The sequence below is a fragment of the Harpia harpyja genome, chromosome 20, assembly GCF_026419915.1.
Source record: "Harpia harpyja isolate bHarHar1 chromosome 20, bHarHar1 primary haplotype, whole genome shotgun sequence".
NCBI lineage: Eukaryota > Metazoa > Chordata > Aves > Accipitriformes > Accipitridae > Harpia > Harpia harpyja.
In genome coordinates this window covers 14,381,111-14,525,289 of record NC_068959.1, presented here as the reverse complement: position 1 = coordinate 14,525,289, position 144,179 = coordinate 14,381,111, and the positions used below count along the sequence as shown (strand labels likewise).

The 144,179-nt window shown below is 36.3% G+C and overlaps 1 protein-coding gene across 3 annotated transcripts; it reads right to left on the bottom strand.

Annotated features, from left to right (window-relative positions):
• Positions 1-42,054: 42,054 nt before the first annotated feature.
• On the bottom strand, positions 42,055-112,995 carry GABRG2 (gamma-aminobutyric acid type A receptor subunit gamma2). 3 transcript variants are annotated; one of them, XM_052772215.1, is made up of 10 exons: positions 112,876-112,995; positions 88,607-88,755; positions 86,888-86,955; positions 85,681-85,901; positions 81,205-81,287; positions 80,391-80,528; positions 49,639-49,791; positions 47,371-47,576; positions 45,521-45,544; positions 42,055-44,044 (listed from the first exon to the last, which is right to left on the bottom strand). In XM_052772215.1, exons 1-10 carry the CDS (start codon positions 112,980-112,982, stop codon positions 43,769-43,771), a joined length of 1,425 nt encoding a protein of 474 aa, XP_052628175.1. In that variant the 5' UTR covers positions 112,983-112,995; the 3' UTR covers positions 42,055-43,768. The 3 variants fall into 3 exon arrangements, with proteins under 3 accessions (XP_052628175.1, XP_052628177.1, XP_052628176.1); XM_052772217.1 differs by lacking the exon at positions 112,876-112,995 and adding an exon at positions 112,676-112,772; XM_052772216.1 differs by lacking the exon at positions 45,521-45,544.
• Positions 112,996-144,179: the final 31,184 nt, after the last annotated feature.

The window sequence follows — 144,179 nt, the reverse complement described above, 5'->3', positions numbered from 1 at the left end:
GGATTAAAGAAAATTCAGGAAGATATTACAAAAATTAAAATCAAAAGCAAAGTGCCATTCATCCCAACAAGAAATGACAGATTTTTAATAAAGACCAAATTTGTATTCAAGGAAAAAAAAAATGGTGCAAGTAAATTATATTTGCTTATTCAAGCTTCTCTTTGTAAAATTTCAACATTTATGTATGTAAAATTTTCATGATAGTCTACACTAAAATTGTTTTTATTTGGTTATTAAATCATGAAAATGATTTCTATTGGAGACTGGGAAGGTTAAGCTCAATTAGGAAGCTATTACATTCCATTTAATTATCAGGAGAAACTTTCAGTAGTCTGATTTATGTAAAATATATCAGACTGCATGCACAGTGCCATTATTTTTATAGGGCAAATAAAGACATATTAACAAGAAAAAATTTAAAGTCTATTTTTTAATGTAAATAATATGACAATGTTTTTGCAAAAATTGTTTTTGTTTGCTAAAGTAATGAAGCTCTAACCAGGAAATGACAATCTAAGAGGAAGAAGGAAAAGCTTATTAATACCTAGATTTGTGGCCTCTATTCCCCTACATTAACAAAAGCTATAAATCACTTGAATGTAGAAGTGGAGTAATTTTAAATACCAAAGGCAATACAGAGCAATTCTCCTAAATGCCTTTTATGTTTTAAATGGTACTACAATGATTTCTTTAGAATGAAGTCTAGCTCCATTAGAGACAAATCTTTAGTTTTTAATGAATCTGCTATTGATCAACCTGAAAGGATTGAGCCAAACATTTAAACAATTATCTCTGTTTGCAGGTCCACATTTTTGTATGCTTCTAGTTTGGGTACCACCATTTTTTGTCGTCTTTACAAATGTGCAACTTTTATTATTGTAGATTAATGTATCCTCCAAAAATTAAAAGTTTGAGGCTTTGGCATAGTTTAGCCAGTGTTTATTTTAAGTTGCTGAGAAAAATAATCTACTTTTTTTTTTTTAAGAAAGTTTAATTTTAATCTTTTTAAAAGTAAAAAAAAATTATTTTAATTGATGGCATTGAGGTTGTAAATAGGAGATCTGAGTCATTAGAAGATCTTTAATTGATTATACTGTGGTAAATTAGACTTGCTTACTTGCTCTGACACTGGACAGGAATAGAGGAGCTAGCAGTTCTTTTCCGTAGTCTTTTTTCAGTTCAACTGGTCAGCCATAAATGAAAGTATACTTGGACTGTAAAATGAGCAATGAAAATATGATCTCTTGATAGCTATTAAAAATTCTTCCTCTGGAATCTGTGGCGTCATGATAAACATGGCAGGTGCAGAATCAATTATAACACCTTTCAGAAAAATGACAGATTTCAGAGATAAATATGAATATTTGGAGGATGGGGTAACTTTAAGTTAGAAAACTTAATTTCTGGTACTTCCTTTTCACATCAGTGTAGGCAAGATTGGAGTGATAGCAGCTGTCACCAAGCTTACATACTGTAAGTGGGAATATGATCTGATGAAAATGAGTATGTTCAGTGACTTTTTATGACTTCTGCTTGGGGAGTCTTTGATCCTAAATTGTAATTGCAATTAATTCCTTATAGATCTATAAATTTGTAATTATTGCTTTTTTTGAAGAAATTATTCAGTACATTTATAATAAGAGTTTCAAGGTGGTATGTATCACAATTAGCATAAAAAATAATTCTGGAAAAAACAACTATACGACTAGAAAAATAACCTATAAGATGTGCACTGATAAGATCCAAAATTAAACTTTAGGTATTATCCTAATTGAAAGTGAAGCTTGTCAGCTATTTTACAGGCAAGGAAGTTGTCCATTAAAAGAGTGATAAATTTAGCAGTGGTTCATAGGAGTAAATCACTTACAGTGAGGGCAGCACTGAGAGTCTTTAGCAGCTTTTTCAGCTGCTCATAATCTAGGATTCTTTTTGCTTTTGCTTCTGAAGCAAGTAATGACTATATACTTTATACCATATATATCCATATTATCCATATCGGAGACATTGTGAAGCAACCAGCTAATTCCACTGAGTATGAGAGAAGAGGTCTTAAAGAATGTGGTTTGGGTTTTTTTTTGTAAATACCTTTGCTAGATAAAACAAAGAAGCATGAGAAATACCGACTGATAAACCTTGACAGGAACAGTGATCAAACCTGCCACAACTGGGATTTTCATAATGTGTGGACTCTGATGTGTAATCAAGAGTGTACTCCCACTACAGCATTTGAACAATTCAGTTTTGAAAAAACAGTTAGTCACAAGATACAAATTACTGAAAAACAGACATTTTTGTGCCAGTGCGTAAGCAGTTAATACTGTTTGATAGCAGTGACACATTCTCGCCTTAGCATGTGATTCTCACGGCACTATTAGCATATGCCTTTTAGCTTTACCTATTTCAAGAACGTGTAATAATGAGTTCAGGCCACTGTAACTTTGTCTTTGACATTTATTTATTTTTCTGGATAGCGTATTTCATTGCATTTACAAGTAACTGTACATTCTCTTCCACTTTGTGTTCCTGTCATCAAGATATCTGCCCTCTCACTGTGCTCCAGCAGTAACTCATTACACTGCTATGGCTTCCACATTTTAGATTTCTACTACCTGAATAATATTTAGGCAATTGCCCCTCTGATGCCTGCATGTCTTCACTGGAATAATGTGTGTGCCCCAACAAGCAATATATGAGCAAGAAGGAAAGTTTTCAGTTTTGAACACGAGAAATACCGTGGAGACAGTCAGTCATAAAGTGGGAGCCTAAACATCACCGGTGAGATGGCACTGTTTTTTGACACCTCTCTACCTCTCAGGTAGGAAACTTGCAGGAAACCTCAGAGAGGTCACAGCCAAATGCTAAGCTAATTTATCTGAAATAAGCTGGGAGGTAGAGGTTTGGGGAGATGCCTAGAACTAAAGATTCTATTCAACCAATCTCTTTAAAAAGTTTTGATCCAAAATGCATTTCATGAACTAAGATGTGTGGGTGAAAAAAGAAAAAATTTTTGCCAGAGGCATGCTGCAGAACCTACTGAGACTTTCCAAAGATAGGAGATTTGCATCACCTTTTGTAAAATTTTGTGGATGTAAATTTGATCTGACAAACCATTTATTAAAATTTGGAATGCCGTGTCTCTCATACAGAATAGCTGGAGTCAAATTAAGATGCACCTTCTAGTAGGTAACACTTATTAATTCAAGGGGGACCTGTGAGTAGAAGCAGAAAGAAAATGGCATGGTGGGGAGAAGTTGCTTCCGTACGAAATAGAGACCAAATTTTACAAAGTGTAGATTTTAATTTTCTCTAAAGAGTTTCTGAGAGCAATGTTTATCATGAAAGCTGGAATAATTTTTTTTTTTGGCTTGCAAGCAGTTGAAAGGATATTTTTTCATGGTTTGATTGGGGTTTTTTGGGGGGTGGTGGTTAGAAAATTCCTTATCGGTTAGTACTGCTTTGCACAAAGACTGTGGGCCCTCTTGCCTGCATACTGCCCCATATTCAGGAAGGATACTACTCATTATCTTATGAGATGTATTCAGCCAACTTTTTGCATTAAGGTGGGGAAATGAGGGAAAATAGATTTATTTTGCCGAAAGAATAGTTAGCTGGGAATTTTCCCTCTATTTCCAGTGCAATGTTTTAAAATTAATATTTTAGTGCTGATTTTCCACTAGTGTAAATATAGTTGAGTGGTCTTCCACAGATCTACACTGCTTTGTTGTAGCTGAGTGTCTGGCATGTAGTATGCATATACTAATTTTATAGATTTATGCTCTTCAGTGGACAGTTTCTTAATTTCTTTCCATATGTCCATTATTTCTATGTGAAAAAAAATCACAGGATTCTACTTTGTACATAATATGAGGTACATAATGATTTTTAAATTCTACTTCCAATTAAAAAAAAACCCTTCAGCAGCCCTTCACTGAAGAGTTCTTTGTGGTACAATAGCTACTGCGTGAGGAGTTCTGCATTAAAGTTGACATGATTATTGCTGAGTTTTGTCTCTTCTGCAGTGTTGAATACACTGTTCTCCATCTCTTTAATTTTTCTGGTTAAAATCTTGCCCCCCAATTGCTCATATATATTGTGTACTGCACTGGATAATGTTTTGTCACCCTTTTTGTTTGGTTTTCCTTTGGTTTTCCTTCATCAAACTGTTAAAAAATGAAACAAAACAAAACCCCAAACAAAAAAACCTAATCCCTTTATTTCTCACAAAATTTATTTCCAACCTGCTCAGATAAATTCTAATCAGTTATCTGTTTAAAAAAAGATTCACAATACACTATACCACTGAAATATGTGAGTTTTAGTATTAATATCAGTGTTCACAGAATCAGAAATAAAATGGTGCTAACAGTATGCTTGCCTGAGATCCCAGAGTCTAAATAAAATGAGAATGAATACCGTTGCACTACCTGTAAAAGTAATTCATACTGCAAGATACCATACCTGATTTGAAAGGATTTATATCACCTAGATATCAACTGGGTAACAAATCAAATAAACCCAAACTAGAAATGCTTTGTACTGAACTTACTACTTGTACTGAACTCTTAGTACTCATACTGAGAAACCGATACTTGTGCTGCAAAGCACTTTAAAATGTGAAACACAAATATTTCAGTAAGGGGGAATCGACTACAAATATTAATAAAAAAAATTACCAACACTGATGTAAATTATTTAGCCCCTGGGTAGTTGTGTTTACGCAGCAGAGAACAGGGTACTGCAAGTGATTGCAACAAATCTAAGATAGCCAAGAAACACTGGAGCAAATTTTGTCTTTGTTAGGCAAAAGCTTTATTGTGTTAGCAACCAGAGCAGTTGGTAAGTTAGATGTTACTGTAGAAATGAGCTGTAGGAAGGAAAAAGTTTGGGGTACTTAGTGGGTTAAATTTAAACCATAAAAGCAAGTACGATAAGTTAAAGGAAAAGGAAAAAAAATCCACATAAAAATGGGATGTGTAGCTTCATGAGGACGTTCTTGGAGTTAAAAACTTCCACCTAAACAATATTCACATTCAGTTAATGTTTTTAAGGAGGGCAAATAAATAGGAATGACAGAAGTACAGAATGAGTCGGTGCTAGCCAACGGGAAAAATGGATGGTCCATCCTTGAGGGGAGTGAAATTGGTCATGACTCAGGTCTGAAATGCTGAGCTTCTAAACTCAGATTTTAATAGGGAAAACAATGACAAGAAGTTGAGCGTTTAGGCCACAGTCTGAAACCTATTGGCCTTTATGAAATCACTCTTATTAATTTGAATGCATGTGGAATTAACCTCATGGTAAAGAAACATAAGGACCTAAAAAAAGAAGCATGTATAAAAGAAAGGTAGCCTGATGGCCTGGTCATATGCATATGAACAAGACAGGACCTAGTTTATCAACTCACCATACCTGTTTCTCACCGATTGATCATTTAGATCCTTAGTTACCAGATATAATGAAGTAAATAGGACACTGTGCTTGACAAATGAATATTGATGAGGAAATGATTCATGGTTTTTAACAACTTATAATAAGGAGCATAGAGGAGGGTGCCTGAATTTATAAAGGTGTTATGCAACTCTATGGCATGGAGTACTTCCTGATGGTAATGCTCGTAGACATAGAGGAACACCACCACCTGCTCTTGAGAAAAGTGCCCTGCTTCTAGTGGCTCTCTTACTGTATTTTGACTACAGTCTAAACTCTCTAAAATTTACTTGTTTTCCCATTGACTGTTTTGCAGCTTTGCACAACTTCTGCTAGGAAATAGAAGAATTAAAGATGATACCTGAATTTAGAAACAAAGATTCTTTTCTCCTCATTGCTTCAAATGTAAGTTGTGTAGGACTCCTTTCTCCAACCCAAAAATATTAAGTGGAGAACAAGCTCTCCATGTCAAAACCTTACCCTCTTTACAGAGAAACACCTAACTCCCTTTCAGATGCAAATGCTGTAACCAATGAAAGGCAGTTAATTTTCTTGTAGTTATTTATCACAGAGTATGTCTATTAACCATCAGGGAATGAGGAACAGTGAGAAACTTGTTATGAAATAAAAGTGGCAGCTGTGTAGGTTTTGGGGTTTGGGTTTTTTTCCCTTTTTTTTTTTTTTTCCCTAAAGGATAATATTCTGAGGGAAATGGAGACTGGCTGCACTTCTGAAATAGTTCCCTAGATTTCCTGGCTTATTAGATGTATGTAACCAGAGAGTTCAAGAATCTAAAAGAAGGAAAACAAAATAAAGCACTACTTTTCAATGGGAATTTGTGGGTAGGGAAGAACTGCCTTTATTTCTAGGCTAGGGCGCAGGGAGATGGGAGTGGCTTAAAGCTATGAGGTATTTTGCAGTAGAGCTAGAACACAAATCCAGGTTAGCACTTTCAGCACATGCCTAAATCCATTGTCATTCCACTTTATTCTATTAATCTGTTGCCACAGCCTTACCCATCGCCATTTCATTGCTTACATGGAAAAACACATTAAAATATATTACCAACTACATTTCTTATATTATTTCCCCCTAATATTTTTTTTAGACTTGGCAGATCTCTTGCGTCACATGTTGTCTGTATCTTGTCTGGGTTTTGGCAGAATTGGTTGTTTGTAAAATAAGTCACTAGGAATTTTTTCTTCTGTATTGCTTCTTCCATCTGAGAGAATCTTCTGCATGCTCTACCAATTCATATTGGATGCTGAGCGGCATTAATGTTTAGTTGATCGTATCAGTCGTACTCATTTGGGGATTTTCAGTTACTCCGTTAGAAATCTTAGCTCCATTGCCTGTTTAATTTAGATTATAAAGTCCATTCAGAAGAAATTACACATCTTCTGCATATTCCATGTCATTATCTGTAAGATTGTTCATCAACAAATAAAACTAAAAGTATGCTTACTACTAATAATGGTAAGTTGTTGTTGTTTGCAGTAACCTGATACAGCTATTTTTTTCTAACTGATCCTCTTTTTTTCCCTTCCCAGGAAACTGAATTTAAACTGATACTGCTAATCAAGCTATAGTTCAACAAAAATTACTTCTTTCACTAACTTTAACTAGTAAAAAGGAAGGGAAAATGCCATTATTTCTTCTCAAATCAGAATATAGCATCAAGTCTATTTACCTTAATCCATGACTATGAACATCTTATTCCTGTTATTGTTATTGACCAGTAACTCACATTTATAGGAAAAACCCCTGCAAGTAAGCACTCATCCATGAAGCAGGCTATTCCCTACCTGGCTCACAGTCAGACAGAACTTGAAGAAAGGCTGCCCCAACTTGGCCACCTGTCAAACCTCTTACTTTATTGACCATTGTGAGATAAATCTCCAAAGCATATTTAGTTTGCAAATGAAACTGGTATTGCATCTCTCTCTGTGGGCATTTTAAACCTATTGTTTTGTTCTGTGTGATAATGTTTTCTATTGCTTATGACAATCATTAATGTTTTATGAAGTGCTGCATTTATTTCCTTAATGTTATTCCAAATCTTTACTAAACAGCCCTGAGTCAGGCATGCCTGACTGCCTGGAATGCTGACAAATATCAGTGTTCATGGATGGTTAACTAGGCAATGAGCTATTCACCACCCCAGTGTGGAACATACTGTATTTTTGAAAGGCACAAGAACTAATGTATTTCTTTCTCATATAATACAGAATGTAAATTAGATTTATAGCTGGCAATAGCAGAAATAGATTAATTGGCATAGCCAATACAAGCTAAACTTTGCTTATGCTTTGGGCAGGGGCAGAGCATAGCACAATGGCTTGTTTTCCAACAGAAAACTCCTGTTCCACCTGGTAAATGAGTTGGTCAGTTAAGGGTCACTCGTAATGCACCAGGATGTACGAGTGGTCTTGTTGTATGTATTATACCTGCACTACAGCACCTGTGACTTGGACTGGAAGTTGGGTAAATTGCTTCTTCACCAGTTATATAAAATCCTACTTTACTCGTGTAAAAGGATTTCCTTGCTTCTTCGTTGGTCTGTTTGATTCTTTCTACAGTACAGCTCTAATTTTAATCTTCCTGGGTAATGATGGTGACTAATAGATATTTCAATAATATCTTTATTTCCTGAATTGACAGAAATATGAGATTAAAAATTACTAATGAAGTACATTATTTAAACTGAGAATATGCTCTCTGAGATGGATACAGTCATGAGAAGTTCATGTGTTTATTCTGGTGAACTTTCGGCTTAAAAGCTGGAAATTCACCTAGGAAAATTTATCTCTGAAGATGTATTTAAAAAAAAAAAGGTAAAAGAAACCAAAACAAACTCTGGTGCATTGGTATAGTTGGCATATATTTAAGCTTTGAGATCTTGGTTCCTAACCAACCAGACAGTAGAGATCAGTGCAACTTATAGCAGTCTTGTCCTTGAGAGTAGATCTTCCTACAGTAACCAGTGTACATGGCAAAAGGCAATGGCATGGTCAGGTCTCAGTGCAGGTGCAGACTTACAGAAAGTAGTAATGTAGTAAAGCTATGGGTTTTGTCAGTGACACAGGCCACTGAGCTGACTTCAGGGTTATTGACTCAGGCTTAGTGTCTTGCAGAGCAGAAGCATGTGAGTGTGAGTACATAGCCCTTCACATACTAAATTTCCTGACCTCTCAAAATGTACAACTTTAAACTAGCTTGCAGCATGTAATTTTTAAAAAAAGAAAGGTTTATTATTACTGTTATTATTTTTAGAAGCACTGTATTGACTTTGCTGCAGGCAGTAGGTAGAAGGATAATGGCACTGTGTCTCAAGAAAAGATTGTTAGCATTCACTTAGAGTAAATGATTGCTGTTAGCATTCAGCTGGAATAAATGATTACTGCCAAGAGACAGCTATACTGCAAGCTCTTCAGCTGTTCTGTTTCAATGTTACTGCATATAGTTGGGAGAGCCTTCCAAAATCTTGCATTCAGTCTTCCAGAAGAGTTATTGGAATATCAGATTTCTAATCCTCTGGGGGGGGGTGAAAGGGAAAAAAAAAATCTATGTTCTTGAATACTCAGAATAAAGAAAAAGCTATAGTAACTTCAGCAGCCTAAGAAACAATTAGTGCTCTAGATAGTTGCTTTATAATGAAATAATCACTTATATGTTGATTAGAGGAGAAAAAGATGAGAGTTTAAAGGAGAGACATGTTTGCTTATGACTTTTAAAATGTGATACCAAATGCAATCGGCCACCTCCAGACAGAATTCATTAATACCAAATTTTATTTAATGTTGGAACAGCAGGAATTTACTGAAAATAATTGAGGAAAAAAAAAAGACCATTTAACTCCTTTCACAGAAAATCTTTCTTTCAAAAGCAGTTATGAATTTAAGAATGTAGGCTTCATAGTCATCCAAGGAAAAGGAGAAGAATGGTGGCCTAATTCTAACAAAAAATACAAAACAAGATAATGTTAAATTAAGTCATACTATCATGAGGCTAGAGAGTCACTTTGTTTTGTGTCATTTACCAGGAATGATGGCTTCTAAAGATTTCAATGAACACACAAAATATAATCACATGGCCCTTTCAGCTTTAATCATGCAGGTGGAATGCACAGTCCTTTGGAAACTGAATTCTCTGACCTCTCAAAACATTCACCTTTAGCTCAGCTTCTAGCATAAGATTTTAAAAAAGAAAGGGTTAGACAAAGGCAGTGGCTATTGAGAGTGGCAGTCTGCCAGAGGGGAGGATGGCTTTCCACCTGACTTAATCTATGTGGAACGAACCTTACTTTTCCAGCAGTATAACCTGCCCAAACAGCCAGTGTCCACCTCCTGCCCGTGTCCCAGTGCTGCTGGTGGTGCAGGACAGAGCCAGACCCAGAGCTACTGCCCAGAGCTGGCAGGTGGCTTCTCCCAGCAGCTGCCATGTGGCATCAGAAGCAATGGGCACTGCTCCCTGATTCTCCTAGCAGCAGCAGGAGGAGCAAGGAGCAAGGCACTGCTGAAAACTATTGATCCGGTTCTGCCAGCAGGATTTGAATAGTAAAGTCCACTGTATAACTTACATGTGTTTTCTATAGTTATGTTGCTGTCTACTTGTAACCATTTTGAATCTAGGTCCTGTTTCCTCAGCTATCTCTGTGCAGGCTGTGATCAAAAACCTCAGCTGTGTGGAGCCCTGGGAAGAACTGAAAGCAGACTTTTTGAAACATAAGTATACCTGAAAGAACATTTCAGGCTTGCAGGAGGCAAGATAGGAGAGAATAATGCAGGAATTCTTTATTAATTCAATATATAAAATCTCAGTATATGATTTGGTTTGACAAGAAGCTGTCAAATTTGAGGATTTACCATTACCTTTAAGTGACATAATTATTCTTTTGAACTCTGCAAGAAAAATAACTGTTAATGGTGTACACAAAAATGCAACTGTCATACAGAGCTACTTCAGTGTACGTGCTCATTTAAACTTTCTTACACAAGCAAATCTTACCTGTTACAGCTGTTGGTTTTACTGATATATTCCCCATATTAACTTTCTGGGTTTTGTCATAAGAGTGTTTTTTCTATATTTTACCTTAAAATTCTTTTCCAAACAAAAAGGTGATTTTTTAAAAATTATTATTTTATTTTAAAAAAACCCAACACAATGAATGTGCTTATAAAGGAGATGTAAAGATATCCAGCTAAGTTCACACAAGTATTCTTACTTCAGTATCCAGCATATAGCATTAGGAAGGTAGGGAAAGCTGGCTCCTTTCTGAAGCTCTAGAAGTATGAGAAGGCAGAAATTTTACCTATCATCTTGTGCCTGCTCAAAACCAGGTTACAATATCTACAAGAAAAAGTAATGGTTCAAATGCCTTTGTACATGTGCGAAATATGTTACATACTGATCAACTTTTTCAGGAAAGATGATTGCCAGTTATTCAGATCTAATTTTAGGCAATCAGAAAAAAACCCCAAACTGTCTTATTTTCACCTAATAGTTACAAAGAACCCTAGTGCGACCTATGTTGGTGTGCTTTTCAATAGGTTTTGAGCTCAGCAATTGATATACTGAATATGTCCTAAGTTTAGAGCAAGCTGTTGAGGAAAAGAGTTACAGTGTAGAAATGAATAAAAGGTTATGAGTCAACGATGCTTTGCTGAAACACTGCCTTGCAGAGTCAACTACAGGTAGAAATTTTTTTGTATCCGGAAGGCTAAACGTAATGCTTCAGACATAGGCACTAAAACAATGTACACAAAGGCAAGGTCATACCTAGAGTGAGGACTACAGATCCTGGTAGTTTTGTTAAACTGTTCAAATTAAAAAGCACAACGCCAGATTTTTAACTCAATGGAATTACTCTGTCAGGAGATGTATTTGATTAAGGTTTGGATACCTGTGTTGCCTTTGAGAAGGGAGCCAGGCATTCACGCTGAATAGGGTATCTTTTTTGGAGGATTGTAACACAGTCCTTAGATTGCTCTAACAGAATGACTGGCACTTCTTCCAGTATTTATTCTGTTACCACTGCTATTACTGTTGCTGTGTTTACCCCCTGCTGGTTTCCGTCTCCTAAACTGGCAAATATAGCTCGGTGTCTATAAATAGCTGTTATTCATCACAAAAATTCAGCTCCTGAAAGCAGTCACATTCTAATGAGTGTTTAAGCAGCAATCTGAGACCATGTATCAGCACCTGCTAATCTGAGATTCATTCTACTTTGAAATTCACTGTCTTAAGTAATAGTATTTCAATTAATGTGTCTGAAAATATCTTAGTCTTTTACAAAAAGAAAATTTAGCGCCATGAAAATTCCTTTAAATAGGTACATTTAAATACTCGCTGATCTATTACTCAGTGCACAATGCACAATAAGATATTGCTAAGTAATTAATGGTATATTCTTGTCTTTGAAATCAAGAATAAAGGCCTTTCATAACTGTCCAGAATTCTTTCCTTGCTATAGTATTCCAGCATATTCTTTTAGCAAATGTCTATGCTCTGCATTTTTTACTTTAGAAATACTGTAGCTTGGATTGCAAAGTTAAATCACAGGCAGCTCAGTTTGCACTCCTGAGATGCACTGAAGCAGCCATGAATCAGTATTGACTTCATTTCTCCACAGTGTCTTTGAAAAATACATAGTTTGATGTCTTGGGTAATTCTGAAGAGTCATAAGAATGGGCAACAGAGGAGGGATAGCTACTATTTCTAAGCCATAACTTCCTTCCTATGAGGCAAACCATCATTACATATTTGTGGCTCTCCTTTCACTCTAACCTTGACCTTTTCAACTGGATATTTAATTCAGGATATTAACAGCCTCACTATGTTCACAGTTTATGACCTTTTTGTACAGTTTCTCACACAACTGCAAGAAAATTGACTTAAGGCCTTCTGAATACCTTCTCTTCTCTGTAGGAGCCTACAGTTTGTTTTTCAAGGAAGCACTCTGATAGTCTGTGACAATTCCCCTCAACTGGGCAAATTCAAAACTAGACCTTTCAACTCTGTGTTTGCTCCCAAACAAATTCAAATTTTCAGATGCAGATGGAGTGCTAGTGGCTTAACTCTACAGCTGTAGCTTATTATCACTGGAGGCCCTTTGAAGAGCCAGCAATGCATTTAAAACTTTAGTAGCTTATGCAGGGGAGTGGATTTGGGGTAAGGGGTTTTTTATTATTATTTGTTTTCTGAAAACCAACTGGATTTTCTCTTTTGAAGATGTCCAAAAATTACAATCTTGATTTGCTTTTAGTGCCTGTTTGCAAATATTTCCTAGCTGTTTTGTGATGCAATGACTGCAAAATGGGCATTCACTGGCTTCCAATGTGTACTGCTTCAGGTGTACCTGTACCAGGTGTACTCATATCTGCCTGTCAATACTGAATATTTGAATAAGCTGAGAAAGCTGCCCAAAATTCCTTTTTACAAGACAGACTACTGTTTACAGTTTCCAGTATATCCACAGAATTAGTTTTCATTTCAGGTAACCCTTAGGATGTGTTTCATTGCCTTTTTTTCCTGTCTTGAGTGGCAACAATTGTTGCCCATGGGGTTTTTTTTGGTTTTGCTTTTTCCTGGTAAAAATGTCAGAGAACCCACAGAAATCTGGGTGGGCATGAAAAACTCACTGTTCATTCTTAATGCTTGGGGAATTTATCTGCTGGAATCAAAGTGTCCGTGTGTGTGTGAGGACTGAACAAGGTGGTATTGGCATTACTGGATACAGTGATTAAGTAATCAATCTTGCTTTTGATACAAATGCAGAAGTATGCTAAGAGTATACTTAGGATGATGAATAGCAGAGCATAACTGATGAACTAGCATATTTATTTCACCACTGTGAAAGGCTAGGTTTATAAAACTAACTATTTTCCCAGGCCCACAGTTTGCAATGGTTTCTTCACAATGTTTTGGTGTTTGGTTTGGGGTGGGGTTTTTTGGTTTTTGGTTTTTGTTTTTTGGTTTTTTTAAGAGTACTATGATTCACTTGCCAGTTTGCATTTGAACTGTTGCAAATATCTCATAGTTGTTAGATTTGAGGAAGACTATAGCAGATCCTCTCAATTTTTTGTTTTTATTTCCTGGTCTGTATCATTTATGGTAGGTTGTTACGTGTGGTAAAGTAAGTTGCTTGACATAAAAAGCAGCCCAGAACTGAATGAAGTTGACTTTATAAGTTAATAAATAGTATGCGGATGCCAACATCATGCCTGTGTGAAGTTGGATTCCCAAATAAGAGATTGACTGTATTTTTTTATGTACATATATTCTATCATTTGATGGTAGATACATGTTTTTATCTGGAAGTTCTTGACAGAGAATAAGGTGAACTCTGCCTTGCATGTAAGTAGGAGTGCAGGGTGGAATGACTAATGACTCACCTAAATAGTCAAATACTGAAACACAACATTGATAGCAGCAAGTACATTTGAAAATATAAACTATGTATAGATGAGAAAAACACACCAGCAAGAACTGTACTGTCCTGTTATGAATAGCATAATCTGTGAGCAAGTTATCTGCATTCTCCTGTGAACATTATGAAATAACTTTAATTTTAAGAAGTCTCACAGCTGGAAGTATGCAGCCGTCTGTACATGCTTTATCGATAATTGGGCTACATATGGGTAGATGAGAAAAAAAATGTATGCATTAAAATATTCTAAAGCATCTATCAGTTTTAAACAAATAGTTTTTTTAATTCAGTGTGAAATATGGTGGGTAGGAGAGCTTCAACATTTTTATAAAACATTTCCTCTTTAGTAATTATCTTGGGCACAAGTTTACTACAAGAAATATTCCTTTAAGCAGACAAACAACTGTAAGCACCAAAGGAAGATTTTTATAGTGACAAAGTTCAGTCCCATTACTGAGAAAATGAGAACTTGGCTCTGCAATCAAATCAAAATGTGCTGACTGTAGCACTGGCCCTCAGATTTAGTGAAAGACTTTTAAAGAAAGAAAGTTAAAATAAGTTTTTAAGTAGTTTTCTTGTGTGCTAGTATGATTCTGTTTTACTTCTTTTCTTAAATGGGAATGAGTTTTAATATTTCTTTTATTTGATTTTGAAATGTTCAAATTTAACCTACTTATAACACAGATGAGTCTTACAAGTAAGACTTACAGAAGGTTACTTTCCAATTTGTGATGGCTACGGGCACTACACAAGGCATAGATTTAGACCAACTCCATTCCATCTGTACCATCACAGAACTAAAAATAATGGATGTATAAGCTAAACTAGAAAATATAACATAAACATCATCTTTTAAATTGTGTTATTGTAAGGTGCTAGAAAAGTGACTGAAGCTTTTATTTGTTCACAGAAGATTTAAAAAAAAAAAAAAAGTTTTAAGCCCTAAAGCTTGCAATGTCAAAAATAAAACAAAACTACACCACTCTATAAGGTAGCTGAGGAACAAAAGGTACACATTATCTGGTAGTGATAGCAGTTCTGTTAGGGAGTTATAATAATTATAAGTGGTGTATATATACTTATACAGACAGATCCTTACTCTTTTGCAAAGAGGAACTGCATTTTCAGTTGTATTTTATTTCAAAAATAAGATGATCTTATATTTGTCTAGAGTAAAATTCTAAAAATTATTTACCGAAGTAATGGGCTGGGATATAAATGGCCTAAAACTGCACAGTAGAGTTTTCATGTGACAGATATATTACAAAATAGGCATGGTCCTGACCAAGCAGGATTTATGACTATGAAGGTCAGCAAACTTTGTAATAGTTTCTCTGTAATTTGAAATTTATTGTGCTTATCTAGGTTGCTCTGACTTCCAGATGGATTATAGACGGTAGTGTACAGATGTTCTCATAGATTGTAATACACATTACCTCTTAGGTTATTCTAATGTAATTAACAGAGATGTAAAACTATTACAAGATCAATATCAAAGACCATTCTTTCCAGAATTTTCTTCCTCATCAGTCCAAATACAGATTAAGAAGGTACTCTTTTTACAGACAGCATAAAGTATAGGAGGATAAAGATGCATTGACTTGATGTTTGAATGTGTTTTATAATTGCGTTTGCAATTGGTAGCCTTGTTGCCAACCAGATTTCTCCCAGGCAACCACAGCCTCTAGTTCAGTTGCCCCAAACAGTTTAGTCAGAGAAAAACAACATCAAATTAATTATCTGTGACTGATGCATCTGAATGTGAATTTGCATATCATACTCTTTCTAAAAGGACTTTCAAGTGGCTGTTTCTGCAATGAGCACCCAGATAGTCTAACTCAGGGTATCACTGATATCTGAGAGCTGCAACTAATTTTCATGTTGTTACATCATGAGATATTTTGTAACCCCATAAAACGTCCAGATATTATCTCTTCATAATCACAATGGCTTTGTTATGGACTCTCAGAAAACAGCTAAGGAAGTGTAGGATAACTCTGTGTTGCTTCTCTTAGTGAATTGCTTTCTTACCAGCTGAAATTGTGTTCTGGCACCACTGCCTGTTATGGATCAGAAACAGGGTGAATTATTGTATTGGCTTTGGCTGGGGTAGAGTTAATTTTCTTCACTGTAGCTGGTATGGGGCTGTGTTTTGGATTTGTGCTGAAAACAGTGTTGATAATGCTGAGATGTTTTCATGCTGAGCAGTGCTTACACAGAGTCAAGGCCTTTTCTGCTTCTCACCCCACCCCACCAGCGAGTAAGCTGGCGGGGCACTAGAAGTTGGGGGGGACACAGCTGGGACAGCTGACCCCAACTGACCCAAGGGATATTCCAGACTATATGATGTCATGCCCAGCATATAAAGCTGGGGGAAGGAGAAAGAAGGGGGGGATGTTTGGAGTGATGGCGTTTGTCTTCCCAAGTTACGTGTGATGGAGCCCTGCTTTCCTGGAGATGGTTGAACACCTGCCTGCCAATGGGAAGTAGTGAATGAATTCCTTGCTTTGCTTTGCTTGCATGAGCAGCTTTTGCTTTACCTATTAAACTGTCTTTATCTCAGCCCACGAGTTTTCTCACTTTTACCCTTCTGATTCTCTGCCCAGTCCCACTGAGGGGGAGTGAACGAGCAGCTCCGTGGTGCTTGGTTGCCAGCCGGGGTTAAAACACAACAGTTATGCAGGTAGCTACATTGTGCAGGTCTTTCTGGGGATCCTGAATGGAAATAAGTGCTATTACATTGACTTTTGCTAGCAGTGATTAGGGGAGTTATGATGACATTCAGAGCCTGACAGCACGCAAGCCATGCTGTACCTTTTGGGAGTGACATCTGCTTAGACTTCCAAGGAATCCCACTGCACTTAAGACAGACACCTGAAAACAGAATCCAAACTTCTCAGGTGTAACTTAGCAGACTGGTAAGCATAGATCTCTATGACCTTTTTTCCATTGGGAACATATAAGAGGATGAGTTTAAAGATAGAAACAGTGATTTATGATTGGTAAGAGTTATAAAGGGTAAGATCAGATCATACAGAAGAAGTCATGGGCCTCCTGTAAATTCTCAAATATTTCTTTTACAAACAGCACAAATAAGGGAGATACTAAAATACCACATCATATGTTATTCTGGTAGGTCTAGCAATTACACAGTCTTTAACAGTCCCTCAGGTATGGCACTGGGATGGTAACAGACCTGTTTTCTGTTATGCACCATCTAAAGAAAAACAAGCAAGAAATGTTGTTGGGCTTGATACTGCATTTTTAAACACTGGAAATAGATTCCTTTCATTTAGAAAAAAAGTTCAAGACTCCAAATACTTGGCTAGTTATTAAGATCAAAGGTTTTATTAAATAAATCATGTTGAATAAGCAGCATAAAACTAAACAAATCGTACATCCTCACAAAGAATGCCTCAGAGAGGGTACCATTTCACAGCAGTCCAGAAACACCCTTACATTACTAAATAGTCTACTGAGGTGCGAATCAGGTGATCACCTGAAATCAGTAGGGTTGCTGTTGCCTTGTGAAACTTATCACCTTTCTGGCTCATTTTCTGCTTTTTATATAGCCTACTCCAAAAACGGTCAAAGACACCTTCAAGGACTTAGCAATAGAATGATAGTTGTTTGTAAAAAGTGTCTTTCAGTTTTCATTAAAAATAAACATTGGCTCCTGCCCAACATAGGGTAGATCTCTACTCGCACAGCTTTTTCTTGCATATTTTCTTCCTTATTTTATGGAAGAATGGCACCACACGGATTCAACAAAATGCTATGTTTACGGGTTGTGATTCATAAAATGCAAGAGGATTCTGGCATTTGAATTTTACTGATCTATTTTCCAAACATGGTATTTCTTTGTGTGACAGAAGAGTTGTTTGTCTGTTCCTAATTAGAAATATGAAGAATTTACTTCTGCTTGCTATTACAGTCCAAGTTGCTGGTGTGGTTATGGAACAGACTGAACTACAGCTATGAAGGAAACCATCATTTGTCATATGGGTAAAAGCTGCAGCTCAAAGTTGCAGCTCAGTAATGAAGTTGAGAAAAAAAAGGAAAAGTAGAAGAACGTTTCTACAACTAGAGTTCAACCTCTACTAGCTGTTAAAGCAGCAATAATTATTTATTTATATGTACTTTGAAAGAACTGTTCTTTTTCCCAATGTTCAGCAAATACTCTTCCCAATGTTCAACAAAGCAGACAGAAACACAGGTAGAAATGGTGAGCTAGAAGTGATGGTACTGAGGAATCATAAAGTTTTATAGACTACAATAACAAAAATAAAATGGAATAACTACTTTCCTAATACTATTTTCCCAAATGACACAGGAAATATATGGGATTCTGAGCAATGCGGTAGTGGCTTATTGGGTCACATGGGCTAGATCGTTCAAGGCAGCTCAGAAGTAAACACACACACAAAGAATACCGAAGGAGTCTTGATGTGAACTGAATGTAGAATCTTAAGTAGATTTGGACAAAATCTACTTACGTATAAGAAGCACTAATCCATGATAAGTTTTCTATCCTAATTTATATTAAATAGGGGACAGTACATGAAAACACTCAAGTATTATGCTTTGATTTGATCCAAGAGAAATGTCAGAATAAGTCACAGAAAAATATCTTTATATTTAAGGTTTTTGCATTCCAGATCTTGTAACTAAAGGTTTATTGTGTTTTGGATCCTGCAGACATTACTTAGGGCAGCTTTCCTAAAAGTCCTTTAATACCAGCACGCATCTATTTAATTGTAAAACAGTTCCAGAGAACATGCGTTTTCTTCATAAAAGAAGATAGTAATACCTAGACATGCCAATAAAGTTTAATGTTGTTATAAAATATTTCTTGACTGTTAATTTTATGGGTTTGTAAGGTTTATGCTGATGCTGCTCTACTGGGACCCTCCTAAGTACAAAGAGATTTAGAAACTTACCAACTTTGTGTCAGAGTAAATATTTGGTGGTGAACAAATAGGTTTGCTATATTCTTTTCATAATGGGTATCAGTAACAGTGGCAGAAAAAGTCTAGTATTTTCACAGCACAGCACTGAAGATTATTCTGAAGTACATAGAAACTCATTTCTTCCTCATTTTCAAAACTTGAGCTGATTCATAAACTACAGAGTATAAGGAAAAAGCAGAGCAAGCGAAGAGGATAAATAGAACACAATGATGTGCGGTTCGAATGCTATGGGGCTGCTGTACAGCTGGATTTCAAGTGGAAGTTTCTGACTGAGAAAATAACAAAAAAACCAAACCCACAACCTAAAGAGAGTACTGTGATAGAGGGATTGGAGTCTCTTAGTAAGATACATTACATAGGTAGGAGAAATAAGTAATTTAATGATTTAGAGGTAATGCCATGCTGTTTCTGCAAGCTAAGATAGAAATCAGATCCATGAGCATCTATAGGCAAGAAAACACATAAAAGTCAGTCATTTTAGTGGGAGGCTGTTGCACCACTACAGTAAAAACATAAAAACCAGCAGCTATGAATAACAAGAGGAGGAATTGGAATAAATCATATGATGTTATAATAAACAGTTCTATCTGGGATTAGGGTTTACACTGATGTTACTACCTCAATTTAAAGAAATACATTCTTAACTGGAAAAGCTACACTAATACAATAGTTATCATCTTTCCAGGAACAGGAAGCTCCTCTTTTTTCCTTTTTTTAATAGTTTTTCCTTAGCTGAACATGCTACTAATGATAGGATCTACTTGGCTTTGTGCCAGTGCCCATGATATATTACTTTTATCTACCTCAGGAACAGAAGTCATCAGTGGCAGAGATGAGTCAGTACTGAAGGCAGTGACTGAGCAGGTATTAGCAACTGGGAATTTCCACAATACTCCCTGTTTCACTGTTACTTTATGTTAACAGAGAATGCCCAGAACTTTGCCCCAAAACGTAAATGCGGTTCCTGCAAGGAGATTCAGGGCATTGTCTTACCTGGGAGTGAGCCATTGTAGCACTCCCAGTAAGCTAACTAAACATTTGGAAATGATCTGTTGGATTTTAACCATTTTGTGTTCCTGAATAAGAACTGGGAACTTACCTTGAAAGAGAAACAAAACCAGAAATACTTTCTCATATTTTTAATGCTTGCCTACTGTTTCTTTTTTCTGTTACCTTTTTTCTAATGATCAGGATAAGAAACTTACTTAATGTATACTGATTAGAATTAAATGCTAAGCCAAAACTCCACAGAAATGCATTTGCAATTGAAATGTAATTTGCAGCAAAGAATGCTCTAATCTTAAGAAGTATTGGTTATTTATATGAAGCACCTAATCAGAAATTTTAAAAATGACATTGCATTACTTTATTAACACCTCATATTTTGAACATGAAACACTCATTATAACTACTCTAAATGAGATTCATGGACTCAGAATTATTTGCTAACGGATAGGATCGAACGTTTCAATTGATAAAGGAAATCACAGGTAGCTTGAGCATGAAAAGAGCAAAAAGTAACTGACTATATAGTTCATAACAGCTCTTAAGAAAATTATTAAGAATTTACAAGTTAAATACTGGCTAACTATGCTTGTTCAGCAGGAAAACAGAAAACACCAAATTAAAATTTGCTAGAGGACTTCAAACCCCACATTAGGCTGGGGCGGCTGCTAGCAAATTTTTGTTGCCGTCGTTAGGCACTAGATACAGTTATAGGAAATACTCTGCCAGGAGGAAAGGGAGACAGCCAAACCGCTGCCAGTGATCAAGCCTTCTTCCTTGATAAGAAAGGAGACAAGCAGAAGTCACTCATTTGCTCTTGGTAGTTAGGAAAGTAACTTTTCTTCTTCTTCTTCTTTCCTTTTGACTACTTCTACTATGCTTTTTCTCTATTCTCTTGAAGCTCTGAGAACTGATTTGGAATTTGACCTGTGATTAGGGATGGGGAAAGAGTTAGTCTCCAGGCAGCCTGTATTATAGCTAGCTCTCAGTCTCTCAGTTGGAGGACCCTATCCATGTTTAGCTGCTGTCCATCAGGGAAGATACAGAGCAAGTGCAGAGATCCAGGAGAGATGTTAGACCTCAAGAAAACCAAAAACTAAAAACCTCACCCCTGCAATTGGGAGTGACTAAATGAAAGAGTAGGGAATTTTTTCAACCTAAAGATTAAGATGACAAATTCTCCAAAGTCACAAGGAGTTATGAGCTTAAAATATGGTAGTGGAGTTTCAGATTTGATAAAAGAATTCTTTTTTAAGACCAAAAAAGTAAAGCATGGAAATGCAGTGTCTCTGGATTCTCCATTGCTGCCAGTCTTTAAGAACAAATTAGATAAAAATTGCTTGGAAGTACGTAGCTAGGCATAGCTGAGCCTGCTTTGGGGCAGGAGAATAGACTATATAACTTAAAGGAATCCCTTCTTCCCTTACTTTTTTTATTATGTTATGACTCTAATGTTGATTTTGTTGTCATTGTTCTGGTCAGCCGAAATGAGTGGAAAGACATTGGGGCATTTTCCTTCTTTGCTTTATTCTTTATCAAAACAATGAAATGCTTTCTCTGTGTCTTAAAGGAGGCATGTTTCCAATAAACTTCAACAGAGGTTTGGTATCTGTCAGCAGAAGTAATCTAATATCAGAGGATAACTTTACAGAAAGAGTTATGAAAATACATCTTTATTCAAACACATAAAGTTCTCAGATGCATGCTACTGAACAGGTTATATGTTGTATGAAGGTGTAGATGGTTGAATGTAGATGATTAGGATTCCCAAAGACCCTTTTTCTCCCAGATGGATAGTGATATTTATGAGGCAATGGGAGTAAAGATGCTTAGGCTTTCTTCCTGATATGTCTGTTTGCCAGTAAGTGAATTTTAGTGCAAACATAACTGCTCTGAAGTTGGCAGCTACATCTGTCTATCCATATATTCTACCAGGTACGGTCATCCTGGCACTATGTGTGAAGATGTACGAGTGGGCTAGCAAAAAGCTATCTTTTATGATAACGAAGTGTAACAGCTTGGGAAAATGCCTTTCTGTGGAGTCGTCTGGACTGAAAACAAGCCAAGCACATCAAAGGAACTAAATCCCTGACAAGGGGGTTGAAAAATAGGTCTGGGGCACACAGAGGAACAAGAACCTGGCAAACATAGAAGGGAATGAAAGTCTAATGGATAATGTCCAAAAAAAAAAAAAAAAAGTTTGAGAATGGATACCTCTTTCTAGAATTCAGTTACTGCTTTAGTGAATGCTTTCTCTTAGAGGGGTTTCAGAATTTGTGTTTTCTCCAACACAGCTGCCACTTTCTCTCTATTTATTTCTGGTTTTAATGAATCTCTTTGAAAATACCTTTTGAGAATTAGACTGGCTTGTATAGTTTGTCACCTTCAAGAGGATAAAATCTTTTCATGTGTCAGGAAAAGTAATAAAAGATGAAGGCTTGGAGTGGGGAAACTGGTATCTTTTTCTTATTTTTTTGTTTTCTTGGGAGACTTCAAAAACAGAGCAGAAGTAACTGGGCAAGGAAACTGGTAGGAAGAGGTCCAGGAGCAGAAAACTACACTTTTTGAGAAGGTAGCTCTAGTAAAATTATCAGTTTTGGTCAAGGAGTTGAGCTTAGTATCATTTGGGGGTCATACTGTTGTCCCTCAAACAGAGTTCATTTACCCAGTGTGCAAGCCAGTAACACACAGATTCAAGGTATTTTGAAATTAATTTCATTGATGCACATGAATGGGTGCCTGTCTCAAGACAGCACGCTTTTGTCTCAAAAATTCCCACATTTATGTATTTAACTAATATATATTCATTATTATTTCCCTTAATGACTGGTTCTTTCTCCTTCGCCCTTCATGTAAATTAGCGTGCAGACTCTGTCCTCTTCCTCCATTTTCTTCTTTTGAGTAGGTGGTATCATTTGAGTAGGTGGTCAATGAATTGGTGGTTGTGATCTCCCCCTGTAGGAATTACCTTTTACCTACTTCTTACTCTGTCTTGGTGGTTCCAAGCGGTTCTTCAAGGTTTGTTGATCAGACCACAATCCATTACCTTTTCTGACATAAGCATTCTACCTATTTACAAAGCCCCATTGTCTAATAGTTTATTCCTAAACCCTAAATCATGTCTAGTTATTGTTTCCCTATTTTAAATATTAACTGATGGGGGCTGTACACAGGACTTTAGCAGCTGCCTGGTTATTTCAATCATATTATACATATTAACCAATAACGATACCACAGTATTTTTGGCTGTCAAAGTAGAAGTAATGCTTGAATTGAAAATACTCAAACAGTAGCAGTGCAATGAGGGAGACATCTAAATATGCCTCCCTCCTCAAAATGAAACGTTAGAAAATATATACTTCACAGGACTTGGTTTTAAATCTCTGTTTCATTTGCTTGTGCTAGTTCTGGGAAAATGGATAAAAAAAGAACTTGAAAAACAAGTTAGAAAACTGACTTGCTGTGTTATTTGCAGTAGTTCTGGCTGTGGAGAAGCAAACAAGAAAACTATGTCTTTATTAATGCGGTATATTTTGCTCAGCTTCCATTTAGGTCTACAAGCCCTTCTCTTGTCAACAGTGTATCATCTTTAGTGTGTTTGTGCTTATGTGTAAGGGCGTTGTACTTAATCAATTAAGGCAACATGATTCAAACCCAATCTTGTGGGATTTTAAAACTTTTTTCTTTAAATATTCTCATTTGCTTCTTTTCTCCCCCCCCACCCCCCATAAAACCCTATTCTTTTCATTCAATGGTTTTTCATTCATATCCATTCAATTATAAAAGTATTTTAAGTAACTTTTCAGAAATCTTTTAGATTTTTTTTGGCAGTGCTTATTAGTGATAATTTCTCCAGCAGGTCCCTTTCTTCTACCCTGCAAAAGTAGTAATTTTTAATACCTAACTGTTACTGGGCACTTGGCCCAAAACTTCTTTTGGTCACTTTTAGTGACCTGAATTTCAAACCTGAAGGCAGTAGAAGCTGTGGGGCTCAGAATCTATGAAAAATGAAGACAAAATTAGCTAGCTTGAACATAGTCTTCTTAGGCTTTCATCTGCAAAAAGAATTTTAATTTTGTCTCCAAAAAACACTGCAGTGACCTGTCCTTCTGACTGCAGTCCATTTTATAGTGTGAGTTCCAGGCAAGCCACCAGCAGACCTGTCAATACTCACCTGCCCTTTCTAGGTCACTGACAACCGAGTAACTTGTGACTTTCAGTCCCTCTCTAATGGATTTGTACAGTTAATTACAAAGGGCCATTTTCCTGGACTACAGACAGAGAGTAAAGCTTTCTGAAAACCACTTTTCTATATGTATCTGAACTTTTTGCTCCCAAAAGGTGGGGACTGTGAAGTTTGCTGTTCATCCACAGAGCAGATGGTGGCAGTGTCAATTTCTATAGGACCAACTTACATGAACCCTGACATGGAGGATCAGTCCTTTGGAATGAAAGTTAATTAAATGTCTTATGCTTTTGAGTCCTACTTTTTCTAACAATAGTGCTGATTCAGTCTCACTGCAAATTCGAACAAAGCCAACTTGCCTGCAGCAGCACTTACCATGTATCTCCATTATCTTTCAGAAGTCTAAGAGTCAGACTCTGCAATTCAGCTAGACCTACTTTATTCTATTTTCTAGTGAAAAGTAGCCTTCAAGTTTGAAATATTCACACTGTGTGAGGCAACTTTGGGCCAGCAGAAATACTATAGAGGCATGTCTTGTGTCAGCAAAATGCTTTGTCTGTAGTAGGATTTAAGGAGAAAATATTGTTAAAATTGTTTTGAGTATAATTTTTGGCTTGCAAATGGAGAAGAAAAGCATAGTAGATTTGTGTTCAGTTGTATTTACTTACATGATATGATAATATTTTGGAGAGAAGACTGAACTGTCTTCCTACAATTTGTTTTTTATTTAAACATAATGCTGGTTCACTGAGGCTAAGGCTTCTGACAGGAGTATAATTGTTGATTAAGTTTTCAGCAATAAGCCTTTGAAAGACCTATGGTAGACTCTCAATGCAGTTTCATGGGATTGGGTGTATGGGGACTGAGCAATCTGACCATTTTGCTTCTGGAAATTTTGGGAAGATTGTGCTCTGACATCAACAGAAATGAAAGCAAGTTTCTAAACCATAAGTTTTGGTAAAAGTCATAACCCATCATAGCCTGTTTTTTCTAGAGGGAACTCAATCTTATGAGAGTTGATGGCTCATCTTATGATGGCTGTAAGATGTTTTTGTCTTGTGCTGCATTTCCACTTACCTGCTGAGATTCTCATCTGCATTGTACTAAGGGCACTAAACTGTGTAAGAATTGCCACTGTTTGCAGCACAGGAAATTAACATAGCCTAAGTCAGTGCCTATTTAGCCCGCTGCAGTGGCAAAATGAAATTTTCAGAGATAGGTAGAGATAGAGAGAGCCAGAGAGGAGAATTTCCCAGGATAAGCTTTTCTTCACTGATGAGTGAAATCCTTGAGTAACCTTATGATCTTGGCGTAAGTCAATGCTGCTACTGTGAGGCTGTGAATTATGAATTCTCAGTAATTCTATGTCTTGCACTTCTCCGCTCTAAATCAATCCCTGATATTTGTTGGGTATTTTTTTTCCAATTCATTCAAGATTAGCAGATTTTAAGAGCAAAATGGACTACAGTGAGCCTATGAATGAGATCGATGCTTTTCCTAAATTAATTCATGAATAAATTTGGGATAACAATTTCTTCAGGAGGGAAAAAAAATGGTGTCCTATTGTTCTTGGCTTAAGGACACTAACGATATATAGGAAACAGAAAAACATCAACATTTTCAAAATGAAACGTTACAAATTTTTGTTCTGAAGACAGTTGAAATGCATTTTTTAATTTATTTATTTTCATTAGTGCTTTGAAACAGATAAAAATATGCATGCAAAATATTTAATACTCACAAATACCAAGGTCTAAGATTACACATTATGTAAAAGAATCTATTGTAAATAATTTACAGATCATAGACAATACTTGTCTACCTATTGCATTTGGCTGTGAATACAATTTGCATACTTTCAATGTGAATAATCATACGAAAAAAATTCATCTTTGGGATTTGGACAAACAGCTTTGTTACAAAAGTTGTAAAAGGTTCCCTGATGGCTTTTAGGAAATGTTTTTTTGTTATTCTTTAAAAAAGAAAAGTTAAAATTGAGGGGGGGGTTGTTTCAAGACTACTTAGAGTCCGTACAGCCATACCTCTTGTTCTTAAGTTTCCAAACAGCTGTTACAATAGAAGGACTAGGAAAGTCAATAGCTGAATTACAGTTTGGGGATGGATAATGAAGTCCTAATCCTGAATTTAAAAGGTATTGTATTTCTGTATTGACATATGCTGTTCTCCAGTCTAAATAACTTCTAGTATTTCAGAAGTTTCTAAGAAAAGTATTAACAACTTCTTTTTAGGGTAGAGAGGGATGTAAAATATCAGTCGACTGTCTTCCTTTCTCTGGCATAATAGCTACTATCGTGAAAGAGGCACTAGCCTCAGAGTAGTGAAATAATAGGGCTATATGGTGTACATTTCCCTTTTCAGAAAAAGGAAACTTGGAGCTTCATGAGTACAGTTAATATGTAATGGGGAAAAATTATTTCTAAATATTTTGACTTTTAACTAGAATACTGTATCCACCATATTCGCCTCTTATGTACTGCCTTTTCATAATCTCTTTTGCAAATGTGATTTGGTTTGTGGAAATGCTGATTAAATGCAAAATTTGATATAGTACTAAGATCTGTATAATCAAAACATGATTTTAACAAGTAGAAATAGTTTACAAAGGTCAGATCACATAATCAGGAACAGAATCAATCTAATCTGAGTTTGATGATCACAGTGCAAGAACTGAATACTTGAATAGTCCAATATACATTTTGAGAGTTCTTTATAGGTTGAAATTTACAACTTGTAATAAATTGATAACACATAAATAGTTTTGAGAGAGAAAAAGGGAAAAATCAATTAAATGAATTGTCATCACAATGTTTGTGTATGGCTGTTCCATTCATAACGTCACCACAAAATTTATTTAATGATGTGTATTTAAGGAAAGAGATGTTCTTTGTTGTTGTTGCAATTTTTAGATAAGGTTGCCTACATCAAGATTGGAGAAGCTAGAAAAAAATAAGCTGTCATGAATTTACTAAATTAACTTATTTAAGAGTTCAAAGCAAGCAATTAATGTGAAATACACACAGAATTTTAGGTTAATCAAGAAAGTTAGAGAAGTTAAATAGCAGAATGTTTCCTGATGCCAGAATAAGCAATATGGATATTTTAGTGTGAGTTTGCTGCTAGAACACTCAACAATTTCTTGTTGGTACTGGATGTTGAAAATTAACACAATAATTAACAACAATTTATCAAATTATTTTATTAATTTAAATTTATAGTGGCAACTGATGCCATTTAGTTGCATCATTAATCTTATGTTATACCAATATAACCCACTATAATCTGAAAAATCTGTTAATTATATTTATGGTAATATTTTTCCTTGGGGACTTCTGTATTTAAATGACTCAAAATTTAGACTTCTAATGGCTACCAGAGCTGGAGGCTCAAAAAGGAGAAGCAGATAAAGAGCAATCCACTAATCCTCCAAACTAGGGAGTTAGAAAAAGGTTTGCAAATTTCTCTATTCCTAATAATAGATCAGATTGCTGTCTATGGTAAGAACTTTCAGATATATGTGGTCTTTTAGTTTTATTCAAATTAGCCCATAATAACCTGAAGGCATCTTAGTCTGTTAGAGAGTGGTCTGTGTGCAGGATGACGATTCAGGATACGACTTCACCCAGAGACCTTGGAGCAGAAAGACATGTAGAGTCAGACCACTCTATATGTAGCACTGTTAAATTACAATACAAATGGAGCAATGGTTATGACCTGCTGACATTTTGTTCAAGAGAAAACTGGAAACAAATATGTCTGCAATGTTAGAAACTGATGTCAAAGTTTCAGGGAACTGTGGAAGTATAAAGAGAGAGAAAGACGTAAAACAAAACCACAGAATGATCTTGGGGTCTTTGGAACAGTCACTGTCAAGATGATGCTTCATATTTCTGCAGAAGGAAACAGTATTTGAGACAGTGGTGGGTAATGTGAGGTTTTCTCCCAGTTTTAGGAGGTTGTCACCCCGAACAGGTGAATACCATAGTGCAACATCTTTTCCAAATCCCAGTGGAAGAAATAGGAGGAAACATTCCATCCAATCTCAGGCAACAGCTATGGTATGTTAAGAAAATAGAAACATGGGATCCAGAAGAATCAGAACAGATCATCTTGCCATCTCTCAAGACCCCTATGGTTTTTAAACAGCCATACTGTAAAGTGGAGAAGCAACCAACAAGACCTACAACTTGGAAACCAAACAATTAAAATCACTGTAGACAAACAGAAAATGTTGGCTCGAGAGCTCACCTTTTGTACTGCGTGGCCACAGTACACAACTGCTAATGTTCCACTGCATCTTCCAAGCTTCAAGGTGGTTTTGAGTAGAAAACAGATCAGGATTTTGGCTGGTGAACATATGATATAACCTGATCTGTTTTCTACTATTAGTGAGACTTAATATGATTCCATTCTGACCTAGGGTACATGTGGGGTTGAATTACACTATCAGCAGGTCTGGTAAGAGTATAACTTGTGGTGGAAGTGGAAACTCTTGGGTTTCCATGCATTGTGACAGACCAGTGTTACGGTCTAACTTATGTGAGAGCACCTCATATTTTTTAAGTGCATTAGTCAAGGTACGAGGCTCTGTATCACATTGCTTTTAAGATACTTCCTCTCCAGATTTGCACATTCAGACATGGGGTGTCCTAATACACTTTTATCCACAATTAAGTTTTGTTTACCCCTCTTCCCCACTCCCACAAATTTTATTAGAGCTCTATATGACTTTAAGATACCAAGAAAAGGGAAATGAACTTACACTGCCTAATTGATATCATTGTGAATAATTTTAGGACTCGCACTGTGTCATTCTTTACCCCATGAGTAGTCCCAGGGAAAATTACAAAGGCTGCAGAATCTGTTAAAAACCACTCATTTATTCAGGAGCATTTGCAGAAAATATTAACTGCTCCTCTGTGAGGGATAACAAGATTTTTCACATATTTTTAATTAAACTGAAAACTTCCATGTTTGCATAATAGGCTGGTTTGCCTGGTTGCATACTTTCTCTTTTTAATTATTTCTATTTCTTATGCAAGAATCCTCTTCACACCTTTTCTTTGCTCTCTCTAAGCAGTTTGTTGTTTTTCACAGTTTGATCTTCACTGACAGCTTGCTTTGCTGTGTTTTTGGTGCATAAAAAGCAAAACATACATTTCAGTCTCAATGACTTTCATTTTAGATTAGGAAAACTGAAATACAAAGTGAGAACAAATATAAAATCTTCATGACAGAGAAAGCAAAGAATCTGTAAGATCTGCAGTTTAAAAACCTCTGTAAAACCTTTCATCTTTAATCCTCTTATAACGCTGTCACTGGCTGACAGGCAGGTGGAGAGATTTTTCATTTTATGGCATAGAAAGGATAGATTTGTGATTAAGGCATAGACTGGGTCTCAAAGGATTCTGGTTCAGTTTACATCTTTTGATATAAACTTTGTACAGGTATTGGTTTAGGCTTCACATTGCCTGTATCCTTTCTTTTCCTTTTCTCTGTAATGATAGCATTCCTCTGTCTATTTAGATGCTGTAATCTCAAAAATGCTGTCTTTTGCACCGGAACTGTTAACTTTGCTATAATCTGAAATTTAGGCCTGATAAGTGTTATACAATAACTCCAGTTCAGGGATGCAGTTGTGCATGTGCTTAATCCCTTTGGAAAGTCAGACTAAGAGCATACTCAGTGTATGTCTCCATACACTCACCTGAACTGATGCTGAAGAAGGAAAACCGTACTGTAGTTTTCAGAGAAATTAAATGTACCCAACAATGCATCTATTAGCAATATGAAATCTGCATAGTACAAATATTAAGCAAATTTCTCTTCAGTGATGTGAGAAGGATGGGGATATGTTTATATTTCAGTGTGTTGCTAACTCTGACCTATAAGCACAAATCAATATTCATCTTTTTGATGCCACGCAGACAGCAGTGGATATTTCAAGGGCAACTTCAGTAGAATTTAAAATTCATATCAACATTTTAAAACACTCTTATTGGAAACTATTATTTTTTACTCATGTTATCTGATATAAAGGCAAATTATTTTTATATTGTTCGCATTTAGTTGTTGTGGCTTTATATCTCATCTGAATTTTATGCTGCTCAACTCATCATGAAATCAGGTTCCTTTTCAGCTAAGAGTAACATGCCTTGTTTTATTTTAGCCTAATTTTTGTGCATCAGGAAATTATGTGAGCATTCACATGGTATTCAGTCTTCTAGACTTACAGTATCAGTCAAGTGAAGATTTCTGCACCAGTAAAAAAGTGAATTTATGATGGTTTGGCAAAAAAAACCAGATTTTTTTTTTTCCAATTTATGAAGCTAGCAAGTTAGTTTTTAATTACACATTAAGCAACCTTAAATGGCTCCTTGAAAGCCATCTGATATCACTTGCTTGCAATTTTAATATCTATAGGGAAGGAGAGCTGTGTCTCAAGGTGACTTGTCACTTCATCCAGAGTCTATAAAATAGGCCCAGGAGGAAAAGAATCAAACAAAATAATGGAAAAAGAGAAGCAAGCAGAGGCTTGAACAAGCGGTCATTGCATTTACCACTTCCCCCAGGAGGAGTACCATCAGAAAAGTTCTTGGTAGGAAGAATTGCTTGGCAATGTGAACCCTTTTATCCACTTTTTGGAGTCTATATAGGAGTGTAGGAGGAAAGTTCTGTGCAGGTATCCAGAATTGCTGCAATTGCTCCATCTCCCTGATTCTTTTGTCATTTTGTCTTAGAAGGTATAGGAACTGAGTCATCCTCCTATTGTCCAATGGGTTTACATTCATTTCATGTTTTTATTATCCTTCAAAAAAAGCTTTCAGAAATACATTTTCTTTTCATCATTGCCTCCAAATATGCATTTTGGTCTTAAAATGAGCAAACTCAGGGGATGTGAATAAAAATTTCCAGATCAGCTGTAAAGTACGCATCCTTGGTTTCTATGGTAGCAAAAGGAATTTCTTAGAAGATTGCCTGTACAAGTTAATTCAAGGTAAAATTTGTGTTATTAGCTGAGCATTTATTGCTTAGAGGAGGATTCTGGTTTTAGCTATTGTTTCTTGAAACAGAATAATCTTAATGTAACAATATTAGTCAATGATTAGGAAATCATTATGGGGTCATAGAGGCTAAACCCTGGGATTTTCACTGCCCATGGGTGTGTTGTTCTGACATGTGAAATCATACTTGCCTGCTAGCAGCCAAAATTTAGGATCATTAATTTTATAAGAGTAATAAATAAGCTGAAAGAGCCTGGACGTAGGCTATAGGTTCCTATAGGTTTTGTTAATGTGAGGTAAAGGGGCTTCTTAGATTCAAAAGAGAAGGAATAATGCAGTGTATCTTTATATGTCATCCCCTGATCTGCCAAAAAAACCCCAAACCAAAAATCACTTGAGACAAGTAGGGCTGCTGCTGTCTTGAGGTAACGTTCATAGTGCTTCCCTCCTTAATGGGGTTAGGCATTTTGCTAGACAGTTTGAAAATGCAGAGGAATGCTTCACCTACTCTCAGAACATATCCAGGTAGCATGATATTTTACACAGAACATTTGGGTAATGTTTATGAATCTCCTAAAACTGAACACTTCCTTGTACTGCAAAATATGTAGTACGATAAAACCGAAGATTACTTAAGCAGATGGTATATGCAAATGGTATTTTTAATGTTAAGTGGCAGAGAAAACACTTTAAAGGCATGAGCAAGACACACACTAATGAATATTGTTGCCTTTTTATCCACCTTAATATTTAGCTTTATATAAGGAAATGTGGCAAAGAGAGAACGTATGACTGAACTGATAACTTTTTAATTCTGTATGTACATGTCCAACAATCTGAGAAGAGGAAAAAATACTCATTAGCTTCTAAAGAACCTTGTAACTGTCCCCTGTGTTTCTTTTTTTGTGCTATTCTATGTATCTCTTTTGCTGTCTATATATCTCTGTGAGCTTGGGTGTAGTCAGCAAAATCCCTAACAAAATGCAACAAGTGACAACAAACAGATCATTCTGTAGTTTTGGGGGCCATTTTTGCTGCCACAGGTTACAACATTCTTCTGCAGTTCTGTGCTTGTGTGGTAAATCTCAGCAGGGATTTCTTTGGTACCTCTAAGCTCATACAGATGGGCAAGTGGGATCGTAGGCTAATGACAGAAATGGGCATGTAGCAGAAAGTGACTGGGTCCTTTATCAGTTTAAAGGCCATTTTTTCCCCAGTTTTCTAACACATGACAAGAACTGTCCATGTTTTCTCTATAAAAGCTCTGGAGAAAATGTGAAAATATAAATTCTGAAGTTCACGTAGATGACTAAGTGGTAACTCTCCAAGTTACATGGGTTTTTTTAGTGTTCTGACTTCTCTCCTTAAGTTTTGGTTGTCTAAGCATACTAAGGAACAGGCAAAATGAGATTCATTTAAAAAAAAATTATGTTTAAGGAAAGCTTTAGAGAGAAGATTGGTGTCTCTTTCTGAACAAGATAAAACTAAATAAAAATATAGATCTACACAGCTAAGTAGAGATGCTAACTTACCTTCAGGTGGGGATGTATTTCTTGATATCTGTGACACAACTCTCCAATGGTTCTGATTTTTTAACAGTAATATATTTCAAATTATAGGAAAACAGGAATGTAAACTTTTTCAAGTGTGTTAACTCTTAAAAATGTAGCTAGTGGGGTTTTTTAATTTATTTATTAATATTTTAAAAAATATTTTACCATATTTTCAGGTACGGTTCTTTTGCCTGCTTTCTTTTTACTTTCATTTCCTATGTAATTATTTTCTTTTTTTCTTAATAAGAAAAGGACTCCTTTTGTATTTTAATTCTTTGAAAAGCATATTATTCCAAATAACTGATAATAATTGCTGAGCATCTTTAGAAACTGGCTGTTGCTGTTTAGAATAAAATACATTCTGTTCTACTATATTGTGGTGGGTTGGCCCTGGCTGGATGCCAGGTGCTCACCAAAGCCACTCTACCACTCACACTTCTCAGCTGGACAGGGGAGAGAAAATATAATGAAAGGCTCATGGGTCAAGATAAGGACAGGGAGAGATCACTCACCAATTACCATTATGGGCAAAACAGATTCGACTTGGGGAAAATTAATTTAATTTATTACCAATCAATTCAGAGTAGGATAATGAGAAATAAACCCAAATCTTTAAAACACCTTCCCTCCACCCCTCCCTTCTTCCTGGGCACAGCTTCACTCCCAAATTCTCTACCTCTTCCCCCACAGTGGCACAGGGGGACAGGGAATGGGAGTTACAGTCAGTTCATCACACATTGTCTCTGCCGCTCCTTCCTCTTCAGGGGCAGGACTCCTCACACTCTTCCCCTGCTCCAGCGTGGGGTCCCTCTCATGGGAGACAGTCCTTCACAAACTTCCCTGGCATAAGTCCCTTCCACGGGCTGCAGTTCTTCACGAGCTGCTCCAGCGTGGGTCCCTTCCACGGGCTGCAGTCCTTCAGGAGCACACTGCTCCAGCGTGGGTCCCCCATGGGGTCACAAGTCCTGCCAGGACCCTGCGCCAGCGTGGGCTTCCCACGGGGTCACAGCCTCCTTCAGGCACACACCTGCTCCGGTGTGGGGTCCTCCATGGGCTGCAGGTGGATATCTGCTCCACCGTGGACCTCCCTGGGCTGCAGGGGGACAGCCTGCCTCACCGTGGTCTTCCCCACGGGCTGCAGGGGAATCTCTGCTCCGGCGCCTGGAGCATCTCCTCCCCCTCCTTCTTCACTGACCTTGGTGTCCGCAGGGTTGTTTTTCTCACATGTTCTCACTCCTCTCTTCTGACTGCTGCTGGTGTCCACTGCATTCCCCCCCCCCGCCCCCTTCTTAAATATGTCATCCCAGAGGCACTACCACCGTTGCTGATGGGCTCGGCCTTGGCCAGCAGCGGGTCCATCTTGGAGCCAGCTGGCATTGGCTCTGTCAGACATGGGGGAAGCTTCTAGCAGCTTCTCACAGAAGCCACCCCTGTAGCCCCCCTGCTACCAAAACCTTGCTACACAAACCCAATATAAATAACATGAATGATTTTGGTTAGCATTTTGATTAGTTTTTTGTCTGCTACCTACGAATTAAACAGAGCTTTAAAAGTTAGTAAAACTTTTGTTTCTAAAATTGAAAAACTGGTACTTTGCCTTTGTGTTTCAAAATGTTCACTGAACACATTTTCTAGGCAGCATCAGAATGTCAATCCATTTATTGGAACTGTAACAAATTATTCAGGCTAGAATTACTTAATTGCACTAGTACTTAAAAGTATGTAGGGATCTAGTGTACTTCTCGTAGGATTGGTCATGATGATCTTAGTCTACAAAGTTTAGTTTTCTAAATTACTAGCTTCTCAATTTCCTAAGATTTTTAGTAAGACAAATAAAGAACAGGAACTGGGCTGCCAATACTTTTTTCTTTCTTTACCTAGAAAAGTTGATTGCAGAGTTAATTTAAAGTATTTCTATTTTTAAAGTTCCCCAAATACCACTTTTCAGTTCTATGCATTTTTTTTTCCTGAAAGGCTGGGTAAAATAAGGGCATCTTTGAAAAGGAGTGTCTTCTCACATTGTACTCTTCCTTTGCACCACGTATGAATTCAAGTGTACCGAGGGCTAACTCCTTCTGTGTCTAGATGCCAGGGAGAGTGGGAGGAAAGGTACAAGGAGCAATGACATAATACTTAGCATTTATTTGGCAAAATCTTCAGAAGAATTTGTATAATTATCTCAGATGTGCATGGGATGTGAACTTCAACCTGTTTACATAATCAAGGCCCGTGTGTCTGCATTAACTGCTCAGCATTATTGGTTGTTCCTCTTTGTATAGGAAGGAAAAATAAACTCTGGAGACTAAATTATATGCTTACACGATGAGCTTGTATCCAGCTCATCCCCTAGGAAATTTTACCATAGCATATCTTATTTCAGGTTTGGGATGGATTTTAAGACTACTCAGAAAGATCAGTGGCTTATACTTAAATTCCCTGTAAAGGACAAAATCGCACAGAAAAAATGGATCAAATGATTCTCAAATTTCCAAGATTTTGAGCAGAGCGAACCACTTAAATTTTACTGGGCAGGCATCCTGTATTTTTGTTCCCTTCACAAAAGCTCTAAAATATGCAATTACAGTGAAAGATGTATGCTACCATTTACACCTTGGCTATTTTTGGTCCCAACTGATACCGTTACTAAAAGGAGCAGCCAGAAGCTAAACAAGAGTGGTGTAGAGTAATTAACAAAACCTTATGATTCTTAAAATTATGTGTAGAAACCAGCATCAGTTTATGAATAACTATTACTAGATAATAACACTGAATACTCTTTACCACTGATGCTGTACCATTCTAATCATATTACTTTTTCCACATTATGCTTTTACATGCTGCCCAGAACTTGTGTCACTGCATTGGTTTAGGAACACTGGACCAGCAAACATGAGTGAGAAGGCACCAGCAGCCCTAGAGTAATAATCCAATAAGGCAATGGACAGGATATGATAGTGGAACACACAGCTGCAGCATACTTAATGAGAATCATTTTTCCATGATCTAAATTCCTTTGTGGGCAGGTGAGAAGGCTCTTTAGAGAATTTTGGAAGACAGCTATGATTTTAATTAAAAGAATGTCACAAGTTTTTTGAGAGTTCTGTTCAGTCCTACTCTCAGATATATTTGGGACTTGGGTTTGTTTCTTTGCACATGAATGATAGGGTATGAGGTCAACGACAGCCGGAAGGAGGAACTGCCCTACCTTTTCTTTGAAGTAAATGCTCCAAAGGACAGAAAAGGCCTCTAATGCCTAAAAATGTTATTTTATTAAAACACAGACTAATGTACTAGAACAAGATGACTCTTCAAATAGAGAAGGTTCTGATCAACTATGGCAGATCATACAGAGTAGTTTGAAATAAATCTCTTTATGCGTATTAGGAGTTTGCAAGGTGGTTTCTTTGACACAGTTTTGTTTTCTACTGTACAGATTTTGGATAGATTTGTAATTTGAGCTAATATGTTTCCCCACGTAGCATTCTCTCAGGTCAACCACCTGTTTTGGTGGTTTGGACCTCTGTCCAAATGCTCTGTGGGACCTAGAGGGGAGCAGAACAAATAGACAGTCAAACTCCCTGTTACTCACCTTTGTAACAAAGTCTAACTTAGGATGTTTCTACAGTAAATTTAAAAGTAAACAAATTATTCTGACAAGTCAAAATTAGAGGTGTACTTGATATTTGTTGTAGTTTGTTTTAATACAGATCTTTTCTTTTTTCTGTGGTGCTTTTGCAAAATAATCTGTAGAAATAAAGGGAGGAAAAACACTTTTATAACTAGATGACAGTTCCTTAAGCTGCTCTTGCAGTTTCATTTTGTTGAGTGTTTTTATTCTTTAGACTTGATATTTCTTCTATATCCCAAGTGTTTGAGCTAAAGAACAAATGTTTTGTTTTGATTCAAACACTATAACATTTAGTAAACTATCTTTTCTCATCCCTGTATAGTCTGTACCTGTGATTCTCTGACATCGAGACTCTCCCAAGGGCCATCCAGGGTATGCCTAGCTAGTGTGTGTCTTTCCAAAAGAGCTGCTGAAGACTCCTAAGAAACTGGCAAAGCTACTGGAACCAGGGAGGGCTGCCAAAAAATGTTCATGAAGCGTTACTTGGGGTTTGAAGGAATTAATGAGAGCTGTTTCAGTGTGACCATTCTCTTTGCTTTCCGGAAATATTCGAGGAGCTTCAGCATCCATAGACAGCATCCTCAGGTGCCTGAGACCAGCAGGAGTGCTGCTATATGGGGAGGGTACAGATTTGGTGAGATTTATGCCACACCTGCATGTTGTCAGGGTTTGCAGATTGTGTGAATATGGTGTCCTGGTTTCAGCTTGGATGGAGTTAATTGTCTTCCTAGCAGCTGGTACAGTGTTATGGTTTTGAGTTAGGTATAAGAAGAATGTTGATAACACACTGATGCTTTCAGTTGTTGCTAAGTAATGTTTAGTCTAATGTCAAGGATTTTTCAGCTTCTCATGCCCAGCCAACAAGAAGGCTGGAGGGGCCCAAGAAGTTGGGACGGGACACAGCCAGGACAGCTGACCCAAACTGGCCAACGGGGTATTCCAGACCATGTGGCATCACATCTAGTATATAAGCTGGGGGCGGGGGGATCACTGCTTGGGGACTAACTGGGCATTGATTGGCAGGTGGTGACCAATTGCATTGTGCATCACTTGTGTATTCCAATCCTTTTATTATTACTGCTGTAATTTTATTAGTGTTATCATTATTAGTTTCTTCTTTTCTGTTCTGTTAAACCCTTCTTATCTCAACCCACGAATTTTACTTCTTTTCCTCATTTTCTCCCCCATCCCGCTGGGTGGGGGGGGAGTGAGTGAGTGGCTGCGTGGTGCTTAGTTGCCCACTTGGGTTAAACCACAACATATGGGTACTCTCTAGGCTACTACAATTCAGTGTAGAGAGACTGGGCCTTAATGAGAGCTCTCAGGAGAGCAATCCTGAAAACAAGTGAAATAAAGGCAAGCTTGAAGTCAGCAATAGGTCTGTCTTATTTCTTTTTACTTTCCTAGTATTGAGTCCATTAACTTTAGAACTTTACCTGTAGTTTCTTTAAAAGTGATGGTTTTCAAATTACAGTAATTTTTCAGAGTTGAAATGGTATCACAAATTTCAGTGAAGCTGTGAGGATGGTGATTTATGGGACAGAAGCATTATACATGCAAGAAAGATCCAGAGTTGCTAGATCAGCAGGAAAGCTATAAAATGTAGGTGAATGTTCAGTGAGGGCAATGGAATTGGAAAGAGCAAAAGGAAAATGCTGGAAGTCGTCTCACTGTGGCAGCAGATTAAAGAGCACTGATATAAGTAGAACAAGAATGAGAAGCAGAAAAACCTATGAAATCTGAATAGATTTGTGAGATTATAGAATTGCTGAAATTGTTGGTCTAGTCTTTCACTTCTAGTCTTAAGGAAACACTGAAAAGAATTCTGATAATTTATGAATATGCATTGTTTTTTCAATACAAACATGCAGACATTTTTTTTTTTTTTTTAGTAAGGGCATAGTAAATTTACATGTGGGTTTGTTTTTTTTTTTCTTCCTTAATACAGTGAAGTATCCAGCTATGCTAAATCCTCTCTAGGAGGTCTATCTGACTTTCAAGCAGTTTATAGCCTCATCTACTATTTTTATACACAGCTTGTAAATATATTAGCTGGATAGATAATTCTATGTGCTTGTGCCTCTTTTTAGGAATGAAATGAGAAGTCTTGGTTGGAGTTTTTTGGGGGGAGGGTGGGTTTTTTGGTGGTGGTTTTTGTTTTGTTTTTTTTTTTAATTCCTGTGGGTAAATTAAGGTTATGCTTCTTGCAGCAAAATGACTGAATCTGTAGTTAGGCTTATCGTATACACCTGAAAATTCTAAAGAGTGTGATGGCTGATAAAACCTCATCAGATATAGATTTCAGTATGCCAGTGTCAAAAAGCATGTGTCTGGTGGAAAGATCAATATTTCTAATGGTTTTCATACTGGTTGAATTAAAGCTATATTAATCTTTTCTCATTTCTTATTTTCCCTTTTCTTACTCTGATAATCAATATGAATTTTATGCAAGTCCAAATGAGAAAATTTTATCCAGTCTTATCATAATGTGCTTTTTTTTTCCCTACAAGAAAGGCAACCTTTTTAATATGTTTTTTCTGAACTAATTCAGTATTCTGGAATGAATTATTCAAATGGGTTTGCTGACTTGTAAGCAAAGCTTTTAGTTCATGTCCGTTATTCAAATCTTTTAAAGGTCATGAACTTTCTTTTACATATTCAACAGATATGTTTTTCATTGTAAATCTTGACTTTAAAAAGTAAAACACAGTAACGTATAAGTAGGAAGTCTAAATCTTTTCATCTACAGGATCCTTCTAAATAAGGAGGGAAAGTGCATTGGCTTTTAATTTTTATAAATGGAACAATAGATCTCTCATGGGTATAATAAACTGATTTACCTGTGAAGCTTTTCAGAAGATTTAATTAAATTCTCTTTGCAAAGCAACTGAAATTTTGTTTGAAAGACAACACTTGCATTTTAAAATGTCACTTTTTCCCCTGGGCTGTAATTAAGTTTCATTTAGATGGCTCCTTTATATTTTAACTTTCCTTCTTGTGTTCATACTTACTATTTGATTCTGCCTTGGATTCCTTAGCTTAAAATAACAGGCTTTATTCTTCCAGCTGCAGAAGCCCAGGAACAGGCTTTATTTTTCACTAAGTCCTTATCTTGGACTTAGCTATTCATTTCCAAGTAACATTAACTTTCTGCCGCAGCATCACCAAAATCTGTTTCTTCATCCATGTTGATGAAGCCTGAATCCTAAGCGTGCTCTATTCAATTCAGAGAACTGCAACCTTCCTTATTCTGGCCTTGACAATTATTATATTTTCTATGGATCATATTGCCTCTGAATCCCTCTTCTTAGCTTGGTGCTTTGGGGTGCCTCTTTAGTCCATTAACATACATAATTCTTAGATAATTCAGCAAATTCTTTTGTTTGCTTCTCTAATTCAATTCTCAGCTGCAGCCTGGATAGAGCAGATCAGCTCAATATTGACTTCAGCCTCATGCCTTAGTTTCATTCCTCAACTACCAACTTCTCCCACAAAGACTGCCTTACTTAGTCCTGCCTTTCCTCTGTAGCATGAGAAACACTTCAGCAAACCTGAAAAAATCCTTGCTTATCCTCTTTCAAATCCCAATTTACAGCTCATCTCTATCATGATCCTACAAAACCCAGATTTTGTGGTAAGGCAGATAATCTAAAACTATATTTTCCCAATTCTTTTTTTTAGTTCCTTGTAAAGTAATGATATCTACTAAAATTTGTGCAGTTAAAGCTTTCTTGTTCCATTTCTCACATTATTCATTTGCTTGAGTATTTTATAAGTATTCTTTTTCCTTTTTATACCCGTGTTTTTAGACTGAAGAGCTTTGGGGGCACAAGGAGGAAGGAGGTCCAAATATTTGGACCTCCAGTATATGCTAATATCTGCTGCTATAGCTGTGTCATTGAAACTGATACACATAGTATATTTGACTAGTCCATTCATGTTAGATGGGTTTATGTGACTGTGGGGAAATGAGGTAGAAATGAGTGGATTAAAAAAAGACCATTTGCTTTTTTTGTGTGTGTATGTATATAATCTGTGCTGGGAACTGTACCTTTAGGAACTTTAGCATTTTGTATTATACAAATTATTCAAAACTGCCTAGTTAAAATATAGTCTTTTGTGGTTGCCTAACACTGAAAATAGGAGAACTATTGTTGAGTCACATTATCTCTCTGAATACCAGCTCTTTATTTACAAATTGGGGTTTTTAAATGTTATAAATGTATAAAGATTTATAAATGCTCTGAGGATGTTCTCTTTTTATGATATGTATATATGACATAATCCCTGGAACAGCAATGCCTTTTCTTGGTCAGGACATCTACATACTCTTGGAATATAAATAGTGAGTAAATAATTGTGCCACTAGTGTATACTTGACAAAACTCTTAATGACCATCTGAACATCCTCAGACATATCCCAGAACAGTAATAGCTATCTGCAATGTGATGAGCTTGAAAACATTTTAGCAAGTCTGTTGCATCAGGAGTGAGTTTATTCTCTAGAATGCAACTGGGAGAGTTAATGTGTATAATGTATATATTAATATAATATTTTATATAACATGTTTGTGTGAATATGTCTATATAGATAGGTTTGTGAGCAGTTTTCTTCTGAATAATAACCCCCATCATACCCAAATGCTATTTCGCTTGCTATTTAGTTTGCTGTGGTGGCAGTCTGGCTTTACAATACAAAGGTCAGCTTTTGATTCTGTGCTGAATAGCTAATATAATCTCTATTCAGAGGAACACTATACTTTTTGTTTAGTTAGCACTAGACTCTGCTTTGGTGTCATTTTCTCACTGGGAATTACATGTTTGTCCATGAAATGTCCTTTTGAACCTCATCCATTTTCCCCAGGATGGAATGACAAATCACCTAGATAAGTGTGGCAGGAGCAAAGCAGTTGGGTAATGACTCGTTAAAGGCTTATTTCCTTTACTTTGTGTAGTGATATATGCTGAGAAAAGTTCACTCAGCTCCTCAACACAGGTGTGGCATGCTTTTCCATTTTGTGCGGCTTGCATTATTGAGATGGGGGTATATCAATCTTTAATGAAACTCCTCCCTTGCTGGAAGGAGAAGGCCAACTTGTGTGAGGGATCTGATTGATTGTTCCTCATTATTGCAACTGATCCTTCAGTGTTGCAGGCTTTCTATAGGCATATGTAATCTGATGACTGAACTAGGGTAAAGTTCTTACTGTCACCGAATCCTTAATTTCACAGACCTTGACAAAAAAAAAATCTAAATATGTTAGCTGAAATGTACCTGGACTGAGGGAATTAAAGGGCTGGTTAGGGCTGAGATTCATAATGAACTGTATAAAACCTATTTGGTAGCAGGGAAAAGATTCAGGTAAAAATTGAAACCTTAAATGTATAACATCAGCCACTCTTATTAATTGCAAGGAACTAACAGAAAGCTGTTAAATCACTGACCCCTGGAAAAAAAAAAAAATTAGTGATCTGTCTAGCACCAGCTGAAGAACATTTCTGTGTGAAAGATGATTGACACTCATGCAGGGAGTGGAAACACTCTATCTACTTTAAGTAGATAAAGAAAGGTTATCTCTCTTCATGAAGATACTTCCAATTAAGTGATTTTTTTAATTTTTTTTTTTTAAAAAAGATAATCTTCAAAATGGTTTTAAAGATTTAGTCTCCATCCTTGAAAGTTTTGTGGGTGAGCCATTTGACTACAAAATGAGACAATGCAGAGGGTTATGAGGATTATAATCACTTATATTTAGGCAGCTGATGAATCAAAATAGTCAAGCAGTCTAGTCCTTGAAGCATGCTTTTAATAAACTAATCACAAGAAAACTGGAATTGAGTGCAGCGGTTTTATTGAAAAAGTCCACAGGTGTGTGCAATTCCTTTATTAAAATTTTTTCAAATACATTGGACAAGGAGCAATAGATGATCAAGAGTTATTCCTTTTTTATACATTTTTATTTCCAAAACTATACAAACATTGGAAAACTTTCCTTTTCCTCCATTTTAGCTATTAATAATTCTGTAATGGTAAGTTATATATCTCCTTTTTCAATCTGCAAGCCCACTTTCCTGGAGGTGACATTTTCCATCTCTGACAATTAAAAAAAGGTCAGTCATATTTACATGTGCTTAAGGTTGCATACTTGAACATCATACAGGTTCTGAAAACCAGTGGATAAATGGTTATCAAGATTCACCCAGGTCGGTTGAAGGTTTTAAATACACATAAACTACATACATTAGATTTAGTAGCCAAGACACCCTTTGTTCCCTTTTATTTTCAAGGCTATCTATAAACTGTGTGCTAGCCATGGTAAAGGTTTGTTTTAGTAAAGGTACTCACCGAGTGAAAAGCAGCGCTGACAACAGCTATTGCTGATCAAGGACATGAATGGGCAGAGAATTGTATATGTGTATATATAATACAAAATCTAATGTTTCAAAGTGAACTTGAAGCTCTTATGTAAAAATAATGTCTAGAATAAAAGCTATTTCCTGGACTGGATTAAAGAATAAAAAAAAAACACGAACACTTGTGTAAGGAAAAAAGTAGAGCTCAACATAGGAAAAGAACAACAGAAACACATGGATTAAATTTGGAAGCTGATCTTGCAATGTATAATTACTGGAAATTCAGTTGAAATATAGCAACATCATCGGTGGAAAATGAAGGATACAACTGCAGCAGACACATACAGTATACTTTATGAGCTATTATATTGGCCATACAGATTTGTCTACATGTTATTTATTTGAATCCTTAAGGCTTCTCTAACGTCTTACATGAAAGTGCTGTCTGCTTGGATCTTCCATGCATGAGGGAAAGGGGTAATTTTTCAAGGAAAAAGAAAATTTCGCCCACATTTCAATTACAATAGCACATCCAGAGACACAAAATAAAAGACAAAACTTTATGGTACCTTTGTTTCATTTATTTTGGCCCCCAAAAGATGCATGCACTAGACTTTATGTACTACAAGGTATTGAAATATTTACAGCATTGTACATGTGCTCTTAAAGGGATGGCAAAGGGAAAGGTCTATTTTTATCTTCGTGGGAGTAGAAGTTAACTTTTCTAGCTTAATAATACCTATTCAAAGTGAGAGATGACTCTTCCAAAAAGAAAAGCCCACAGAGAATAAAGCTATAGCATAATTATAGCCAATGTTAACAAACTGTACAGCACTTTACCTGGGAATTCTCCTTTCACTCCTGTTTGAAATAGCAGTACCGACTATTATGTGATGTTTCCATGCTCCCCTTGTCCTGTCTGCTCTCTTTCTCTCTATTCCAGCAGGTATAGCTGTATATTACCTGTTTGTATGACACTTATTTCAAATTATTTCGGCATGTTGAATGGACATTTAATTCACAATAACCTGATGGCAATTTTTGGACAAATGATATGATTCATATTTACCGGGTTATGGCACTAAAGAATTCAGACCACTATAAAGCGCATTGTAGATACTTCAAGTGGACTTAGGAAACCATCTCTCTAAGAAATTCAGTGAGTAAGGCTCATATCACTGATTTCCTTCTGCTTTTAAAGGTAAAGATATGATACCCAATACACCAGGTTAAACAAACAGAAGGCAGTTGGGAAGAAGATGCGGGCATAGGAGTCCATTTTGGCAATGCGGATATGTATTCTTCCATGCCTCCATGCTCCTGTTCGACAATCCTCAAAGCAGCAAAAAAAACTAGCACAGTCCTTGCCATCAAGACACTCATACCCATATTCTTCATCCCTTTCTTGGAGGTGTGTAGCATTGTTCATTTGAATAGTAGCTGATCGAGGCCGGATGTCAATTGTAGGTGCCTAAGGTGGAGTGGCAGAAAAAGAAAAAGATGGCAGGAGGGAGATACTCTGTTATTATCACCAGACCAACAGGGAGATGGAGACTAATGGTCAACATGTGAATGATGGCTCTGCGTGGGGTACGTGGGAAATTGCTGAGGAGTTCTAATGGTAGTATTACCTTGAACTTACTAAAATCAGTTGCATTGTACACTTTAACTTTACAGGAAAGCAGCACAAATCAATATAAAGTTAACAGCTGTAGACAATTAGCTTTAAAGCCAAGCTAAGTAAACATTAGAGGTTAAAGGAAACATTCAGGAATGTAACTGATGGTATTTTGAAATTCCTTTGTGTTTTATATTTTACGTGGCTGCTTGATATCTGAAAGCAATTTATGTATTGCATATGGAAGGAACTGAAATAATCAATTGGAAATGCAGGATTTTAATATAGGGCTGGTTCATGTTGAGATGGAAGCAAATACACATACAGGAAAAAAGGCAAAACCTGGGTCTTTTGAATAAGGTTAGGAGAATCTCTATAAGACTCTCCAACTGTTTGAATATATGCAGTTCACCATCTACTAATGTTCACCAACTAGAAGGTTCAACATGTTCCAAATTTTATATAGTAGCTGTACATACATATACACATATATATTTGGAATGAATTGAGCAAATTAAGCATTTTAAACACATTTGAGCACTTGGTGAACACTAGGATGACAGGCATTGAAATTCCCTGCTGATAGTTATTAGGGTAAAATAACAACAATTCCATTCCATAAGTATGTAAATTTCTTGGCTTTTATTATATGTTTTCTTTTTTTTCCCTGTTTCTTTTTTTTATGAAATCTCTGCATTTCTGAATGAAGATAAGCTTTAGATGTGGAACATAGCTAGATATATTTGCTAATTTGCTAAAAGTGTGTTGATCCAGTGACAGCATTAAAAATATATATGCATCTTAAACCCTTTCAAAACTCTGACTTTTTTGCATAAGGAACAGCATTTGAGTAATTGATGATGACATTGAATTTTGTTCAGGTCAACATCAGAACAGATTTGGTTTTATAATTTGGAGTGAAGTCACAAAGGTTAAAAAGGAGGGGTCAGAGTTTAGTTCTAAAAGGGTGTACTGCAGGTTTCTCGTGTAGCTGGTGCTATTGGATCCCATGGCAAATTGAGAAAGAGAGGAGCAGAAACGTTTTAACATTAAACTCCCTTAATTCATGTGATCCAATAATGTTAGTCACTCTTGAACTTAGGTAAGTTCAGAACCATAGTGAATCAGTATTTGGGCTGCTGAATCAACTCTACAAATTGTTTAGAAATATGTAACCATTCTACTTAATTAGGAAGTTAACTTGAGTAGAATGCTTAGATGTCTCATTAAAAAAAAAAACAAAACAACAAAACACCACTCTCATATAAGCTCTAATAGTTAAATTCAGCAGTCGCATGCAGTGAATTTCCAGTGCAAAAAACATTATACCTTGAAGGAAAACATCCGAAGAAGCTTTCATTTTGTAGACAGAAAAGAGAATCAGAGGGTTTTGTTTTAAATTAAAGAAAGGAAAGAAAGAAAGAAAGAAAGAGACAAAAATAATATAAATTAAAAATATGTTTCTAAAACATAGTAAGTCAAAAAGAACTAAATTTATAGAAGGGTTGGGATAATAGCAATTTAAACAAGTATCTGTAATATAAACCCCCCACATTTTTCACTTGTCACTGTTTTGTAACTACATCTGGGTCAAAGACATAAGATATCAAACTCCATTTAGATCTTTTCATATTCCCAGAGGATTGCAATCTTTTATGTTAAACTGTTTTGAAAGAGACCATTCACAGTTTATAAAAACACTTTTTAGAAAAAATTCTTTTTACCTGCAGGCTGGGTCCTGAACATCCTACTTTTAAGTTTTTTAGATTCTGTGATTGGGATCCAGGCAGTCATTTATAGCATTTATAGTTCTGTTTGTCCCCAAATGCTCACAAATAAGTAATGTAAAGAACAAGTAATCTGCCCTTATATGGACATCTTTTAAGTGAGATAACTAAATTTGCTCTTTAATTGACTGTGACAGACACACATGCACACAGCCAGCCTTTTATTTTGGCCTAAGACAGGCCAGGTTGCATCACCCTCTGGAAGTCCCCCTTTCTTTCTTTTGACCAAAAGAGTCCTATGATCAAATCCAACTTTAGCATACCTAAAGTTAGGTGAGAATTCTTCCTCTATAGTCTTATAGATGTTTTTTTTAGAGTCTACTTCTCAGCAGCTTTTAAAGTTGAAAATATAGCAATAATGCCTAATAAAAGGTTCTTTAATTACTTTTTTTTTTTTTTGGTGCTGTATATTATAACTGAGAGAGAATATCTTCAAAAGTCCTTGAAGATTTTAGCAGAGCAAATCCAAGTGACTTCATTGTTTGCTAGACACCTGAAATGGATTTGAAAATACTCTCTATTAATGTAAAACACTTGTTCTTCACATTTTTCACAGGCATATTTGGGTTTTTTTGTAGACAATTAGGCTATTTTTCCCTCTAGGGTTTTACGCTAATTCTTTTTACCTCAGAGATGCTAGACAACAGACTTTTCAGCTCAGTTGCAAAAAGCAAGGAGAAATCTGTCCTGGACAAAATAAACAACAAACTTTTTCCCTATGTGGGCAAAGCCCCAAACCCCTACTGAGGTTATTTCCAGGATTTTTTTATTGTGGTTATTATATACACTTTTTTATTATTGTGTAGCATGCATCCGTAAGTAACATTGTAAACTGCTAGTCAAATCACTTTCTAAGGGAGAGAAGTAGATAAAGGAGGTAAGAAATACAAGAAAAAGAAGATAAGGAAACAATGAAAAGGAAACAGATGCTTAAGGGGAAATTAGAAAAAGCACACTCCATAGTTTGAATATAAAAGTTTAACAGTAGTCCTGATAATAAGAAAAACAGAGTCATGTCAATAATATGGACATAAGTAAATGGCAGAGAATATTGCTAAAGCTAAGACAGAGAAACTGACAGTTCTTCCATAAAGGTCACAGCAAGAGCTCTATCTATAACATAAATAATGGTTTTGGTGATAGTTGTGATTTGCAGAACACTTTGGTTAAAAGGATCCTTATTCTAAGAAATTAGTTTCTCTGGCATCCAGACAACTGTAATATATGAGCTTTTCATTCTCAAGGTGAATGTTTGCATTCCTATTGATATGAAGAAAGAGTATATATGTAATAGCAAAGTCTGAAAATAAAGTACAAGCATAAAGAAGGATTTAAATGCTCTCTCAGAAAACCTAATTGAATTTTAGACCTTGCTGATAAAAAGATACATACTGGATTTTTCTTCTTTTTGTCTTTATCCTTGCTTGGCTTTCTGTTGCTGACAAAGTAGTGCAAAGTTCCGTATTCCACCAGTGCAGAGAAAACAAAAATAAAGCAGACTGACACAAAAAGATCCATTGCTGTCACATAGGAGACTTTGGGAAGAGATTTACGAGCAATTGTACTTAGGGTGGTCATTGTCAGGACAGTTGTAATACCTGGCAGATAGATAGAAAACAGCAGAAATATTATTACTTCAAGTAACAAACTGATTTTGCCATTTATCTCTCTCTGACTGGTCTTGAAGTATGCCTGGAGTTCAAACATATAGCAAAGATATTAAACAGCACATCCCAGATGTAGATTCAATGAGAGCTTTGAGGATTAACATGGGGTATGATACATTTTTGCACTGCAAGTGCTGCTCTGCAGAATACTTTGGTTAGATGGATTCTGATTCTAAGAAATTTAATTTAGTTTTTTAGTTTCGTAGTTTATATCTAGGGGGCCTTTATTTTTAATTGAGAAACTTAGTTTTAGGGTTTGTGTGCTCAAACCCTTAAACAGAGGTAGGGAGAAGAGAACTTGTGTCAGAGTGAGAAAATCATGGTGGAGAATAAAAATCATTTTACTCCATTCTTCAAAGTAACCTCAAGACCAATCTCAAACTTTTGGTGCTGTTGAGATAAGTTTTGCTTATTTTTAATTGCAGGGTAATGATACCCTGCAAGTAAGAGACATATTTGCAGCCATTATATGAGGTAGAAATTCATGAAAATTCTTAAGAAAGCATGTAATCCAGCAGGAACTTCAGGACAAAATGTGTGTAGGTTTGTATGTGCTACATAAAGAAATAAAACTGTTTCCTTTCTCTTGTCTAAATGCATTGTAGTTGTATGCAAAATAGGCTAGCCCCACACAAATTATCTGCTGCTTGTTATTTAAGTGATTTCTTGCATAAAAAGCAAGTGGAAGGGAATGTCTGTCAGGGTTCCTTGTAATTGTAACTCTGTGAAGTCAGATTTCTCTCTGTGCCAGAGCAGTATCTCTTCCGGCCTCCGTAAGTGACTGTAGTCTATAACTGAGAAGAACTGTGACATGCCTCACCACCCCTTTTCCTTTCAGAACATTATCCCCTGTACTATGATGTGAAGAACATTAAAAATGCATCAGAACAGTTAAAATCCATCACATTTTATATGGCAAATTTCATACCACTGATTTTACCTCCTCAGTGGTACAAATAGACTAATTCTCAACAGAGGGACTGGTCTGTTTTGTGTATCTAAGTAAAATTTAAAATAACAGCTGAATGCCTTTATTAATTTTATACTTCTTTAAAGCAGATTTTATAATCTCTTTTTAGAGAGGATGTGGAAAAGGCAATAAAATGCTTATAACTTTCTGTCATGGGAGCCACTGGTCCTCTATTCCTGTGTTTCTTTCAAGGGAGTTCTGGAATGAAAATGCTGTCCCTCATTTTGCATTTCAGTGCTCTGTGCTGTAGTTCTGTAAAGAAATGAAAATGCAGAAGGAAAAACTAAAATCATTGTCACTTGTGTGAATTTAATGCAGAAATAGAAAATGTGTTTAACCTTCTCTAGTTGAATGCTTCTACTTTGCTAATTCTTACAGCTACAGCTCTTTTGCACAAGCAAGGTTGATTTGGTCTCTCTTTTGGTTTATTTGTGGAACAGTTGCTAAATGTGTAGAAATTGCTAATTCCTATTAATTGTGTGTCACATTTTCATGTATAGGATTTTAGATCCCACGAAATTCAGTTGATTTTGTGGCCTGAAGGCTACATTTGATTGTTGGTCGCTAAAGTAGAAGTCAGGGTGTTATATTCTCCCCTTTTTACCACTATGGCACACAGGCAGCCAGAAAGATTGATTTACTCTTGGTAGTTATTTCATTTGTATTGCTAGTCACTGTGATATGGAAGTAGAGCAAATAAAACTAGTGTATTCCTGCCTCTAATCCAGCAATGTTCCCCATTCTTGATGTTTATAAAAAAATACTGCTGTCACCAGAAAAGATGCAAAAGTTTTTATTGTAGGCAATCTACAATACTCAGAGTTAAGTTCTGACATAGTAAAAAGGAAGAGATGCTAAGATGGTTTAGGCTGTGTTATTCCTTGGAAATTACTACATCCCTTTAAACTAGGAGAGCTCATGTGAAATTTTCTCTCCTCTTACATTTACAAACTGGTGATCCACAGAGGTGTCAATTAAACATCATAACACTTGAATAAAAGCAGGAAGAAAAAAACAACTCACCCAGCGATGTTCTGGCTGGAACTGCATCCTTATTAATCCAGAAAGAGACCCAGGACAACACAACAATAAGTGTGCAGGGAATGTAGGTCTGAATAGTGAAATAACCCATTCTCCTGCTCAGGTTAAAGTAAACAGACATGACGACATAGTCTCCTGTAAAATAAAAGCATACTGAGATGGAATAATATGTTAAAAACCCAACATAAAATTTCTATATAATAGCTAAGGTTTTCCTATTTATGTCTGGGTTATATATATTAAACTGATTCACCAGATATGCTGATGGCAAATATATGCATACCTCTTCTTCAACGCTGGTATAGCTCAAGAAGTAGTGGATTTTCCACACTATGAAAGTAAACGGTCTTGCAGGTTCACTTAGGTAACTTGTACTTTAAGATTTCAAGGGTAAACTCCCTTGCATAGCACAGCAGGCTTATTTCTACCCGTCATTGCTCATAACTTGCAAATGCCTGGTACAGTCCTCTTACAGCAACTGAGCGAGTGGTGGTGGTCCAGTGAATCTCCAGTCACCATGCTGTCCTTGTTAGAATGCTCTCAGCTCTGCTCTCAAATAATGCATGCTTTCAGATGTACTCTCTAAATTATTTATGTTCTTAACTATTCTTCAGGGCTAGGCTGTGTCAATAATTAATTTTTTATTTGCCTGCAGATCTTCTGTTGCATTATCTCCTCTAAAAAGATTTGAACCCACATCTCCTAAGTGCCCCCCAAAGCCAGGCTATATGTTACTCTGGTGTGCATAACACATCATTCCCATTCAATAGTTTTCTGATTCTTTTTCCAGGTTTTCTTCCCCTCTCAAACTATTAAGTAAATTCCATCTGGATTCAGGAATACAGCAACGCTACAGTTTTTGATGTATTTTTTCTAAACTAAAAAAACCTAGTTCTCATCTTTACTTCAGATTACAGCACTCCTGGGAAATCTTGATTGCAGAAGAACTACAGGACCCCAGGCTACAAAAAACTTCATTGCAATTCAGTGAAATGCAGTCCAGAGAAGTCTCAAACTGAAACAGAATAGGATTTGCAAATTTAGAGTGAGATAGTTTTCCAGTGTTATCAAAGAGAGTCTGTGGCTAATATGTATTCTGCTTAGATCGGTACCTTTAGTTAACATTGACTTCTCTGTTTTCAGGCATAATTAAAATTTTAATTTCACCCCAAATAATCCCTTTGAGCCTGGTCACAGAAGAAACTTCAGAGATCATTTTTCAGGTGGTACTTCTTTGTTATGTTATTTTCTGCAATGTGAATGCCCATATCCCAGGGATTAACTGGTTTTAATTTAATTATATTATGTTATAATTAAACTAAAAACTTAAAAAACAAATTATATGTGTGGTTTACAAGGAGATATAGCTGAATATAAGCAACCAATTTTAAAAACTACAGTCTGATTATCCCCTTAATTCACAGAGAAGTTTGCATTATACGTGTATGTCCATATACCAAAACAAACCCAAACCCAAAAAAACCACCACTGTTCAGGAACACTGTAAAACTGAAGCCATAAAATTACAGTATGACTCATTCTTCATCTCTCTGCATCATGTATTAACTTCCCAAGAAGTGATTATTTTGTCAATTTGGGGAATTAACTTTTTTATTCATTTACCTTCATATATGCTATTAGTAGCATTGGTATTTCGAAATTGGGCTTTTTTTCCAGCTATGCTATGATAGAGATTACTTTAAGCAGTAGCTGTATTACTTCCATGTGAACAGTTTTAAGAAGGCTGTTTTCATGCTCAGTGTTATTATTTTACTTTAATGAGACAAAAATTTACCAGACGAAAGAGGTGAAATATAAAGCTGAACATAAATGAAAACACAAAAAGGTAAAAAAGACTAGCTCAGAATTGAAATTAAAAAATCAGATGTTTTCCTTCTGTTATTGCTGCTTTTTCTGAAGCTGCAACTGCTATAGACTCCTTTGGAGTAGCTGAACAGATATATCAGATCCTAGGTAACTACTTTCTCCCTGGTTTTTGTCCTGTACTTGGACAGGTCTTTTTGCCCAACTGTTTTGGTAGTTCTAGCACTCTTGCCTTGTAGGTTCTTTTATTCAAAGAACAGAAAATATCAAAATCTGGTACACAAGCCAGCACTTTCTTACAGGTATTAGAGTCAAATCCAAACCTCAGCACCTGTGCTGAGAAAACAAACATAAATCCAGGTGACCTAGACCAAGGCATACTGCAAAGACTTCATGCATTGTCCTTGTTCAGTAACAGTGTATGCGAACCGAACTGAAAGGTGGTGTGGATAACATATGAATATACATATATGTGTATATAGAGATAGCCTCAGTCCTTCCATTTTATAGACCGTTTCCACATACATTATTTTAGCATGTTTTTTCTAGAAAGCTTGGTGGTGAACATCTGGGGTCTCCATGAAGACTTGTTTGGATTTTTCCTTTAACACAAGGAGTGGTTTTTACACAGTAAGCTATTACAATAATATTTTTACATTATTTTATGCATTATGTTAAAATAAAAATATTTTTTGTTTAAAACGTAATGCATAAGAGCTTTTAAAATATTAACTAACTTGTAAAGGTCTTGGTCCATTCAGCAGCAATGAAACATTACTTTGAATTCTCTGTCATCTCAAGGATGCACTTCAGAGGACAATTCATTTCTATAGAGCAACAGCAGTGTCCTGTCATGGAGCATTTGCTACACAAACTGGAGACAGTCCACAGGGAAGTGTTTTATATCTAATTGAACACAATTCCCTCTGCTTTTTTTTTTTTTTTTTAAATACTGGACTTCTTAACCAATTATGTTTAGAAATAGCATATCTCTGCTAAGGTGTTCCAAAAAGTTAAAAAGTGATGTAATTGTTCCAGATTTTACTGAACCTTCACAAATGTTATTGCACTTTCCTTTATGCAAAGACTTTGTTTCCTAATGGATTTATGTGTAAAAAAATCCAAACCACTCCAGAATGATATCCATAGGGAACACTGTATCAGCTCCTGATATTTATAGACAAAGTCCACAGAATTATCCTGGCAGATCTTATTTCTCATGCCTTTTAGAATTGGAAACATTTTACCGAAAGCTCAGGGAAATAAGAAACCGTATATACTTTATATGGGCTTTAAGGTTTCTACTAATGGAGAAGTTAAATCACAGGAAGTAAAAACTTCGGTGTCAATTATAACTTGGCAGGCAGTGTGGAGTTGACCAGTCTGAAGAATCATTCAAGGATGCATAAATTCTTTTATATTACTTGTTGCTTTCTAATCCGAAAGCCTGCTGGTGCAGGCACTGTTGCATTGTAGAGTAAATTCTACTATTTCAGAGAATCTTACTAAAGAAAGGAACAATGTTAATACCACAGAGAGGTGTTTTGTTTACTTTTTACCTTGGTTGGTTGTGATTTTGGGAAGTGGGATGTACTGATGATTTTTTTCAAGGCAAGAGTGAGAATAACAAATGTAAATTAGGAAATGCCAAGAGAGGGCAAGCCAATAATTCTGTAATGTATTGAATATCTCTTCTAGCCTTGAAGTAATATGAACAATTGTAAATGAAGTATTAAGGAAGACAGGACTAAGTGGTGGGGTGCTCCAGAGGAGCATCTTGCTGGTATTGCCTAGTTTATGTAAGTGACATTGGAATGATATAACAGCAGGCCTTCTGAGATTTTGATTAAGTACTCTGAGCATACAAATTAATGCAAGACCAAAGATGTGCAATTTAGGACCTAGTATCAGTTGTCATAACATGTACATCCAAAATGTAAAATGCATTAAGTCCTCTGCGGAATGTGGACTTGACAATACTTTGCTTTAGTCACACCTTTCATGATGGAATCTTGCCCCAGCCCTGTTTTTGTCCACACTTGTTTTTTCTGACTATTCATGGACTTCCCTGCTCTTCAGCTGGGACCAGCTTAAATACTCTCTGTTATTTTTAGATTATCTCTGTGCCCGAAGTGATTTTTCACTCCTGGTGTGATGCCGGCATGAAGCTGTCAAACTAAGACATTATTTTAGTAAAAAATGGCCAGACTTGATCCTTAGCATAGTGTCATTCATTAGCCCTCACTTGGCAAATTGATAATCTTTTCATTATTACTTCATCCTCTTTCCCTGAGCTCTGGCTCTTGTTTATCTGGTATTGTCTACTGCACAAGAAAGCTTCTGACTGCCAGATTGCTGTTTGGAGGGCTAAAATACTTTTGGATTTTTCTAGAAATGAATTATAATGCAACCTGGCAGTATCTTTGTAAGAAAACATACTTAAGTACTTAACATGTGGCACCCTAATTAGAAGATTTTGGATTACTTAGCCTTTTACCAGCGACCTTATGGTCCTGCCGCCCATTCTAAGATATATATAACTATTACATATGTCTAGAAAATAATACCTAGATAATTTTCAATTTTTAAAGAAATACAAAATTTCCCTGGAAAAAATAATCTTATTACGTTGAAGAGCATAATAAGTCATCCTTAATATATTTAGACCTCATCTCTCTCTCTCTGTATGAATGTATGTATTTCTCCTATTCCTCTGTATTCATCTACATTTGTATATATAGATAGACATAGTTTTCTTCATCTGAAGATATGATAACCAGTTAATTAGTTTCTTCAGTGACATATATTTAAACCAGAATGCAGTCCCTTGGGAAAATGCTATCCAGGTCATGTTTATCCTCACATATAAATACTCATATCATGTTTTCTACTAAATGCATATTCCTGCCAATTATGTTGAGAAGATCATGAGAAGCAGGGCAGGCTTCTGACTTGAGCCACATCATCTTCATACTGCTACTCTGAATGGGAAGCTGGCAATAATCCCCGCTGCACAAAGAGAAAGTCCATGGGCCTTAAGTCACTTCTAGAGTACGAGGTATTTTGAAAAGGAGATGCATACCATCAGTATCCAGTGACCATGTCCTTAGTAAGCCCTTACAAAAGGTTTTATTTCTAACAGTCCTGTGCCATCCTAATTTACACAGACTCAAAGCAGTCTATGTGAACTTTGGAAATTGGGAAGCTCCTCCTACCATGCACTTGTGTGATATAGTAATTTGAAAACCAGGATTCAGGCTCTGTTAGATGGTAGGGGAAGTGACTTCCTGATTTGAGGAACCATCTGTGCATAAGTCCTGGCCTAAGTCCCAAAGGTTCAATAGAAGGAATTAGTGGTGCCAGGAAGCATAGCCAGAGGGAATGTACACTGTACTTAACTGATTTAATCAGCACAGTGGGTGTGATCCTTCATTGCTTCCCCGTTGTGGAATCGTTTATACCTGTGCGAAGTGAATGGGAAATTATACCCATTAGTACTCTCTTTATGCATGTTTAAGTGACTGTGCAAAGTGTAAGGGGGGGGAGGGGAGCGGAAACAAGCCTCTAATTTGTACTCAGAAGTGATTTGGAAGCTAGTACAAATGCTAGAGAAAAGAACAGCTTTCTAACATCACAGGAAATTGGTGTGTTAATTATAGTTCAGGTAGAAATACTTATAGCTGAGATTGTCTCACACTTACTATTATAAGATTCTGTTTTCTGTTGTTTAAAAGGCTGCTAGATTTAAATTATTAAAAGAACTGCAGAAGAGCTTCAAAAATTATATGTTGGCCATCTGGTCAAGTTGTTTGTATGTGTCATTTCAGTTCATTCTCATAGATAGTTTTGGAGTGGAGAAAATTCAGTGTTTCATTTCTGTTAAATATATGGAGTTTTGAACAGGGAAATTAATTGGGTGAAGGGCTGGCCTTTTTACATGTTGGCATTTCTGTGAAAATCTTTCATGGCTAAGTTAAAAGTTTTGGGAAACAACCAATGTGTGCATAGGCATGTGTCCGTAGACATAAGAAGTTTTTTGAGAGTTTTTAAGAAGACTATTCTGACTAGCCCCATGCTATCTCTGTTTCTTACAAAGCTATACACCACTGAAGGGCACAGCAAAACCAGATGGATGGTAGAGGTGGCTCTGTTCTTCTCAAACTTTATTTGTTCCATTATACAATCCACTACCTAAAATCTCCAGAATTTCTCTGTGTGCTGAAAGTATACAGCACGTGAGCTCCTCACCTCATGCTGACTCCATGGTGTCAGGGAGCTTCATTGTGGAGCTCTTCTCCCCCAGGAACTGGAGGTGTTCTATCTCAGGGTCTGAACAGGATTTTCCTTGAGTATTTGGTTACCTCAAATATTTTTGCCAGTGTTTAGTAGTATGAAAATCAATGTGTATTTTATTAATTTGGATAACATTTATAATTTAGTGCTTTTTATGCCTAAAATGTAAAAATCCGTGGAGAAAATAAATTATATAGGAGAATATTGATGATGAATCAATAATTGGCAGAAAAACGCTACCAAGTATTGTTATTATATCTTTTTAAAACTTGAAGTTTTCTTCTACTAGATGGATTTGTGAAACCGCTGAGAAAAAAAAAGACAAGACAGGAGAATAGTAATGCATGAGCCAAACTCTCCCAAAATTTCAGGCCATCATTTGTTCTTTAAGGAGTGATCAAATGACTAGCAACTAGCATTAATGTAGGTCACTGTTTATATGGTAAATAATAGGCACAGTTTTGTTAGCTCAGCCAATAGCTGCCACATGGTTCATACAGACCCAGACATGCACCAGCTGTCCAGATTTCCAGTGGGTTTTTCTCTCCTAATTTTACACAGAAACCAAACAGAAAAGAGCAAGAAATTTTAAAAGTTTTTTTTTTAGAGAATCATATGAAAATATAGATAGAAATGGAACCTTTTCTCAAAATTAACTCATATAAACAAGTACATAAATAAATAACTTGTGTAGATACGGGAAACCCTATCCAGTTCATCTTTCTGGATGAAGTATACATAGGAAAAAAGCAAATTAAAAAAAATCGTGCCACAGGAGGGCACTGTCCCCTCAGAATAGAAAGGAGAAATGATTGCAAGTCTGCCAGTGGAAAACCGATTCTTAACAATTTCTAATTTTTCTCCTCATTGAGTGTTTATACAAACACTCAAATGGCATAACTGACTTCTATGGCTCTGTTAATAGAGGAGCACTTGTAAGAACTAAAGCAACTCTTGTATGATAGAAATATTACCAAAGTAACATCACCTTTGTGCTACAAGTAATGAGTACTAACTGCATAAATTGTTAATGAAGAACAACTGTGGCAGCAGAATTTATCTTCTTTTCCTCATAAATAACTAATAGATACATCCTTGTTCGCTCTCTCTTTTACTGTTAACATGGCCAACACTCTCATTTTCTGTTAGGCAGAGATCATAGCTAGCACTGTTGTTTGGTTTTTTTAAAAGAATGAACAGGTAAATTGTAGTTTAATGGAAAAGATGTGTTTTCTTGGTTTTAGTCGTGGTACATGGAAATACCATTAAAATAGTAGCATATGATTTCTATAAATAACTCCTTTAAGGTATGAGCTTTGTTGTAAGTTCATTGTTGTCAGTACTTTAAGTAAAGTCTCACTCTGAATGAGTTGTATTTAAAAAAAATAAAATGCTTATGATGAATTTGAAAAACAAAAGGTTTTTAAAATGTCTCAAATATTTTGACAGATCTGAAAGGCTTTAATCATTGACCGGTTTGTTTCATGATGTACCCACACTTAAAACAAGATGATCCCAGACCCAAAGGGTTTATTGGCTAAGTCTGCAATATTCAGATTTCCAGAACATGTGAAAAACATCTGTTATTTTTCTAGAGCTGGCATTATTGCATCTTGCTGTGTATTATTTCAGTGCCTTACATTTCTGGGCTGGAGCTATGTACCCAAATCCTACCAAATCCATATGAGCTTCTAATTCTTTCTAGCTCTTAAAATGCCAACCTATTGGACCAGTACTGACTATAAAAATAATAGCAAATGGGACCAAAAGGATCCTAAATGCATCCTTCTTCTTTAAAAAAGTCAGGCTTGGTGCCATTTTTATACAGATATTCTGTAATAGTAAATAATAACTGGTTGGTAAGCTTGTGGGGCATTGCCTGTAAAACAACTTATTTCCTTCATATTGTGCGCCCTTATTCTACTTCTGGCACACTGGAGAGCAGCAGGGTTACCCAAAAACTGCTCCAAGTAGAGAAATAAAATTAAAAAAAAAAAAGAATGGTAAAATATGGACAAAGGCTTTTCTCTTTCATGTCAAAATAGGTGATGGTACCAGAGCTCTGGTGTATGCTCTGCTCAGCAGTGGCTGGATGCAGATGACTGCCCCCAGGGAAGGCAGGAAAAGGGGAGAATGGGGCACTGGAGTCAGACCTCTCTCTCTCAAATCAGGCCAGTGTCAGACTGTGGACTACATTGTACACTGCAGCTCTAATCTAGGATGAAAAAATCATGTAAATAGTTTAAGATTGGTGTACTTGTCCTGATGCATCTTCATTTGGATTTTGTCCCCATCTCTTTTCTTGCCTTGACAGGGCCTATATTTGGAATTCTGCTGGCATTTACTGTCTTGGTGAGGGTAGTGAGTCAGCCTGAAAATGCGGTTCAGTGAGATGTCTTGCACAGTTATGGTGGTATGAGGAAAACATAATATTTTTTCTAAACACACAATTTTCTATGAGGATTCAGATTTAACCCATTCAAATTATTCTCTTGTATAAAACCTGAAATGACCTATTTTTGATGTTTTTTTCTTCTTCCAACAGATCAGAAAGTTCTTAAGACTGTCTGGTTCAGTACTAATAAAACTGTACTTCTAAAATTGGTAATTTGTCACATGAAGAGATGATATTAGGTCCTCCAGTGCAATATGTTTTTACATATATCACAGGAAAATAATTTTGGCTGAAGTATTTGATCACTGGGCACGTGAGTGAATTTTCATAAAGATAGGACAGAAATTTGATCACAGTGCTGATCATAAGCTGATATTTATGAGATCTGTTGGTGTCCACAGCCAGAAATTAAAAGTCTAGGGAAAAGGCAAAATCAGAAAGAACACTGTCCCCAGATATCTGACCAAGAGACTTTCTCATTATCTTATCCTTTGCCAAATGCCCTTTTCATTGTTTCTGTCCTTCACCATTTTTTGTTCTTTCATTGACTCATTTTTAGACTGCATAAGGGCCAGACAGTTTCAAAAAATAATTAAGTTTCTTCCTTTTCAAAAGTGCTCAACAGTCTCTTTCCCTCTGAGGTTTAGCAGCAAAATACCACTATTGTGTCATAGGGAAGTCATGACGTGAAATAAAATACAATGAATGTTTACCCTTTAGGGCAAAGAAGGAAAGAAAATCTGCCATGACATTGTAGATATTTGCTTGCAACAAACTTGAACCACTTGGAAGCGGCGCCGTTCTCTACCTGACTGTTGGCACTTGCTCTGTCTGGGCATTATATAAAGAATGGGGTGATTCACGGTCATTGCTGATACAGCACAGCAACTGTACTAGGTGATTTCACCCCAATTTTAAATATCCATTTCTAAGCCGTGATTATAGCTTTATTATGTAATGAGGTAAAACAATATTAAGACTTTGACAAAGCTTGCACTATAGTCCATTTATATAAGATTATCTCTGGGATTCAGATAGCTGCAAGCCTGGTTTTCAATTTACATTCCAAAGGATGAATCCTAACTACATTGCACAGCAGGGAGGAGGGCGGGGGATGGGAGGAGATTTCTCTTTTTTTTCCTGTCTTTAAAGAGTAACGTGGATGTCTGTGTGCGAATGTGCCTGACATCAAACACCTTGATTTCCTGCGGGAGCAGGGACAAGAGAACTGGAGTTAGTTTATGTTTGTGTGAAATGACAACCCCAGCTGATGAAACTCCTGCAAAATAAGATGAATCATTACAGCCATCCAAGCAAATGAAATTTCTTTATGTATGACATGACTTTCTGCCTGACAGTTCTGGATTTTGTTTGGTCCTTGGCCACTCATTCCACTTGAAGTGCTGTTTTCTCAGTTCATTTGACAGAATGTGTTCCACTTCTCATTAGTTTCTAATTATAGGAGGAAAGAATGTAATGACACTAGACAGTAATTAAAATCTATTACTGTTTTTCCCACCTTCCCTTTGAATTCACAGAGACAAGATTCACCCTAAGAATTTTTTGTTGCTGAAAAATGTCAGTATGTGGAAATGTATTGAGGGATTGAAGGTGAACTTAGGTGTGTTTGTTTCTAAGGTTCCATCTGTGAATACTAGAAGTTGGAAGGGAAAATGAATGTTATTGGCCCTATATATTTACGTATGATTTTTTTTTTCCTGGTTTGGGACATAATTACAAACAACTGATCTTTTTTATTTGTTTTTGAAGGCAGCTAAGCTACTACACTGGCATTAGCAAATACAGGAGGATTTTTAGTGTGCAGGATTAGTGTTCAGATGTGGCAGCAGCATGATGTAATAGGTTGCAACTGCTGTGAGTGAACCATTATGCTCCAGTGTGTAAGTATTCTGCAAATTATAGAACCTTCTGCTCCCTTTCCCACTCCCCTCCTGCCTAGGAAGCATCAACCCTGGATGAAAGCTCAGTGTCTCATCTCTGAATGGTTAGGAGTGGTTAGGTTTCTGAATAACCTGTTTGACTTACTGTGATAGAAAATTGGAACAGAGATGAAAAAATGTGAAATCTCAAGTAACATGAGAAAGTAGAGTCACAATTTCCAGGCAACACAACCAGTTGGGGTGCTGTTCTGTTAGAAATCTTGCTGTGCCTGACACATTCAGGCATCCTGTGTCCTTGGCTCTTCTGGATGTCTGGTTGTTTTCTGAATACCTAAGGAAAAGCTGTCTGCTTCAAAAAAATTATGCACGTATACCTAAGGGCTCTGTGCATGTTTAAAGCAATGACTTGATTAATTTTGAATATTTGATTTATTATCATTTTAATAATAAAGGTTTGGAGATACAGTGAAATCACCAACATAAACAAATAGGAAATATTTTTTATTGTATTTCATTAATTTTAAGGTATCCAGATGGTATACCCACTTCCTGGCAACATCCAACCCTGCCTGCTCTTACATACAGGGAGAACTGGAAATAACTGGTTTGTTTCCATACTTCAAAGCATGAAGCACGCCACATCCCTGGTACTTTAGATCAAACACGCTATCAGGATTATGAAATGGCATAAAATAAGAATTGTCAAAGCTATGTAAATTTTATCATATTGAAATTTTCAGCAGTTTGCATCAAGGAAAAGCACAAAATGGTGGCTCTTTTTGTTTTACAGGGGTGGTAAAGCACAACATTTATGCTGTATCATGGGTCTACATATTTGGACTTCCTAGACAACTGTGCAAAGGATTTGTGTGAAAAGGGAGAGTGGGCAACTCCAGGGGTAATAAGATAAATGTAAGATGTAAAAATGGGAATGAAGTTAAAGGTGGTACTTTGAGGCCTAGGTTAAAAACTGCTAACATTAAGTACCTGAAATAACAAAGTTAAAAGCAAATGGTCAATCAAAAGGAACAGACAACTCCCAAAGGGAGTCAGATCTTAGGTGGACCAATTCCTTTTATGGTGTCATCTCAGCTAATCTGATATTAGACATTAGGGCTCTGTTTGTGGTCAATGGATGAGTCTGTGGACAGAACTGCTCCCATACTGGCTGAACAAGAGACCCACGTGCCATCTATGTACTCTACTGTAGGCTTCCTAAAATTTCAGAAGTGGTTGAAAATTAGATACAGGCCTATTTGCTGAACACCACAATAGAAGAAAATTAAGTATTTAATATTTTTGGTCTAAATAACAACAGATTTACAGACATGTTAGAGAACTCCCTTGAAATTAGTACTGTTTAAAGAGCTTTGTGCATGTCCTGGTTGCTGAAATGTCTGCACAGGACTAATGCAGTTCATAAAACACAACTTCTTGGATTTGCTTTTACATCTTTATAAATTGTCTTGCATGGCAAAGGTCATTCTGGAATTCTTCTGAAAGCCTTTCATTCTGAGAGAAGAGGAATTTGAGGTTACAGTACATTTAATCTTTGATCTTGATGTTTCCAGTTATTTTCAGAGCCAGGAGACAGTATTACATAACCTGAGGCCACAATAAAACTTCATGTTTTCTTCTACTTCCTCTCCAGAGGAGAGAAGCATGACTGCATGGAGGCAATGTTCTGCAGGGGAGCTACAGATTTCACAGATTCATTCTGTCTGAACCCCACAGCAGAAGAAATATTTCTACAAGAAAGTACCACTTGAACACCAGCATCTCGCTTCCACTGAATGCACAGGGAGATTACTGGAAAGACAGCACCATACATAAAAAGCTCAAGTGATGCTGGGAGGAATACAACATGCTTTATTGCTCAAATTCCAGCACTATTTTATTATTATTATTATTATTTTAGGATTTCAATTCCATTTATTTTTGGCTTCCTTTAAATATTTTAGAAGATTTAATCAGCAAATATTTAGTTTTAACCCCCCAGGAAACCATCTAAGTAACCAAGACAAGACTAAAACTCACCCGGGCATGACATCCTGGAAGGCAAAACATCAAGGAGCAAAAGTAGTACAGATCAAACCCAACTTTCTTCAGAGCTCAGTGTGATCAGCTATGAAATGTCATGGGCTTCAGAGAGCTAGGGCAGCTCAGTAATAAAAGAAAATGATGTTGAGCACAAGAACCCAACAAAGATACATAATAAAAAGTAAATTGGCTTGTTGGAAAACAACATAGCCCAAAAATATCTCAAAGAAGCAGTATGGATTATTGGTTAGGACACTGAAGCAGCAGGCAAGATATCTCAGGTCTAGTCCCAGCTCTCTCACTGAACAGCTGTAGAGCTGTAGGATAACTATTTCTCTTCTCTCAACTCATCTTTCCTCCCATGGATGTTCTTTGGAACATGTGCACACTATGTGCTTCAACAACATCTGGCAGATTCTGCTCTAAACTTACATGGAAATATTTAATGGCAGTGGTTGAAAAAGAAAAAATAATATTTAATGTAATTATATAATATGTATGAGTTATATTTATACTTATAAGGTAATAATTTTCTTTGGCTTCTCACACAAAAGAAAACTAGAAAATGTTTTATTATTATTATTATGTTTCTTGTGATACTACAAAGTACCAATGTAGGCATGGTCGTACAAAGAAGCAAAATAAAATGAATTCACAAATGCTCCTATTTAAAATCAGAGCTTGTAATCAGTGCTATAAGGATTGGTCTGAAACTTTCTGCATTTTTTTCCAAACACTTCTTTCTTAAAATACAAAGAAAAAACCAAATTTCATTCAGTTTTGTCATGTTCATGTCTTGTCTTGTTTCTGCCAGAAGAAAACAGGCTGTATGCTTTGAAAAAGTTTTTGTACACCATGGAAACAAGGTGACACCTATAGATGATAAGAAAATTCAGAAAATAGAATTTTGGAAAAGAATAAAAACCCTCATGCACTGGCGCTTACAAAAAAATAACAATATTAAAGGTGATATATGCACAAGAGTTAGATTATTTGGTTGTTATTTAGGATTGGATCCCTGCACCTTCCACTGAAAAACTTGCCTATATTCAGAATCTGGCTAACCACTAAACGATATGGGTTCTTCAATGATTATAGTAATTCTGAACTTCCTGATACTCCTGATTCTTACAGGATACCCCTAAGTAGTTGAAGGGTAACCAAATAATTCATTTACTACTTAATTAAAAAGTAAGTGCATAGACCAGGTAGTGATTATGCCACTGAGAGAGACAGTCCACAATTTTCTGTTTCTTTTATCGATGACAGGCACAGCTGGCTGCAATACATAAGTGCATTTTAAACTTCCGTTATTTGCCTCTGTTGAATATTGACTTAAATTACGTAGCAAAAGGTAATTCTGTTGCTTAAAAATTTATGGTTTTATCATAAAGGCTTTCAATGTTGAAAAGGTTGCAGAATTCTGCAGGGAATCCTCCCAATCAGCTTTCCAGTTCTACCTGTTGACATATTAAGTTCTTCAGAAACCTGTTGTTTACTCAGATACACAGGTAGGAAGAGAGGAGGTTCACACACCTTGTTAAAGTGAGTTCTAATGGTAACTTCTTGATTAAGATTTACTAGTACTCGTGTAGGAATTCCAGTGCATATCTTAGTATTCATCTGCCTTAGCAGGTGAACATGTAAATTGGTTACATCAGGAGTTGCTGTTTGAATGAGTCTTGAACATGTCTCTGTATCTTTATCATACATAAGGCGAAAGGAAGAAGGGAGAAGAATAATACATTTTTTGTAACTGTTTGTGAAGTTTTAGTATTCATCAGTCATTTTTATTTTTTATTTACTTGTTTATTAATTATTATTATAATAGTGATTACCATGGTATCTCACTATCTGGATGTAGCAATGTGTGGTCTGTTCGTATACTAGGAAAGTGAGCCCTTTTTATTTTTAAAAAAAAAGCTTTTAAAATATCATAAATCCTACACACAAAAGCTTAGAATGATATTCATGAGAAGAATCCAGAGCTGTATGTAGGTTCACTTGTTTGAGAGTAACTTTTCTTTTGTAAGCATCTAAAATTTATTAGAGCCATACTTTAAAACTGTAACATCTAGGCAAGCCATTTACCTCTAAAACCTGTATTTTTCCAAAGAGAAATGTGGAAGTATTTTGGAGACATTTTGTTCCATATTCTTAAATAAATAAATCCATTATATTGCTGTAAGAGATTGCCAAATTACCTGGAAAAGAGTGCTTCAGAGTTCACTTCTATGACTATTAAAAATAAGATATTCTGAATCATACTTGTGGGTTTTTATAACTTCTTAGAACAATTTTAAATAAAAATATCACAAGCGTATTTGTTTTCCAACTTGAGACGTTCCTCTAGAAAACGCTATTGTGGACTGTTTGAGAAGTAAACAGTATCCTCATTCTCCTGCTACTGGTTTGCCTGAGGACAATGCCCGCTCTGTGTGCGGATTCCATATTCTTTCTGGTTTCTTAAGCATTTTGTCTTGCAGAAGCCAGGTGCAAACCTTCAGCAATGTGCAAATTAATCTTGTTCACAGTCACAGGTAACATATAACAGCAGAAACATCCACTGGCAAAAGTAGGTGTTGCAAAATAGGCTAAGGTGTGATGGGTGAGGAAATGAAATGGAAAAAACTAGCTCTAATAGAGCAGTTATTTATATGCTAAGAAAGGAGATGGCAAATGTGTTTGGGTGTATTTTTAACCTCTTGAGCTTTCTAGGAGGATATTATTGACGTGAGGTAGAAAGTAAAATCAGTGGAGGAAAGAAAAAGTAGCTGTCAAACCCAGAATCTCTGTAGCTATTAGAAGGGGGAAAAATGATTTTTAAAATCAGAGAACAAAAAGAAATAATGGCACTGAAGCCAAAGGAACTAGGTTATGGTTAAAATAGTAAATAAATGTAGAGTTTAAAAAGTAGAAGGTGTCAGAGATAGTGAGAGAGAAAGAGAGAGAGAAACTATGAAAAATGGCAAACAATGTGATGATGTTCTAAAATTATACTGAATACCAAGAGCAAGAGTAAGACAGGCCACAGGCCTGCATGCAACAGGCCTGAAGGGAAGAACAGAGATGAAGAGGATGCTTAGTTTGAAGATCATGTCTCAGAAGAGACAGCTATGAATCATGAATAATTTATAACCAGTATTGCCATTTGAAGTCAAACAGATCAAGCCTAGGATGTAAAAAAATTCTTTAAAGACTACGGATACCATCTTGAAGTTTCAGTTACCAGCTTCACAGGAATAAAGGTAGAGCTTCTAGGTGTATGTAATCACCCTAGTCCAAATCCTACAAGGTATTTAAATGGCTTGCCCTTTTCAAGAGGACACCTTTGAAGAACTATTTATTTCTCAGATAGACATATTCAGGATAAAGTTCACAGCTACTACAAAACAGGTTCCCCTGGGAGCCTCCATTACACGTCGCAGTGTGAATACCATCACATTGTATGTTTTCAGGCCAGGAAGTGCAACCTCTTAATCTTTCCTTAAAAGTGAGGTTATAACACTGTGAATCCCATGGGTTATGTCTTTTTAAGACTTTCCTCTTTTAACATTTGAAAATGTTATGCCCTGGAAAGCTTTTAAAAATGAACTGGCAATTCTGGATCTGAAACACTGTGTGGCATACAGAGAAGGATGCATTTGGAGTCCCACAGGACTGTGATGAGGGAACTGTGGATTGAGCTTTACCACGTAGGCTGGAGTGTACTTTACACATCGGTGATGTAATGTGAAATTGCTGGAAGCTAGTTCTTGGTAAGGTCTCCTCTATTGTTTTTTAGAAGTTAGCTGCTGTGTTTGTAACTCCACAGAGACATATGGCTGCAACTGGTGCTAGGCACCAGAAAAGGTTAATATGCTCAAAAGAGTCATCCGATGCTTTTTGCATTTATCTTTCTTTGGAGGTTGTTATCATAAAAGACTTAAGGGTTGAGATGATAGGTCGGGTGCAGAAATGATGCAGTGGTCATTCATCTCTTGCAGCTGTAGCTTGTTATAGAGATTCTCTATGAGACAAAGTCAGTCATGATGTTAGCTCAGATGCCATAAGAGAGAAGGATACTCAAAACCCAAGAGGCAAAGCAATGAAATTGCACGCAGTAACTTCTTACACCCAACAAAACAATACTCGCTTTGAAGGGGCTCATGAGTTTCCTAGAAGGAATGTGGATATGGAAATGCCATCCAGTTTCCTTCAAGAAACCAACATTCCCACCAGGCAAATGCAGCACTCCTCCTCCAGGGCACTGTGCCCAGCAGCAGGCCTCCCTTCTGGTTCAGCTCTGCTGGCCCCATTCCCTAGCAAGCACTTTGCCGTTCATATGCATATACGGCAGGTGGGAGAGAAAGAGTAGCCAGAGCCAAGAGAGCATTTGAAATACTTCAGTAGAGTGAAAAAGAGAAGTCAGAGGTTTGGTTTTTTGTCATGACTTTCAGTTTTTACTGTGGAAATGACAGCAATGTTCTCAAATTGCATCCCAACAGTTGCCAGCCAGATGAATTTTAAACATTTTATTATTTCCAGAAGTAGAATAAGTTCAAAAGAAGATGACTGATGGTAGTTTTTGAAAAATACTTGTTTTACTGGTGTAGTTTCCTCCCTGTTTCTTGATCCTAACAACTCGGTGTGAACACCTTAGTAAGCAAAGTGAATGTTTGAAAATAAGAACACAGGTGTAAACAAGTTCTCCAAGCATGAAACAATTTACTTGTTGTTTAGTTGTATTATCATGAGCTAGCAACCCTGATCTTGGATTAAAATTCCACTGTCATGGAAATTATATCTAGAAGAAAAAAGAATTTGTATCCCCCAAGTTTGTATTCCCCAAGTAAGTGAATTATAGAATTAGAACTTTGCCATATCAAAAATAATATTCCTTGTTGCCCTTTTCTGAAAGGCTACTTTTTAATTTAAATTTATTTTTATATTGTATTTTAAGTTCTGTGCACAGGTACTACCTGTGGCACTGCATTCAGATAGGCATTAACAATTATCACACATTTGTCTTTGATTTTAACTAGTACAGATGAAATAAAGCTCCCTCATGTAACCAACCTAGTCTGTAGTGTAGGCTCTCTATATAAAGAACTTTAGCTTGGGCTGAATTTCCTCATTTTCAGATGTGCTAGAGTCAAATATTGTTTTAAGAACATTTCTATTTAAAATTTTTGCTCTCAAGTCTGCTAGAGAATCTTCATACAAAAGTTCAGTATATATTAGAAAATTACTATCTCTTTAATTCCAGACACCAATTCCAAACTGTTTATCTGAACTGTCCGTAAAATAATTGCTATTCTTCAACCTAAAAATATCAGGCTGAACAATTCTCAGATTATTTCAGTTGTTTACTGATTTCAGTTTAATTCCCAATATTCGCACTAGGATATTTTGGCTCATAGAGCTTGAGTCCCATCCGGAGGTTGGAATTATAATGGCTTGTGAAATGTAATTAAAAATTAAAAAAATAATGAATAGACCTTTTTTATAAGCCTCGAAACTGGTACTGTTTAAGATTTTGTTAAAACTTAGAGAAGCATATTGCTTTTTATCCTGTTCCTTTAAGAGAAATCAAGGTTATATTATCTCAGGCCCTCCTCGTTTATAATTCTGAAAATACTGATCAATTATAACTATTAAGACAGAAGTTGCAAAGTGTCAAAAAGACAGGTAGAGGGATTTGAGGGACTGTCATATAATGCTACCCTACTGCTTTCCACAACATCATACACTCTTCCTCCCAAGAAAGGTTAAGGCATGAATTTGATTCTTGTTAGACTCCAGAGAAATGACTTAGAGAACACCTGTGGGGACTGCTTCAGCTGCTGAAAAAGCTTAAATTGGCATTTAGATGTTCATTAGACAGCAGGGAATTCTGCCATGAGATGCAAATCTATAAGAAATCAGCCCTTCTGCTCACAGAACTATTCATTTCTCTTACTTAATTCTCCCTAGAAAAAAATCTCTTATCACACCAAGAAACAAAAATCTGTTTTAAACTTTTAAGGACGTGGCACTAGGAATGAGGTGGGCCAGAGAGAAAGAGATAAGAGGTAGAGATTTTTTTCCTCCCAACTCATCAACCTCGTCAGCGCATTATGTTTAGGGAGTATGGTTAATTCTAAAGCTACCTAATGAAGAAGAGGTGGGCACCAAAGCTGGCAAACTTAGCAGGGAAATGTCTGCTTGTGGTTGCTTTTATATTGACTTGTTTCAGAACACAACCTGAGGTAATGATTGCAAGTATAAAATGATTCATCCTCCAGCACAGAATAGGCACTACCACATCTAATGACATGCCAGCTGCATTATCCTAGATCAGCTGGCTGGTAGGAAGTTCGACATCAACAGTCCTAGTCATTACAAGGCCCTGAAATAATGCTACCATGACCGACTGGACTATGTTCTAACACAAATTGCCATACCTCCTGTGGGAGGATACCGTGGTACCTTTCCTCTCTGGGGCACTGGTGGGATTTGCTCTTGGCACATAAAATGAACCAGTTCATGAGTTCAGAGAAATGTCATGTTTCCATATTCCAGTATTCAGAGGGTTGATCTTTTCCTCTTTCGCTTTTCTTTTCTGACTTACAGAGCCATAATGGATTTTTAATATTTGCACTATTCGCTAGTAATAAATTCTCCAGGTGAAATTCTTTGCTTTTCTTGTCAACAGAGATACAGTGTCTCTTTCAGAACTGAAAGATATCATAGATTTTCTATACCTATACTTGAAAGTCTAATTCTTTTTTTCTGCAGTATTGCTAAATCTAGTCATACAGGTTTTGACAATTTTTTTAAAAATAATAATAATAGGAAAAAGAAAAGTAATTTCTTTTCTTCATATTCAATAATATTCTTGCTTTTCCCAGGATGGGAACAAATGGTGAGAGTTATTCAAGAGCTCTTATTTCATAGCTCAGATCCTTAGCATGAGAGCAAACATAGCTGGAGTGATAGTATGCTGTTATGAATTGCCCTGGTTATTGCTTTTGCACTTGTACAACTAAAGTTAAGATATGCAGTTCCAAGCCATTGCTGTTTCACTTGATGATTTTGCAACTGGAGCAATCTAATAGCTCTGTTCCAGACCAGTAATTTGCTACAGTGATATGAGAAAGGAACTTTTGGTGAACTACAAGGATGGTTGGAAATATTCAAACTTGTTTTATTTTGTTTTTAAATAAATGTTACTGGATAACAGCAGAAAATAATCTAAGAAATCACTACCAGTTCTTTATGACTATATGTTTTTTTTTATTTTGCATAACTAGAGAAGGGATGTTAAGTCAGGTCAAATAGTTATTGCTATCTGTAATTTGAATGGACAGGGTGTGAACTCACTTTAGGGTTTTTGGAGTGGGGCAAGTGAAGAGAATTGTTTGGGGTTTTCTTAACCTATACACTCACAGAACAGAAGCAACCTTGGATGACTGACTGTTACCTACACAGTACGACTCTACTTCCTCTTCAAGCTCACACTCTCAAGATTAAAAGAGAAGAAATTGAGCTACAATCAACAAAACCATATTATTTGTGATAGCCAAGTTTTTTCACAATTTTCTCAATTGTTAGAACTATATACAAGAAAGAACAAATAGCAATTTGTTGACTAGTTTCATGATCATTTCTAGTCACTAGCATTAAGACACACAAAGGGTGTTGTGGCACTTTATACATTAAATCTTGAAAAATATTTCAAGATTCTCTTATGTAGGGCATGATACAAGAAAGTATTATTACATAAATTTTATCCTGCAGCTCTTTAGCCTTAATTATGCAGTCTTCTCGGGAGTAGCAAAGAACTCACTTAATAGACTGCATCACTTTTTGAGATAAGTGGTGTATTTATAGCTTCTATAATGTATATCAAAATGAGGACAATTATGCCTGGTTTAAAAAGGCGATGTTAAAACACACGCTATTTACAGTTAAGAATTTGTTTTAACAATAAAAATGAGTGAGTTAATGTTTGTGAAACATAAAATTATAATGACAAATATTTGACCGTTATTACCATGCTTAACATTATGCCACTATATTCTTCTGTGAGAATGTGTTGTCAACTTTATAGGATGGTTTTATGGAATTGTACATAAAATATCTAAAAATGTAAGTGGAACGTTTTATAATCACAAGGCACTGCAGAGAGTTTTAGAAGTTTGTACATACTGTACGCATTTTCATTTAACACCATAGTCTGTTTTCTTTTTGTTTCTCCTGTTTTGTTTGATACAAAAAATTGAAAATCAAAGCTCACTGGGAAGGTATCTTTAAACTTCATGGTGTTAAATTAGTTTAATTTGCTTTTTACATGGGATATTTGGCTGGATTTGAGTATTATTAGCTCCCATCAATGCTGCCTGACTCAGATACTCTTGTTATGCAGACTTCTATGTCTTACTTCCACTCAGCCTTTCAATTATATCTATTCAAATACAGTGACAACCTCCCCCAACAAAACAGCATCTTAGATAAGTAGGTTACTAAAAATGCTATGTAATGACATGAGACTGAGAAGCTAGAAATTGCACTTCCAAACTTAAGGGATTTAACTGTGTAAGAACAGCCTTAGAGGCATATGTTTGTTATTTAGGACATATATGCGCCCCAGGCAAATACAAACTTATTTCAAATGAACTGTTCCTACACTTCATGAACGCTAAGCTGTCATCACCTTCAAACATCAATAATGAATTTGTTTTTCTCCACTGAAAGCGCAGGAAGATGATGAGAAAGGTAAGACCAAGGGAAAAAAAATGTGAAAGAAATTATCTTAAATTCATTGTACTGCAAACATATTTTTGAACACAAAAAGGGTCTAGAAGTGAAACATCAGTGAAGAAGTCGACCATCAGTGCTACACTGATCAATTTACAGGTTACAGAGATTACCTTGTGACTCTACAGCTGAAAGGCTGATGTGCTCAGGAACCTTCCAATTTATCACAGGATTGCTTGAAGTTTAATTATTTAAACAGCACAATAAAACATTTATTTATTTAAATCAATAATTTAAACATACTTATTCACTATGAAGAAAACTCTTCTAAAAAATTGCTTAGTATTCAGAGTTATTTTAATGCTAAAATAATTGTGAATATACATTGTTCTTTAACTACTAAGCCATTGTGTCTAATCCTTTTGAACCACAGATTTCTCACCACAATTCATTATAAGACCTAGCTCCAGTTGCAGAGTGGAATTACAGTGATTTTCTCTTGTGATATTGCAACAGTTTCTGTGAAAGTCAATCAGTGGATGGGGTATGATGATTTCATTACCAAACAGGAATTAAAAAAGGGATTTGGGATGTTAATATGCTTTGTGTCTCAAAGAGTCATCAGTACTTAGGAAAATACATTCATAGGGGCATTAGAGGCATCACAAAAATTTGTATGCTTAGTTAATGCAGGAAAGGTTTTAAGACATAGACACACTTTGTTAATTTCCTGTTTTTTATCATAAAATTAAAAACATTCAAAATGATGTTTTTTCTTTATTTTTAAAGAATTTCAATTTCCTAAAAGATCTAATTATTTTCTTGCTATTAAATGAACAAATATTATGTCTTAAAGCCATTGTTCTGTTATATCCACAAAATTATATTTATTACAAAACCAATCTTGCCTTTAACATCTGTGCTTTTGCAATTACCCTGCATTAGGTTCAGCGGAAATGCTTGTAAGATTCCACGTTATCCCTCATTCTGTGGTTACTTGTATATTAATCCTTTTTATCCTTACTTGACCTTTCTAAAGCTCAGTTTAAATTGTAGCAAGCTGTGCTTTCAGATATGGCAAACCTTCAGAAAGACAAACTCAGAAAAATAAACTTGACCCTCAAGAGTCTTTGTTCAATTGGGAAGTCACACTGGGGTGGGTTGAAAGAGGTTTCAGGCCCCAACAACCCTTTTCTTCAGGGACAGTCATGATTTCACTTTGCTGGGGTGACTCAGTTGACATTGAGTCTAGGAAAAACTGAGAGTACAAAAGGGCTGAATTACTGTCACTGGAATTTTAAGAAAGCCTTTAACCCCTCTCAAAAGATAAAAAATAATCATCAAAGAACTCTTCAACTCTTTATATGATTAGTTAGAAGCAGGTGAACTTGAAGGCCTAAACCTGAAGCTATACAGATAAAACCTGAACGGAAAAGTCAGATTCTTTCAATCTGTAAGAATTTTAAACATATTCATTCCACAGGAATAGTGGGCATTTTTCCTGCCCATTAAACCACAAAGATCTAGCCCATCACTGCAAAAGACATAGGAAAGTTAAGGAGTCTTTGTGCTCTGGATGCTTTTTTGCATTAACACCAAAGCAGTGATGGCCCTTCAATCCTCAGTCACAGCTCCATCGCTACTGCTGTGGCTTGGCGGTTCTCACTGCTTACCATCAAACACTTTCCAAGGAGTCTTACAGCAGCTAGCAACATTATGGAAATGTATTTCACATGGGTGCAACTACACTTGCCACATAAACTGGAAAGATCCTTTTTATTGTGGTCATAACTGAGCATGGAGCAGAAAAACAGGCCAAACCTAGCTATTAATTATATGTCTAACTTGGATCCACAGTCTTTCTTGTTGGATGTCATTTGTTATTAAATTCCCTGTTCCTCAGCCTACACTGTTAAGGTGGCATGGAATTTCCTATTGTTCTGCTGTCACAGGAATGGGTCCATAGTGATTTCAAAAACAGCTACAGACCAGATGACGAACAGAGAGGTGTTTGGATGAATAAAGTGGGAAGGCAACTGCACAGATTTTCTGAGGTCTTTTGGGATGTTGCCAAGGGCTGAAGCAGTCAGTACAGAAGAGACTCAAATGCAGTTGACTCGAGTCCTTCCGAGCCATTGCAGGAGAGGCCTCTGTCCCTCTTGTCTGCAGCTTCTTGTCCAGTTTCTCAGGAAGCCTTCAGCTCGTCCCTGTCATCTTGTCTGCCTCACAGAGATTATACAAGGATAAAAGGTTCTAAGGTGTTCTGATTTTGCAGTTCTGAAAAAGTGCATGTACATAGATCCTGGATGTCTGCATGACAGGGAGGAACCAAAAAGCCTGCTTATGGAATTAATTCATTTATGCAGTCATGTGAATTCATCTATAAATACTCATGTGCCACACAATTAATCAACTTGGATGAGAAAATGTGGAGTATACAACAGGCATGGGAGGGAGTGAATTGTACTACATCTTTAGTCTTTGAAGACATGATCCTGAAACACAGACTAATTATTTTCAATGAACAAACTTTTCAACAGTTATAATTTTAGGAAAAATGCATTAATTGCTATGGTTTGGTGAATAACTGAACAGATATGAGCATCTGGATTGCTTGAGAAAAGCTTGTTATTAATATTTGATAAATGTTTGTTATTCATTATCCTTCAAAAAAATATGCAGGAATAGTTACCTTAGACTAGTTTTATTCCCTGAAAGCAATATCAAACTGTTGTAAGCTACCACCTTAACAAAAATCCCTCCTTCTGCTCACATAATTGTCTGTAACCCTTCATGATGGTGGTGTATGAAAGTTAAATAACTCAACTCCTCTGTGTTTTCTTTCAAATCATTATATGTTGGGTACAGTAATGTTAAACAGTGGTTCATGTGAGTTAAAATAAGGGACAGTTTAAATGGAAAAAAAAAAAAGAATAATTTATAAGCAAAAATATTCCCTGGTGCTCACTTTCTGGACAGGTGATGAGTACTTATATTAGAAGTAGAATCTTAAGATATAGCTATTAAGATATTTTAGAGTTATCTTAAGGATAGTAGCTTAGAGCTGAGGATTTCCTTTGAAGCAGCAAACATAAAAATAGGCCTTTCATTCCATTGTGTCTGCCTACTGCTTTAAATGTTCCACTGTCCTAGAGAGACAGTATTCTTTCAGCAAATATGTTTAAGGTAATAATTTAATATAGCCTTTCAAAAAACAAGGATATTGAGATAAATATCCTCTTAAACCATAAGGAGAACAATAAAGATACACAGAACAATTTAATAGTAGGCTGGGTTTTCTGACTTAAACCTTATGTCATCATTTGCTCCTCTGCAAAGTGGATACAAAGTATGTTTAAATTCTGCCAAAAGCAAAATGCAGGTACTGGTATGTTGTACCTATTCACTAGGTCAAAATCTTCAGACAGGGAATGTTTTCAGTTCTCAGAGGGATCTCCCTGACAATGCCATATGCTGTAGTCAACCCATACTAGAATCTAGAGCTGTGTATGGGGCTGTCAGGTATTTCTAGGCACAGTGGCAATCCACCTATGGCCATTGCTTAATGTCAGGCCTATTTCCCAACACAGATCTTCAAATATGATATGTACCTGCCATATCATATTTTGACTTAATAAAAAAGCATAGGGAGAAGACTCCTGGGTTTTTTGAGCACCGTGAAACCTCTGGGGACTGCGTGCCTGCCACAGTTCAATTCATTACAATACAGCATTAAAATAAAGTATAAAGTCTGCAAATACATCCTCTTCCACAAAGTAATAGCCTTGACCACATTTTCCTGACAAAACAGAAACCAGACCCAGATCTTTTTCTGTGGCTTAATAGAAGAGTAGCAAGATAAATATTTAATTACCTATTTGACACTGTTTATCAATTATGAGCAATACACTGTCTCTACTGCACAGCTCCAATTAGCTCTGTAAAACACAGAACAAGAAGAAAATAAAAAGGAATTTACAGATATTGGCTTACCAGTCTTGTGGATCCTGTGCAGCTTGTTGAACTGCTATTTATTGATTAGTCTTATAATGCCTTTGTATCTAATTAAAAATTCAGGATGGGCTCTGTGAATAAGCAATAGACAATGTCTGGTCTAAAAAAGGAACTACCCAGTCACAGAAATGAACTGGGAATACCAGAAGCTCCATCTGTCCTGAGTAATTACACATTCACAAACTGTTTTGCATAGTATAGTATTTTGTACGTTCAAAAACACTGGAATAGTAAGCAGAAATTCAGTTTGTGTAGTAATTTTATGAAATTCATAGAAACCTATTGATGAAAAGAATTTCAAGATATAAGGTCATCCTTTCCTCCTGGTCTGAGGTATGATTTCATAAAACCTCTGATTTAAGGGTTTCTACAATCTCCCTAAATAGTATGTGCCAGTGCTGATTATTGTTATGTTTAAAAGCAGTATGTTTGTTTTACTCCTTTGATCACTAATTATATTTTCTTCCAGACTAGTTCCATACTTCCAAATATTTCCATAGGCCATATTGTCTAAACCAATTACTTATTACACTCTCCTTCACTCCCCTGTCTTTCTTAAAATGTTGCACTTAAATGTGAACCTTTTTTTTTAATCAAGCAGAATGCAGCAACCATTTGACATCAGTTTTTCACAGAGTAGAACAGTGACTATTTCTTCCAAGTTTACACACAACACTCTGAGTAATGCATCCCAGAAAAGGTGTTTTTTTGTAACAGTATCACATTCTTTATCCTTGTGTGTTTGTGGACTACTACAGCCCCCAGAATTTTTTTTCATAACTACTCATCTTTTTATATTTGTGCATTTGATTATTTCCTTCCTACAATCTTTCACTCTTTATTTAAAGTAACTAATTACCAATTTTGGAATTTTCCTATTTTCCTGTTCCCAAAGTGCAACATGTCCCTGATCAGTGTCATCCACTTGTGCATTATATTTTGCAAATCTTACACTTCTGCATCACTTGTTGCATTGCAGTAACAATCAGAAAAATTAAAGTTTATCTTTCTCGCTAGTCAAATCTGAATTGAGAGGGTTCTCTAGAAAAACTTCCTTGAAATCCCTCCTAAGCAATAGACACCTTTTGTTCTATAATGTGATTCTAGCTAAGCTTTATAATATTTTCATTTTGACATCCAAAAAGTGAAGAACAGCAGCATTTGCTGATATGATTCACAAGTGGTGGACCTGCTGGACTCTTTTCTCACCTAATTGGTTTCTTATTTTTAATCCACAGTGAATATTAAAGGTCAGAAATTAGATATAGAATAGTTTTTAAAGCAAAAAAGAACAACTGACATTCATTTAAATCAAATGTATTGTGCAATACTAAATGAGAATATGGAGGATGGAAAAGTACGTCCTGTGCTAGAGCAGTCATTGTTTGGTTTTCTTCTGTTTATTATTGCTGCTTATTGTATGATACAACTCTCTTTCTTTTTATGATATACAACTCTTTTTATGATATACAACTCTTTTTCTTTTTATTCTAAGCGTCCACTTTCTGACACATTTGCCAGCTAGTTTTACATTTATCCCATGCATAGACCATATGTCTAATAAATCACACACCCTTAAATAACTGAAGACATGGTAAGCGTAATATGAACTCTGAACATGTCAGTAAAGCAACTGGCTTTACTATGCAACCTCAGCATTAGGTTTGAAGTAGGATTTTGTAAATCTGATGCTTTCTTTGTAAGGACTACTCATTGCAGCGTTCATCTGAATTTCAGAAGTTGGTGAATTTTTATTCTCTAGACTTTTCCATTAGTTCATCCTTTTTTATTGGAGAATCTCACCACCATTCAGTGGATGGGGCCTTACACTGTGAGCAAAAAGGTCATACAAAAGAAATGGTAGTTTCTTAATAAATGACCAAAATATGCACTGTTTGACCAGGGATTATGGACATACTTCAATAATACAATAAATCTTAAACCCATCCTAGTTTATAAGTACATGAGGTCAACTGGAGTGGTTTATATAACTTATATGCTATTATGTCCTAACATGCACTTTATTGCAAATAATCTGAACTAAACCACTGCTGATTACACAGCATAGGTTGTAGTGAAAAAGCAAAAAATATATAGAGGTAATATATTATTAAATGTACAGACTATTTAGTCATTTTAATGAAAAGTTCATAGGACAGAAGGTTGAGAGTTAACTTTTCTTAACAGTGCCTGCTATTAATGGATTCTATTAGCTAAGTCATTTCTTACTGCTTGGTCTGTGACTTTTGAAGAAAATTGGAGTCACACGTGAATGTTCAGTTTGGAGAGAAACAAGCTGACAATTCAGGATGACTCACTTCAGATAAGAGAAACAGACAGGATGGTTTGTAATATTCCAGTTGCTTTTTTCTGCTGTTATGGGGATTTGCTAACTGATCAGGCACAGAATTCCGACATCTGGCCTTTCAGTTAATCTTATATTTCTGCAGCACATGCAAAGGAAGAGCAGCAGATAAATGTAGTCACTTCAGCAAGTCTGTCAGATCTTACGAAGCTTGCACTCAAACAATCCTTGTCCTTCTCTGCCCATAACCCAGGCCAGATCTCAAATGTTCAGCTATGGCATGACAGAATAGAGGTAACGGAGTTTGTAATGACCAAGTCTCAGCCATCCTTTCTGATTCTCTTCTCTGCTCCAGTCACCAAGCAAGCATAGCCCTCAGGGACTAGAAAGTGTTAGTCACTGGGAGGCATGAAGCTGGAAACAAGAGTTTGTTTTGAAATGGAGTAAATGCAGGTATGGAAAGTTTATTCCAGTTTCAAATGCCTTAACACTACTCCCAGGCTCCTTCTGTTCTGTAACTGTTCAATCTCATATTCTCTAATTTCCCCGTCTTGTGTTTAGGTTTCTCTGGTTTCTGTCATCATATAAATTTAGTTTTAGGGAAGAGTTCTTGGAAGTGTAGTATAGTCATCTCCCCAACATCTCATTAATCTTTCCATTGCCTCCTCCACTGTACCTCAGCTCATATCCCCACTGAAGCATTGGCAGTGGTACAGTCATTAGTTTGTACCTAAATTCTACTATATACAGCACTGCAATTAGTTGCATAAAGTCTCAAGACTTATTTTGGCTATATGGGCATTCAAATACCTACTTGTGTAGTCAGGCTGCACATAGGTTGCTAATAAATCTAGAAGCTTGGAATATTTTTCTTGTCTTTTCTTTTGGGGAAACTTATTGAAAATGTGTGCTTGTAAGAGAGTAATTATAGGTAGAGTATGGGTCTGGCTGAGAAATATTGGACTTAATGTAGCTCCCAGCATGATAATAAGGCACTTAAGTAAGCAATGAACACTCTTTAGGCTCTGCCAGCTTTAGCAAAATATTTGTAGGAGATAGACCAGATTCATGATAATCCTTATTTTGTTGTTGTTGGGGTTTTTTTCCCACCTTCTAATTATTTAGATACTGCACCTAGATCAAAATCAAATCTAATTTTCTTGCATATCTGTGGTTATAAAAACAAGAGGAGCAAGGAAAATCAAACATAAGATAACTGCAGCAGCAGAAATATATACACAGGACTTTTCCGCAAATTTTTATACTCAGCAGGTCTTTGAAAGCAGCTCAGCAGGCTGAGTAGCTTTCCTGAATATTTCTTCTTAGGAATCAGGTGATGACTAGAGTGACTCTGCTGCTTTAAAGTGGATGCTAGCTGCTAATTACTTTTTTTTTTTTTTAAGTAAATTAAAAGGGCTGGTGTGTGTCGTCATATTAAAAACTACTGATGCAACATTATGGTAGAAATTCAGGTGACTACTACAAGCTTGAATGGCTATCCCCTGAAAAAAAAAGGTTTTCTTTACATGGGAAAGTATATTAGTATATTTTGCTTTCTGTGTTTTACTGTTTGTCTCCCAGTATGTACTTTCTTCACATTAGCAGAACATTAGAGCATGCTTTTGATTCACCAGTGCAAGATGCACTGAATCAGTGGATCTGAAGCTTGTAGCATGTTAGGATTTTATTACTTTCTATCTCTGGCCAAAAAAAGTTTATTGGAGAATGACTCAAGCGGAAAAGGAAAGAAAAAGAGCAAATAAAAGAAACTTGACCTAAGACTGAAATAAAGTTAGTTTTCAACCTAGGCAGGATGGGACCTTAGACCATGCTTGGGCACACTGCTGCCTTTTGTGCTTTATCTGTTACGGGGGCAGTCTGAGGTGAGATGTACTGCTGTTTATATTTTTGCTTTGAGAGCAATTCCACCATGTCATGTATAATGGTGGTTATTAGCAGCTATGGCTTGCACACACGCTGCTCTCTTGTCCTCTTTTGCATCTTTATTTTTATTTTCCTGGGAAAAAGAGAAAGGTCAAATGCTTTCTTGAATACCTGACTAAATATCTTCCTCAGCTAAAATGGCAGAAGATGCCATAAGGCAAATGTGGCTACAGCTGGGAGGCTTCATTCCATTTTTGCCCTGCTCATGAGACTAAACATGTCATCGGTGCTTAATGTCCAGTGATTCAGGAGTTGGAACTTGAATTAATTCTCAACCTCTTTGTTTGCACTCCAGTGTAATGCACTGCAGGCTCCTCTCAACACTAGCGTATCTCACTCTCCTTTTTAATATAACAGCAATGCTGACCTTTTAGAAAGAAAATGGATGGGGATATTTCTGAGGTCAGAATTAACACAGATGTCTGAATTTAAATCAATGTATTTGCCAGAACAATAAAATAAGGTAAAAATAAAAAGCAACTTGAAAAAAAAACCTGCTTTCATTTCACTGTTCTTTTTGAAAGTAAGAAATCAAAGACAAGGGATATCATGCACATACAAGAATATTAATATGCCATTCCTCTTTACATCCTTTCTCATATTCACTGATTTTCTTTCCACTGAGAAATAAAACAATATATATATCTAGAAGAATGTATTTTCCTGCTTAGTTAGTAGGGTTAAAATTGCTATTTTTATTAAACACTGAGTAGTTCCTCATTTATCATTTTAAATTCCATTACTTGTTTCCAAGGAGATAGAAATATGCAGGAAAATCATCTGAGACTCTGATTTGTAAGGCTGTTCTCTTTAATGAGAGTTGAATATGCCCGGTTTTAAGGAACAAAATAAACTTGGAGCTGCTGTAGTAAAGAGGTTGGGACTTCAAATTTCATTTCTGTACAGGCCTACTTTCTGCTTCTGGAAGTTGGAATGGGATTGTAAAATATTCAAATCAGTATCAGATTATCATTTATTGGCTCAGCTGTGCTGTTTTCTACACTGAAGCAGGATAGGAAGTTCCCTTGCCCACTCACCCCTTGTAGTAGTGACTTTCTTCTGACAGTTCTAGGTATTTCTTGGAGGACAAGAATGGACAGGAGGCAACAATTTATTTTTCTTTCTGTAAGAAGTTCTTCAGAAATACTAAAGCCTAGATGGTTCCATAGGTATTTAAAAGCCTGTAATTGTTCAGTGAAGTGCCAATGTTAAGTTCTAATCAGAGATATCTTTCTTTTTTTCTTTCTGTTAATAAAATCCTAAGTGAATCTGAGGGTAAACAGATCAGTTGTCTTACCTGAAGTAGTCTTCACCACCTCAGTTGTATTTCTTAATCCTGTAAAGGAGAACTGGTAAAGCCTCCAGGACCTGGTGTCTCCCACCTCCACTGAGCTGCGCTTCCATTGGTAAATGATCTCTTCTCTTGGGTAGCCATCTTATTGCAATGGAAAATACAGAATGCTTTGTTTCACAGTCATTGCTAGAATGTTAGTGTACTTTGGGGAGTAAAAATACTATTTTCTGTTTCTGGAAAAAACTGGAGAAGCATATTGCAAGTAAATTATAGATATGTTTTTTTTAAGTTACTTAGTAGTGCCTTTTACTTAATGTCACATTTTATTTTATTTATTATAAATTAAAATAGCACTTGAGATAAATTTTTCAAAAATCAATTTTCCACTTTTGTGGACCCAATAGGATACAATTTTACCCATCCTTCAATTATGGCCAAAAAGTCTGCAGCTGGACCAGGAATTCACACCTTGATCTCACTGCAAAATGCCAAACTCTTGACTCCAACTATTGCAATAGTAAAACATGCATGCGCAGAGAGAAAGTATCAGGTCATGAGAACTTGATGCTGAAAGTAAAAATTTCTACTGTCATGCTAAGATATAGGCATAAATTAATCACATAGGACCCAGAAATTGTATCATTTTTTATATAGCATTCCTCAATTATATTTGTGAACATATCTGACTCACGTACTTGAAAATAAGGTCAAAATAAAACTGAAAACCTTTGGACTATGTCTTGTTAAGAACATGATAATTTTATAAGTGGTGTTCAGTGTGGGTCAGAAAAGGGATATTTCTAAGCATATTACTTACAGCTTGAAAATTCCAGGGGGCAGGAATGGGCATCCATTGGGAAGTTGTGTAACTGTAGCTGACACTCAGCATCAATTGTCAGCCTGAGAAGAAAGAGATCAGGATATACAGAACACACTTGAGAAGTTTGTCCTGAAAGCTACATCATGGCAAGCAAAATGAGATTCTTAATAATATGGAACCTGACTATGAAATATGCAAGTATCTTTATATATATATATATATATATATAAAGCAAAAGTAAACTGTTGGTATGTATGTATTACTTTGGATATTCCAAGCATAGGAAGGCATCAGGGTTACTGATAAGCAGTGTTTCTTTTTTGGCTACATAGATTCTAATCATCCACTTTCTGCATTGTGTAATAGAATAAGGTATCAATGTTATGTTCCTATGCATCTGAAATGGCAGCATTACTCAGGACTGGCAAATCCATAAGTAGATATACAGGTCATCTCATGAGCAGTGACAAATCTCTGTGTCACAACATGCCATAATGCACTAGGGAAATGTATTTTACATGACAAAAATTCTATTTCAGAAATGATGGATGTGAGTCCAAGTTTAGACATCTGCATCCAAGACAGCCATGTAGACTACCTTCATAGCTAGTGGAAAGGTGCTCTTAATTTCATTTCAAAATAAGACATTTAAATTAAATCAGAAGAAGAATGTACGGAAAGGTGTTTCTCTCCACAGAATATCAGGAGAGTCGCCGTGATAACTCGGGTGGCATAGGTACTATAGATCAGGTAGACACATGTACTTTTAGAAATCCAAAATTAGATGAGATGTATCCCCTGATATGCCTGCCAAAAACTCTACCATTTTTCATTCAGTCCCTTAATTGTTGCTAGCCTATACATAGCCCCAGCCCTGCCATGAGCTGCGTGATACTTGGACTTTGGAAAGGAGGGATTAGGTGGGGTGAGAGAGGGGAAAAAGGTAAAAGGAGGAAAAAAAAAAAAGGAGTAGAGTGACATTTGTTTGTTTAATGAGTCTCTAGGAAAACTGTAGGTTTCTGGTCTTTGCTGATTTCTGGGTGTCCAAATGAGCAACCCTGGGAGCTGGGTTTGTCTCCTGGCTCCTGCATGTAGGTGCTGCATTCAGATGACTCCCTGAGTCTCATACTGTGGGATGCAGAGGGATACTGTGACCACTAGCCACCAAGTTAATGAAGTCAAAAGGAAACTTTTCTGCATTAAGGATTTAGCAACAAATCTAATTTCTTTTGAAACTAAGGGAAGCTCTGTTTGTGACACAGGAGAGCTGATTCTGTGTGCTAATATTATTGCCCTTTCTTTCTCTTCTCATTTCCATCATCTTCAGTTTCATTTCAAGATAATCATAATGTGGATCAAAAAATGATTAAGTTCTTTCTTCGGTATTGCCTTTTCTCTGGTGAATACATTTAACACTATTTGGGATAGGCTCAGTTTTACTGCTGTTTTTTATTTGTTTTCTCTTGTGGAATTGAGTAGCTTTCATTCCCCAACACAAAGTACAATCCAGGCTTCAAAAATCTCCAAGCATGGAGTTTTCTGGGCAACCTGTTCCACTGTGTGACCATTCTCACTGTAAAAAAGTTTCTTCTTATGTTCAAACAGAATTTCCTGTACTTCAGTTGTGCCCATTGCCTCCTGTCCTATCACTGGATACCACTGAGAAGATTATGTCTCTGCCTTCTTTACCCCTGCAATCCCCTGCCTTCTTTACCCCCGCCCACATTAAACACATTGATAAGATCCCCTGAGCCTTTCTTCTCTAGGCAGAATGGTCCCAGCTCCCTCAGCCTCTCCCTGCACATCAGATGCTCCCAGCCCTTCATCATTTTAGTGGGCTTTCACTGCACTTGCTCCAGTAAGCTCATATCCCTCTAGTACTGGGGAGCCTAACACTGGACCCAGCACTCCAGATGTGTCTCACTAGTGCTGGGTGGAGGAGAAGGATCATCTCCATCACCTGCTGGCAACGGTCTTCCTAATGCAGTCCAGGGTGATGTTTGCCTTTGCTTCAAGGGCACTTTGCTGGCTCATGGTGAATGTCCACCAGGATCCCCAGGTCTTTTTCTGCAAGGTGCTTTTCAGCTGGTCAGCCCCCACCCTGTACTGCTGCATGGGGCTATTCCTCCCCTGGTTCAGGATGACGTTTTCCTTTGTTGAACTCCAGGAGATTCCTGTTGGCCCATTTCTCCAGCACGTTGCAGTCCCTCTGAGTGGTAGCAGAACTCCATGATATACCAGTCACTCCTCCCAGTTTTGTATTATCTGCAGATATGCGGAGGGTACACTCTGTCCCCTTGTCCAGGTCATTAGTGAAGATGTTAAACTGTATGGGCCTAGTACAAAACTGGGATATACATCACTAGTGACTGCTTTCCAAGTTGGCCTTCATGCCACTGATCCCAACCCTTTGAGCCTGGCAGTTCAGGCATATTCAATCCACCTCAATGTCCGCTTACTTAGCCCATACCTGATCCTCCTCCACCAAAGGTAAATCTTACTTGCTCCACTTTCCTACTGGTCTCAGGGACCTGGGATTGCTGAAGGCAGGGTTTTACCAGGAAAGACTGAGGCAAAGGCGGCATTGTGTACCTTGGCCTTTTTGGTGTCCTTTGTGACAAGGTCCCCATTCCCGTTCAGCAGTGTGCCCACATTTTCCCTAGTCTTCCTTTTGCTGAGGATGTATGTGTAGAAACCCTTCTTGTTTTCATGTCCCTAGTCAGATTCAACTCCAGATGAACTTCAGCTTTTCTAACCCTGTCCCTGAGTGCTCAGATAGCATCTCTGTATTCCTCCTGGGTCACCCGTCTGTGCTTCCACCTCTAGTATATTTTCTTTTCACATTTGAGTTTTGTCAGGAGCTTTGTGTTGATCCATGCAGACTGCCTGCTAACCTTGCTTGATTTGCTGCTGGTCAAGACGGACTGTTCTTGAGCTTGGGGGGAGGTGATTCAGAAAATCAACCAGCTCTTCGGGAGCTCTCTTCTCTTCAGGACAGAATCCCAGATCTGTGATGACACTACCACATTTCACTTGTGGATTAATCCAGGTTGAATCCTTACTGGTGCTTGCTGTGACTCACTAGAACAACTAAGTATACATTAATAACAGATAACTGTTTCTAAGTTCTACCAGACATATCTCTTTCTAGTGAGAGAAACTGAGGGGTTTGAAGAGAAAGGTAACAAAATCCAAAGAGACGGTAGTGCAGCTAAGTCCAAATTTAACATTACAAAGGTGGACCTGGGATCTTCTTTATCAGACTGACTTTGATTTGCACTGGATTTCAATTCCGATCATTCTCTTATCTCTTCTGGCGATGCAATGTGTAATGAATGTAAAATAACTATGAAATAAAACTCCTTTTTGTAATTCAGACAGTTTCAACATTTAAAGGTTGTCTTAACCAAAGCTTCAGATCTATTCATTAAGATTATAATGAGTGTGCTTTTCTTCAAAACTTTATTTTTGGCACCCAATAAAACAGAAGCGGAAAAAATACTTTGAAAAAAATGCAGTCTAAAACTCAGATGGTCTTATGTCTAACATCTTTGATTCTGTACTCTCATTTTAAATTATAAGTTCTCTTGAAAAAATTCTGTCTTTATCTGCATTTTATGTAGAACCAAATATTATTTCACATGTAAGAAAAAGTAAAAAAAAAGATGCACTTATGATTTTCACATTTATGAAGTATCTTATGGACATTGGGAATATGATATTTGAGTTGTTACATATTGCATAAGTATATGTTACACTTAAATGTAGGCATATGCATAACTTAATTATTGAAAAGGTGGTTTTTAAAGGTAATCTGTCTCAAAAGAAAAGATATACAAATGACAGAAATCTGGAAATGAGCGTATCAAATTCAGATTTATGAAAATTTTAGTGGAACAGGGCATATCTGTAGGTTTTGGATTAAACCTTAAATGACCAACTCTGAAATGATAAACCTTATTTTCATAAGATATTTGAGGAATGAAATGCTTTTGCAGGGTGGAGCTTCGTCTAGCTAAATTGTAATCAATTTAGAGTAAGAGATCTTTGATGTACATCATACCTTTTATACCATCTACTTAATTCAAGGATATTTTGACTTCATCAGCTTAACCCAATAAAAAGGTAAAAGGCAATATGGACCAAACCGGTGGCAAACAATAAAACATACCTGAAAATGAAGATGAATTACTATAACAATGCTTATATTCATTTTAGTATAGGAACGTGACTATTGTGGAGCAAGACAGTACAATCTATAGGAAGAAATAAAACTCTTTACTGTGCCAATATAAAATAAATCGCATGCAAGTAATATCTTCTAAATTTTTCCCTTTTTCAGGGTTGTATGCATAAGTAAATAGCAAACCCCAATGTTTTTTCCTTCAGGTTAATGTCACATTACCTGGATTCACAGGACCTTTCTCTTTGGCTTTTCCTAGAGAAACTGAAATTAAAGTCAGGTATAAATACCTCAATGTGTACAGCACTCTGCCGTCATTCCAGATCCTGAGCATCCTATTAGGAGTTGTTATCCAGTGAGCATCTGCTTTCTTGGAATTTCGGAAAAATGTATCTGGTATCCAGATCTTCCCAACCATGTTGCTGTTTAATCTGAGCACTTTTATAGTGCTGTTGAACTTCAGACGTCTGTCATACCACGTTTGGGCGAAAAATATATCAATTGTATATTCCTGTTGTGTTAACCAGAGATACTGATGAAAACATAGCACTCAGCATTTCACATAACTCCTGATATGCTTTCCTTAATTTCATATGAAAAAAATGTGAAATACAGAAGATGATACTAGAACTGATAAAAACAAATTTTTGTCAATTTTTGAAGGCATGGCTTACTAAAGATTATTGTTTAAAAACAATTTATTCTGTTATTTTCCCACTGACAAGTGAAACTAAGATGCAATTGAGTGGTATATGCACCTTTCTAATTCTGTGTCCCCACACCTCAAACCATGCCTGATCACGTCAGAGAACAATTACTTATTCCCTTGGATCTAGGACAGGAAAAATTTGAGCTGACTTGGCTGCCTTTATTGCCTGTGCCCCCCCCAGTTAATATCAGAAGCAATGAAGTCTCACTTTCCCTGGCACCAATGGGCAGCGAGAAGCCGTAAAGGGAATTATTGAATGGAAAGGAGCAATCTGAGATTTCTTTCTACACATGACAACTACAAGAATGAAGTAGACATTGTGCTAAGGCTAGACCACTTTTCCTCAGCTGTATGAAGATATAATTGAATTTTTCTATAGGAACTTTGGAAAGAGGAGAGGAGAGAGGATCTAGGCTTTTTTCTTTTTATCTCTTCATGGCAAGAGTGGTAATATCACTGGTGAACAGTTTTCCTTATTTTGTAGCAATCTGGAAGTTCAGTTTTATAGGAGTTAAACTGTCACAAATCACTTGAAAGTAGAGCACTTAAAAGTGTGAGGATATGTTAAAACTGTTATTATTACATTTTTTTCAGCATAGAGCTCAGTTTCCCTGTCTTGTAGAGATTCATAGCTCATACAGTCCTCACATCCATAATAATAATGAGATTTTAAAAATAATATAGGTATAGCACAACATTAAAACTAATGGAAGCTTTGTAATGTCAAAAATGATGGAGGCTTTGTAACAAAGTAAACATTGTAGGAAAATTGGCAATCATTTACCTACCATATTGATAGCATTCACAGGCCCAATGCTATTTACGTACATGTCAGTGTGAATTACTGTCGGTTTAACTGTAAGAGAAACAAGAATCAGTAACATGAGTGAAGGTCAAAATCAACCACATGAAAGTCAAACACAGCCAAAAGATTATTATAGCACCTCTCTTCTATGGCTATGGTTGCCTCACATTTAAATGTGCATAGACAATAAATATAAATTTGCAGCGATATCTCTAGTTTGAAAATAGTTGGAGACACTTTGAGACAAATTCTTATATCGTTTATTCTATCAGAACAAGTTCACTTATGCTATGAGAACAAACACTGAAAACAGTGTTGTTACCTTAAAATGTGTAATATCTGACTGAGAGTATGTATATTTTGTGTCAGGTGATAGCAACACATCTGACAAAACACTATCAGCGAAAGCAAACTTATTCTTCTTATGATGTCTTGCATCACGCATTTTACATTATAATGCCAAATGCAACATGGCTGCTGTTGCCTGCAGAGAATGCTGTAGGTAAGTAACAATCTCATGAGCCCAAAGTAAAAGTAATACTCAAGGATCTAAAATAGGAATGAAAAACAGTTGTTAGATTAATTTATTTTGAAATTACTCTATTGTAGCTTTATTATTCTTATACACCTTGATTAAAACATGGGGTTTTTTTTTCCCAGATGCTTTTATGAATGCTTAATTCCTTTCTGTTCTCTAAAGTCTTGGACTGGGAGAATAAGACAAATTCCTCTGCTAATTTACACTATATACATACATTGAAGGTTAAATACTCATGTTATCCCTCACTGTGAAAAATTCCTTAGTTTATAAGCCTCTATAAACTTGTTAGAAACAGCTTCCTTCATTAACCTTGCTGCTCTCTGCTTGCCTCATCCATGAATTCTCTTTGCGTTTTTCTATAATCTTATTACTGCTGTATCCTCTTCTACAGAGGTATTGTCTGCCTGTTCTGTGCCCACATGAGGCCTTCTCAAACTGACTCAGGGAGTCAGCAACTCAGGGAGATTTATTTCTTTGAGCTCCCTCAGTAATCAGTGGAGAGGAAGATTCCTGCAAAAGGTGATTCAGTCAAATAAGACTTCCATTATGAGTCCAAGCTTGGGTCTATATATTTATATTGGCTGTGGAGGAAATCTGGGGAGGTTGGCCTTACTTGACTGCAGTTATCTTTTGTGAATCTCTTCCTCTGTGCTCCATTCCCTGGTCACTTCTTGCCCTGCTGTGCAAGTGAGGGCCCGTGCCACATCAGTCAGTGCAGACCTGCTGCTGTGAGAGGCTCTGTCTGTGTCCATCACATCATGCAATGATCAGGCTGTGCTATCCTCATTTTGGCCTTCCTTTCCAATGTATTATTTGTGATTCTCTAACACTCTCACTTAGATACACAAAGAAGATAAAAACTTGCTTTCTCATACCCCAAAAGTTAAATTCCAAACATCCTATGCAGGCGCATCATTACAAGCAGCCTAATTCAGCAAATCACAACAGTCTTATTAGATGTCTCAGGATGGATTTAGCAATCTTAATTTATGTCAGCTTCCAAAATCATGACTACTTTCTACCACTGATGGTTTACTACATTGTATTTTGTTTTCATAACTACTTTGAATGGATTCTGCTTCCTGTGTAGTGTAATAAGGTATGAAAGTTCTTTTTCTTCACTGCTTAATCAAAAGTGGTCTAAAAAGGAAACCAACATACCTCCTATGTCAGGTCTCAACTTGTTGTCATATCCTTCCAGCAAACCGTTTAAAATAAGAGTGACATCACTCTCATGGACTTTGGGAGTCAAAACCCAAGTCTTATTTGAAGTGTAATCTTCATAATCGTCATCTCCTTTTTGGGTAGAACTGTTAAAGAAATAAAAATGAAGAAATGGAAAGCCCTGAAAAATATGAATTTGTAGGCAGTGTCTTCAGAGACAATACACAGATAATTCAGGTTTTAATAGTACTGTACAAAACATTGAAAAATTGCCTGCTTTCTAAAAGGAGACTTACAATAAAGATGTCACATAACAGTTGAGGTTACAGTTCACTTTAGCAACATTTCCTTTTAGTACAGTTGAGATCATATTCTGTCTATTTGAAGGAACATCAGTGCTTATCACCTTTGGCATGCCTATTTTTTCTCTCACTGACTCAGGTGGGACCTGTTATGAAACAAATCTAATTGTCACTTAGCTTATGCAACTCTCCACCAAAATATCACTTAGTATGTACACAGTATTGTTGCATTACTTCTCTTTGAGAGAACAATTTGATGCAACACATTACTGACAAGACCAATAATTAGATTCATTCAAACAAACTGTCACACAGCTTTTCTCCACTCTGATGAACTTGAGCTTATTGTGCATTTGGAAAGTTCAGCACAAATTTTTGCCAATGGTTTTCGTTTTCACTTTTACTAACCAGAATCCAGAGACGATAAAAAGTCTGACGACCATTTTTTTCTGCTACTGAGCAATATGACAGCAGATCTAGTATAATTCAACCTGCTTACCACAGTAAAAAGGGCAAGTTAGGAGTCAGAAATGTGTAGACTAGCCTTAATGGATGTTTTGTTTTCTTAAAATCTGTGCCTTCAGTTCTAGAGGAGAACATAGAAACTACTTTAGAATATGACATCATCAGATATTTTCATTTCAGAATGTCAGTGGTAATCAGCTGAATGGTGCTAGGCAACTGTAAGTTTTTTGCATAATATGCCAGTGCCCTTCTTTCCTGGCCTGCTTCTGTGACAAAGTTTGAACACCGCTGGTTATGAAAAATCTTGATGATACTACAAATGTCTTAAGCCAGTGGGTGGTGTTTGGATACGAATGGGTCAAAAGCAGGAAATTTAATTATTTTCCTGTTTCAGCCAGAACCTGTACAGAAGTGGGAAAGAGCACAGAGAAGTAGATTCTTATGGGGGCTGGAACTCATGCTTGGCACACAAGATTGAAAGCAGACACAGCTGACCGTGGTGATGGGGGCAATAGTGAAGGGATGACCAGTCCCAGAGTCTCAGAGAGCCGTTCTGTTAAGACAGATCTTCGCTCAGCTGAGGTCTTGCCCACTCCTCCCTATAGTGCTATCCTGCTGCATCCTGCTTATACCTACGCAGAGCGGACGGCCTGAAGGCTTTCCCATGTTGGGCATTTGGGAGCTGTAAGCCAACTGCACAAATACAACTTAACTACAAAAGAGGCTTTAGCTTCTTTCTTCCCTATGGGCACAGCCGAACAGGAAAGAGCCACAGCACATCTATGCTTCTCTGCTTCCCAAGAGGTGCTGAAGATACAGTGAAATTTGAAGCAGCCTGACACTGTGCATAGGGCTGTGGCAACTAGGAATGCATAACATGCATGAAAGAGCCAGTCTTGCATTGAATTGAGCTTGGAAGCTGCTAGTGAAACTACATTAATCTATGCCTTCATTACATGTACTGTGTACCACTGACTGCAGCCTCCACCTAACCCACTCTGCACCAGGGATACTCATCTGGGAGCTTCAGCTTCCGAGATAAAGAATAGGCAACCCAACCTCCTCCCTTTGGCTACAGAGGCCTTAACCTGTAGTGTTTTACTGGCAATCAAAAGCAGAGTCTTAATTGGCAATGTGCTACATAGTATTCTGCTGGTACTGACAAACAGGCCAGGATAATTAAGTTGGGGGGGCGAATTTGTTTATTCAGCTGTCTGGAGTTCAAAGATCTAATTGTAATTCAAAGGAACATAACTGAAGCAAGGTTCTCCCTCCTGGAGGAAAGGAAATGAAATCCTTCTAAATAAAGTCTTTACAGACAGAAGGCACAAGATTATATGTTTTCAGTCTGTGCAAAGTGAATGAAAAAAAACTAAATTTGTGTATAAAAAGCCATACTCCTGTTTTATAACCAATGAAATATCTGTTCTCCAAAAAGAATAGTTTTTCTGAATGGAAAAGAAAAAGTGAATCAAATGTATTCTTTCACAAAGGCAATGTGTTCCTGAATATTAATGTGATGAGAAAGCTTCAAAAGTCAAACAGCTGGTTAGCAGAGTCTGGTGTACTGGACAGTGCAACATTAGAACATGAAAAAGTATGTTTGCCTGGGATTTGTCTCAAATCTAGAACAACCTTATTGAACAGCAGCCCCCAGTCGCTAAAATTTCCATTCCTCTTCGTAATTATTTGTAGGAAAGAAATAGCTATTTGTTTGCTCATCTGCCATTTCAAGTCATTTTGGCACTCCAGATCTCAAAAAACAGCAAATGCTTTATGAGATTAGTGTGAGAAAGAGGAGAGGGAACGCGGCCTGTGTAACTAGGGAAAAAGGCCACTGAATTCCAGCTTTTATCTGAATTCCAAGTGGATCATAAGTTAGCATGGGTATCCAATTGTCTAAATGTCTGTCTGTGTAAAACTGCATACCCGCCAGAACAATCAGAGGTGCATCTCTATCCAGATAAGCAGGGCTTTAGTTGTGTAATGCCATTAATACTAATGAAAGTTATAATGACGAAGTCCTGTTCATCTCTTTAAGACTTTCAGATCAGTCCTTCTGATTACATGGCCTAAATTTTGCAAGTGCTTTTAACATCCAGAACAAATTTGATAAAGCCCAGATTGTACCCAAATGCATATTAAAATCTGTTTTTATTTTTATGACTGCTAGAAGTTTTCAAATCTAGTAATATAGGTATGCAAAGAAACACGTATTTACCTATTTGCAGATAACAGTATAATTTTTTGAAAGTTAATGTTTCAGACACTGAAACAAAAATCTCACTGTTTGAGATATTCCCACTTCTGACACTAATGCCATTGCAAGTTGGTGCAAGACTGCTCTACATAAATCCTGTTTCCCTATTTGGAAGAGAGATGTCTTAAGAGGGTGAGAACCCAAACTTGAAACTTCAAGTCATAGAGTAATTAAAGTTAGAAGGTGCTTTTGGAGGTCACCTGATCCAATCCCTGCTCAGTTTGCCAGCTAAGCATGCATGAGATAGCTATGATTACAATATATATATATATATATATATAACCATGAGTGTGCCTAACATTCAGAGGGGCTCTTTGTATGTGTCAAATTACTTGAAATACATATTCACAAATTAGATAGAGGGCAGAAATCACTACATGCTAATAAGCATTTATTAATTTAGATCAGAAAGTGCATTAATTTGGACTACAGGAATATTTGTGGGGGCAATGACAGCACATATTTTTTAAATTTTTTTGATAAAATGTGCAAAAAATCTATGAACTGGTACACTACAATTACATACAAACCTCATTCTACCAATGAGGTTTTTACCATGGCAGGGGCTAAAAAGAGTTTTAACTCATGTTTCTTATTTACCTCACTATAAAATATACATACTAATCCTAATTCTGCATTAAAGAAGTTGTTACTTAATATATAACATTTATATAGCTCTTTCAACTGCTCATTGGTGAGGTGTAACTTTAGCACAAACTGAGATTACACAAACTAAATGTTCAGGACTGGATTCTCCAGATCTTTGCTAGTGCACATCTTCAGTAAGTTTTTTGCAATACCATCTGGGCAACATTTAATCATTCATGGAGCAAGTGTAACCTCTGTGGGCAGAGGTACCTACTGCAGGTAGAACTGGGTTCACCAACCAAGGGATAAAGAACTAATGAAAAGATGGTCTATTTCATTGGCATAACCTCTTTTACAGACTCCTTAGCACTAAAGGCATTATTTCTATACTAGAAATATGTTGGAATAGTAGCAGATTAGTTCAATCAGTCCCAGAGGATATCTCTGCTGAGAAATCACTGATGCATTAGGAAAATATTTTTTTTCTGTCTTCTTTTCTGAACCTTATCCAGAAGACACAACAAAGCCCATTAGTCAAAGGTTTTGTTGATGTGCTGATACACTATTCTCTTAGCAGTCCATAATCACACAAGTCCATATTACAGTTTGGGAATCCATTCCTCTTTTTAATAGATTCAGTATGATTTCTTTTTTGCTTTCATTTCCATGCAAGTAAGATTGATACCTACGTAAAAATAATCATCACTTTAGTAAAATTTAACAAATAATTATATTAATGGTGTTTAGCTGTCTTATGTTATTATCCTTTCAAGCCCTTTGGCTTAAATTCTTTAGTTCAAAATTCAAAATAAAGGGTGGGTTATCTATTTCAAAACTACTGTTTTTTAGTTAATTGCTAACATAAAGTCATCATTATAACTTCTGATGCTCTCTGCTGTTCCATGACATCTCTAGATCAGAGACACTCTAATGTAACTTCCAGAAGAATCATACATAGCATTTCTTGGAAAGACACTACCATATGTTCGTAAAGATACACTATACATTATTTAAAATCACAGACAGCAGCAATAATTTTTCAGTCTAAACTGAGGGACAGATTGGGCACATCTTATTTCATTAGCGAGCAATAACTCACGAAGGATATCCCTTTGAAATAAGGTAAATATTTCCTAATCCACAGGAACATGATTTTCACAACTTGTTACAAGCAGTAGAAGGGAAATTATACTCTTCTCTGATGCAAAAACCTACCATGACTGCTCAGTCTTTCAACACTCAGAGGTGAGGTCATATATTTAACTGGTCAAAATCTCTATAATTCTAGTGACTTTAAATAAGATATGCCAATTTATACCTGCTGTGGCTCTGTCCTTTAACTTTTCTAAATACAGAAAATGAATTTTAACTATGTCCAAGTGTTCTATTAAGAAACTTCACACAAGAATCAACTATCCCTGCTGGAATCTGCCTGCTATTACATTGCTGTTTACAAGCAGAATCAGAGTAGCCACAAAGTGCCTAAAGAAAAAGAACTGTAGCAGTACTGAATAACCAACAACTAATTAGTTTACCTCTAATAAAAACTTAAGTTTATATGTCAAAAAAATCTGACCAATTTAATCTTTTATACCAAGTAGGCTATAGAAGCTACAGAGCCTACAACAAAGATTTAATGAACTACTCACACATACAGTGACTCTTCCACTTAAAGCACCAGTATTTCCTACCTCTCAGTGAAGGACTGGAACAAGGCTTGCTATTTTACCTAACAGCAGCACTGTTTAACTTAATGAATAGTCAGGCTAAATTAAATCTCTGAAAATTGTTCAAGACAATAATATGGTCACTGTGAGGGAAGGACATATTCCAAGTTCCCACTGTGGATACAGAGATGCTGTTTGCGGATGTGACATATGAGTATATAGAGAACAGCATATTTGCAGGAGATTAAAGTGGAAAACTAACTGTATCTATATTCTCTCTTGTTAACTGCCAATCATATTTTAAGTAAAGCTATGTTAATTGCAATAGAAAATGTTTTCACAAAGCTTTATGCTGAATTCTCTGTCCCTGTTCAGGTTTCTATTCTGTCCATTTACATTGTTTAAATCCTAAGACTGTGCCCAGGACCCTGCTCCTATCTTTGCCATAAAAACGGTATCTATTTTCTCTTTTATTACTAAATGCTCATCACAATACCCAACCTTCACTTTCCTCAGGATTGCAAATCATGTAATGTGAAGATTAATCTCGTCCCAAATCGATCCCCACATCAGAGACGGAAACTCAGAACAATGCTTTGCTTAGAGAGGAAAAGAGGAGATCCAGTCAGTTCTCAGAAGTTCCATAAAAGGAAATGGGAGACTGTGTTGAGAGATTTGGGCTAAGAAATCACAAAGAAAGTCTCCTGTTGTCCTGCTCCCTCCACCTAGAGCTCTGGTGCTGGTGAGACTGCAATTCTGGTACCTCGGTGGAGCTTTGCTCTAGAAGAGCCTGAAATACCAGAATCACAGTGTTTCCAGAAGAACTTGTTTCAGACTTGGCCACTAGGGAGTACTAGCTGTATTTTGGCTACTTGATGTAGTCTTGTAGCGAGGGAGGGTGAGGAAGTTCACAAGGAGAGAGAAAATAGCTTTTACCTCTACTTAATGGCTTGGGTAGGTTAGATTTTAGGTAGGTCACCTGTAGAAGACAGTTTATTTCCTAAACAACTGCTACTGCTACAGCTATCATTCCATGAACAATTCAATTCGTGTAAAGTATGTAAAAACTTGTCATGAAATGATCACTGCTTAAATACAAACAAAGCTGAGTTTTTCTGTCATTCCTAAGTCACAGAGGTACTGAAGTATACAAGAAAAAAATTATGAAAATAATACTACAATTCTCATAAATAAATTGCTACAGCTGAAACACTAAGATTAAGTAGGGACTGAGCACACAAGTCTCAAAATGAGTATTCAAGACCCAGAAATCACTAGAGTAGCACAGATGAGTACTCCCAGCAGATGACTTTTTAGTCATCTTTACAGTACATGAAGGCCCTGATTGCCAGCAATCAAACAGTCATTTCTGAAAACTGTGCCTACATTGAGATTTAAAGGCTGGCCAGATTCCTGTGAACATTTACACTGTTTTCCACTGAATGAGATGATACCTGGCAATACAGCACCTAAGTATCGTGCTGTGGATTTTACAGGCCACCTTCTAGTTATTCAGCAGCTCACAGTATCCTCACTGGTACTTGTCAGTCATTTTGAGTAAAGCAGTACAATTCTTAAACCTCTTCACAGACTTATAAAATATTACATGGCAATGATGTTTCTGTATTAGTCATTATAAAATTGTCAATCATAGCAGACTGGTTTATCTTACAGTCATTCTACACCTTCCCCAAGACACACACTCACATTAGCTACTGCACCTTATCACATTATAAATTTTAGCCCTTCATAGTTATAGCTAAAGCATCTACTTTCCATATTTGCAGATTCAGCTGAATGTGGCTACAGCAAGTGTTCACACAGAAAGGTTAAAAAAGAAAAATTTAACTTGGTTTAAGTTTTGTTTCCTTCCTGTAACTTTGTGAAAACCGTTTTTTAAAAAGCCCTTTGGAGTGCATTTATTGAGAGTCTTTTTTCTAGTTCACTGTACTGAAAAATTGCAGTGCAATTTTTGCATTGCACAACTGATTGGATTCAAGTTGTGAGTGAGCATGAGGATTATTGTCCCTTTTTAAATATTCCTTGTACCAACAAAATGGGCTCATGGCCAGTCTTTACCAAAATTACCAGAAACAGGGACCTGTGTTAGCAGTCCTGGCAAAGAACCAAAAGCTGAAATGTAGCACCCACTCTAGAATCAGTTTCTCCAGCAGAAAGTTGAGGCACATTGGTTAAATAAGTTGATAAAGGATTTCCATTTTCAGATCTATCAGAACAGGCCAATGTAATTGACCAAAACCGAATTACACCACAATATAAAACTTGTGGGCAAGGAGAGGAAATATATGGTACCCCCAGGGAAGACAGCAAAATGTAGAGGGATGAAAGAAACTTGTATAGCCAGTAAGGAACAAGAGAGATAATTATAGAAACAAGCACACATCATTCATTTTGAACAGCCTGAGCTTGAAGTGCAGCATTTATACTTATGAGAACTCTGGAGGAGTCTAAGATGCGATCAGATGATTCAGATAAGCCTCCATAACTTAAGATGATTAAGATTCAAATTTTTCTGAGCTGGAATTTTGTATGAATAAGTTTTCTTACATTTTATTTACTGGAGATTATATAATCTATTCACCTATCTCTTTACTGCGGTTATGGCTACTCATTTTAGTGGCAAGTGAAGGAAAGCATTAGATGGAAACAAACAGAAAAGAGAGAAATAGGTTCAGATATTCTTCTGCATCATAGGATTAGCTTGAGTTGATCTTCTACTTTATTTGAAATTAGCTAGCAATATCTAATTGTAAAAGGTGTAACCTTGGAGTTATATAAACCTAAGAAGGTTTATTTTTTAGTTTACCTTCCTCTCCCCTCCCCTCTTATCCCCTTCTCTCATCTTTTTTTGTTTCTTTTAAAACTGTTCTATGCATCTCTGCATGTGAAGTCTAAGGCACTTGGAGCATGATTTTTGCCTGTTGCTGTTACTCAGCTCCTGTAGATTTTCACTATAGCTGAGAGAGCTCAAGAGAAGGAGTGAAGTTAATGGCCATTACTGAAATGTGATCTGACTAGGTCTTTTTTAGTGTGAACTCTCTTTATTTTTTCTGGCTGTGTTTTATTGTATGTAATTGTCATCTGTTCCTATTATATGTAATTTCTCTTCCCCAATAAGGTACATTGCTTTTAGAAAAGATTGTTCTAAAATCTCACTATAAATTAACACGAAGAGCAAAAAGCTTAATTCTGTTCTCAGTGAGTAAGATTAGGAAAACATGGATGCCCTCCGGCCATCTATTTAAACAACATTAGCTCAAAACACCCAATCCTATTGCTCAATTAGATTTGAAAAATGAAAGAATAAAGATTCTTGTTCTGTAATACCGTATGAGGTACTCATATTCATGGCTTTTCAGAATACTTGCACAACTTTTTTCTATATTTTATCAGCATGGTAATTTCACCCAGAAGGAAGTCACTTCTGGAATCAATCATTCATGATGTAGTCATCTTCACATCACTATCTGTCAATGTTTAAAAACAAACATGTGAGGTGCTAGGAATGTCAGCAGTTTTGCTTATTGAGTAATCCTCCTGAGCATTTTTTTGAGATTTAGAACACCTTTTTTTTGTCTACAGATGTGAGCTTTAAAATTCAAGTTAAACTGAATATAAATGCTCGTTAGAATTAAATCTGTCAGGGAATGTTTTCATTTTTGTCTTCTATGTCTCAGTACACAGCAAAACACTATAATGTGGTGTTCCCAGTGTTGGGCTGGGAGTCAGGAACATTGAATGCTTACCCTAGTTAAAGGGCTAGTGTCCTACTTGTTATGATAAGCCAAGTTATATCATCTCTACATGTAAGCATAAACCATTTTTACACCATAAATAGGCACATAAATGTGCCTTATTATTTGTGTTTTGTGAAGACTAGGCATGAAGGTAAACCATCTCATTATGGAGGAAGAACAATGAGTAACCATCCCTTAGGAAATGACATTGCATTGCTGGGAATCACGCTTCCATTGCACTTGTCAGCAACCTTATAGCCCATATCTTTTGTAAACCAAGTGGGTCAGGTAAACCCTGAATGATTAGGGAGCCAGTCGAAAATAAATTTATAACCGCTATAGGTTTATTCTGAATATATTCTTAATTCTCACTACTTTCAGATAACAGAGGTATCATTACTGAAATGTTTATTAGATAGAAATGTGTCTTGAAGAAAGAGCTGAATGAACAGAAAATAGCTGCTTGATACACGTCTTTAATCATGAAGCTAACTCATTCACAAAATGAGTGTAAGCAAATGGTGAAAATTAAACTGATTTTTGTTGGTTTTTTTTAAACAATGCTTCTCATTTAACTTCATTTTTAATGCATGGTAACCAATAGTAACCCATGTGTTCCCACATAAACCAACTTAAATCATGCAAGACGCTGTTTGCACTCATGCTCATAAAACAGACTGTGCAGGGGTGGATGTGGAATTTAGCTCTGATAACAGGGTAGTTGTGTGATACATTAAGAATGTAAGTGGCAAGCTAATGTCTCTATGTCAGATGAGTAGGAAAATTGTCAACAAGTGTGCCTGAATTTCCCCTATGGAATTTATTTATTTTGATGAAATGGCCCGAGTTGCTTTTGTTGTGGAATTCTGATGGACTTTCCTTGGTACTTGGTACTATTGGGATGGCTTCATGTCAGGGTCTCCTTAATTCTGTGAGGCATACGAACACCCTAAGCTTCTGGATAAGGATCATTAGCACCTCTGCTGTAATAAGCACCCAGGCAGGGTTATTCAATGGCAATGTCACCCTATGCCTGTACCCCTCTATGCTGCATCCTGTGTGTACTTCTCAAGGCCCCTGCTGTCGCACTAGGCTTGTATTTCTCCGCACTACATAACTATGTAAATAACTCATTCTTCATAGAGTCACTGCTTGTTACTATTGTCTATATAAAACTATGGTTGTACCATACAAAAAGTCAAACAAATTAGCCATAGATGCCTGGTCAATTAGAGAAATTGCTGTGGCAGCTAAACCAAGTAAAACAAAGCCGTGGGCAGGTCAAGAAAAGTTCAGACCCAGCAGGCCTGACAAGCCTCTGTCCTGAGGCCTAGCAAGCTCAGTGCGAAGATTATGGCCTGTCATTAGCAATGGCAATGTTGTATTGCAGGGCTACGTGTTACAATTCACAAATGTTCCTTCCAAGGTAAATATTGATGGAAAGCTGCTACATCTTCCTTTCCTATTTATGCCCCACTATGACAAATGTTTTGGAATGCAATTTCAGAAAGAAATGCTGGGGTGCAGGAAAATGTGGGGAACACATAGTTTGGGTATCTATTCCACAGAAAGAAAAATCTCACTATTAAGTATATTCAGCTATTTATGCAAGAACTTCAAAATCTTTTTCTGAAAAACAGTAAATGGTTTTAATGATTCTAACTAATAAATAATATGGTGACTCTCTATTTTAATGAGAAGAAACTGTGTACGCGTTCACTCAGTGTCTTATTTCTCTCTTTTTGGCCTTTCTATCAGTCTCCAATAAGTAAAATGTAAGGAACATAACATGCAAATTCTTCCTAGCTCTGAAATTTTTGACATTTGAGTGGGCTGGGCATAATGATCACTGCAAAGCCTATCTTCCCATACCTTATATTTAAATGTGACTATTAAGCCTAGTCAAAACACCAGGAAAATAGGAGTAATTTCTATTTCACACACATACAAACACATATCTCCCAGACTTTTCTTTTTCCTCCAGAAATATTTTGTCATATGTTTTTTGACTATCTCTCATCAATATAGTAGAATTTTATTTTATAAATTGTCATTGTTGTGATTTTGATCAGAGAAGTTTGTAAAAGGAAAGAAACTTTTAAAGAGAAAGCTACTAGAAACTTATAAAATAAGTAGATGGTATTCAGGGATAGAGAAGGATGGATGCCTCATACCTCAAAAAGAGGGCGAGAATCAGAACAATAATGAGTACAAGCAGAAGCTAAGAGTGGATTTGATTAACATGAGGAACTGGCTACAAGGGTCAGAAATAGCAGTAGATGTAGCCATAAACATACTCCAAAAACATTATTTTGAAAAACTGCATTGGCAACCAAGTTTATAAGGCACAACTATTACTGATTTATTTCTGATATTCCTGGAGGGGAGAAACCACATTAAGGTCTAGGAGATGTAGACTCATGTAACTAGAGTTTCAAAATATGTTTAGCAATGGAATAATACAGAGTGCAGAAAATGCTACAGAGAATGATACAAAGTACAGAAAGACATACAGAAGTGAAAATGTTTCCTTCAGTTCAAAAGATTATATAAGAGGATATTTTTTTCTCTTCATCTTCGCTGCAGCTCTATACTGTGGCTAAATCAAAGGATCCACTAAATGTGCTGCAGACACTGTTTCAGATGTAAACCAAAACACTGATATATTCAGGCCACAATGTCCAGATCCTCAGCAGGTTTCCTTGGCCCTTTCTCAGTGCTCTATGGAGCATCCACCATGGCATGACAGCAATAAGCTTTAAAGGTGAATTGATACAAGACCAAGCAGTGATAGGCAGCTGCTACCGCCTGACATTACTATGTCATCTTGAACTAGTCCATTTCCAGCTGTGGGAGCTCCATTTAAGAGATGTGAGCACCAGCTCCATGTGGTGTCATTTATGGAGATTGTACTGTTAGTGAGTACTGAAGCAGGATCCAAGAAGTTATTTAGGACAGCCACACAAAGCATCGTGGCAACTAAGAGTAAGCTAATTGGCAAAAAACAGATGGTTTCAGACCCCATTTTCTATGGGTACAGAGAAGGCACCATGATGCTTCAGAGATTTTGTTGACCCTTTGTGGATCTTATCCAAACCACATAATCAGGAACTTTTTAAAAAACAGGAAGAGTCGTCATGACTCGAGCAGGTGCCAGATGGGACCATCAGGTGAGGATGCAGACCTGAAAACTTGGAAAGATGGCAAACCCCTGAAAGTAATGGAACATGAGCAGAAGCTAAGGAAGGATAAAGATTTTTTACTAATCATAGCATATCTCCCACATGGATAAATTCATCTTCAGTTTTACTTGCTACAGCTCCAGCAGCTTTCTATGAGCTACAGACTTATGCAGAAATAATTGGCAGAGTATTGATGAGAACAAATTCCACTGGAAGCCACTGAAGCAAAACTTCTATATGCAATTTATCCTCCTGAATCCCTGGGGAATTTGGCAAACATACCTCAAAAAAATTTGTTAAATAAAGAACAGATGCTATTCCAAGCCCTACAGTTTTCCAGGAGACATTACCAGTGAAATAATTTAGAAGAGAGGACATAACTGGAATACACTTGCAGCAGTATTGGCATTTTTAGCTTATATCTGTCAGATTTTCCAGGATTATGCTTTTCATACTGCCAACTGCTCAGTATTCTGATCCTGGTGCAGAAAACCATGTTGGTAAACATTTAAATACAAGTGAAAGTGCTTTTCTGGATGAAGGCTTGAATGCTTTAAACCTTGCAGAGTTGAACCCTAGTTTAACTGCCTCAGCCAGTTTCCCAAAGTGTCACTGCAGACATGACATCTCTTTTAAAGAAATACATTCTTCACATGTTGTTTGGAATTCTTGCAGGTAAACTCTAAATGAGAAGTCCTATTTAAAATATATACTATTTATGATTGGACATAATTTGACTATTAACTTCTGGGGTTTTTTTTCATTAAATCCTTTCATTACTATTTTATTGAGGAGCTCAGAAGATTCCATATGCAGGTAACAATTGCAGATAACAAACGTTTCTCATTTTTTAATCTGAATATATATTGCATTGAATTTAATCACCTCTGCTGCTTATCTACTATAGAGAGATTAAAAGAGATAGTGCTTTGGGGACCATAACAGAAGAATTGATTTTACAGATATAGTATGTTTCCTCTTTTTTTTTTTCTTCTTCCTTAGCAAATTGTATAATTAAAGCTGCAAACGATTTTCTCTTCTAATACACTCCAAAAGCCTTCACATGCTCAGAACTTTTTCAAAGTTACCATGTGAGATAAAATTCTTGGTTTCTGGCCAAAGATTAATTTTATTTCAAAGCTTAAAATAAAATCCACTTTTTGAAATCTGTAAGGCTAAAATTATTCCTATTCCCTTTTGAAATCAAATCTATATAGGGTTTGTTTTCACACATATAGTCCCTAGATGACTGAATAGTAAATTCTGGAACTCATTATAGAAATAATCCTTGTTAAGAAGTACAGGCAGAATAAAAGTGATTGGATATTAAGTGGTTAAAGTGTATTAAGTGGGTAAAAAAGTGGTTAAAAGTGGTTGGATATTAATAGCAAATAATTTAGAATTGCTTAATTTAATTTCTGAGAAATTAACTCTCTCTAGAGGCAGTGATGGCATGTTGTGAGAGGAAAGAAACACTGTCCTCACCTGGGCGAAATAGAGGTATCTTAGTTTTCATAGAATCATAGAATTGTTTGGGTTGGAAGGGACCTTAAAGATCATCTAGTTCCAACCCCCCTGCCATGGGCAGGGACACCTTCCACTAGAGTAGGTTGCTCAAACCTTTTTTTAAAAGTTTTATACCCTTTTGACATCAAGGAGGCAGAGATCTGTATCACATTAACCAGTGGAAGAGAAGAATATTTTCATGTTGCTCACCATTGCCTCTTAAATGTGGTGTACAGAGCCTTGTTAGTCATGCTGGACTTCAAAGTTAAGAATTTGGCCCTAAAGATTTGTGGCAACTTTAATCTCATGTGTTGCATTAGAACTTTATTAAGGTTTTAAGTCATTTTGAGTGCATGCTTTAAGTCTTTAAATCAGCTTAGTGAGGTTTTTAGCATTTCCTTTAGAAACCAGGGAAATAAAATGAAAAAAAGCCATTATTAATGTAATTTTGACTGTACTTGCCCCAAAGAGCTTACAAATATCCAGTATGTTTATTCAATACAATGCAGACTTTGATACTAGTTAATTATTTTGGGCCAATAAAAGAGCAGTAATATTTGTGATTGTATTTTAAGGTCCTCCAAGTATTTTACTGCTGGCAACCTTCTCCTTTTCCAAATCCTTACCTTCCAAGAAAATAGTGATTTTTTTTTTTACTATATTACAAAACAAAATTGTAATACTCAAACATACTTAGGTTCACAGTCCTCACAGGCTGTAGGAGCAAAATGCATAATTTCAGTTATGTATACAGAAGCCAAAAGGTGTCTTTTCAGTCTTCAAGTTCAGCTACCAAGACAGTTCTTGGCAGCGTAGATATTATTGCATGGCTCACACACCTCATCTTCTTTTCGAAGCCATCTTACAGCATGACCACTCCTCCAACCAAAGTTACTTATTGTAGTAAGGGAGTTACTTTTTCTGCTTCTCTCTCCTTTTACTGCATAACTGAGAGCTACTACCAGCTTTCTCACTTGTGTTCTTATTTAAGTGTGGCATTTCCCTGCCCTCTAACTTCCAAAACATATACACAGGCTATCTTCACTTCATGCAAAAGGTTGCCCTGCATTTGTTGTCTTTGTTAACTTGATCATAATAACTCATCTTTCTGAATCCCTGCACTGGTTTTCTATTTGAAGTAATAGCAGGCTTCTTGTCATTATGTTAAAAATGCTGTATAATTCCAGCCTTCATAATTCACTTCCATATCTCCTTCAGTTCTGCCTCCTATTCTCTGGGCTCATAGTTAAAGTCCCTGCTCTCTGTATTAAGTAACTTCAAGAGCTATCAGTGATTCATCTGTAGAAGGTCAAGCTGGCTGTAATTTTAATTACATATCAATTATTTGGTAGCATTCTTCATTCACTGACATATGTATGCTTGTTTGCCTTTGGTGTGGTATCTATGTGGGCAATGGTTTTGCAATTGGTTTGAAAATATTGGCCATTACCACAGATAAGCATGAGCTAATGATCTGCCTATAGAATTATATTATTGATTTTGGGGGGTCAGGTGATTACTTTTCTGCACACAGAGGAAGTTTGAATGCCTAATTTTGGAAGAACAGCTCTTAGACCCATAAAAGTAGAAACCAGAGACATTGTTCAGGGTAGCAGATGGGGAAAGATGATTACAGACTCCTTGATGAACTGTTCTCCCTTGCCTGCATCAGCATCTGCTGTACACCTGATTGAAGCCTTTTTAATTTTAATCTACAGTGTGAAGTCTTTTGTGTCTTCATCAGTTTTTGGAGGGGAAAAGTAGAGTACAGCTTGTACCACCCTTTCATAGGATGTACACAAAATGGCCAAGAGATAACTGATCTCTATTATCTGACCATTATAATTCATTCTGGTTTGGTGTCATACTTTCTCCAGCTTTATCAAATATATGCAGGGATCAGTAGGTCCCAGAAGTGCATTATCACTTAATAATATATTGAATAATACATCGATTAGTTTAGTAAGGCTTTCTAGCATTATCTCAATATTCATTTTTCTTAATTGTTCTCTTTCTCATTCTTTCTCCTTCTATCTTTTTTTCTCTCTCTTGAAAAACAATCTAAGGGAATTAAATGAGAGTGGAATTTAGTAGATAATCCTCAATCTGTTGCAGCAGGCAGATTTCTGTTTAGATCTGAAGATACCTTACTACAGATTAACAAAATCTTCATATGACCAGAACATGCTATTTGAGTTACACAATATAACATTGAATCACTATTGAAGGAAAACTCATTTTCTCATATCACTCACTGTTTTCCAGGGAATTCTGTCAGAAAGTTATTTTGGGTATGCATGAGATCCTCTTTAAGATGTGTTTCTCATCAATGTATAGAACCATAGGTATTTTTCTGTAGAACATGGAGCACTGAGAAAGCTTAAGATGACAAATAGCTCAGAAAAAAGCTAGCCTTTCATCTCAAGGGTTCACACCAAAGTCCAAGATGACATTCAGTAAAAAATACAATTTCATACATGATCACCTGCATCATTTGGAAAGGGCTAATGCAAGCGTAAAAAGTAGATATCTTCTTCTCATTCCATTCCTTCCAAATGCTCATTATTATCCTTCATTTCTTTTAAATAGGTTTTTTCCCGTATACTGATGTTTTATTTCTGGTAATAATCTGTATATGTTGGCTTAGGTTTTGTAAAAATGCTATTTCTTTAATATTTTGCTGGCTGTCTGCAAACAGATGAAAGTTCTGTCTTGTAAGAGTAATATTTAGTTTCATATACAATGGGCAGATTTCACAGCTAGGCCTACGCATTGTGTTGTACTTTACTGAATATGTGTGAAAATGTCCTTCCACTAAATCTGAAAAAATAGACCTGATCCTGTAGATTAGAAGATCTGACTTACACATTAGTGATTTTCTTCCTTAATGATAACCGTTTGTTGCATTGAGATTCTTGTCTAAATTACTGAAGGTCCATTACCTGCTATCATTTTGCAGTAATCATAATGTAATGATTACTCTGGGTCACATCAGCTATATCTTGTGCCATGTATTTTGCATCTGGCAGATGCCAATAGCAGAAGCTAAGAGCAAAAGATCAGGGCAAGAATATAATGATGCTTCCCTGGTAAAATCTCTCTGCTTCCAGAAACATACAGCTAGAGATTTCCTGCAATGAAATGTTACCACTGAGTTTAATGGACTTTAAAGTATTTTTCTTCTTTTTGAATCTATATAAACCTTTGGGCTCTACATTACCTCACTTATTAGAAAGAAAACCATTTTCATAAGTTTTCAGGCAGCCAATGATAATTTCACCAGCTGCTCTATGCCCTTTAATGCTTCTGTAGTCAACTTTTTCCATGTTGCTTAGGACATCTCATGAAAAAACATTATGCAGCTGAGGTAGTCATTTATATGGGAAGGTGTTTGCTATATTTCTGTTCTGCTTTTGCAGTCACTGGTGGTTTTCAGCAGTGTTAAAGCCTCCTGTTTTTGACAGTAGTTGTGTTAAAAATATTACCCAGTTATATAAATAAGAGGATACCACCGTGTGTCAGACTGAATATTGGGTATTTGGTCTGACAAGACTCGCATATTAATTTCCTGTCACAACTATACAAATACCCCAGAATCACACTAGATGTAATCCTCACTGTTCTTTCAATAACTTTCTTCAACCTACCACCTTTATCCCTCTTTTGCCTCAGTTTGTCTCAGCCAGTTGGCAGGTGCTGGGACTTGTGAAAACATGTACCCACTATCTCCCTCTTCCCATCTTTTTTCATATGGATGCAAAAAAAAAAAAAAAAAGATAGTTTTTTTGTAAATTTCTCACATTGAAGGAGATGCTTACACATTCTGATATAAATGAATATCTAACCACTTCATATGACAAGTTTAAAAGCAAGTAATATTATTTTCTTGTTTCCAAAGATAAAATTAAATGCTGTTTTCTCCACCTTCTGGCTTAGTGCAAAGATGAATTTCTTTTTAATTGGAAAAATCAAACAAGCAGGTTACTTCTGGTCATCACAAATAGAAAACTGGACCCAATTCAAACAACAGCAAAGCTCATACTTGCTGCACCAGAGCTCTTCTGAGCCAGGAGCTCACCTAAATAAAATGCCTATAAAGACAATACGCCTCTATAGGTGTACACACTAGGTGAATTCAGACTCTCGTGGTATGCTTTTTATTAACATCATGACAATTTGGGCCATAACCCAGTATCAAAAGGAAGCATGCAATGAATGTTAAGTTTTAAGTCATCAGAAGTCACTCATCCTATTGAGTCTCAAGTCTAAAAAAATTAGTGCATTTAGAATGGACCCTTTATGTGGTTCCTTTCTCATCTCTCCTTCAGCTAAAATAGCTCTTCACCCTGTTTTTCGTGCTTTGGATGTATTCACTAGGGGCAACTGTAGTCCCTAATTTCATCAGTGCTCAACAAGTTTGATTTTCGTCTCATTCTATGAAATAGGCTCTTCCTTGCCTAATAATAATTATAGTTACCTGACTATGGTGATGGACTCTTTTTTCTGCAATTTAGGATTCTTTCCTGCTACTTTCTGCAGTCTTTTAATTCATCATATTTTGACTGTATTTTGTTCTAAGTAAACAGCCTCCACTTTTGAGCCCAGAAGCATACCTCTACTTCCAATGAAGTTACCTGGACATCTATTTCTATCATCAGTTGTCATATCTTTTCTAAAAAGAGATAAACAAACATGTTTCTTTCTCTTTTACTGCCACAAAGTCTCCCTAGTTCTTGTTCAGAACTTTCATTCACAGAAAGCAAGCTCTTTACTTGAATGGAGAAATTCCTTTATGTCCAGAGGGCCAAGACAAAAACGATGTGCCAATTAAGAGCAATTTACATTACAGTCTATGGGCTGAAGTGGAGTGTAAAGTTTAAGCTGATCTTCCATACAGAATAAGAAAGAAGGAATGAAGAAAAAAAGTGGTTAGAGGTATTATAAATCAGATAGTGGGAATGTAGGTTGAGAGCTTTCTGCAAAAAGTAAAAGCATTATGCAGTGTAAGAAACACTTCTTGAAGATTCTTATCGAGTTATAATTTAACTTTGGGTTATTTCTCAGTTCCTACTTATGAACACATAACTAACTACCTGTAAGAATTTATACTGTATAGGTCCTGGGTTTTCCCTTAGCAACAGACTGACTTCAGTGGGTCAAGGATTACTGAGAGGCTAAAACTAGGCCCGTCATGTGAGGAGATTCCTAAAACTGCTGAGATTTTCAGCATTAGGTATAGGATAGGGTGTTGATTTCTTAGCAGACATAACTGGGAAAACGGGCAATCAAACCTTACCATCTGTGTTAAAGGGAATTTATATTGCAATAAATGTCCATTTAAAAAGTACAATACTAGGTAGGCTATAAAGCATGAAAATTAAAAAAAACCCTTCAGTTCTAACATCCCTATGTCAACCATTTTTTTTAATGTGTTTATTTTCTAAGACTGAATTCATATTAAGCAAGCCCCCAGCTAGCATTGTATTCTTCACTGCCATTCTCACATAATCTACCTCTTTTTCTGTACAAGACTGTGAGTGGGGCTGCAGGTACAATAGTTTGTAAAGCAGCAGTTCAGACTGTACCAATGAAGCAGAGAACCACTGTACACTCTTGTTATTCTGTTGAACATTTAAAAAAAAAAAAAAATCAAATGATCACCCTAACAGAATCTTTGTATCTAGGAATATATAGAACTTTTATAGCTAGAGTGGCTGAACATTACAAGGAAAAGGCTACAGGGCACTGAGCTACCTTCACATGAGCTAGTGCATCTCCACATTGCAGGACAGTGCCAGTCAGAGGTGTTGACCTTAAAACTGACTCTGCTTTGGAGCTTACTTGAATGTATCTCTACAAGGTACTGTACTGGTCAGTACAGATATACTCTAAGCAGGCATAAGAGGCAGAATATGAAAAAAAATCAACCTTCCTATAAGTATGTGCATCTGTTATTGCTCACCTGTGTCTAATGCTTTATCTAACCCTTTAATACTTCATGCTTTCAATTCACAATTCAGTACTTGTTGGAGAAAGTGGTGGTCATTACTTAAGTATGTAAGAATTTAATTGTACTGGGACTGAGACTTGGAATGAGTTTCCTTTGACCAGATATTTGCTTCTTTTCCCTTCAACTGTTCAATCCTATCAGAGTGTTCTTCCCTTTTAAATTTTTGTGCAACTATTACAGAATTTCTTGACATATGCCAACGGAGCAAACGTAGCATAAAGAGGAAAACAATGTGACCGCAATCCAAATCAACAGGATATTTTTTCCAGATCAGCACTAATCAAGAACAGTTTAAACTAAGACCCAAAAGCATGATTTGCATGGCCATGAAGAAGACATATAATATGAATCATATGGGAAATACTACATTAAAAGAGTAGATTCATTTTCTAAGCTATTTTTACTGTAGTTAGTTTCTATATTTTTTTAGTAACAAGTTTCACTTCTCAGATTTTCAAGGATTTGAACTTTCTGAAAGACTTTCTGCCATCACTTTGCATTTTCATTAGAGTACTATGGAATACATCAATTTTGGCATGCAGGTTATGGTTAGGTGGTATAGTCACTAAAGCAGAAGTTAGTTAAAGGGCTTAATTCACATCTCCAAATCATTATATACTTGCAAGTAGGGAAACAGTGTCTGTAATCTTTTTCTGCCCCATCAAGTTATTAATAATGAGATAGTAAGAATTTTACTTAATTGTTCAAATCTACTTTAGATCAGTGGTTTTGGTAGTCTTTTTATTACAATAGTTGTTCCAGGTTTGTATCCCAGCATTACAGCTGATAGCAGTCAGGAATGCAGCATGGCTATGAAAAACTTAAAGGCAGTCTCACTCTCTTTGCTACCCCTGAAATGTTCAAGAAGAGTGCAGGTCCTGTGTCCATACAGCTTTAGTTCTGCTGAAACAAACACTGTAGTATATAGGCTAGTCAGGACTAAATATTCAATTTCATAGTATCATAGACAAGGATAAAGTCATCATATAACAGCACCTAGATTCACATCTTCTGTCATGACACTTCTTTAAAAGCAACTATTCCTTGTTAGTTGAGAAATTGTCTCTTACTGAGCAACATCTTATTCCGGTAATGATCCAAGTGACTTCAATGGGACCTCTGGCTTAGTATTAGGGCTATACACTGTGCGAAAGTGTTGGAAGCTAGTGTACGAATAATTACAGCTGCAGGATTAATACCAGACTGATGTTAGCAACCTGTACAGTAATTCTAAATAACTGTTCAACTCAAGGATATTCATGCCCCTTTTAATTGTTGTTATTGTATCAGTTATCACACAGTGCAAGAACCCAACTAACACTGCTAGTGCTTTACAAGAACAAAACAATTTTATTTACTCCAATGTTCAGTAATTTACTAGTAAAAATACATCTATTCACATATGCAACAAAATATTTTGGTGCTAAAATGATTGCTTTGTTTATGCTTTTTTTCTGATCAGTCTTGACGGTTTTCAGTTTTAGGTATCTAGCTGCAGCATAGAAACATTGCCATGACACTACTTGGGCACTAAAGAGAGAAAAAATAAAAGTAGCTAGTGTCCAACATTTCACACCTGGACATTACTTTGCACTGTGTTCATGTGATTTTTGCTGACAATTTGTTAAAGCTAAGGACTATGCAAAAATTACTAATATAACCTATATGTAAATAGTGTGCAGAGTATAGCTTTAAATCTATTTGAAACTTTCCTGGTCAGTGAGCTCTATTACATGTAACATGTTAATTACCTATTATATGTTCAATGAGTGTAATCAAATAATTACTTCCAATCAAACTCCATATTGAGGTGTGCAAATATTAAACTATTTTATTTACATATTTCATGTGTTCCTATACCCCAAGATTTTGATGCACAATTTTCAGAAGTCTGGAGATTGGTTCGACTGATTTTAACTGAAACACAGCTTCAGTCAATATGATGGACTGCACAATGCTGTTGCACCAGTCTCAGTAATAGATGATGGGGGAACTTTATGCAAGTTTGCACTACAGTTATGAATGTCAAGAAACAAATTGGAAGAAAAAATTTTCTAAAACTTTACTGTGCACAATTGTAGGGATGTACTCTGTGCATGTAATAAAAGTAATACATAAAATTACGGTAAAGGTAAAATACTGCAGTGCTGTAATATGGCATTTGTTCTGAACTCACTCAAATCATGGTTTGCTGAAGTCAATGCCAGAATTTTAGCTACTTCCCTTAATGCCTGAATGACACCTTAACTTTCCTCTTCTTTCTCTAATCTTCTAAATATCAACAATTGTGCAACAATTAATTTATATAGGGTTGGGGTTTTTTTATTAATAGGGGAAAAACTTCTGCACAATATCGGTAATTGATTTTTATGTGTTCAATTACTTTGATCAGATTCTGCAAATACTTAAACTTTTGTGTGTATTCTGACTGATGTCAACACATTTATTCACATGCATAACATGGAGCACATACATTAGTGTTCAGTTGCATTGGCCTTTCAGAATTTCAGTGTCCTAGACAAGCAACACATAATACAATGATATTCCCCTCCTTCTGAAGTGTTTGATGTGTTTTTAACAAAGAAAAACTTTCACCCTGGCTATAAATAAACGGTATCTAAGTTCAACTTTTGTAACTCTGTCTTGGTCCATGAGTTTCCAAAACTAATAGTAAGGTTTCTTCCACAACAGAAGGAGAAAAGTGTCCTGATTATTAGAATTAAAATCATATTTGCATGTTGACTCATTTAAAATATTTTTCTAAAGTACTAATGATAGTTTTCCCCTTTACTTGTAGCTTTTTAATATTGTTTCTCTGTCTATTATTTATTCTTTACAATTATGAGGTGAGGAAGCTGTCAGAGGAAACCATCTTGGCTGTCAGATGGCTATGAACAGAAAACAGAACCTTTTGCTGAGATAAAACTTTAATTTGCATTTTGAAGAGTTTCTTGTAAAGCTTATGAAATAATTTTGGCAAAATTCCTCTCAGGCTGTGTTATTCTGAAAGATGAGTGAAAAGAAGGAAGTGTGTTAAATATCTGGGATTATTTTAGTGGAAGTTTTATGTCAAAATAATCTGAGACCCTGTGTTCATGAAATCGTGTAAAAGCTCATTTTCTATTGCTGTATTCACATAGTAGCCATAAACAATTCTGTAAGAATCAGAGATACATTACACCTGTCTTACCCCCAATAACAAAGTATCCCTCATGGTAGGCTCACAAGTTTTATTTCGCTTCCTACTCCATTTTCAACCATTTTAAGTTTCTTTTCACAGGAATTCCTCACAAAGTTCTTTTTGTGTGAAGAAAGTTACTCTAAAACTCAGCAACTTTTAATTTCCCTGGCCAATAATTTTGGCCTTTTATTTTGCTTAGAACTAAAATCCTACCACAGCAGCTACAAAGTCTGATTTTTCTTAAACAAACAAATAAAAAAGCAAAAAGAAAGAACCCAGTTTTTAGTGTGGTAGTGTCCAGGTAAAAGGAGGGGAGAAGAAAGAAGGTAACTTTGAATGAGGAGCCTGTATGAATACAGCATTAATAGTAGAAAAGAGAGTGGGCACTAACTTCTCTAGTGTATCAATGACAACATGGCTTATGCAGCTGCGAGAAAAAGTCTATTATCACTTGAAAGGCCAGGTACTTTGCAATGCGGTGCTACTTTCTCCTCTAACCTGTTAAATGCATAGTCCACGAATTTTTGCAAGAATGCCTGCTTCAGCGTAATGCTTGGCACTGCAGCAATACTCACTCCCCCCCCTCCACTTTCTACTCATCCACGTAGAAACTCCTTCTTGCTCTGCTGCTAAGATTTTTACCTCTTCACATTTATGTACACGATACACAAATGCAGCGCGCACAGGTTGGCTTCAAACAGTACATATGTCAGTGTGGGGCGGTAAATGCTATTGTAAACATTCGTCTCGTACGATCGGCGACCGCTATTACGTCCCATTGCTTGTTCCTTCAGCACGGAAAGCATTTCAGCGGCTGGGAAACGCGGGCAGCACCTCGCTGCCTGCCTTGGCAGGGCTGTGCGGAGATCCGCATCTCTGTCCTTGGTCCTAAATCCGCGCCCTGGCTCCTGGCGGATGGAGCGGACGGACGGGGCTTCGGAGCCCGCAGCCCAGGCACAGCCATGATGGGGCTGCTTAGGGGAAAACAAGCATGAACGCACTCACGTTCTACCCACAAAACACAGCTGTATTATAACTCCATGCACCGTAGCAAACAATAATTCCGAGATAAAAGGCTTCAGTAATATGGCATCAAATTCTATTAAACACCCGGCATGTACCACCATCACACGCACCCGCTGCTTACCCTCCCTGTCCATTTCCGAGCGACAATTGTAAGAGAAATAAAACATTGTAAGAGCTCAGCTGCTAGGAGATAGATGAATGTAATGTCACTATCCAAACCTCCGGCATTCTCACCCCAGCTCTGCAAATTTGCAAACAGATTCTTCACCCCCCAGCCCTCCCTTCCCCCCCCCCGCAACAGAATCAGAAAGCACATCTTACCACTGGATGAGAGAGAGGAACAGAAGTGCCCACACCATCATTTTGAGAGAAAATGCAGGATTCAAGAATGCAGTGTTCCCCAGGCTTGTTGGATTTGGAAGAATCATCTCTTTTTCTCTTCCCCCCCCCCCCCCCCCCCCCAGTTTTTTCCCCCTTTCCTCTTGGTTGCAGATGGATCCGTCCCCGTCTTTAATTTTTTTTTGGTAGTGGTTCCCCCCCCTCCCTACCAGGTCCCGTCAGTGGGTTGATACATTGCGCCCAGCTGCGGGAATTAATATGCAGGGGGACAGAAATTAGATCTGCACAAGCCCTTTGCAGATATAATCAGAAAACGTCAGCTCAGGCAGCAGGCAGCAGCTTCCAAATCTAGGGGAATAATGTAACTGGGAGGAAAAGAAAAAAAAATGAAAACCACAGACACTCACAGACTAAAAACAGTTGAGGAAAGAAGAAACACATACACATGCACACATTTACAGAACCACTCACACACATGCAACAAAATCCAATAAAGCAACAGAAAGAGTAAACGAGAGACAGGAAAAAAAAAAGAAAGAATAAAGCAATGGAGCTTCTGCCTGAATGCAGATTAACTCTGAGGTCAAAGTGGAAATGATGCACTCTGCTGCAGCACAGATTAACACATGCGTGGTGCCAGCCAGGGTGCTTTTTAACCTTTGATTACACATATGCAGGCAGCCTGGATTTTCATTTTGAAGGCGAGAAGGATTTGGCAGGCATAAAAAGGGAGCCTGGAAGGAAAAGCTTGCCCTATGCTGCTGAGCATCCTCATTTTTCTAAACAGCCTGGAAATCGTGATTGCAAAGTGAAAAAAAATGAAAGGATGGATGGGGGAGTGGAAAAGGGAGGGATGGTTGTTGCTAAGTTACTCAGGAAATGGGGAAAGCAGCATTGGTGGAGTCAGTATGAATGAGGTGATTTAGTGTGTGATAGGATTAGGGGAAATATGCAAGATTTTTTACCTCCCCTCCCCCTAATAAAATCCAGCTACACAGACACAGGAAACGCTTCCTGGCCAGAGGGGAAACACTAGATGGCTATAAAAGCTGGACCTTGCCAAATTTTGGAACCAGAATGCCAAGTTCCATTGTCGAAAAATGCAATTTAGCAGCTACTAGTGAAGTAAAAAATTGAGAGAATCTCACGATTTCCCGAAGTAAGAGCACCTCAGTCTAAAATAGCTACTTGGATCATGACATACAATAACAAATTTTTTATCTCCCCATTTTTTTCTGCCTGAAACCAAAGTAAATATAGACAGCATCAAGCCTCCCCAATGCTGTTTATAAACTGGGAGAATGATGTGCAAACATAATCATCAGGGACATGTGGAAGATGTGACCTGACACTGTTTCAGTTCAAAGCCCACCTTTATAAAACCCAAGGGAGAAATAAAGAAACAATTCTTCTAAAGAACACTTAAATGGAGAGAAAGTGAAATGGTCCTAATAGAATAAAAGCATCAAAATTTCCCTCTGGACTGAGTCTAGTCTGAACCAAATTTGACATTTGGATCCTGCTCAAACCTGCCAATACCCAGGCCAATTTGGTAATTTCCAATGTCCAATGCAGAATTAAATTTATCCATCAAAAATAGTTACAGTAGTTGCTGTCCCAGATTCTCAAAAAACCATAGATCCAGCCTTCAGCTTTCAAGCCATTTTTTTTCTCATTTCCAAACACTATATATTTAACTACGACAATAAGCGATAGATCAATGTTACTAGTTGAATGAAATTTATCTTGGACCCTGTATAGTTCTGTGATAATTTGAGCCCATATCTAACACTGTCACTGTATTTTTACCAGTGTTTCCAAACAAAATAACAAGTTATGGACCTGGTTATTAGTATTTCCAGTCAATGGTCCTATTCTTAATTAAGTCAATTCACCAACTTGTGAAAAACAGCCACTTCAGAGATAAAAAGCTATAAAATATTCCAAATGTTCTCCCCCCCCCGATTGTGTGTGTGTGTATATATATATGTATGTATGCATATTCAAATATCGACATTTGCTTGTGGTTCACTTCATTACCTGTGAACATGACACTTTCGTGATTTTATTGCTGTAATCTCTCTCATCAGTTATCAAAACATCCCTTTGAAGGTTAACAATGCTCTGTATATTTTGATGAGGGAATCAAAATTGTTGATAGCTAAGAATTTGAACTGTGCAAATAGTTATTGTCTTAGCTACAGCAACTATGTCTGCTGTGACATAGGAAATACCAGATTTACACTGCACTTTATTTACTGAAATTTGTCCCATAGCAAAATGTTTCACATCCTTCTTGTCTGAAAAACATTCCTGGACTTCCTACAAAATTGTTATGCAGTTTCACTCCAGCAGTTCAGCTCATTATTCTTGTTGAGAGACGCAAGGGGTCTGCAACAGAAAAAAAACCTGCTGGTGTCAAATCTTAAGAGTTTTTTCCCAGGCTTCCCAACACATAGTGGGTATGCCAAAAAGAGTTAGATACTGCAATACTAATCCTTGACTGCTTAGATTTCATTAAGATGTATGGAGACATAGCCCATTGATAATATTATTCCTGGAGATATTTTATTAGCTGTACCTTCTATTCACCTTGTTAATTGGATATCAATGGGTTTTGATGGACAAGCATATGCTGAAGATTATGTAGATTGTTCTGCATATTAAAACTTGCACCATCATTTTATGATCAATTTTTCATCTCAGATGCATCTGCTTTGATTTTATTTTCAGGTCTGTGCAACTGACATTTAGGCACCAACTTAGGTAGTGGGATTTAGGGTCTTCAGCCTCTGATACAGTCACTGGAGCACACAAAGGCCAAGTCAGGTTTTTCAGTGCTCTTAGATAGTAGATATCAGAGCTAACAACATTTAGAGATCAAAATACTTGACCACAATACCTAAAACTTATCCACCAATAATCAAGCAATAGCAATTTTGGCTGTAAGTAATTTCAAATGCAAAATTGTCCTTGCAGTTCTTTGCAGCCTTGGCCCGAAGGAAAAGAAAGCAAAACCAGGTTTTATCCTTAATGCATTTCAATATTATAATCTCTGATAACCTTTGCTGGGAAAAAAATTGTTTATTTGTAGCAGATATAACTGCTACGGAAAACAAAAATCTAATAGGCTGTTTTCTATTTGAACACGTTGTCTTTGAAGCACAGGGTTCTGCTTTTTGTGCCCACAAGCTCGGATCAGACAGTGATGTTTCAGAATTCCATCATAATAAATTATCACAAAGGACCAAATTTACATGAGGACACTGCCTAGTGTGAAATGTTTTCCTGACACCTTTTGTGTGATAAACCAATCCCACATAGTAATCTGCCCCTGAGCACAAATGTGGTATCTTCACAACAAATGACTTCTTGAAATTTTTTTTATGGAAAAGATGTCTTATGAAGAATAATTAAACATAAAAGTCATTGTTCCAAAAGCGTGCATTCTATATCAGACCAGAATAATATTCACAAGAGGACCTTACTATACTTTGGCAGACAGCTTGTCCATTTACAAGGAGGTTCTCAGCTCCCATTGATTTCCCTAAGTGTCTATATCTTTCAGCCCAAAGAAAACATGGCTCTTCCTTACTCTAAAATTATTTTTTCCTGTGTATCAAATACATTAACAGAGAAGACAAAAGATATATGTGAAAAAGCAAATGCAAAAAAAAGAAGTATTACAAAAGATGGATAAAGTAAAAAAAAAGGACATCGTCAATGTCAATATATTGCCAAGTTATCCACAAAAAAGATTACTTTTTTTTTCTTTTATCATAAGTTTGTACCTGGAAGTTCTTTCTGTTTCAGCTTGTAGTTGCTTGTGTTGCTTTAGACAAAAAAAAAACCCCAAAATAAAACACTCATTTCATTATCTTTCAAATGACATATGATTTGGGTAGGAGGTAACTGTTTTTTATGGGTCATGTTGAGGGTGGTTTCTTAAAGGCAAAAGAAGGAAACATCTAGGTAGCTAATTGGCTAGTGATGATTTAGGAGACTGTTAATTACATATCAAGTAATGTTTTGATGCTTAGAAAAATACATTAAATGTTTCAAATTATTTTTGTCCAGAAATAAATATCCTAGTTATTAAAAAAAAGCCTTTCAAACTGCATGAATCCACATATTTTAAAAACAGCTTGTTTAAACCTATATATAAATATATATTTTATAGTAGTAGCAATAACATTGATAACATTTTGGTTTCCTCCAAGATCCTCCTAGCATATTCTAGCCCTGGGGAAATATATTAATACTGAATTCCTGAGGAAAACAGCATCCAATATAAAACATTTCTTAGATGGAATTCTAAGATTTGATACAATCTCTCACTTTTCCTGTGGCCTATCTTCTAATACATTTTCTGCACATCAATAGGGTTATAAATGTATATTAAAAAATGGAAACAACTAAAAATGAATCTTGCAAAACTTATATAAGAAAGGTAGCTCATGTTTTTGTATATTTATTGATGTAGATATGTATTTGTGGTTGTGTATGGGAGGGTGTGTGTGTTTTCCTAATAGCTTATTAGTTATTATCTCACTGATAAAGAAAATTCTGTACTAGAGCAGGAACTGCCAGGTCTGACTACTTACTTACTGCCAAGTCAAGGGACTGTGGGCGGACGTTTCATTTAGGAGACCTAGACGTCTATTTATCTTTTAATTCATGTGCACAAAATACAGATATTTTGTGAAGGAGTGGTATGGATGTGGACTGAATAGAAAGTACACTCGTTAGCGCTAGACTAAAATCATAGTTTGGAGATGATTATTGACTTCTTAATGGACATGAAATCTGGGCCTTTCAAAGTGTTTTTTTAATCAAGTCTAACTGTACATTATTGCCACTGCATAAATTATACATTCGTATCAGTAGTAAGTAGATGAACTCAAACCTATAGTGCATTATGTATCCAAAACCAGATCTATCTATTTTGGCAAATGTAACAAATCTAATTATTTATTGTTCTATAACTAAAAATAGTCACTTCTTAATATTGAATCTGACCGCTACTTTTCCCTGGTAAATACAGATTGCATATCATTGTGTAGAATATGGATATTATAGATTGGCAAAGTAGGACTCCAGACAGATTTTATTATTTAACTGAAAAAGTATCTTTTAAACATTGTTTCAGTGCTATTTATTGGAATTAAGATGATTCACTTGAGCTGTCAGAATAAAAGAAAAAATAAGACTAAAAAGGTGAAAATAATAATTCTTTCAAGAAAGCCATCAAGCTGAAGCCAACTTCTTAGAGGATTAAACCTACTGCATTTTTTAAAAAGCCAAAATCTTGTGCTGCTTGGGAAATTATTTTTTAAATAATTATTTTGGAGCTTGGCAATGAAAAAATGGAAATTCCTTCCTAAAATATGTATACAGTGGTATTTCGGGTTTTTATGCAAAGTGAACATTTTTCCAGAAAGATTTTTATTTAAACTGTTTCATCAGGTTTTTATTCCAAGCAATCACTTTCTGAGTATTTGACTTCCAAGAAAAAATGCTGGTAGCCTACATACAACCAAACCACAAACCCCAAATACTGTGTTTGTTTATATGCTTTGATCTTGTGCTAAAACAGTAAAGAAAACAAGTTTTTGGCTAAGAGCTCTCTCACTGTACTTAGATTTACAAGCTCCTGCCAGCAACAGACTTAACAAATGCTACTTCGTGCTGTAAACATCTAAGATTCTCTTACCATAAAACTCTTTCAACAAACTGCATTCCCCATCTCCCTGCCATTGACCTGAGAAAGCTTTCTTATCCTGTAATATAACCTAGAGGACCCAGTTCCATTACACTAAATTCTTTTGTGAAGAAATCACCATACTAAGGTACTTTCTGAGAAACACAATAATGGTTGTTTTCTGAATAGTTTTTTAATGCCTAAGAAAAGTCATTGCTCCACAAGAGTTTCAAAAAAGCATGATTTTCAGGAGCCATATATTAATATATATTCATATATATTAGTCTTTAGCAGGGTTTTTTGCACACAGTATGTTGAGTGTGTTTATACTGTATAAAGAGCTTAGGTCAAAAGCCTGTGTTCAAACTATAGCTTTCTCGCCATACCTTGTGCTAAGTCTCTAAGTTTAAGACCAATGGCTTCTGAAATCATCGCAGGAAGGCATTCTCTGCCTCCTGTAGTCAAGCACCAAACTGAAGGGGAAAGGAGAATGCTAGAGTTGTCCTCCTCTCACTCCTGAGAGTGAGGAGTGAGGGATAGCAGACAAGCAGTGCTGTTGGCACTTCTGGGATGATGCCAGAATCTTTACACGGAGGAATGAGGGAACCCTATTCACATAATACATACTTTCAGTGGGATGAGTTTAGTTCAATTGTTTCAAGTATGATTTTGATCAGTGGTCATTCAACCTACTTGCATACTTCCCTTGGAAGTTATCTTTCAGTACCTGCATGGCATTAAGTAAACTTGTAACTGCATATATTCTCTATTTAGCAATGAGAGAGGAAGAAATACAATGTATACAGAAGTAACACTGAATACCAAAGGGAAAGACACATTAGAAATTTGAGGAAGTAATTTTAAAAAGGGTACTTTTCAATAACTATGTTCTGGTACTTGAATATACATGTATTGGAATGAAACAAAATAGGTGTTATTGAAATAATCTAAGAAACAGTATATTTGGTGGATCAATATGCTTGCAGATATATTTTCATCTGTGTATACTCACAATGGGCAGGATTAATGTGTTCCATAAATGATTTGTTAATGTTCTAAATCACTGTATCTATAACAGCGCGCTATCAACACCCAGGTTATTTCAGACTGCTAATGGCCAGTTTGCCATTATATTAAAACCATTCGCTATCACGCTATTTTATATTAAGCTGTAGGTGAGGGATAAAGTGAGAAATAGTCCTGCATTTTTTCTTTAGTTGTTCCATTAAATCTTTTAATTTTCTTTAGAGAGTGTGAATTTTTAATTTAAAATTTAAAAATTTAAGAATTTAAGAATTTTTCTTGTTTACTCTTTCCAAAAAAATAGCACTCTTGAGGATGCTAAATCTGTTCATTTAAACTGTGCACATCTACAGTAGTATTTTTATTCCCAGTTGAAGAATGAAAATTGTCATAGACCACGAAAACATGGTTCACACGTTTATTAGTTTTCCCCAATCTATAACGCAACAAGAACATCATCAACACCAGATACCTGGATTCTGAACAAAAAACCCCGACCTTTGCTATCTTAAGAGTGATCACTTCTTTCAGAAGGAAGTATTTTACCAGTTTTTCCACAAATATCTATATTTTTCAGAAGATTAAAGCCTGCAAATTCCTGACAGGAAGCAGCTTGAAATACATGCTTAGAATAAAACCCAAGCTCAAGTCTCACAAACTTTGATGAGAATTAAGAGCATGTTTAACTGCTGTCTATGACATCATGGTTATCTAAGTCCAGGTCTTACTTTGCACAAGGAGGTGCAGCCTTTTTTTTCATTAATGCAAGAAAAGGCTACTACTCGACAGAAAACAGTTCAACCTCAGAATGTCAGTTTGCACAGTTGTAATCACTATTCCCTCAGTAAAGATATTTTTGCTGTTTCTAATTTTCTCTCATACCAGGAAAGTGAGATCTAAAAGTAAAAAGTTGAGATTTAGCAACAAAAAAACTGACTTTGTTCATCAGCGAGTATTTTAAAATACCGGTCTCCAATATCTGTATTATTGCAAACATTCAGAGCATGCCACTCTTTTTATCAGCCTCAGCCTCATTGACTTTTTCTGTGGTTGTCATCCCTTTTGTATAGAAAATCTGATTTGACATACAATGTAGGTTTGACATTTTACTTAGTGTTCACTAACATAGAGCAAAAAGCTCTGCATTTCTATGCCAGATTCGGTATTTCCTTTAGACAGTTTACATAATCTTAAGATCTATTTTGATGTATCATTATTTCCTGTGACTCCAATATTCAAAGTCTATTTCCATCAGCAAGGCAGCATCTCCTCCCCAAGCAAATGTGAGGAAAAACTTCCTGCCATTTGTGTAAGAACACATTTGGGCACAAATATGTTTTTGTGCAGGTTGAGTGGAGCAGGAATGCCTGCATCAAGAATGGATCCAGAGTACTGAGGTCTGTGCAGCCTGTGCTGTAAAAGTCTTACAGGCCGCCTTGCCAAGAGATTGTTATGTCCATTCTGTATAATCATTACAAATGGGTTTTGATATCTTCCTTCAAAACATTAATGGAAGTAGTAGGCCATAAAGAATGTTTTTTTCCTGCAGAAAGGAAGCAGTCCACTCTTTCCTTTTAAGAAAGAAGAAAAACCAGAAAAAATCTGTGATAAAGTGTTATATTAATTATGCAAGAGTAAGGATACACGACAGTATAAATAGTTATCAATACAGTATTCAACATCTGATTTTCATGTCTACATTTGAGTTATAAGGTTGGCTTATTTTTGGTTCATGTTTTTGCCTTTATATAATGCTGAAAAAGAAGTCACAAAGTGTGATTGTGTTTTCTGTTCAGGGTAAGAGATCTTTTGATCTCTATAAACAAACTTTCAGCATTTTGAAGGATCACATTCCATACAGTGGATGCAAATACACATTGGAAATGATACCTGATAACAGTCCGTGCGTGCTAGCAGGCAATTTTGACTCTGGGCTTTTGATATTGTGTATGATATTCTCATGAGCAAACTAGGGATATATGATCTAGTTCTAGAAATTTTTCTCAGTTATTTTCAATGGTTTGCTTTTAAAATGCAGGTGGGTACTGAGTAGGATTCAGCAGGTGTTTATTCTGGACTTTTTATTACTAAACATATTAATTAATGATCTGGATGATAATATGAATAATATCCTTACTACATTCAGTAAGGATGCCAAGCAAAGGCAGGAGGGAGTTGGGTATGGTAGGGAGTAGGGTTAAACCTTAAAAAAATAGAATTGGAGTTGAAAAAATATGATGAATTTCAGAACATTCAGAAAGACTGACCAGTAGTCTTGAAAAATATTTTCAAAGGAAAAGTGAAAAAATGCAGTTTATGCAGTTTAGTCTGAGAGGAATAATGCCAAGTTTTCAAACATGTACTGGTGGAATGAGGCAGGGAATAGCTGCTATTTCTGTTTTGTAGGATGAGAGAGATTTATCACAGCTTCTTAGATTAATTATTTTTGGATAACTCGGAAAAAATTTCCTATGGTAGGAATCCCAGAGCACCGGAAATGTTTGCTGAGGTCAAATATGCATATGAGGTCCCTTCAATGTTGCTTTTTATGAGTGATAGATAAGTGCTATGTATAAGTTAAATAATGGGCTGGAATTCAACAGAGAACTGTTCAGTTAAGCTTTTGAACACAAAAGTAAAAAGGCAGTCTCCTACATATCTTTTTATTTGTAAGAACTGATGTAAATTCATTCATTTAATAGGTTAAAGGGCATTGGAAACATCTGATACCACAAAAATAAAGACATCCATTTTTCATGATTTAGATGAGAAAAAAATATGAGGAAAACCACACCTATTAAAGGTAATGAGAAATCAGGCATATGAGTTAAAAAGCAAATGGAGAAAAAGTGATGGGAAATTAGGAGTATTGCTTACAACATCAAAAGAAAATGAAGGAAAAAAAGGTGATTTCCAAGGATGTTATATAAAGTTTATAGCCTCTTTTCATCTCTGTCTGTCAAGTTCAGTTTTCTGACGTGGAAGTCCACTGCTAAGTAAGGACTTTCTGGAAAATATTCCTAAGAAAAACCTGAACCTTATTACTTTTCATGTGATATGGTCTTGTATTGCTTACAACATACTCAGAACTGTAACTGCATTGAAAATCTTTTCAAATTGCTGGGACTGCAAGAGACCTGTAAGGCTTTTATTCCTCTTTCCTGTTTGTCTGCTTGTCTTTTTTGTGTATTTGTTTTGTAAACATTGAAGAATAGCATCATTCTCTTATAGTGTCCTCTTTTGCACCTATAAATGACATGGACCATATAGTAACAAAGAAAATGAGATCTGAATCATCCCTTCTCCACTGAAATGTAAATTGTGTGATGATCTCAGTTACAGACTAGATCCTAGCATTTACCTATGTTAACAGATTTCTGTTTCAATGTTTCTCTATGGTTTTAAGTTTTCAGGAATCCTAATGCCCCAAAATAGGAACTTCCTAATATATTTTAAACAGTGACTCATCACAGGAAAATAAAGTGATGTAGTTCTGTATCATCCATATACACCACTCAGTAAGTCAAGTGTATACTGAAGGAAATATTTCCCATACTGTGAAGGCTTATACTCACATCTTGTCCCTAACTGGCTACCACAGTTTATTTTTTCAGATGAAATAAGGCTTCAGGAGCTGCTTTAAGGCCATACAGTGACAGGAAGTACAGAAATTGTAGGAATTTAGTATTTGACTCTTTTCAGCACTATAAAGCTCTCAGAACTAGGACTGAGAACACAAAATCTCCCTAAAAATCTGTCAGAGAAAAATGTAACTTATTGTCAGGGTGAAACCTGAGGCCTGGGTACATTGTTGGGGTGTACTCATAGAATCAGACAATAGGCAGAAAGGGACTGCATGAGGTCTCTCATCCAGCCTCCTACTCAAAAGCAGTGTCAGCACTGACTGAGTTTAAACCAAATTTTGCCTGGCCTGGACATCTTCAATGATAGAGCCTTCACAACCTCTCTGGGCAATTCATTCCAATCCTTAATTATGCTCATAGTGAATTATTTTTTACCCCACTTTGATTAATGACCCTTTTCTCTGGCACTGCCTCTGAGCCCCCTCCCTGGGGTTCCTGGGGAGCTGCTCTGTGTGCAGCCACTTTCATGGCCCTCTGGGGACTCACTCAAGTTTATCAATAACTTTCTTGTATAGGGGTCCCCCAAAAGAACACAATGCTCCAGATGTGGTCTGATGAGAGCCAGGTAAAGGTGAATGATGGTCGCCTTACTGTTTGCCTTCATCACTGCCAGGACACGGTAATCCCATTTCTTCCTGCTTCCCTGCCAGTCAGTCCCCAGCCCTTACTTTGGTGGGGGATTAGTCCACCCCATATGCAGTACTTGTATCTGTTCTAGCTGAATCTCGTGCTATTCCTGTTGGCCCATTCCTTCAGCCTGTTGAAGCCTCTCTGAATGGCAGCCCTGCCCTCAAGCACATTGACAGCACGTCCCAGTTCAGTGTCATCCACAAACTTGATGGTGGTGCATCCAGTCTCCTCTAGTATAGAATTTTATTAACAAAAAAATGTAAACCTGCTAGCTAAGCCAGACTGAGAATAGCTATAATTAATATTTCTTTTACATTAAAAAAAATAAAATAATAAAATTAATTGTAAAATACCATCACTGGCAGCTTCCCAGGGGTATATTTTATTTTTTTAATTTATTTGTGTGTGCTTTGTGTGCTAGGTGCTTTGTGTACCTTCTCATGGTAAAAAAAAAAAAAAAAAAAAAAAAAAAAAAAAAATTGTCAACTGCCTTTATTTTCAAAGGAAGCTAGTTTAGTTCCCCAGTTCTCTTACAGTAAAGGCTAATGAACTAATGAGCTCATGTTTAAACACAATCCCATTAGAACTTCAGTAAATTAAACTGCATTTTAAAGCAAAAATAACAGAAAAAATATGTAAGTTCAAATAAATTTAAACATACAAAACACTATAATGTCTAATCAGGTTAGGATACTGAGTATTCTTAGCAATTGTAATTATTAAACAATTGTGCTATTTTTAAAATTGATCATGTGATAATGATGATTAGGCGGCATTGCCTAGTTTGAAATCTGAAGGCCCTGAGATGTCTGTGCTATTATTCCAGGGGCTTGGACTAAAATGAATATTAATGTATATATTAATAAAAAAAAAAAGGCAAGAAAAAGGAAAATGGAATTAAACCAACTACTGTGAGAAAGCTTCATTTTGAATATCCCTGTATCTACTGTCACAGTCAGATACATAGAACTAGGTAGAAATTAAAATGGGAGAATCCAAAAATTTATCCACTTGAAGATGAAGTGTACCATTTTCTGACACAGTAGTGAATCCACTAATGAACTGATACTGCAAGAAATCATTAGAAGGAGGCTTTCAAGTACTTTTAAATTGTTGGTTAAATGTTACACACTCCTCTTTCTTTAGAATAGTGTCTCAGAAGCTATAAAGCAAGATTTACTTTCCTGAAACTTTTGATCTTTTTCATTCAGCAAATACTGATTTAATTTTTCATACTTTTCCCAAAGAACAAGCCAAGAAACTAATGTACCCTTTCATCTTTGTCAGATGATGTCAACAACAGTGAGGTCAGAGTGAATCCAGGAATAAAGGCTAACATGCTGCTTTTTCATCTGGATGTTTAGCAGTAGGCACCTGCACCATTATTTAAACTAGAATTCAAAAGGAAAGGAAATTGTTGGGTTTTTCAGAGGTGCCTCTGTCTCTGAGGTTGAATGTTTGCATAACCACCAGCAAAACATTTATGTATTATTCATCAGGGTCTATGAAAATGTTTCTAGGAAAAAGGAGAGATGTGGCAAAGCTCACAAGTTTAGATTCAAAACTGAAATTTCACGGACCCCAGTGGAGATATGGGAAATCAAAAATTCAGAAATTTTAACTTGTTTTAAAGCTGATTAACCTACTGGCCCTGAAATAGTTTTCTATATGTGAAATTTCTTTCTTTCCACTCTTGAAATAGATAAGCTCACCCAACTGCCCAGAGTTTGGCTTTGAAGTACCCAGGCGGGGAAACATGCAGCTATTCCAGCGCTTCTTGGACAATTTCTCTCTGAAGGGTGAGAAAGAGCACTGCTGTGCCTCTACACTGCCAGCTCCTACTCTTCTCCACTCAGAATTCACCAGAGAAGAGAACAAAAAGTGGCATTTCTTGCAGGCAGAGTGCATTGTTGAGATCTGAAGGGATTTAAGCCACAGGTTACAGTGCATTAATAGGTGCACTCTTTGTTTTTGTAAGTGTAATTTTCTATTTGAATGTAAACCCATTCTTACTTTCAGTTAAACAAACATTGTTCTTTGAGACTGCTGCACTCAGTTGCATTTCCTAGGTGTTCATTCCAGGCTGCTCTGGCACAGCAGTAATGTAATATGTGGACAGTTTTTCCACGGAGGAAAAATACTGTTTAACACTGTTTAAAAGAGACAACAGATGGGGAGACTATTTCTCAAAATAATCCTCCCTAATGGACATTGCAGTCACAATCCTGCAGAAAGAAAGAGGAGAAAAAAAACTCTTTGCAGCATCTGTGAAAGGAAAATCTGGGAAAACAAATAAATTAGGCTTTTTTAAACAGACAAATGACTCCACAAGGACCCAGAGTTATTTATACATAACAAGATGTTTGCTTAGTTACTTCCTTCCATTTTGTTTATGGATGGTTTAACTGAATTTTCAGATGTGTCCTGTCAGATCATGTTCCCAATCCTGGTTCTTTTACACTGCTTCAAAGTACGGACAGAAATTTGCTTAAGCAGCTGGGAAATTCTTGGCATCAGGACCCAAAGGTAATGCCAGCCAAGCTTAGGCCATGTTTTTTGCCACTTATTCTTGTCCTTCTCACCAACATAGAAAGCAAAATGTTGAAATAGAAAATTCTCCCTTTTTTTGCTTGAAAGGCCATCCATATATATAAATATTTCTCATCACTTCTCCCTTTGGCAGTGAATAAACTATTAATCTGTCAAACTTCACAGAGTTCTAGTTCTGTCTCCATTAATTTTTTAGTGTAATTAAATCATATTTTCTTTATTCTATTTGTTGATCTGGGCAGCGTCTCGTATATTCCTTTGTAGTATCTAGAGGCTAATTATAATACTTGTTCTGCGTCGTAACATTCATTACAGTTGCTCTCTAACATTTTGCTTCTGTGTTTATAAGTAGACAGTTTTCTTTTTCTCCACAGCTCTCTTTTTCAAAAGTCTTGCTATTTCCAGAATTTGCATATTCGTTGTTTGATTTGGTCTATTAAATTGTATGGAAATAAACATGGATTTTCCCTGTAGCAAAATGTCACAGTATGAGCTCCAGTACTGCTAAAATGAGTTAAACCAGGGGAATGAAGCAGCAAAAAAAAAAAGTGTGCTGGAAATAAGAATAAGAACAGATGGCCCAAGTTAGCATTTTTAGATATTATATTACATAAAGTGGTAGGAGGGAAACTAAAAAGGTAAATAGCAACCTTTTTAATAGTAGAAACGTCTGTTGATGCTCTCTTATCCAAGCTCATCTACAGTAATGAAGTAAATAGATAGCCTTAATAAATGGTAGTTATTCTCTCTGCCTTGTATGGATATGAAAACTGAAAATCACACTGCTAAGTAGTACCAATTTCAACATGAAACTGGTTAATTAGTTAAATTGGAATTGCAAGGATACCTACAATAATTATGAGTATCTGTTCTTTGTGGCTTTTTAAGACTTTTGCATTTATTTAAAAGAAAATATTTATTATTTTACATGATCAGATCTGCACTATTCATTTTCAAATTAAATTCACGGTAATATCCATCAGAGACACTCTGCCACAATGTGTCTCCAAAGGAAAGAGGAGTGTCTCTAGTTTCTGGCTCGAAGCTGTCTACCACACTTCATGCTTGATTTCTCTGATATCTAACTCTTTATTTTGGAGCTCAGTTACTACCCAAAATTTTGTAACATTGCCAAGAAACTTCCAGCTGAATTCAGACAACACTTCTTATTTTCTTGTGTGAAAAGAAAAACAGAGTAGACTCACTTGCAGATTCTGCACAGTGAAAGGTTATTCAACATAGTGGCTGGGACTAGACAAAAGTGCTTTTTTTGTGTCATTATGTAAAATGGAAACTGAACATATCCTCAGGTGACTGTTAAATTGTCACTGGCATCATATTAAAACACAGTTATACATATAAGATTAAAGAATGTAGGTCATGTTTAAAATTTAAAGAGTAGTACCAGAGATGCAACGATTCTGAAAATAGTCTGAGACAGTGGTTAATCATTGTATCATGCCTGAGAAAGTCGCAATCCAAAACATTGAAGTATTTTGAAGTACTTAGCTTTTAGGCAGCTGGTTAGGATATGCTCTTTGGAGGTATGCAATATAGATTTGAATCTATTTAGGCAGAAGAGGGCCTTGAACCTGCAACAGAAATCCATGTTTTAAAGCTGTTTTTTAATGAAAAATGCAGGTCCGCTTGGTTTAAAAGAGAAATCAGCCATATCTGAAATTTGTCAAAACGCTTTTCATTATATATGCTCCAAAAACCTTCACCAGCCTGATTAGCTAGGATGAGACTGGGAGCAGAACATAAAATGTACTACTTCTGGTGATGTTTAGGAAGACTAGGTACAGAACTGATCAGCATGGTCAAAACAGGTAGTGGGGCTAAAAGCAGAATTAGGAGCATCAGGAATCTCTCACTGACAGCATCTGGGCCCCATCAAGGTCACACAGAAGCTGAATGACTGCTGTCAAGAGTCACACATCAAAATGTAGGTGCCTACTCCTAAAATGAAAGTTCGCTTCAGGTCCTTGAATCCTTTTCTGAGTCTGGACAAATACACTGAAGATATAAATAAGAACAGAGGATGCAGAAAGGGTAAAATGAAAAAGAATTTCTAATATATGCATTTACCTACCAAAGATTGAGCATTTTAGTGAATCCATTAAGGCCCAAAGCACAGTAGGAGTTACATCTTTAGATGGTAAAATTTAGTATTGAAGTCAGATGTTCTTCACTAATTTATTAGCTAAGAAACTTTTCTTACTTATTCATTTAAGACATGCTATCTCTCTATTCCTGTCTAAAGCAAATTTTAATACAAGTATTAAACACATTTCATTGAGCCATTTAGTTTGGCTACAGTGCATCTTTCCAATTAGATTAGACCTGAGCAGCTGTTCAGAATATAGCCATAAACTTTTTTTTGACTGTGCCTATTTCATATGGAAAAATCAGATAGTTTCATTATATTCATAGCTTTGAAGAAAGTAATGCTCCCCTACATTATAGACAGCTGTTTACCTTCTGATGTCTTTGCCATTTAAAGTATATGTCATTTACAAATGCTAGGCAAAATGTCATGGGAATCAAAGTTCTTCTGTGAGCAACTATAGTGGGTCATGTTCATCTGTGCAATGAGAATGAATGTGTAAATGATTTATTTATGTCATTTTATATTTTGTTTTTGTAATTAAGTTTAATATCATGTTCTTATTGTATATCTTCAAAGAAATCTTTTCAAATAGATAATGGATAATTAAATTACGTAATTTCTCTAAGATAACATAATTTTAAAGAGTGCTCCAAATGTGGCTTATCGTTAACAGATTTAGCTGCCTGAAGAAACTGTCTCTCTACTTTTAGAAGCTTTGTTTATACCAGGAAAAAAAAATCAGAAATTGTTTGCTCTGGATTTGCTTCCATTTATGCCAGCAATATTTGTTTAAAAGCATAGGCAAATGTTGATGAGAGCATGATTCAGACAAAACATAGACAAAGGAGTTTATCTAGATGAAGCATAGTTCATTGGTTCACTTAATAGATACATTAAGGACTAAAATAAAGTACATTATAAAATAGAGTTGAGCTATACTCAGATCAGAAGACCAGACTATCATCAGATCCTCACTTCAGGTGAACCTCTAGTGTTTGTAAGCTTTAACACAGTAATGGCAGGATTTTTCATATTTTCAAGCAGTTTTTAGACGTCTTTCACAGTCTCCATAACCTTTCTGTAGACATTTTGTTGGCCTACTTGCCTACTCACTGACAGACTACTGCTGGTAAATTCAATTTAAGAGCTATACTTTCACAAGCATTCAATGACTTTTCTAGCCTTGGATTATATTCCTGCAATAAATTCTAAATTTCTTCCTAAATCTTGCTGTGAATATTCTGTTGTTTGAAGACCAGATAAGAATTGTAAAAAATAGCTACCCAGATAAAATCAAGCACACCATTAATTTTGAGGGGATTTATATTGCATCAGAGGCATAATAGGAAGAAAGACCTCAGGAAATGAACCTTTAAAAGTACACAACTCACTGCCTAGACTCAACCAAAGGGGTTTTTTCTCTCTGCGGCTTTTTGGGAACTTTTCTTTCTATACTCACCCTCAATGTCTTGGACAATACTGTACTCTTCAGCATCAAAATATCTCTTTATTAGTGATGCCTCAGAGTAGATTAAAGGAAGTGACGGGGTTTTTTCCATGTGATTATTAACTTAGCTTAGCTGAGAAATTCTTGTATCAATTCCAGAAGTATGTCCACCAAATGAGTGATCAAATTTCATCAAATTCCAGATGAATCTATAAATACATCTGTCCATAATGAATTAGTATAGGGCTTAAATGTATTTTCACATCTGACCTGATTTATTAGTCTTCGTGCCATATTTATTTTATTTTATTCTTGATGAAGTTTTATAACATTAGAAGGAGAAATATATCATGATTAAGACAAATATATATATTCAACTATTCTTTTATGTACAGATGCTTACCTCCTAGAAGGCCACAACAATGTAAATGACTCATTTCCAGGGAGGACAATTTTATTTTGTTGCAAAATAATTTTCATTTAGTGTAGTGGTAGAGAGGAAAAAACGAAGTCAAGAGTCAATTGATAATTTTTCCATAGCAATTGAACCAACTGTAAATAACACTATCTGTTAAATATAACTGGTTTTGATAGAAATGTTCCAATAAACTCCTTTCAGGCTCTGCTGAACCGGCAATGTATGTTAATCCTATCAGAGGGAGAGAAACTCTTGTGGAAATACAATAAACAAGCCTCAAGGCAAGGTGAAGAGTGTACCATTATATTACTGAACCTAGAAGTGGATCTGAGTAGAAAAAGGCCTTTAAATGGTCAGTTATCATCCATACAGTAACTGCTTAAATTGTGTTAGCTATTCTAGTTGTATCTTGCTTTTTGAGTGCTTTGTTGTAATAGACCATTCATATCATGATACAAAAATAATAGCCAATGATCTTTTATAAACTGTCTTATAATTTAGGAACCATACACTCTATTCTTTAATTTTAATTAAGTTTATTCCCCTTGATTGAGCGGACATTACAACTAAACTGGTGAAATAAAAGTAAGTAAAAGGACACCATGAAGGTTTTCTGTACTGAGTATTTTCTGTTCCTATGTTTCTGGAAACTTTTCAAACTTTTTGCTGTGCATATACATCAAGTAGCTGCTAGAGTCAGGAATATCTCTGACATCAAGTAGCTGTTAGAATCAGGAATATCTCTGGTGCCAAATCAACTAGTTTTTTCTTTTCCTGTAGGCTTGCACTGACTCAAGGTAAATCATACAGCGGTAAATATATTTATCATAGGGTAAAGGGTTTGTAAACACAATGACAGTAAGTATGCATAGCTATGTATGTATTAGTTGATGATTAGGCTGTCTACTATGAGCAAGAAAAGTGAGAGTAATGTACTTAGACTTTGTATATTCTTGGATATTGTTAGCATAACACTGGTAACATTTTACTTCTCTAGTTGCTTTTATATTCCTACCTGCCTTTTAGCTTCATTTTCACTCTCATCTTTTTTATTTTCCCTTGGTATTAATTCAGTTTCATCAGAAATAAGTTCTTTTCCACTATTTTGAAAATAAGGTTCAATAATGAGAACAAAGGTGACATGGATTAACTACAAGGATTTTTCTTTTGGGGCTAGTATAATGGATCCTAGCAATAAGGCGATTTTTCCCCAAGATTACTTACCATTCTTGCATGAGTTCCATTAAAAATTATAATGCAAATGGCTGATATTATGCAGGAGGGTAAGAATAGAAAGTTTCAAAACATTTCAAAGTACCCTAGATGAGTCACAGTTAATACGTTTTGGTAATACAAATAAACTTGTAGTTTATGTGCATTGGGAATAGAAATAGGCTACAGCAATTTTCATGACAAGTAATATGCTTCAAGAAGAAAAACAAACTATTGGTAGGAATTATAGGCATCAGAATACTTCATAAGCCAACTTTAAATCAATATTAACATGAAACATTCACAATGAATATAAAGGAACATGGGAGTCGATATAAAACATTCATCTATTAAATCATTTATGGTATTTTTTTTTTCCTGTTCATCTATCCTACTTTCAGATTATGCTTATACTCTTTTAAACTTGTTCATTTTTTTTCAGCAATGAATGGAGAACTGCTCTGTATACAGGTTTTATTACTAAAACTAGATAAATCAGTGATGGTTTCAGTTCAGCTATCTAACAGAAAAGAAAATTTGAATTAGTCCAAATAACATCTTCATATAACCTGAATGTTTCTTTTTTTTTTTTTTTTTTAAATTATCAAACACTTGAAGCAATAGGAAAGGCAACAAAGAGTTAGATGCACAAATTGCCAAAAGCCCAGAGAAGACCCTTCCTCTCTCTTCAGGGAAAAAGAAAAAAAAAAAAAAGATGTTTAAAACTGTGATTTATCCAGCATTGTGTAACACCTGGCTTCAATTCCTTCTACCACATAAGGGGATCTCAACCTACAGCACCTACAAAAGCCTTCTAACCAGTGAGTTTTGGGATAACATGAAGGTCCTCACTCACCATTTCCCCTGTGTGATGTTATTGATTTTTGTGTATTCTTTTAAACAATTACTAAACTGAGGAAGAACAGATCTTTAGTGTTGCCATCAGTCTCTTTGTTTCTAATTCCCAGCCTGAATCAGATAAAAATAGAAAAATTAATAGAACTTGAATCACCTACCTTCTGTGAAAGTATCTGGTAAATACCAGTTTGTTATATTAATGAATAGGAACAAAGATGTTCTACTTCTAGGCTTGATCCAAGACTAACAGATGAAGGAGATAATATACAAGTAGGTAGATAACTTGGGTGCTACCTCTTCTGCCACAGACTGTATGCACAAACTACGTGTGTCGGTTCTGTTCTCAGCTGTGAGCGCTATTGTAATACAGATAAATTATCTAGCAAGAATTTAAATCAGATTAGGCTTCTAAGTGCTAGACAAATCTTATGTCAACCATTTGCGTTTCCCTCTTGTGCATAGGATCACAGTGGTTCTCTCTTTAGCTCAAAATCAAGCTAGATCCTCTTAATAAAACTATGATGTCATAACAGGAGATCCTGTATGCAGATTTGCCACTTATAATCAAATCATCACTTCCTCTATCAGTTTGGTAGCATTATGAAGTGACACTTACAAGTAATCTTCATGATTAAATGAGCTGTTCTTCACGACAAGCACATAATTTTCTGTTTTCCGTGAAGAATACAAATCAAGACATAATGACAGAAGTTCTGTACTTGGCGCATCTATGCCAGGTGTAAGACAATTGGTCTGGAGTTTTCTTCCTTCTCTACCTGCTTCTTAAATGTTTCCATCACTTGTAGTATATCTTTCTTCATGTTTTTATTTGATAGTGAGGAATTATTTTGCTCCCAGATGCAATCCTGACAGTAACTGTGAATAATTATTTTTGCTAGTAAAATGGGAGGAAAGGAAGGTGAATATGCTGAGTCAATTGGTACTATCGGTTTCTTTTGGAGTTGTCAACCATCACTGTGACATCAGGCAGTATCTCAATTTTTAAAATTTATTCTATAAGCCTCATGTCAGCAAGTGGAAGCATTCTTTTCACTCAGGCCTCCCACTCAATTGTTATTCACACTATATCTAAATGCCATTCAATGCAAGGAAAGTCTATCTTGTTACCCTTCTTGTTCGATAGGATTGAAGATATTGAGAAAACATAAGAGGTATTTGATATTATGACATCTTTAATAAATGATGATATAACTAATTTTCATTAAACACAAAATATATGGTCTCTTAATCCTCTTAGTGATAGGTATGTGTAAGAAATGGCAGCAACTCAGTTTATGAAGGACTTTTCAAGCACGGATTTATTCATTTTCCTTTGATGCACAAGTGTTGAATTTTACTTTCTGCAAATAAAGGGCTTTAGCTGCTACAGTGATAGATTCTCTTTATTAGTTTGACAGGTGAGACTTAATCATAGATGGAAGAGGAAACCAGAGACATATTTTTTTAGCAGGGAACCATATTCACAGCCTTATCTGTATCCATTTTATGAACTTTGAGCACTGTATTCCTGTTTTCTAGATGTTTATTTTGTTCCTTGCTGGAAAGGTTAGAATTTCTGGTTTTATACAAGGAAGTTATTTCAAATTCTCAAGTCAATTTGAGAACTGATTGCTATCATATGAGGATAACCTACCTACAAAAATACTTGGAAGCTGTTTGTTATAGATTTTCAGAACTCTAAATCCTAAATGTTCATGCCTGTAGCAATAACATTTGCAACATTCATAAACTTAAGTTTGTTTCTGTCATTCAGTATTTGTATTAAAATAATAGTCAGGCTTATGTGAGGTACCTCCTATTAAAAAAAAACCCAAACCACAATGGAACATGTGGAGTAACATTCTGGCCTTGTTTGCACTAGCAGGATTTTGACTTCAATGTCATTTGTTGCCCCTTTTCTTGATACCTAACATACCAGTCGCATGTTACAAAGACAACCGTGGTCATGACAGCAGTACTAACTCCCAATATCTGCAGGTGGTGGCCAAAGAGTTGACCACATATCAGACTGTGAGTGCTTCAGGGAAGACGAGTGAAATGCTTCACTGTTAGGAGGCAGTAGTCAGACTGTCAAGCAGGCAAGCAGAGGACTAGCGGTCTGTGGGTGGAGCTCTCCTCGCCCAGAAGTACAGTAGGAAGGAATTCTGGCTTTACTAGGTCAAAGGCTTGCACAGAAGAGGGCAATTCAGCCAGCCTGATTAAGAATTGAAAGAAAAGAAGTATGCAATGCTATAAATACATAAAATTTCATGAATTTAAGAAAACAAGTGATGTATTCTGCTTATCAATGAGATTTTTCTTTTACATCACATAATCCTAAATTATCTATTAGTCTGCACATCTTTACTCCCGTTTATACATCTCAGTTACAATACATTTGTTTTTCTGTTGCTTACTCAACCGTTGTTGCTTTTTTCCTTAAAGACAATTTAACTTTATTTTTAATAATGTGTTTCAACACAAGCTTTTGGAAAACTCCAAAAATGATGGAACGAATTTCCAAAATGACAAGTGCTGTCATACTCATCAAAGAAAATTTCTATCAATTCTAAGTGCTTTATTAAGTCTATCTCTTCAGAACTGACTAGTCAATATCTAACGTCATCAGTTCTTTTAAAAATTAGAGAAATAGATACATATTAAAAATTCTGTTCTGTTGGCTGCTAATATAGTATTATTGTTCAAATGTCTACAGCAGTATGTTACTTGATTGTTCTTTTTGTAGCTCAAATTCAATTTTAGATTAAGTTTAAAATTATCTGCTCTATTCTTAGTATCAACTGTCAAGCACATGATATTCTGGAAAACTGAAACTGTTAAACCTCTTATGCAGATTTTTTTTTTTTTAATGTTATCCCTAATTTTAGCACTGTTAACATTGTCATCTTGCAATTATATAGGGGCATATACAGCATGACCTGCAAATAATGTATCAGCAAAGGGTTTTCCCTCCTACAGGCTTCTATTTCAAATGCTTCATGAAATCAGAAGGTATGTAAAAGTTATTCTGAGCTACTAGCCCACCTACAACATGTCACTGTGGATTGCTGAAAAGTACTATTAAAAAAATGAATTTAAGAAGGTGAAGAGGATAGGAGTCATTATTACATTTGTTGTGACGGGATTTGTAAGCTGTTGGTTAGCAAAAGAGAGAGAGAATGTAATATTTCAATCTACAGCTTCACCAAATAGTTTCATGAGTTGCCAAGTCCCCAGATGGTCAGTGACTTATCTGAGGGCTTAGATAATTTATTGAAAATCATATTCATTTGTTTCTGTCAAATTTCTGTTTATGAACAATTTGATGTCGTCCTGTCTTACTATCTTTCTTCCTATGAGTGAGCGAGTAAATGACGAGATTTGACAGGTCCTTGTTGCTTTGTCCTGTCCTTGGGCAGGAATTCATGGGGGTAGTTTGAGTTCTGGTAGATGGCAAGACAGGACAGGTTGAATGCACAACGTCTTCTGAGTCATTAGGAGACCTCTAGCTGAGAGTAAGGAAAACAGTTGAGCTGGGCCTGGCTGGTACAAAATTCAATAGCATATCATTTAGCAGACATTGACAAGATCAGTTTGCAGTTCAATAAGGAAAACATGCTTCTGTACAAGGACAATTACAGTATCCCAAACAGTGGTCCAGGTGACCATGAGAAGGATGGAGGGAACAAAGAGTCTCTGTCTGACAACTGACTTTATTTTTGCCTCCCCCCAGCTTCCCCCTTTTTTCTTTAATTTCTCAACTCTTGTTGTTGAAAAAGGTTTTTTTAACTTCTAAGAATTGGACCGGCACTATTAATTGCCACAGACACCAGAAGTCTGATACAACGGTGTCGTAAAAGGTGGCAGTCTGGAAATTCTATGTAGCTGAAAATTGAAATCCTGGACTAGGGATAAACTTTTAAGAATTGAGCACAGCTATGGAAGGAATTGGAAAACTCATTAACTTTGCTTCAGAGTTTGGTCCTGAGTACTTTCTCAAAACCCCCACTCTACAATAATGAACATTAGTGAGGTTTCCTAGCTGAGATTTTCTTTAACGAGGGGTTTTGAAACAGAAATAGAAATTATTTTCAAAATGCTCTGAAACAAGTCCAGCCCACAGAAAGTGTAATTTTGTCATATCCTATATAGCTGTTCTCTCTCTCACCGATGCCTCTGTTGTCTGAGTAGTTTCCCAGCTGTACTGCACTCAGATGATCTTCAATCTTGCTTGAACTTGGGAGGGGATGTACAAGGAAGACAAATATAGAGTTAGGTAATTAATTACTCTGTTCTTTAAATTGCAGGTAATTTCTCTTAACTGTTTGCTCTTTGATACCACTGGGTAAATGACACTTCTTTTTTCTCATTGAGAGGAAGGAGAGGGAAAAAAAGTAAAAGACTAAAATTGTATTATCAGGATAAACCAAACAAAAATAGCAGCTAACAAAATAAGAAGGGAGGCTGAATAGCTAAGAGATAAAGCACATTAATGAAGAAGGTGAGCCTGACTGATTTAGAGCCAGTATTTAGGACCGGGGAGGAAAGGAAATTAGAAATAGACCCTGGTTTTATTTCACTGCATAATAACCTCAATGAACAAAGTGATACACCGGAAGTTACTTAGGAAATCTAAGAACTTGAGGTGCATAAAGCTCTTAAAGCTTAGTAAAAGGATTTCAGGGCATGATATCTCCCTGTTAAAGCAGAATCTGTCTTTTGTTATGCTCTTTCACTGCTTTGGACTTGGGATTAAGATTTTACTTTAGGTCCCAGGCACTAACATAACATGGAAAAAAAAACAACTGGGAAAGTAACTACCTGCAACATTCACTGGGGCTCCACTACTCTAATAAATTGTATGTGCAGATGGGATGTACTGTCTATCAGAGGAAAAAGAGGACATTTTTAAGCTTAGCTCCATGTTCACAGAGATATTATCATCTAATAATATATTCATCTGTTGAAATCAGTAGGAGCTAGTCAACAAACCAATACTGGATATTTGGGGCCAGTGTCTTGCCTTCAGTCACCAGGAAGTCAACAGCAGAGAATGTAATTGAAATGCCAGGCTCCTCAAGGCATAAACTAATAACCTAACTGCTGGCCTTTTCCTCTGAAGTCTAAACAGCAAAACTGGAGTGAAGCAGTCTTAGCATGAGAGAAAGACGCTACATATTACTAGTGGGAACAGACGCAACCTCTATATCTTTGTAGTATTCAGGCCTGGTGGTTTTATTTATGTTAGAGCATGTTGCTTAGTTCAGTGCGGTTGTCATTCCCTAGTACTGTTGTTGGGCTTCCACATATGGCAGTAAGCGCAAGAAACCTGCTTATGCTCCAGAAAATTAAATCCTGCGCTTATCACAGTAGAGTACTGAATGAAAAGTGGAATAGTTGAGTTTAGAGGAACTCCACTGAATGTCTCATATCTTAGCAAAAAAATACAAGTAACCAGAAGAAGAATCCTGCAACTTTGACTCTAATAAAAAGACATAAGAGGAAAAAATGTGCTGGCTCTAAAATTAATTTTTCTAAGGGCAGGGGGCATAAATGGAAACTGTATGGTGTTCCACAGCAATATCACAACCCACATGACAGTATTGTGCCCAAAGGTAACAGGGACATACCATTCATTAGATATGTGATTAATGGCAAATTTTGATAATGATGATGAATCTATCATATAAAAGAAAAGAAAAAAGAAATAGTTATCCAAATGAAGAAAGAAAAACAAGTAAAAAATTTCTGCTCAGAATTATGTATTAATCTACCATTCTGTTGAATTTGTATTCTAGTACTGGTCTTAGTAAAGCACTGTGTGCCAATTTGGGGTATTTAGTGTGATATTTAATTTAAAGCTGTGATTGACTTCTGGAAAATCTAACAAGCATTTAGTTTCAGTTATTAACATCAAAAGATGCAGTATTCATCATCAGTGATTTTAATTAATGTTCCCCTTCAGCAATAATATACAACAGTTAGGTGACCTTGACGAGAGAACATTCCACACTATTAAATAATAGACATCCAAAAGATTATTTTGATTTCTGTGTCTGCCTGATTCATTCACTCCTTTGGCAAAACTTGTTCTTGATAGAATAAAGCCATGCATGCAATGAGACAATTCTTGGAATTTTAATCCATTTTTCTTTAACTTTTAAATTGAAGTTTACCTTCCTTTGAGGGGGGATTATCACTAAATATTAAAGGTCACTTCCTGACGAATTGTTTTTGTCCGGTGACTGCTTGTGCTTTGGAATTTTTCTCACCTTTTCTAGGTATTTCTTATAATATAGAGACTAAAAGTTACAAGTATTAATAACTAAATAGTACATGTTTATAAGACAACTTGCATAAGTGCTCCTCTAGGATACTTTGAATGAAATTATTCACTGAACTTAATCAAAAGACTTGGGGGAAAAAATACTTTTATCTGCCACTTAACATGGAAATGATCCAAAGGTAGGAAAAAGTTCAATAAGACTGAAAAACATCCAAGAAATGTATTTTTATGGTTAAGGATTTGATTTAAGAATTAATGTTTAATAATAAAGAACTTCAAGGAGGGATAAATGATTAAGTATTAGAGGAAGAAAATACTTTGCCTTGAAAAGTTATTCTTTAAAGTCTACAATTTCAGTTCATGGTCAGTTCCAGTCATGAACAGTATGGGATAAATTCATTGTTTAGTTATTGTTGCTATGCTAGTCACATGGAAGAGAGAAACCTTATTCTGGACACAAATACATTGGGCATAACTTTCTTCTTAGAGTGGACTTTTTTCTGCATCTGAGTCCATTGACAGGCTTGTAATAAAAATACCACGAATCAGGAGACACAGCACTGGATCTGCTGTGCTGAAAATAAGTTTTAAGCCTTCCACTTTCAATTTGCCCCTTACCTGCTGAAATAAAATTTATTGAAGATTCTATGCCAAGGCAAGTTTGAATATTTGCTCTTAGTTATATCAGGATTTGCCCTTACCACATTTCCCAGGAGGCCATTTCTTAATTCACTTCAGAAGTACATAGGTTTCACTCTATTTACAGTTATTTATTTATTTATTTGGTGCTAACGTGGAAACAGTAAAGAAACAGCAGTAGTGGTATTCACTAAATACCAGAATGAACTCTGTCCTCAGATTGCTCCTTATGTTCTCTCACCAGTGGAAAGTTTAACTTCTTAGATTATCTCTGGAAGTTTCCAGCCATGTGCCATGAGGCTACTGATGCTATCAAAGTTAGTAGCAGCCATCTCATCTTATTCTCTCTTAAAACAGAGATGACAAAGATTTTGAGTTTGGTGTGGTGATATGGCCTTTCTCTATGTGTGTTTTACCCTGAAAAATTACTGAGCGCCAAATGCCGAAGTGCTATAAGCGAAGAAAACTATGGTGAAATCAGTAGAGTTCTTTTTTCTACATTTAAGGCTATCTTGAATTTGAGCAACTGAAATCCATTTTAATCTCTAGCACGTAGATTTGATTAAAGAAGAAAAATAAGGAAAGCTACTTAGGCAAACTATCATTAGAGGGGACAGGGATATTCAGATTCAAAACACGAAGAAGAGGAATAGAATTCACCAAAAGGAAAAGTAGAGAAATTGACATCTTTTCACTTATGCTGTAACTACTGCTTTCCTTTCAATGTCTCAGAAATTAAATTTGCTCACATCATGGAGGATCTGTGCCTTCTTGTTGAATTATAAGGTCAATATAAAATAAATATGAGCTCTTTGCTTCTAAGGTCTTGAAAAGGACCTTTCATTAGTATCACTTGTTTGCACTTAGCTACTCATCAGTCCTTGATTTTGCTGAGAACTTAATTGATGATGCAGCAGGTGCAGAAAGTGCTTCAGAAAGTGCACTAAATATATATCTATGTTCAGGCTCCTAAATACCTTTGAAATGCAGCCTCTGGTAATTTGCAATGAAACCAATTTCTGTAGAGTTCTGATTTATAGAAATACTTGTGGGAAACACAGAGGGTCTCTTCTAAGTAGTAGTCTCTAATCAGGAGAACATGTCTGCAATTTGACGACTGTATCCTCAGTGAAAGATAGGGCGTGCTCAGGTGTGGACACTTTGGTGAACCATCAGAGTCTATAACCAGAACAAACTGGTTAGTAAACGCACATGTGGGTTTAGTTGCTAAGAGGAGAGAGAGAGAGGGGTAAGTGCTGTGAATGTAATGGGGGGCTTTAGTGAACTTGGCTACAAGCTATTGAAAGGAAGCACATGTTCAAATTTTGGTTGTCATTCTATGATTGTTAGTAGTAGTATGATGGAAAAACTATAGGAGCCTACAGTAAAAAGGGGTTTTTTGACATGTTTTCTTTGTAGTTTATTACTCTTTAGGTAGCATACAGGTATCTTCTCTCCTTTCATACAGAGTGCAGCTAGTACTTTTGATCTGGACTGGTTTATTTAGAAAGTGATGTTTTAACCTTCAATAGTATCTCAAAAATCTCTTTAATTTTCTTTCTAAAGATAAGCACCTAGTTTACTGTGACTTGATGAAAGAAGGTTCAGTAGTAGCGTATCTCTGAAAAAAATTGGCAGCAGAATTACTGTTTCTTTGGCATTAGTTTGCAAAGTATGGTATTGGTAGCTTTTAAAACTGTTATTTTGAGAAACTAGCACAGTGTGAGCAAGTAACATTTTTCTGTGGACCTGAGGCTATCCAGGGCTACTTGAGCAGTAGCCAGCCTGTTGAAGAGAAGTCGTGGTCATTATCATAGCAGTAGATTTGCATGTTAAAAAGCCTGATAGCACATGCATTCAGAAGACATATGGACATTATAGTTCAGGTATTAGTTGAAAAACCTTATGCAGATGGTTGAAATCAAGCAGTTCTATGTTATATAAGAAGTTTGACTGTAGCTTTAAAAGATAGCTCTTATGACTGCTTTCTCTCTATCCTTTGTGGCAAAAGGTTTTTTTGGGGGAAAAATATAGATAGTATGCAGAAAGTAGTTAATACCTGCCACTTTGAAAAGCAAGACTGTGCGATCAATGTTATGGCAAAATTGTTTCCTTGAAGCTACTACTACAGGAAAAAACTGATTGAATTAGTAGAAGTCGTAAGTGCATTCTCACATTTTAAAAACAAAAAAACTTCATTACATATTTTCAGAGGTAATTCTGTGCTTGTTATCTTGGTTTGTCGTATGTATTTTTTATGGTGAAACCTAATCTGATATGAAAGCTAAAACAGCTTTGTTTCATCTATTGAAGATCCATGAAAAATTTCCCCAAATACTCTCTTTTGAATGTCTCTAATATCCTTGTTTTTCCTACTGTATCTAATCTACTATGACTTCTCTTGCTCCTCAGACTTCATATGGAGGCACTCAGAGTATATCTGAATGCTTAGTGTTCCTTGCACTTGTGAGATGAGGGCCAAATGAAGGCTACTCCTTTGATCCATAGCAAGCAAGTGGAATTATTTAGACCTCCTAAAAAGTCTCATTCTTTATTGTTTGTTAAACTTACAGTAACGGTTAAAGCATTCCTCATTGTGACCAGTAGTTTACACTCGCTGACAGAATTAAAAAAGACCAAATAAAAATGATGCAATGACTGAATAACAACACATCACGTGGCCATGCTAGGATGTCTAGCCACAGCCTTTATGTGCAATCGAGCAGTAGAAAGTCTGACTTGCTGTGGTGGGTTGACCTTGGCTAGCAGCCATGTGTCTACCCAACTGCTCACTCGCTCCCCATCATCAACTGGACGGAGGGGTGAAATAGGACAGAGAAGTTCATAGGTCAAGATAAAGACAGAGAGACTGCTTACCTGTTACTGCCACAGGCAAAGCAGACTCCACTTGGGGAAAATTAATTTATTGCCAATCAAAGTAGATTTAGATAGTGAGAAAGACAAAAAAAATTAAAAGACTTCCTGCCACTGCTCTGGCACCCGGAGGGCCCGCTGGAGCTCTACTGATTGGCTCAGCCGTGTCCCACGGGGGTCTGCTGGAGCCAGGCGGAACTGGCTGGAATTGGCTGTATCCAGCACAGGGCAGGCCTGGCCTCTTTTCCCAGAGGGCACCCCTGCTGCCAAACCCTTGACATCTACACCCAGGACACCTGCGTGGTTTCAAAATAATGCAGGTGAGCTTGAGACAAGAAGATTAGACAGCCTTTTTTGATCAGGCAAGAGGGTAAGTGATTCTCAATACTTAAATTCAGGATACTTTTTTTATACCAAGTCCTTTGCTCAGCAAGGAATATCCAGTTAGGTAACAATGGATAACAAGTCCTTCTGTAATTCTTTTTAAATAATTTTCTCTTTAAGCTTATGATTATAAATCTTTAAAAAGTAAAATAGCCAAGTTTTAGCATTAATATAGTAAATCAAAGAATGCTTAAAAAGAAAAATAATCTTGGAGAATTCTGTAGCTGCTGGTTTGAAAACAAAATAGCCAAACTTATTTGCTAAAGACATGGGAAATGGAAAAATATCATGCAAATCAATGCAAATTAGACTTGTGATATTGCTTTAACGATTTAGTAGCACAATTTAACAAAAAATAAAGGAAATTTTACTTCTGAGTTTCATAGGTGATTGATTTACCATGTTTTGTTTGAAATATATTATGATCTGACCATAAGAATAGTGATTTGTAGTTTTATCAATTTTTCCAGACTTTTGTAAAATGTATTATATCATAAATCCATTTTCCTCTCCTCAAAAAAAAAAAATTAATTACAGAAAAAAAACAGGTCTGCTGTTGATTTAGGAATCACTTGAACTCTAATGTCTGCATACAAACTGTCTATCACAAGCACTGTTTCTGTTATACTGACTACCCTGAAGCTATCCAAATGTATGAACGTTGAAGTCGCTCAGTAATTTTGCTGTCACTTTTGATGTAAACACCATGCATGAAACTTCCATTTAAATCAACACCATTTCTGCTCCCATTCGTATTTTTGCACTTGCTTTCAAGTGTAACTTAATTGAGAGTAGGTATCTCGCCAAGATATGTTTAATGGACTAGGCTTTTCATTGCAACAAGCTCTGAAGTAGGACGTTTGAAGGAAATGTATGTGATTGTATTCAAATATGTGAAATAGCACTACAAGAAATGTTGAGCTGCATTACTGTTATGTATTTCCTGGAAGAGTGGTTGGCAGTGGAGGTGTGGGATTAAGATCATTGAGTTCAGGTTTAGCTCCAACTTAAACTCATTGGTTAGATTTAATAAAACAGTGAACTCTGCTTTGGTTTAGTCATCTGTAAAGTGGACTTGATAGTATCCATCTTAGCAGGGTGTTCTGAGGCCTCATGAAAGAGAATGTTTAAATCTTTAAAATTTTTATAAGGCTGTAAACAGTAGCATTACCCAGCAATGCTGCAATAATTAAGTAGATTCAACGTGAAGGAAATTCTGTAGCCAAGTGGCTTGCCAAGTGCTTACCTGTGCAAGGTAGAAGGAAGAAACTTCAAAAATTAATGATGTATGTATTGGAATGATATTTGAAAACAACTGGAACAGGAATATTCCAATTATAAACAGTTTTAGGAATGTTTGATTAAATATTAGGCCTTTTTATGCATTCACATAGTTAAATTGGCTTATTTCTAATAACTATTTTAGATTCAAATGTCTGTTTTTAAATAATTTCTATAAAGTACGTGATATCTTCTGTATCATAACTTTAATAGAAAACTAAAAATAATT

Coding starts and splice junctions, on each gene's coding strand:
- GABRG2 (XM_052772215.1), bottom strand. CDS start 112,982: ATGATTCTTCCAAATCCAACAAGCCTGGGGAACACTGCATTCTTGAAT. Junction 86,956..88,606: donor GTTGAGACCTGACATAGGAG/GTATGTTGGTTT, acceptor TTTCTCTTACAG/TTAAACCGACAGTAATTCAC. Junction 45,545..47,370: donor ACAAAAAGAAGAAAAATCCA/GTATGTATCTTT, acceptor ACAAAATGAAAG/CTTCTTCGGATGTTTTCCTT.